Source organism: Alligator mississippiensis, chromosome 4, assembly GCF_030867095.1.
Source record: "Alligator mississippiensis isolate rAllMis1 chromosome 4, rAllMis1, whole genome shotgun sequence".
Classification (NCBI taxonomy): domain Eukaryota; kingdom Metazoa; phylum Chordata; order Crocodylia; family Alligatoridae; genus Alligator; species Alligator mississippiensis.
This window is the reverse complement of record NC_081827.1, coordinates 181514125-181645396: the sequence shown is the minus strand read 5'-3', so window position 1 is coordinate 181645396 and position 131272 is coordinate 181514125. Positions and strand designations below refer to the sequence as shown.

At 45.4% G+C, this 131272-nt stretch overlaps 1 protein-coding gene across 1 annotated transcript; it reads left to right on the top strand.

The window, feature by feature from the left end:
- Nucleotides 1–9903: 9903 nt before the first annotated feature.
- On the top strand, nucleotides 9904–104231 carry LOC102568094 (aryl hydrocarbon receptor). Its single transcript, XM_006261671.4, has 11 exons — nucleotides 9904–10060; nucleotides 12044–12231; nucleotides 54484–54599; nucleotides 78114–78203; nucleotides 84754–84877; nucleotides 85808–85938; nucleotides 88602–88804; nucleotides 89806–89915; nucleotides 91622–91763; nucleotides 93602–95360; nucleotides 102274–104231. The coding sequence occupies exons 1-11, from the start codon at nucleotides 10020–10022 to the stop codon at nucleotides 102427–102429; spliced, it is 3060 nt and encodes a 1019-aa protein (XP_006261733.4). The 5' UTR covers nucleotides 9904–10019; the 3' UTR covers nucleotides 102430–104231.
- The last annotated feature ends 27041 nt before the right edge of the window (nucleotides 104232–131272 follow it).

The following is a 131272-nucleotide window of genomic DNA, read 5'->3' as shown; positions in this document are numbered from 1 at the left end:
CGGACCCAGCTGGAGGGCAGACGAGGCGACTAACCTCTTGACCACTTGGGGCCAAGAAGACATGTTTTGACAGTTCAAAGGGAGCCACCACAAGGAGCACATCTGGGCAATAGCTTCCCAGATGGCAAAGAGAGGGCACCTCATCCGAATCTGGCAGAGGCGCAGCCTTGGGGCTGCAGGTCCAAAGGGCAGATTCTGTTGCAGGTGGCAGCAGGTCACAGCCAAGCAATAGGCTGCACTGCCAGACTGCTGCAGTGGGTAGAGGGTGCAGGGCCCACTCCAGGTTAGGGCTGCTTCAGCAGTCCAGCTAGCACAAGGGGGAGTGTCCCCAGACACCAGTTGGCCAGGCCCCAGAAGCTCTTGTCTATTTGTGTCATCCCATTATCATGGTCCCCAAGGCCCACCTGGCTAACTAATAGCCCCTATGGTATGGGGGCTAATGCGTGAATGAAGCAACAAAATTCTTGGGACAACAGAGGCAAAAAACAGGATGGGAGTGTCATGTGGGCCAACCAGTCAAAACATGAAAATGAGTGCTCCTGAGGGGGACACCGAGCAGAGCTCCCCTGGTCCATGCCCACTGGTCCTCAAAAGCACAGGTGCTGGCCCCGGGCTTTAGCTCCCCCTGCCTGCATGTCTGGGAGGAGGTGGGCAGGGTTATTTTGCCCCAAATGGCACAACTTGTCCCACACCAAAGTGCATGTCTGGGCATTTGTGCTGAGGCAAAAATCCCTGGCTCAAATTTGTGCCGCTCCTATTTGAGCTGCTGCAAGCACATGTGCCTGCAAGTGTGGACACATCCTTAGGGTATACTCTGGTCATGTTTTCAAGCTTTTCTCCACAACCATGGGGAAGAGACCCTGCCCTTTTTTTTCTGAAAGGAAAGGCTACGAGTGCTATGCGTTCACATGACTCCAGAAGCTGGGGCTTTAAGAAACTTACCAAATCCCTGAAGTCAGACAAAAAGCAGGGTAGAGATGCACCTTCTAGACTAACTAAATCAGATGCATCACCTTTCTGATGTATAAGCATCTAACGAAGTGAGTTCTTGCTCATGAAAGCTGATGCATCTCTGATTCAGTTAGTCCATAAAGCGCATCTCTCCCTAACTTATACCAAATCCTATGGCACTCATGATGAATATTATGAGAGTTGTCAATTCTAGGGCTTAAATTTAAATGAAAGCAAAATCCTGTCCTCATGTGATCTTGATCGTGTCAAGTGCTGCCATTGAACTAAGTGGGAACTAAGTGGTAAAACTCCCCTGACATCAGTAGAACCATAGTGGCCTACTCAGTCTCCCCACCCCCCCTCCCCCTTTCCTCATTTATAAAATGGGACCATACATACACTGCAGGACTGTTATAAAGTGGGATTAATTAGTCCTTGTAAAGGCATTTGTTTCATATGGAAAATCCTATAGATATTCAAAGCCTCTTTCAGCAGCAGGGACTTAGAGCAGCACACTGTTGCAGCAAGCATTTGAGATGGGATGCTGGTGACATGCTGTGGTGACTCATGCAGTGGCTGTGTGAGTAGCCCAAATGAAACTAAAATAGTCCTTGAAATGGAAGGTTCAAACCACAGGCATTTTCTCTTTTGCCTACTGTTATCAAGCTCTGCTCTTTACGATGCAGCACTCAGTGCCCTGTGGTCACTCAGTTGCTCCTATGGACAACATACTTTATGCAACACAGAGCAGTTTGTTCCGTAACGTGGGATTAGATTTGTTTACCCAGCGTGTTGGGTTTTCTTAGCTTCCTTTTTGTTTTTAACATTCCAGGTCAAAAAGAAGCATGTGCCTCAGACTGTGCACTCGTGCTGCCAATGAATATATACACAAGCTACCTCCAGAGAATATTATTCAGATTACAGAATCCAGTCCTTTAAATTCCAGAAATGCCACTTACAGTTGTCCTCACAACCTTAATTTAGGCCCTTGGGCATCCAACCTGAATGAGGTAGGGAGTTCTTGGGAAAAAAATAGTATGCTATCTTGTAATTATAAACAGCCTTAATGCACACACACAGGGGTTTGCATGGGCTTCAGAAGTTCCAGAAACTATGAAGTATTCCAGAGCTTTTTTTTCCTTTTGCCATCTTGTAGCTTCTCTGATGTTGGACAAGTCTTGAAAAGTTAGAGCATTGAAAAAGACTTGGGGGGGGGGGGGGGGGAAATCACCACATTCGTATTGTTACATTCAGTGGGATAACAGAAAAAGAAAAGGAGAATGGGTGAAAATAAAATTGTAATTTTCCCCCCAAAATAATATATTAAAAAAATCTGGAACAATGAATGATGCTAGTGACTCTAGCTCATTGGTTCTCAATTTGGGTATTGCAATACCCATCTGAGAGATGCCCTGACACAGGTGCTACTGCTGCCATGGCAAAAGCCAGGTAAAACTGCCTTGCATGCTCTTCCTGCATTAGGGCTCTGATTTAAAGCAGGCAGGAGCTAGTTGACACTGTAGCCCTTCCCAATCAGACTCCCCAGCCTTAGGCCCTAATTATTGTATTCTGGGACTAGATGAATAATAGTTTCCTATTCGCTTCATCCACACGATTTTTAGAGATCTCTATCATAGGCTTTCTTGGCCTTCTTCTTCCCAGACTAAAGTCCTAGCCTTTTCAATGTCTCTTGGTTACAACAGCTGCTCTATACCTCTGATTATTTCTGCTACCCTTCTCGGCACCTTTTCTAATTCTACTTCACCTTTTTTAAGATGTGGAGATCAGAACAGCAGTTAGTAGTCAAGGTATGCGTGCACCATGCATTTATACAGTAGCATAATGCTGTTTGCCATTTCATGCCCTTCCTGGGCTGCCTGTGTAGCAGCCACAGGGGGAACTTCTACCTGGAGGCAGCAAAACCCAGATGAGAACCATTGAGATAATTTGAGTCAGCAGCAACCTTGTTTCTCAACTGGGGATGCCACCAGATTTAAAAGAGTGTGGGGGAGGGTACCTGGACCCTGATAAGGATGAGAACCACTGCTTTAGCTGATGGACTCAGCTCCATTAGCACACACTTTATAATTGAGTGGTGCTCATTCCCCAATCCATGTTCCCAGCAGATCTGTCACTGCATTTTACTTTCCATTTCTCATCTCCCCATGCAATACAATATTGTAAAATGGTTCTTAGTCCTAAAAGGACCCAATCCTACTATCCCCTTGCATTCAAAGCTCCCTTTTCCTTTAAGAGGCAATCAAAATACACATGGAGAACATGGTCAGGACCTCCGTATTCTTCATAGTCATTCATGCCCCACATACAGTGTTTGTAGGATAAAAAAAAGCCTAAAATATCCCTTTAAGAAAACCTTGCTGCCTATGAAGGCTGTGGCTAGATCCCTCCTGGATTTCAGTCTCTTCCCGTGCTTTGCTCCTCTTGTCCATCCCTGCCTTCTCCCTCAGTATCTCTCATGTTACTTTCACAATCTCTTTGCTCTCTTACCTCTTTATTCCCTGTGCTGTATCCATTATCTTTCCCAGTGGGTTTGATAGGAGCTAGTGGTGCCAATGCAAGAGATGGAGAACAGGTCCCATATTCTCTTGCCTCCAGGGTGTCACTCATTGGGTGTAGCTACCTGGTTCTTCACTAACCTGCTCCACCTGGTGGCCAAAAGCTAAATTTTCATTTTAGATCAAGTTACACCTTACAGTTAGACAGTACTAAAGGCACTTAAACTGTGAGCATCTGCATGTAAAAGCTTGTTCACACATGCTATGTGCCCTCTGAGCCTCTCCAAGTTATGGCACTTAAGGCAAGGGTTAACTCTGGGCTGTGTTACCTAGCATATGTTTGGGTTAACTTGTCTTCTCTATAGAGATAGAAAAGAAAGAGCAATTTTCACTTCTCGAGGCTGCACCATTCCCAGCTCCCTCCCCATTCAGAGCAGCGTGAGAGAGAGAGAACCCAGGTATCCTGGCTCCTAGTCACACCCTGCTTGCCTAGGAGCAAGTCAGAGCTGTGCAGGCAAAAAATGTATTAACCCTTAATATGCAACTACACACAGCATGTTCACAGATCTAGTATGATCTAAATGTAATGTGTATCGTGTTACTTCTTCCTTTGTGGAGCCAACCTCAGGACAGCTTACCCAGAGCTGGTGCAGCTGACTAAAAACAACCCCCCAGTATCAAATTATCCTTAAAGGTGTTGTCTGCACCCATGGCCTGAATCTCCACAGCCCCAAGTCTCAGCTGTAGAAAGCTATGGTGGGAGCATGAATCATTCATGATAAAGGAAGAATCACTTTGTGGGATGTTTGCCCCAGAGACCATCTTTTGGGGCCTGCTCCTCAAAGCAAAAAGTAACAGTGCTTTGGTTCTACATGAAACCTCAGATGCAGGGGAAGGACAGGGTTACTCCCCTACCTCCCATTGCTTGCTGTCAGGGGAAACTTGTTTCCCATTCCAGAGCTTTGGGACTGGATCTCCCTGTGTTGGTTTCACCAGTTCCTTTGTGATTGCCCGGGAGAGAGTGTCAGATGCATCCTGCTTAGCTCTGGATTGCTACAGTGCTGGCTGGTTGCTGGTTTGGAGCTGCCTGACCCCATCTGCAGCCTGTCCCACTCTGCTGATACTTTGCCTCCCTCTTTCACTATATCTGTATACTTTTCCTTCATTGCCTCTTCCCTCCATCTCCATCCTCTGCCTGGCAGAGCCACAGTGACTCCCACTCATCCTGTGCACAGCTGACATGGCAACAACATGTAAAGATTTCTGTCCCATTCCCTCAATGAAAACAAACTTCTGCTCACAGCTAGGGGGGCCAGCTTTACAAAGGCAAGGTCCCCACTGGTTTTTGTAGTGCTGGCACTAGCTGTGCCTGTCACTCAGGACAGGAAGTACAGTCTAGATTAGGAAGGAGTGCAGCATCTGGTGCTGACAGCAGCACCCACATCTCAGGCAGCATGCCTGGCAGCCACTAAGGCATAGATCAGAGCATCGGCACAGGGTTCTAGTGGGAGGGGAAGAAACTAGTTATAGTCCCTTATAAGCATCCTATGTGCTTCTGCAATAAGATGGAGCATGGAGGAACGATGGCCTGATGGATGAGATTCTATCCCTGGCCTTAGGACAGCTGTGCTCTGCCACAGGTTCCTTGTGTGACCTTGGCTACACCCACCTCACAAGAAAGGAGCCCCCACATAGCATGAGATCAACAGACAATCTGTTCTCCATCTCTAGCAGCAGCAAAGCCTTGGCATGCAATTGTATGAAAACTTCAGTTCTGCTGGACTTTGCTCGCCACTGTTAGCAGAAATGGCTATGCCACTTCATACTCATCCCCTTCTGCAGGCCCTGGAGTCAAACAAACTAGTTAGAAACCAGCTTAACCAGCCTATAACAAAAAGGTCTCATTTCCTAAGCATGCTCCTGCTCAGACAATCTGCCTGCCTTGCCTCAATTTCAGAAGACCAGCCCAACAACCCTAGAGCATTATGATACCTTCAGAGGGGAAAAAAAATACATCAATCACCCACTGTTGTACTAGAGGGTATTTTTCTTCTGAAGTGAAAGGATACACACCTAACACCAAGTTATGGGGGAGTGTGGCCATGCCAGAAGAAAGGTTGCAGATATAGGCAGACCTGGACAGGCTGGAGAGTTGGGCAGACTGGAGCCAAATGAAGTTCAACACTGTACACTGGATGGAGCACTGTTAGGTGCTCCATCTGGGGGTCTTCATTACATTTGGCAATGATTGGCACCCAGTTGAGGACCTAGTTAATGCACATGTCCACACCAGGGCAGCAGACTCTTCAAACGTTCTACCAAAATAGCAGGGTCTGTCTACCCCAGTAATTCTCAACCAGGGTGCCACGCAATATTAGCATGGCTAGGTATGCAAACACCTACACATGATTCACAACATAAACCCAGAGATTTCACATAGGCATCCATAGTGCAAAAAATGTTCTGATCTGTTGTGGGCTTTCTGGATTCTTTGCAACAGAAGAATTGCTATATTATTTTTCCATCATCAAGAAGTGGATGAAATGTAAGACCTGGCATTTTCCAAGGGGGACCTTGAGTCTGCTGAGGTGTGCCTCAAGTCTAAAAAGCTTAAGAACCACTGATCTGGTTCACTACCCACTCCTGGTCTAAGTCAACTGCAGAAGTGAGGTTGTCAGGATTCTCTGGGACACTCCAAGTGCCACTCCTGAGCTCACTGGAAATGTAGGTGCTGAACAAACTGCTGAGACACCCCTCAGGATATCCTTACCTCTTCTTTTCCAAGGTTGATGAGTGCAGAGCAGAAGTAGGTAGGCAGAGGTTACTTCTTTGGCCTCATGTCTAAATACTCTTGCTGTAGTGTAGATATACTTAAGGTGAAACGTCAGACGTCTCGAGCCCTCATTCTGTGGAGGAAGCCCTCATGTGTAATGAGGCCACATAAGAGCCCTGGGCCCAGCTGGTCCCAGTTTGAGGATCAAGGGCAATTCATCCCCTGAGGTAGCAGATGAACAGGTACCATGTGTCCCACTTGCCCAGCTGGTCCTAGTGGGGCAATCAGGGTGGCCAGCCCTCTGAGGCCACAGGCAACAGGTCTTATCTGCTTCAGCCTTAAAAGCTAGGCCTACCTCTCAGTATTCTGTCTGGGCAAAGACTTAGGTACTTATTCATGACCTACCTTTTTATTTACTTTATGGATCTCTGGCTCTGATTCTTGTCTCACCCTGACTTTGCTCTGACACTTAATTCTGGTTTGGACTCCAGGGTCACCCTGAACTGACCTTGGAACTGGCTGCTGGTCCCCCCTTACTCTGCCTTTGGATTCCTGGCTCCCTGGGAACCTGTCCCTTGGACTTTACCTGCATATCACGTGATCTTCCCTGATTGCCCATGCCATGATTCTGAACACATAGTAGAAAAAGTACAGACCTAGCTGATATTTATTTTGGTAACGTTTCCGTAGATCACTTCCTAAGGCAATTTCTCCACTCCTTTAGGAGAGGACAGGGGAGATAGGGGTGGATAAGAGGCCCCTTCCAAGATATGATCATCACTGTAATGCAAAGATGACAGGTCAACCCCCTGACCCTACTGACTTGCTTGCAGAGGCATTTATTTACTAAGAGTTGGCATTTTCCAAGGGGTGCCTTGAATCTAACAAGTTTGAGAACCACTGCTTGAGAGTATATGAACAGGGCATGTCTACAGTGATCCATCCTTTGTCATACTTTCCCTGGCATCAACTATCATTGGTATAGGCATGTCAGAGAATACATTTGATAGATCCACTGAGAACTATGAAATATAACAGTCCCTTATAAATTTGTCTAATCCTATTTTGAACCCTGGTAACTTCATTGGCTGTCCTCTAGTTCTTCTGTTGTGGGACTAGATAAATAATGGCTCCCTATTCACTTCACCTACACCTTTAATGAGTTTTAGAGACCTCTGTCATATGTCCTCTTGGCTGCTTTCTTTCCAGACTTAAGTCCTAGTCTTTTCAATGTCTTCTGGTTACAGTAGCTGCTCTGTATACTTTTGATAGATTTTTGCTACCCGTCTCTGTACCTTTTATAATTTTACTACTTTTTTTTTTATGATGTGGAGATCAGAACTTCAGGTAGTAGTGAAAATATGGGCGCACCGTGTGTCCATGCCCCATTCCCTTCTTAACAGGGAAAAATGGGGGGTGGGGAGAAGATTGAGATGGTGCTGCTACAAAGGGAGAAGTGACAAGGCTTCAGGACACCCAGTAGGGAATTTGCTCTTTTAATGGATTGTATGTAGAAAGCATTGAAACACTATAGTGATGTGCAGCAGAATACATAAGAAAACAGCTAGCAGCCTAGACACCTGGAAACAGCCTCAAAGCTTTCATCTCTCCCAGTGCACACACATTTTAAAATGAAAACGCATGCAATGTTACAGCTGAGAAGAGTAAATGTTTGTGTGCGGGTGGATCATGAAATAAGCCCAGATGTGAGAAAGCTAGTGCTGTCTGAAGGGGTTTAGCCAGCAAGCATATTGGGTCCAGATCCTTGGCTGATGTAAGGGACTGTTGTGCTTTTGAAGCAGTGCCCTGACCACACTGATTCACAACACCTGAAAGGGAAGCTCCCTTCAATGCCAGATTTCCAATGCCAGGGAGAGGGATCTCCCTGGTCTTCATTGCTTTCTTTCATAGTCCTGGCCAACTTCTGGCCTTAAAGCCTGTTTATATCAGCTTTATGGAACTGTTCTGCCTTGGTTGTCATCACCTTTCCACCCTTGGTTTAAAACTAACAAAAGAAAGTTCTTTTCACACAGCGTGTCATTCAAGTATGGCACTCATTGCTACTAGATAAGCTGAAAGTTTAGCCAGATTCAAGAAGGGATCAGACCAATCTTTGGAGGAAAGGAGCATGGGAGTTAGGGATGCAGCCTCTGAATGAGAACTTCCTGGATCTTAAGTGCTGGAGGCTGCAAGTGAGAGGGGAACAGTGGAAAAAGCCCTGGTCATACACACTTCACTCTCCTTGTCAACATCAACTCTCTGCCACTGTGCAACACAGGCCTGTTTGGTACGCAGAAGAGACGTGGGTAGGTGCCCATACAGGAACACTTCTGTTTGTAGAGGGGGACTATCAGGTGGGCACCAACAAACTCCTTGGGACAATTTAAAACAAGAACAGGGATGGGTATGAGAGTCGGAGGTAGATAATGAGTGCTTTGATGGGTATGCCAAGCAAAGCACACTGGCCAGTGCCTGCTGGACCGCCAACAAGTCCAAGGAGCTAGTGAATGGACCCTGTCTGGTCAAACACTGCACAGAAACGTGACTGGAAGATGGCCCCACAGTCACTGAGGGCTTCTGGGCCGGAGCCTCCTTCCTGGTCAGACAGATGGCAAGCTTGGCCAGGGCCAGGAGAAGGCTGACCAGTAGGTCCTGAGATGTGATGTAGGCCTTTTGATGTGCCAATCTGGAATGTGTGCCAATGCCTACTAAGTAGAGTTAAAAGATGCTCTTGATAAAGGTGGAGGAATTAAGGGCATGTCAGTAGTTACTTGGGCCAAATGAAAGGTAGAACCTGGATGGCAGCAAGGGGCAGAAGTGGACAAGGAGTGCTCCCAGCAGGGGCACCAGCCTGCTCATGAATAACTTGTGTCCCCAGAGCCTGATGTGTCCCCAGAGCTTGCAGGCAGTGGCGGTGGGGGCATAGTGGTGGCGGCGAGCGGGGAGATCCTGCAGGCGGCCGTGGCGGTGTCAAAAGTGGGGAGGTGGGAGGTGAGTGGCAACCGGCAGTCGGCAACTATCTGCAGACTCTGCCGGCAATGTTGGTGGTGGCCAGTGGCAATTGGTAAGTGCCCACAGATGTCACTGGCAGTGTCAGCAGCAAGGGGGTGGTGGCGAGTGGTGACTGCCCGCAAGCACCGCTGCCAGTGCTTCTTTCAGGGGGTGCACCGCCAATCTCCGGGGGTGCAGGTGCACCTGCGTGCACCCCCTACGTGTCACCAATGGGCCCGCCAACAAGTCCAAGGAGCCAGTGGATGGACTCTGCCCAGGGACATGCCAGGGTCCGCCCTGGGCACACCCTAGGGCCAGCAGGAGGCTGACCAGGAGGTCCCAGGTTGCAGCCTGAGGCTGAAGCGGGTTCCTTACTCCCGGTTCCTTTCCCAAAGTCAACTTTTACCCAGCTCAAGGTCCTGAAAGGGCCTGGCCCCGCCAGCTGACCTGCCCTTGCTGCAGGATGCTGTTTCCCCCTTGTTTTGTTTCAGTTTATGGGCAAGCACACAGCCAGCGCTGCCAGTCCGTCGTGCCCAGCCCGACTGGGGCGAGGGGCAGGGGGAGCAGGCGCCCCAGGCCGCGGGGCGGGGCGGGGCGGGCGGAGGCGGTGCCGGCAGGGTGTGCGGCCCCGCCGAGTGCCGGCCAGGCGGAGCCCGAGCGCCCCGGCGCTGCCTGCCTGCCTGCGACCCGCCGCCGCCGCCGCTGCACGGGGCGAGGATGCGGGCCCGCGGCGGCCCGCGCGGGGCCCGCTGAGCACCGCCCCCCCGGGTGCCCATGAGCCGGGGAAGATGTACGCGGGGAGGAAGCGGAGGAAGCCGGTGCAGAGGACGTGAGTGCGGGACCTCGGCAGCTCCCGGCCTGGGTCTGCCGCTGGGGGGAAAGTTTTTCAGAGCCACTCCATCTCAGGGGAAACTCCTCCGCCTGCTCTCGCCTGCCCTAGTTTGAGCTGCTGGCCGGCACCGATTCGCTGTGCCCGGGGCAGTGATGCAGCCCGGCAAGCGCCCTGCAAGGGCTCCTCGGAAAGCGCTGCCGAGTCGTGCAGGCTCGGGGGAGCGGGCTCCTGCTCTTCAGGAGCGCCGGAGGTTTCCATGTGGGTTTCAGGCTCCCAAACCTGGGGCCTGCCAGTGTCAGGAGGTTGGGAGAGAACTGATATCGGCACCGATAGATTTAGGGCAGGACGGGGAGTTTCTGTGGCTCCCCTGCTTTACCTGTGGCAGGTTCGGGCGCTAGGTCTGTGGTTGACTACAGACTTACCTAGGCTTTGAATCAGCGGTTCCCAATGCGGTGCCCATGGGCGCCATGCCCCCCGCCCAAGGTTTATTCAGGTGGGATTGATCTAAATACTTTAATATTTGTTGATCTAAATACTTTAATATTCATATTGGTGCCTGCTGTTTTATCTTTTAAATTTGAATGTGCCCTTGGGCACACCAGTGTTGGGAACCCCTGGCTGAGATTGTATGGGCTGGTTTGCATGGGGGTGATCCTGCCTCCAGAGGGGGTTGGACTAGATCAGTGGTTCTCAACCTTTTTTGTATCAGGATCCATCAGCGGCCAGTCCTGACCCAGTGCCCCTCACTCCCAACCTGCTGTCCCCAGCCCCAAGCCCAGTGTGTGGGCAAGGGCTGGGTGTGTGTGTGTGGGGGGGGGGGCTTAGGCAGCCCCTTGCAGGGCTGGAAGTCTGCCAGCCGGCCAAGGAAAAGCCACAATTCCCCATGTTTTTCTCCTTTAAATGAGGATCCATTTTTAAAGTTTGTTCATGACCTTTTCATATATTCTTGCAACCCACTTTTGGGTCATGACCCACGGGTTGAGAAACACTGGACTAGATGACCTCGCACAGTCCCTTCCAGTCTGACTTTTCTGCAATTCTATGATTCAGGTTTTGTACTTTCTGCTCTTTTAAAAAGTATGTGCAGAATGAAAAAAAAAAAAATATATATATTTGTGGCCTTTTCGTGTTCAGTAAATTGTTCCTCTTTTTTCTTCTTGCACCTGGTTACTAAAACAGTAGGTGAACTTAAAGGATGCGTTATTATGTAACATCACCTAATTCATTCAATCAAACACATTTTATCTAAATTGTTACCTCAGTCATGTCCATTCTTGATGGTTGTGATGTGTAGTGAACTTCCCCGTTAAACTGTGGTCTAAAACTATTTAAGTGACATAAAGTTTGATATCTTCTACGGAAACTGTTAATAGTCATGGTGGTGATGGAGGAACTTCCATAACTAAGTTATTGAGACTACTACTGTCATGTTCCCATCCTTTATTCTTTGCAGTCACAGTGATAGGCTAAAATGGATGGGATGAGATTCAAAATAAAAAGAATTTCTCAAGTATGTTTAATAGGGCAAGAAGAAAGGCACTCTAGCTAAGTGAATTAATATGTTTCCTTCCAAAAGTTGTTTCTGATTTCAGGAGTGAATGAAAGGCTGAAAGTGTAAGCTGGGAGGGCTGGAAAATCTTGGTGCAGTAAGTCAGTGACAGTTGATTCTGAAGAGAAGTTGCACTTTGTTCTTATTCTGGAGAGATGGGGATAATTGTAAGTACTTTTGGGTAGGACTTCTCTCAGTGTGGATTTGCATTTACAGTCCAACACTGATTAATTCGTACAACTGAATATGAGGCTGAATGAATAGATTCATACTATGATAAGAATTGAGGACTGGAGGATTCCTGTTGGGACATAAGATGTACCTTATTTTTGTTCTGTGTAGGAAATCACCATGCGCTCTTTAGAGGGTCAGTTTTCCCCTGGGCATAGATATGTGCAAGGTGCATCAGTTTTTGTTCCTCCTGCCTACAGGGTGAAGCCGCCGCCTCTGGAAGGTGTGAAGTCAAACCCTTCCAAGCGTCACAGGGACAGGCTGAACTCAGAGCTGGAGCGGCTGGCCAGCTTGTTGCCTTTCCCTGATGAAGTCATCTCAAGCCTGGATAAACTGTCCATCCTGCGCCTCAGTGTCAGCTACCTCAGGACCAAGAACTTCTTCAATAGTAAGAGAGAGCTATGGGGGAGAACAGGATGGTTCTCTTCAATTAAATATACACCATATTCCCTGCCACACTGTGTCAAACAAGAGCTTCCTATATGGAAATCCCACCTCCCATATTGACTAGTGGGCAATATTGTTGCTTAAGGAATGGCCACTGTTGCTAAAGTGTTTTGCTTGCTTCCCATGTGCAGACTTTAAAGTGGATTTAACAATGGGTGTAGTGTAACATTTTGCCAGGACGTGGAGCTTCCATTTCATGATTGTGTTAAAAGAATCCATTGAAATAAGAATGTGTGGGAACTAAAAAGACAAGAAGCGTGATTTCCTAAACCACTTGAAATAGAAGCACTGTTTCATGTTTATCTACTGGCACTTTTTCTGAATTGACAGAGAACCTAGAATAGGATTTGGTAGCTGCCCACAGGTATATAATGGGTGTGCATCAGGAGCTAGGAGAACATCTGTCCACCAGGGCCCCCCAAGGGAAGACAAGGTCTAATGGTCACAAACTCCAGAAAGACCGTTTTAGACTGGACATAAGAAAAAACTTCTTTACTGTCTGTGTCTCCAGACCCTGGAATAGATGCCCCCCAGAAGTAGTGCAAAACACCTACTCTGGATGCTTTCAAGAAACACTTGGATGCTTATCTTGCTGGGATCCTTTGACCCCAGCCATAGGCAGAGGGAGAACATTTTTTTTGGGGGGGGGGGGGGGGCTGAGTGCATGCACGCGCATTTGCACACGTCCCTCCCCCCACCCCCGTGGGAAAGTCTGCAGGAGAAGGGGCAGGGAGGAGGGGGAAGGACTGTGGGAGGGGGGAAGGGAATAGGGCTGGGGTTGGGCCAGGGTTCGGAGCCGGGCCAGGGTTCGGATCCAAACCAGGCCCAGGACTGGGATTGGGGCTGGGGCTGGGGCCCGTTGTACCTGTCCCTTTCCCCATGCCCGGGGTCATTGTCCAGCTCTGGCACTCCCTGTGCCAATGAATTCGCCACCCCCCAGCCCCGACATGGCCGTGGGTACCTCTCTGCACTGGCCCTGGCCCCACACCACCCTGCCCCACACTGGGGGTGGGGGGAGAGGGGCAGAGCTGGGGGCCAGAGCAGAGTGAGCCTCTGCTGCACTGCCAGGCCGAAGGGGATGGAGCCCCCAGGACGCCAGCATTCACCTTGCCTCAAGTTGGAAGAGTCTGGGGCAGCCCTGGCCCCAGCCCGCAATGACAGCTTGCCCTGCCCCATGCAGATCTAGGGGCACACGCCCCCCCCATGCTTCCTGGGGTGCGCATAGCAGCAGGAGCCGCACCCTCCCAGACTAGCTGGGGGCAGGGGGCTAGACCCGATGATCTTGTGAGGTCCCTTTCAACCCTATTGTCTATGAAATCTATGAAACCTTATAGGACCAGAAAGCCTAATAGGTCTTTTTCATCTCTGTGTTCTGTTTTGTATTCTGCCTTTTATTTCAAACTTGACTTGGAATATTTAAATAGCAAATCCATTAGGTCCAGTAGCAGATGATGCTTAGTCTTGCTTGATTTAGTCTAGGTTAACATTTCTGGTTTCTAAGGATGGTGCTAATTCCCTTGGTGTACAGTGACATCCACTTGCCATTTGTTTGTACATCAAAGTCCAAACAAATGGCAAACAAGCCTGCCACAGAAGTCGGCAGACTGGGTTTTTTCCTCTTCCTCTCACTTTTCTGTACTGATTTTAGCTTGTTGAGCAGGAGAGCTCTCGGGAATAGACTAGGTTTCTATTTAGAATATTTGCACTACAGCTTGAGTAGTGAGAGCTGTTTTGAAGCTTTACTAACAGGATAATTCATTCTGAGCAATGGTACTGAATATTGCATCTGCTTTGATAGTCTGCTCATTGTCAGTCAGTCTTACCTGAGCTCTTGATCAAAAGGTGTTTTGCTATTGATATGACTTGAATAAAAAAAATTAGATTTGAGGTTTCATTTGATTCCCCCCCGCCCCCCACCCCCCCCCAAATTTTATTCTTTCACTGACCAACTTTATTTTGGAGACTGCACATAATTTAGCTTTCTGTGTGAATTGTTTTAAATTAACACGGGATACTCTTTTAGCTTTTAGATATTAAGTTCAAGATACGTTACATGATTGCACCAAAAGCATAGCCTCGTTCTCTTTTGTTTTAACAATACCCCAGTTTCCTTCATGTTAGTTGGCAAAAATTGTTCAGGTAGATTAAATATGCTACACAATAACTGGCTCTTCCATTAGTAAAACAACTAATAGTTATGTTAAAGCAAAAACGAGGAAAAGTATATATCATATATGTTTTTCCCTACAGCAGATTTTTAAGGTTCTTTTTTTATCCCCCAACTCTTGTCATTCTGGTGTTCCAAGCTGAAAATAAAGTTCCAGTGTTTTTGCGATGTGATCTATTCATTTGTCATGTTTCCACAAAGGGAAGATGCATGATTGTTTGGAGTTAGGGGGCTCTTTAAAGATAAAGTTGATTTTGTTTGTGGGTTCCAATGAACTAGAAAATTGAAGTTTGGGCTGAGCCTTTGGCAGTTAGATTTGTGTACCTAGTAATACATCATCTAGCATAGTTTTGGTTTGATGGTTTCAGAATGAAACCAACTTCTGTTTTTCTTTATCATTTAAATAAAGAAGTGTTTTTATTTGTTCAGCTTTAAAATAAATACTAAATATTTGACAGTTAAAATAAGCAGCTGATAGTTATTATGCATTTCAGGACCTTTACAATATACTAAAGAATTATTCTCCTGTGCTTTTGTGATCATAATAGATGATAATGCAGGATTGGATTTATATTTAGATAGCCTTTTGCTAGACTTTTCTGTTTCAAACATTATCCGATTGGAAACTATACATTTGACTTCAGCACAGAATCATTTGAAAGACATTTTATTTTGCTTCTATATTGGTTATTTGTTTAATGTTTTATTTTTAAATTCCTCTTGAATGTGATCTAGAGCTAGTAAGAATAGTAAAAAAGGAAGAAAAGTTAAGGTTATTGGAAAACAAGTTATTTTACTTGGTAATCTCAAATCAATTTACATCCAGTTACTATTTCTTATTTTACTTCATATTCAGTTTTCACTGTTAAGTAAGTGCCATAGGCGTGCCTTCATTGTATCAAACCTGCCAAATGTAACGTTTCTAACAGCAGCACTATAGAAGACATTCAGGTCCTTAAGTGTTTTTCCACCTCTTAAGAATCTTCTGATTCATTAAGATAATGGCAATAGGTGAAGGGAAATGAGAGTTGGTTTGGTTATGTTTTTCAAAGGGTTTCAGATTGCAAAAAAATGTTTGTTTTGACAGTGAGTTGATGTTGTCGTCTGTTGAAACTCAGTGGTGCAATGCGGGCATTGGGTTCTCCTGAAGCATTAATAATTTAAAAATCACAGCTTAAAGAATTTATAAAATGGAGGAATGGAAACGATTCCTTAAAACTGAAGCTTTAAAATGGCTGGTCTTGTCACAAAGAATCAAAACGGAAATTAAGACACATAGACACTCATTGTTGTTTTCTAAGGAAATTCTGCCAAGATGCTGGATAAACCAAATTTGGAAAAAGAAAACGATGATGCCCCACATAAGGGGGACAGTGTGCCTTCTGAACAGGTGTTATAGGCAACTGGAAACATACCATAACTCTCTCTTAAATATAATGGAATATAAAAATTACATGACTCCTAGTTATAGGTACATTGGCCCCTTCACAAATAAAGAAACCTTAAAATACCTTGGTTAGGACAGCTTGCTAGATTTTGTATGTGTGTTCACATACTAGAGTTTGACTTGTTTTTAGATTGCCAACTTTCTTAACTTAGGCTTAAAATAATGTGCTATTTTGGAAAAAATGTTGGGTTTGTTGGAGCACACCTCAGTCCAGTAAGGACAGCTGCTTAGCTGTTAGAAGCATCTTTGTTTAAACGAATGGCTCTGATTTATTTCCAAGCAAAAAGGCCCCATTCTTTCTGATAAAAATGATACCACAAATTGAGATATGTTTCTTAGCTGGTAAAATAGGTTGTATTAAAGAATTTATCTTTAAAGTGATATTTATCTTTGGGCAATGCTGCACCCAGTGACTTTTAAGCAACCTGAAGTATCCACATTTAAAGGGAGTTTTTCAGTGTTTATTTCATTATACCTAATAAGATTTATCCTAACTCTTGCATTGCTTATTTATGAAGACTCCTCTAGATTGCCCTATTTTTGTGCCCTTTGTGAAAGATGTATTGAGGATATCTCGTTCAGTGAAACCTTTTCTAGAGCCTCTCTTTCACTATCACAGATGCTCTCTTGGCCTTCTGCTAACTGTAAAAATCCAACAGTATTACTTCACTTTTATTAGGCTAGATCATTGGTTTTGGCAACCTCTTAAGGCTCTGGGCTGGACTGACCCAGGTTGGGTCACAGGTAGGTGAGGGGCAGGTGCTAGGACCCAGTTGCCGCTGCTACTTTTCTCCATGGTAGCATGGGAAAGTGACTGTTGCTGCAGCCCCATGTCTGTGAGCTGGATCAAATGGCTCTCTGAGCTGGATTCAACCTGCAGGCCATAGGCTGCTGATTCCTAGGCTAGATTGTGTATGCCAGAAATGCTAAATCATGTAAGCAATAAGATTTCTGTTGAAGACTATGTCATCAGTTTAATCTCTCTATAACTCTTTTCCTTGAGATCTAGTTTTCAACTTTGGATTCACTCCTTGCCTACTGAAAACAACAGTTTTTATGCAGATACATTTTGTAGATTTAGAGGGGGATGGAGACAGCAGAAAAAATGCTGTCTGGTTGGAAAGAGAATTGTGTTTTAAAAGAACTTTCATTCTGTTTATAATGAGGAACCTGCCTTGGCTTTCCTCTTTCAGTAATTTTCAAGGCTTCTATAAGGCCAAGCTTGCCTGGCTGGATACCATGTGATCTCTGATCCAGTCCAGGGAAGGCAATGGAAGGACTGTCAGCAGGATCTAGTTTAGGGTGGGGCAGGCAAAATATGGCCTGGGGGCTGCATCTGGCCCACCAGGCAATTCCATTTGGCCTGCAGGGCCCTTCTGTAAACCCCCTGGAAGGAGATGGGGTGGGGGCGGGCAGTTGCAACCAGAGGCACGTCTTCTGCAGGGATGTGCTGGCTTGCAAAGGGGCAGCCCAGGGCCAGGATTTGCAGGGGGCTTATGGTGGGACCCCATGGGCTAGATGGAAGTGCCTGGTGGGCTAGAAAAGCCTGGCCTGACGCACCCCCAAACCTGAGCCAGGAGGTGCTGAAGATGAGAAGCCTCTGCCTGGTAGAGGCTTTTGCTGGTGACCCTGTAGCTGTTTCCAGCTTCCCTGCCTGTGAGAGTGAGAATCCAGGTGAGGGCTCCACTGGGCCAGGGTCAGGGTCTCCTGCTGGGGCGCAGGGAGCCATGTATTATTGGCCTGGGCAGGGCTGGCCCCGCACGATGCTACCATTTAGCAGCAGAAGTCAAATCTTTTTAAGTCCTTAGTCCAATTGAAGTTTAACTTGAAGATCTTGTGAAATGGCCCTGTATTTTTTGTGTTGGAAATAGTTTTGCTTTTCTCAGTAATGCTCTGTTAAGTGCTCTGTTTCCTTTTGTAGTGCTCTGTTAAGCTTCAGAATCCACACCAGGGATAGGGGTTAACAGAGGTGAAATGATATTTCTGGAGTAACCAATATTTTGTTTGGTAGGCTGCCCTTGACTGAAACAAGTTAATTTCATCCAATTTTTTAAAATGCATCTTGGAATTAATTTTCTTTGAAATTCTATATGAGATTTAAAGTATGATTTTAGCTATTGGGCTGTTGCAAGTGTAGTAAGAAATCATATCAGGAAAATGTAAGTGATTTTTTTTTTTCCCCCCCATGAGACCTAACCAGTCCATGATAAAACTGCTGCAAGTTGGATAACATTCTGTAGAATTAGAAAAGGGCTGTGTAAATTGCTATCTTTACTGGAGAAGAATAAGAAATGTGGCAGTCCCTTGGCTGACAATGCTCATTTGTTAGTTGGAATAAGTTTCCCTTCATCAGCTATTGGGAGAGTAAAGAAGGGGATGTGTTGGAATAAATTAGGATGCCACTTGAAGGAAAAACAATTCTGTAGGAGGTAAATTGGTATTGGTCAATTCAAGTCATTTTAATTGTTGTGATTTACAGTAGGTCAGGCTGTTCCCCAAGGTCTTAAATGATTGTATGTCAGGTGACGCTTCCTATATTTGGTATTTCTTCTGACTCTATTGAAAATTGATTTTTCTTTTTGTTTTGTTTTAAAATACCATAGTTTACGACTTCCTAGGTAAATAGCACTTAGGGATAAGGTGGGTGGGTGGGTTTGGGTCACTCTGGAATTTGGGTTCTGTAATATACGGTTTTTTTTGTTTGTTTTTTCAAAATGTATCACCACTGCTTATAGCTGCTGATATGCAGTGTTTAGTATGACTTGATTAAGTTTTGTCACTAACAGTTTCAAGTAGTGATGGTTTTCAAGTGTTTCTGAATATCATACAAATATGTCAATATATAGTCATCTGGAAATGTCTGTAAACATTTAGTTTCAATTTATATTTGCTGCTAAATTCTATCATGATGTCAGTGAAAGGTGACTTAGCTAAGAATTTATTTATGAGTTGTTATAACTTTCTTCAGGGAGTCTTTCTAGCCTTCTAAACATGCTTAATCACACGGTTGTGTGTCTACCTTGCTTTTAATAGTGGAGTTGAAAAAGTGGGGGGTTCTAGTATGGGAGCCAGAAAGGAAATTACAACCTGACACTCCTTGTATTCAGTTGTGAAAATTGCTATGTGAAACTTGTTGGGAGTGTAACTAATTTCAGATCATTGATGGAATTACTCGCACTCCACAGAACAGATTTGGGTGAGGAATTGATCAAACCTGGAGTCTTATGTTGTCCTCAATGGGAATGTTGTTACTGACTCCAGTATGGAACAAGTTAGTACCATAGCTGATGATGTATTTTTTTACATGCACATTTATTGCTGTAAAGGATTTTCCATAAGCCTTAATACTTGGACTTTATATTGATTCAGGGCAAAATCTTCAGGATTGATTTTTAAATAAATGTTGTCCATTCTTATGCAGCTCCCTTCTATTCCATGTTTTTAAAGTTCTCTCTCTTGGAGAAGAACATTGAGCGACCTTTCACCCTGAACAAGTATTAATTTGGCATCAAACTTTGGAAACTTATTCTTCTATGATCAATGCAGTGGGCACAGGTTTTTGTTGTTTTCCAACATCTTGTGCGTGTCTACATGTGTATTTACGCTGGCTTAAATTTACTGCACAGTAAGTAACATGCACTAAGCGGGAATAGGTCAGCATCTACATGTGCAGGCATTAAAGCACATTAATGCTGTGTGTGGACTGACTTGGGACTAAAGTTAGTCCCAAATCAATTCACAGACACACTGTTACTGTGCAGTAACTAAACAGGCTTAAATCAAATTATGCCCAAGTAAGCGTAAGTCACCATACTTACTGTGCAGTACGGGCATGCACGTATAGATGTATGCCTGTACCAAGCAGTAATTTTGGTTACTGTGCAGTAAATGCACTCATGTAGATACACCCCCTGTGTAACTACAGTTATATTATAGTTATGGGAAGTAAATTCTAAATGCTGCCTGTGGGTACTATGGTGATATAAATAATAATTATTAATACGTTGTACCAGGCTACTTTTTGATGTGGTTGTTCTTATGCCTTCTTCAAAACAGTACACCTGACTTGATAGTGGATCTAGTTTAGCTCAGGGATTGAATGACAAGCCAGATTTGTGGTATATTTTCCCAGCTATTACCTGAAATGTAGGTACTTTCCTGCTGATTGCCAGTGTTTTGACAGATTGTCAAAGAGTATTTTCCTGAGGGAAATCTATAGAGGAATAATCTGGAGAATCAGGGTTTGGTAAATTAAACCTGATGGAGAGCCCAGTTTTGTACTGGGACAGCAGGGAGGTCTTAGTGTGGTGGGCATCTGAGGTGCCAGGCAGTCTGTGCAATAATTGGCAAACTCAGGCCAGAGCTTTTTCAGAGCTGTTGGACAAGCTTTTGGCCCTCAAGTACCCTTTAAACCTAAGAAAGAGGATGATCTGGGACAAGACTCCATATAAATGCAGGCTTCAGCCCATCTTTACCATAGTTATCTGTTTGTATGTTTCTCAGATTTTTATCCTTGAGTTGTTTTTTATGCTTTTATAGACCATATTTCTTCAGGGGCATTCTGCCCAGAATGATGGGACACTGCTCCCAGGTGGGGCCTTTAGGCACCATCACCCTCTATATTATTAGCTGTGAGCATTTCCCTCCAAGTCAGAACTCCAATATGAAACTATCCTCAAAGCCATCCAAGAGGTGCCTCTGGCATCTTTGTCCCTAGGCTTTCCCAAGTCACTCAAGAGATGGGAGCTGTAACTCCTCTGGTGAACCTTTGTTCTCACTTATTTTTAAATACCCTCCTTAAAGCCAGTGGGATATAGGTAAGTGATATTTGGCACGGTGGCCTCCAGTTGAGGGGTAGGAAGTGGTGCTGTCGGCACCAGAATACCTCTGTATTTGGGGGTAGGGAACTGATTCCTTAGAAATGGAGGGCAGTAAGTAGGGAGGCATGGGCTTAGTGGGGCTGTTTATGCTTGCTAATCTTTTTATTTGAGATAAAATAGGGCTTAGTTTTTTTAGTGAAAGGATTGGCTAATGGTTCAAGTTTTTAAAACTGGGTTAAAATGTGAATCTTATTCCGTATTAGTGCTCACCTCCAGACTGGAATTCAGATATAAAGGCTGAGAGCTTTTAAGCTGAATCAAAATGAAAGAGAAATTCTACATCAGTAGCAGAATATATTTATTTTGCTGCTCTGTTGTTGCAGGGGTCCTGCAGACTGTGTACTAAATTAAAGCTGAATAACACCATCATCCCAGGAAAGCCTCACATCATAGAGATCCATAGAGATTTCAGACCAGAAAGTGAAAGATGGCACAAAGAGCCTTGTGGTAGCCCCCTGTCAGCTCCTTGTGGACAGAGTAATTGCCTGCTTTTGGGCAAAGGCAAAAATAGGATGGGAAAAATTAAATTCCTTGGAAGCACATGGAAATTCAGGGTAGGTGTCATCAGGAGAGAAGGTACGAATGGTACAGTGCAGTGGAACAGAACTGACTAGTAAAAGTTAGTGCAAAGCTATCTCAATAGAACTGATACAGAAAACAAAATGACTCTGGATGTGGGACTAAATATGTAAACCTCTCAGTAGAGCAAGCAACAGCTTTCAAAACAAAAGCTTTTGTTTATCTGTCCAATGTAGCATAAAACAAATACCAAAGTTGAAGATATAACTCCATCTCCACTTATCAGTATAGGAACATATGCAGCAACTAGCAAGCGTTAGTAAGTAGGCAGATGCCACCAAAATGCTGAATTTGCAGCACCAGCCAATTTAATGGATCCTGCTAACTACTTTCAAAGAGGGCTGGAAGATTTTATCAGTCACTTATAAATTGGAGGGAAAAAGGAATTGACTCTCTCCTCTCATCTATTCTATATCTATAGCAACACCTTGATGAGACCTATGCTGACCAACACCCAGACCTCAAAGAGGATAAGACCTGATCTAGTCTGAGGGCATGAAAACAGTTTTGCTGACTTTTGTGTCATATCTACTTGCTGCTCTTAGAGTAGCCTGGAAGGAAGGAGCAGGATGATGTGGGGGTATGGTGTTTCTTGGCTAATCAAAATCCTGGTTATGGATGGAATTTGATTGTTGCAGTCTTTTTACAGGTAAAGTCCCACTGTTTTGTCACTGATGTTTATTTTGTGGTGGCTCTCGAACTTTTTAGACTCATAGATTTCATAGATGTTAGGGCTGGAAGGGACCTCAAAGATCATCAAGTCCAGCTCTCTGCCCCAGGAGCAGGAAGTCAGCTAGGGTCAAAGGATCCCGGCAAGATAAGCATCCAAGCGTTTCTTAAATGAGTCCAGAGTAGGTGCCTGCACCACTTCTGGAGAGAGTCTATTCCAGGTCTTGGGGGCTCGGACAGTAACTTTTTTTTTTTATGTCCAGCCTAAAACAGTTTTGGAGGAGTTTATGCCTGTTGGTCCTTGTTTTTCCTTGGGGTGCTCTGGTGAACAGACATTCTCCCAGATCGTGATGCACACCCCTAATGTTCTTATAAGCAGCTACCAGGTTCCCCCTCAGCCTGTGCTTTTCCAGACTGAGTCATCCCATGGCTCTCAGCCTCTCTTCCTAAGGCCTATTCTCTTGTCCTCTGATCATATGCATGGCTCTCCTCTGGACTCTCTCAAGCTTCTTGACATCCTTCTTGAATTGTGGAGCCCAGAATTAAATGCAGTACTCCAGCTGTGGCCTCACCGAAGCCGAGTACAGCAGGAGGATGACATCCTGAGATTTACTTGAGAAGCATCTATGGATGCAAGCCAGAGTTTTGTTTGCTTTACCAGCTGTGACATCGTTTCGGTGGCTTATGTTCATCCTGTGGTCAATCATGACCCCCAAGTCTCTTTCAGCAGTGTTGCTAGCAAGCGTAGCATTGCTGAGCATATAAGTATGCCACAGGTTTTTTTTCCCCCGCGGTGGAGTACCTTACATTTATTAGTATTGAAAGTCATCAGATTTGTATCCACCTACTTACTAAGTTCATCCAAGTCAGCCTGGATCAGTAGCCTGTCCTCAGGTGTGGATGCTGCGCCCCAAAGTTTAGTGTCATCGGTGAACTTGGCCAGTGTGCTTCTGACACCAGTGTCCACATTGTTGATAAAGCTGTTAAAGAGAACCGGTCCAAGGGCAGGGCCTTGGGGGATACCACTGGTCACAGAACGCCATAATGATTTGCTGCCATCGACCACTACTCTCCGAGTCTGACCTCGGAGCCAATTCCCCAGCCATCAGACTGTGGTGAAGCAGAGGCCACAGTTGGCCAATTTTTCCATGAGGAGGTCATGGGACACTAGATCAAAGGCTTTTTTTAAAGTCCAGATATATGATGTCAATCTCTTCTCCCTTGTCCAGGTGATATGTCACCTGGTCATAGAAGAAGATGAGATTGGTCAGGCAAGACCTACCCGCAACAAACCCATGCTGGCTGTCCCTCAGGATGTTGCCCTCAGCCAGCTTACCCAGAAGGGTTTCCTTGATAATTTTCTCCAGAATCTTACCGGGGATTGAGGTCAAGCTGATTGGCCTGTAATTCCCTGGATTTACTTTCCACTCTTTCTTGAAGATGGGTACCACATTGGCCTTCTTCCAGTCTTCAGGTATTTCACCTGAGTGCCTTGAGTTTTCAAATATTTTTGCCAATGGTAGGGCTATGACACCTGCCAATTCCTTGAGTACTCTAGGGTGTAATCTGTCAGGACCAGCTGACTTGAAGGTGTCCAGCCTCTCAAGGTGATCCTTTACTAGATCAGCACTGATTCTGGGTATAAATACGCCCTCACCATGGCCATCTCACGTCTTGCTAGGCAGGGCAGTCCCATTGGACTGATGAATGACTGACGCAACGTACCTGTTAAGCAGATTGGCCTTTTCCTGGGTGTTGGTTATTGGCTGTTCCATTTGGTTCAGCAGGGGTCCAATGGGACCAGGTTATGAAATGCCTGGACACAGGGGGAGGGGTGGATGTTGTATACTTAGACTTCAGGAAGGCCTTCGATACGGTATCCCACCCCATACTGGTGAACAAGTTAAGAGGCTGTGACTTGGATAACTACACAGTCCGGTGGGTGGCGAATTGGCTGGAGGGTCGCACCCAGAGAGTCGTGGTGGATGGGTTGGTTTCAACCTGGCAGGGTGTGGGCAGTGGGGTCCTGCAGGGCTTGGTCCTTGGACCGATACTCTTTAATGTCTTCATCAGTGACTTGGATGAGGGAGTGAAATGTACTCTGTCCAAGTTTGCAGATGACACAAAGCTATGGGGAGAAGTGGACACGCTGGAGGGCAGGGAACAGCTGCAAGCAGACCTGGACAGGTTAGACAAGTGGGCAGAAAACAACAGAATGCAGTTCAACAAGGAGAAATGCAAAGTGCTGCACCTAGGGAGGAAAAATGTCCAGCACACCTACAGCCTAGGGAATGACCTGCTGGGTGGCACGGAAGTGGAAAGGGATCTTGGAGTCCTAGTGGACTCCAAGATGAACATGAGTCGGCAGTGTGAGGAAGCCATCAGAAAAGCCAATGGCACTTTATCGTGCGTCAGCAGATGCATGACGAATAGGTCCAAGGAGGTGATACTTCCCCTCTATCGGGCGCTGGTCAGACCGCGGTTGGAGTACTGCGTGCAATTCTGGGCGCCGCACTTCAAGAGGGATGCGGATAACCTGGAGAGGGTCCAGAGAAGGGCCACTCGTATGGTTAAGGGCCTGCAGACCAAGCCCTACGAGGAGAGACTAGAGAACCTGGACCTTTTCAGCCTCCGCAAGAGAAGGTTGAGAGGCGACCTTGTGGCTGCCTATAAGTTCATCACGGGGGCACAGAAGGGAATTGGTGAGTATTTATTCACCAAGGCGCCCCCGGGGGTTACAAGAAATAATGGCCACAAGCTAGCAGAGAGCAGATTTAGACTGGACATTAGGAAGAACTTCTTCACAGTTCGAGTGGCCAAGGTCTGGAACGGGCTCCCAAGGGAGGTGGTGCTCTCCCCTACCCTGGGGGTCTTCAAGAGGAGGTTAGATAACCATCTAGCTGGGGTCATCTAGACCCAGCGCTCTTTCCTGCCTATGCAGGGGGTCGGACTCGATGATCTATTGAGGTCCCTTCCGGCCCTAACATCTATGAATCTATGAATGTTACCCTTGCTTTTCTTCTGACTCCTGACATATCTGAAAAAGGACTTTTTGTTATCCTTGATATGTAAAACCAGATGGAGCTCAGTTGCAGCCTTGGTTTTCCTGATCTGGACCAGTGCTGAGTAATCCTCCTTAGTGGTAATTCCAGCCTTCCATCCTTTATAAGTCTCTCTTGAGGTGTAGGAGATCCTCAAGTTCCCTGCTGAGCCAAGGGGATTGCTGTGCCCTTTTGCTACCCTCCCTCCGAGATGTGATGTCCATCCCTGGTGCTGTCAGGATCGCTCCCTTGAGGAGCAACCACTCCTCTTGGACTGCTCTTCCTGTCGAGTTGTGGTCCAAAATCAGTTCGATCTATTTCTTTGGGTTTCGCACAGCAGAGTGCAAAGTGAAGCTTGTCTTAAATCTATCACAAATGTCGCTTTCCAACTTGCTTGGAGTAGATATCAGAATAGATGCTACAGTGGTGTGTGCTGTGGCCTGCAAGCTCTTGCACTTTGCAGTTTGGGGTGATGAAACCATGGTTTGGCATAGTCAAAGGGGAGGAAGGGAGAGAGGAAGGGGGAAAAGGACCATCACCTTAAGAAAGGGTGTAATGAATCAGAAACAGACAGAACCAACATCTAACACAGTTGCTAGCTGGTTTTTTTATCATAGTCATGGATTTTAGAAATGATCCGTGGAGCTTCACTTTTGGTCATTATGCAAGGCTGTAGGACAAATCTGTTTTTTTTGGGTTATTTTTTTTTATTACAGATCTGGCTTTGTTAGGTGGCCAGGTGGCAGACCTTTGGCTTACAAGTGATGGGTAGGCAAATGCTGCTTCATGCTTCTTGCTGAAATGTTGTCCTTGGCCAGCATACTCATTTTTCCTAAGGCAGCACTGTGTGTGAGGTGCGACAGAAGCACATTGTTCCACCTGAGATTCTTCCTATCCCACAAAGGAAATCGGAAAGGAAAGAGGTTTCTAGTAGTATTATCTTTGCTCTATTTTTTCCATCATCAGTTGCACCCTAGCTTATCTGGTTCATATCCTGGACCTGGGCCCCCAATTTAACACTATGCTAGATCCAGGAGATCAAGAGCAGGTGGATATTGTCCACCCATGAAACTGTCAGTTGTTGATTGAAGCAGTAGGTGACTCATTTAGTTGTCATTCCACTCTCCACCTATGATTCCTCAGCTAGATAGTCTTTTTTCACGCTCCCTTCACCCAGCTTCTCCTTCTCTAACCTTATTGTCCGAATCCAAAAGGCTTGCAGACCAGGCCAACTCTCAAGCAGCTACTCCTGGAGATAATGTAACTGCTGTCCCATTTGCTTTTCAATCCCCCAGCTAGAGGAGACAGAGAGGAGCCAACTGTGGCCACCTGGAAGATGACTGTCCCAGAAAGGGGCATTGGGGCAACCCAAGCACGTGCACACAGCTTTTGTTTTAGATTGTGACATCTGCCTGTCCTAAGCCTTAGACATGCACGAGACCATTCATTTCCTCTTGCAATAAAGAAACTTTGAAATTTCCACAACGTTCAGTATAAGGCTCTTCGCAGCCAAAGATTCTATAGGAAAGAAGGTGGAAGTGATGTTCAAGAGTGAATTCCCTGAATGGCAGCTCTTTTTCAGATGCATCTCTCAGTGGGTGCCTACTTGGGAACATTCAGGCCAAGTCCAAAGGAAACAAGCCCTTGGTTTGGCAGAATTCAAAAACACCAGCATGCTGCATGGAGCTGGTAGCATAATACCTCTCTCTGTACCTGCCCCAGGAGGTAAATACCTGTGGCTTGCCTGTAAAAACACATTTTTAAGTAGCTGCTACTGAGAGGCTGGCTGGATTCCAAAGTCCTGCTGGTTTGCAACATCATTGCATCAACTGAGCCCCCGCCCGCCCTCCCCTTTCTCTGAGTTTTCACAACAATAAACTCGTTTATTTTGGCTGGATGTTGGCTCTCCTCTCCCACCCTATCCCCCACTTTCTCTCTGTGTGTGGAAAATTAGCTGAAGCATTAGAGGGAGACTGAACAAGTAGTGGGCCCGTTGTGTGAGTAGAATGGAGAGAGGGAACCGCTGCGCCAAGTAAGTTTATAAGACGTAATTGGCTTGCCCATTTCTCTTAAATAAACTTTAGATACAGCTGCTGAGTGAGCTGGTGAAAAGGGCTCAGGGAGTCCAAGTTGGTTCTTTTGCCTGTTTCGCTTTTCTAGCAGTGAAGGGTCATGCACTGTCCTGTTCGCCTTCCAGCAGGAAGAACACATAATGGAGCAATGTGTAAAATCTATAAAACTGTTTAAATAAGGCTTCCCATTTGACAAACATGCTAATTTTCAAAAGGGTTCTTTGTGTAGAGTCCTCCTGAATTTCAGATTTGCTTGCATCAGGTTCAGTAGATGCTGAATGCCCTGGACATGAAATAATTTGAGATTAAAGCAATTTAAAACAAAAGTTGAGCCCTGGTGCTGCTCTTCTTGAAGTTCCTGTACTTCTAGTTCCTCCAGTCCCATGAACTCAGAGTGGTGCTGATATAAAGATTTTTTGGTCTGTCCCCGAACTTGACAGGTCATCAATCAGCTGACACTGTAATTGGACCAGGCAGCTTGGGAACTGGTATCTGATTAGCAGAGAGCGCAGAACAGGCACTCTTGAAAAGGGATGTTGCTATCTTTCTCAGCAAAATAGTCTCACACCTTGCTGTCTCTTTCTCTCTTTAGACAGGTGCAGCCTGGTTTGCAACAAGGTGAGGGAAAACTTTTAAATAAAGCAAAATCCTTTCTGCTTGCTGGAAAAGCTGCTAACCCCTGAAATGGTTTCAGCAATAAACCTCAGTGGGGAAGCAGAAATACAAGTAGGCTTGAAAGGCTGCCAAGGTAACTTCTTAGCAGGAATGAGATGGGGCGGGAGATTCTTTAGGGTCAACTTTTCATCCCCAGCCCCATCACAAGGTTTCTCAGTTGATCTGCTTGAGAACCCTGTATTGACCTAGATCCCAGCATCACCACCTTGATGTGGAATCCAGGATAGCAAATGGAAGGGCTGCTAAAGGCTGTTTTTACTTAAGGATTGTAGCTGAATTGCAGTCTCCCACCACCAAATATTTGCATATTTGAAGTATCAAAGTAAAAGACAAGCAAGTTCCTGATTCTCTCCCCTTTTAACCTAAGGGAAAAGCATAAAAATGGATATGTGTGTGTGTTAAGGCCTGATCTAGTTTCCAATGAAATGGCACAGGATTAGACCCTGTATAATTTTAACCTACATCCCTCTCTATCCAGCCTTGCTTTTCAAAAGAAGAACCCCAAGAAGTCCAAGTCTCTGGAAAATCTCTCTCTCTTCAAATAACCATTTGCTACTTTAACACTTCTCCAGCTCTGCTCCATGTTCCTTCCAGTGCCCAGGGATCCAACTTAGCTTTCTGCATTTCCACCATCTCCCACCTGTGACCTTTGCATCTTTGTCCCTTGGTGACACCTGTACAATTTCATGGTTTTCACTGGGGCTGTGTGCATGCAGGCTTGGGTAGAATTTGGTCCCATTGACTTGAATATGTGTTGTCCTTTTAAAGAGTGTGGAGTTCAGTATTAAACCATCATTGCATAACTTGAGGAACAGCTTATAAGAAGAGACAGGCATTTGACAACAAAAGGGAGTTGAATCCCATTGGTCTGTTATGGTGTCATGATGCACATGGCCTATGGAAGGTGACTGGGGAGGAAGTTTCTTTGGGTTTTTTCCAAGAGTTGTTCCCTATGTTGGTTCAATGGAGGAGATGTAGATTTCCCACCTTGACTAAGCTAGGGTGTCTGGTTGGTAGGCTCAGAACTTGGGATAAAGAGCCAACCTCTAGCTAAAAGTCAGTGCAAGGATGTAAATGAGACCAGTGTCAGGCATAACCCCTTGGAGCAAGCTGCTGCTAATCAGAGGAAATGGCTCCTCAAGCTTTGTTGTGGGCTACCGTAGCTATAGCAGGGCAGGTAATGCAGGTGGCACAGCATTCCAGATGAATGCATATCTGCCCTGCAAGCTACTGCGCATCTGTGTGACTTCTCTGGCGTTCTGGAGGACCTTGACGTTGATGGCCAGCAAGGCTGTCGCTCCTTACTTTCCACAATGGGGAAAGTCGTATCTCTCATTCAGTACCATGACTTCAGTCTCATTGCATTTCCAGGGTATTTTTTCTCTCCTTGCTGCTCTCCTGTGGGAGGCATGTTGATCTCATCCACAACCTTCTCTTTGTGGTAAAGAATTTGACCTCAAAGACTGACGTTCCTCTTTTTCCTCCCCTTCCTACATGCAAGTCATGCTCAGCTAGAACGCTCTGACTAACCTTTGTTACCGTTGGTCATTGCCTGCACTGGTCACACTGTCCGTGACCTGACCGACAGAGCAGTTCTCTGGTGCTTCAGAGTTACCTAGCCACTAGCCTTCTTTGCCTACCAGCAAATGAAAAGCTAAATGTTTATCTGTGTTTTGCCAGCTTAGATCCTCCTTTTAATAATGTCAGTCCTGTTTTCAAGCTGCCTAGTGCTGAAGTGTTGAGTTCTGTACAGTTATAAGTCCAAATGAGTGCTGACAGATTAGTCTTACTGTGCATGGCATACAGTTCACCATGTAATCCTTTCCCATTCTTTCACTTGACACCACACGCCCTCTGCACAGCAGGCTCAGTAAACTTTGCTTGTTTATGGCAGGACTGCAGTCTCTTCTGCCTCTTCCCCCTTCCCCCCCAGCCAAGTATTTCGTCTTCTAAGATTCATTTGTGGGAGCCTCTAAGCCTGTTGTATTTATTTGTTTTTAAGTAGTAAGTTTGCTTTTTTTCACCCATATAGTTTGATAAACTACATGTATATTCTACGACCCATATTGCAGTCAAATAAATTACTTGTGGATGTCCTTTGATTGTGAAGCATGTATGTTACTTGGCACCCTTCAATCACTAATTGGGCAAATTAATTGATGGGCCTTGTCTTCAGTATTGTTCAGGTTTCAGTGAAATACCTTATGAAATTCACTCATATGAATATGCTTTCAGAGCACTTTGGAAGAGTTGTCTGTAACTTGTACCAGTTATTTGCAATATAGTCATTTAATGATAAATCCTGTTATTCTGATGGTGGGTGGAATAGACTTTTATTATGCCCACTGCCAATTAGACTATGCAGAAAGGAGACTGGGATAGATGATCACATCTTAAAACACTTGCGCTGTATCCTGTTCCAGGTTAGTAAAGCACTTACACATATGCTTAATACTCATTGAAAGTTAAATCAGGGTCTTGACTCTTATTCAAGCAATCTTACATCAAAATCTATAGGAGTAGCCTGGAGAGAGGTCAGATTGGTCCCTCCTGCAGTAACACCTCCAGCCAGGGATCATGAGGAAGTAAAATCTACCTGTTTTTTCTTGTCGTATTTCCCTTTATTGCTCTGTTGTCAAGTATTTGCCTTTCATAGGGTCTCTTTCTAGAGTAGGTTTGTACACCACTGACTTTGCTTCCATTGACTGGCCTACTTCCTTTGGATCTAGCTTCCTGTAAGACATTATCCCTTAATGGCAAAATTACCAAGTAAGGAAGCTAGGTTGAAATTAAACCAGTTGCCTACAGGAACAGAAAGGGATGCCTTCCAGTCATTGTTGCCACCTGTTGCTCAATAGTCAGAGTGGGTTTTTTTTAAAGTAGATGTGTTTAGAAAGTGGGAATCCTGCAAATAATTATTTAAAGCATAATGAATTCATCCTTTTCATAAGACATGTCAAAGCTCTAAATTTACAGTAGGTAGGAGTTTATTTATTTTTTCATATGGGTGCAGTTCTTCATATAACCAGAAAACTTCCCAGATACATCTGACTGATGTATTAGTTCCCATTACTTCTGTTGTTCCCAAACTGAATATTTAAGAGTAAATTAAGTGGTATACACAATTTTTCAAACTAACCAGGCAGCATTTCATTATTACTGTAGCTGCTATAGAAGAGCAACAAGAAAGATTTAACTTTGTTGGACAATAAACACAATTCAGTTTAAATGCAAACATCTAACAACAAGACTTTAAAAAATGCCCAGCCTCCACTTACGTACCAAATTAGTGACTGGACCCCCTCACTTCACTCCCATCCCCCCAAACTGAAAAAGAGCTAAGTAAATTTGGTGATGTTCTTCTGGAAATTTGGCTGTGGGAATTTCAAGGGGAGCTGCTGGAAACTCAGAAGTACAAATGAATCCTTTGAGCACTTCTATTGAATAACTTGGTGTTTGGAAAAGACATTCTGCTATGAGTTTGACTTCATAAACATCTGTGTCTCTAAATAAGTCTTGTTCGGTCTGTCCTCATATAGCAACAAGATCGTGTTCAATTTATACTGCATATTGTTTTGAATGATATGGAGTATATTACAATATGCAAAGTTTGATGCCTATTTCTGGGCAGGATAGTCCCATGAAAATAACTTACTTCCTAGGAAGCAAAACTATTAGTGTTTCACACATTTTAAAAATAAATATCACAAGGGTTTTATTCTCCTTAAATGTACTTATAATCTCTCACATGGGATCTCTGGGATTATTTTTCACCATGTAGCCCAATTACTATGTTTAATTTCTTAAAACTTGGGTAAAAATATGAGCAGTCATCAATGAGATGGGAAGGACATTTTTTTTTTTTCTCCTTTCCTAATTTAAAAAAAAAAAAAAATCACACTTCTGGAAAAGAAAGTTAAGGATTCCCAGCATATAGCATTAAAATGAAGCAAGCAAGGAATGATTTTTTTTTTTTTTTAAAGTGCTCCTTTGGCGCTGTCACTGCCTGTGCGGGAGGGCATGGGAACAGACATGTGCCCCCGGATCTGTGTAGGGAGGGCTGGCCTGGGAGGCTAGCCCCAGCTGCTCGTGTCTGGGCTGTGCTTCACGGGGCAGGTGGAGCCAGGGCTGCGCTCCGGGCAGCTAGCCCCAGCCACAGCCCATAGTGCAGCCCTGGCTCTGCCCGCCCTGTGGAGTGCAGTGGAGCAGGGGTTATGGGGAGGCTGCAGCCACCCTAAAATTCCCCATAACCCCTGCCACTGGCCCCGCCCTGATCCAGGTGCACGCATCCTCCTGCTGCTGCTCACCCAGCTGAGACGCAGTGGGGTGAAGCCACGGCTTGTTCAGGAGGCATGGGGTGGCTGGTGCAGCTTTTGCCACTGCACACTGCTTGTCCAAGGCAGCGCAGCGGCACCATCATGCGCCTCCCCACCCCGGCTGGGTGAGCAGTGGGAGGGCATAGCCCCGCTCCCAGTGCCTTCTGCCACCTGTCTGGAGTGCAGCCCACCCCATGCAGATCTGGGGGCACACGCCCACTCCCATGCTCTCCCGGACCAGCAGCAAGAGCCGCCACAGGAGCCACTGGAAGAGCAGCTCCCAGACCAGTGGTGCACAGCAGTGCGCAGTGGCAGGAGCCCCCCTCCCCGACTCCCACACCTCCCCACCCTGGCTGGGTAGCTTGTCCCAGCCCCAATCCCTCCCTTACTGTGGAGGCCTTGATCTGTCCCCCCCCTCTCCTCTCCCCCCCACGCCCCTTCCCTCCCACCTCTGTCCACCACAACAGACTTACCAGCTGGAGGAAGCTGTGTCTAGCATGGTCAAGGGCTGCTGCCTGATTAGTCTATGGTTGAATCTCTGAACTGGATCTGAAGCAAACACTTGCTGCTTTGCACAGGCCTACCAAATAGTATTTTCAGGCAGTAATTTTATTGCCTGGTATTTAAAGTGCCTTGAATATACTGGGTTGTGCTCCATTTAGTCTATGCAGAGAGACTTGCTAAAATTATGCTGCCTCTATTCTTTTATTGTTATTATGTTACATATAACTACATTTTCAAATTTTGAAACATGACATATGGGAACACTGGTATCAGCTGAGTGTGTATTTTTCTGCTGAAGCATCCCTTGATTCTCAGAGGCTGTCCATATCCTATAATAGAGAAAATACTTCACTTTACTACATACTTGAAAACGGGGATGACTACCAATTTTGGAACTCCAAAGCTTGAAAGTTTTTAAGATTACAGAGCACCCCTGCAGTCTCTGATCAGGCATATGTGAGGTTCATCTCATGTCACTTATATAATGTAAAACCAGTCCTGTAATTGGATGTTTATGTGGACAGTGCATGGGAATCAAAAGGAATTCTGGCCCAATGCCTTCCTATTTTGAATGCTAATAAGTTTTTCAGTAACAATCTATTAGGAAAATAGATAAAAATTGGAGAGGATTTTTTTTTTAATTATTACAAAGAATTCTCTTTTGCTTGACTGTTATTAACATTAGAAAGTATTTATTAATTGATGGCTGGAATCTGTAACATTACTGTGGATCTTTAGATCATAGAAATTAGAAATTAAGGGTTGGAAGGGACCTTGAAAGTTCATTGAGTCCAACCTCCCTGCTTTGGGTAGGAATACTGCTGAAATCAAATTATCCTAGCAAGGTCTGTCCAGTCTCCTCTTGAAGACCTCCAAGGTTGGGGATTGTACCACCTCCTTGGGAAGTCTGTTTCAGATTCTGGTCACCCTTACCATAAAGAAGTTCTTCCTTACATCCAACCTGAAGCCATCCTCTAATAATTTATAGCTATTGCTCCTTGTCTTCCCCTGAGGCACCCTAGTGAACAGTTTTTCTCCCAGCTCCTGATATTCACCCCTTACATACTTATAGACGGCTACCAAGTCCCTCCCCTTAGTCTTCTTTTCCCCAGGCTGAACAGTCCCAGGTCCATTAGTCTTTCCTCATAAAGATTGTCCTCCAGGCCCTTAATGATTTTTGTGGCCTTTCTCTCGACCCTTTCAAGATTCTCTGTCTTTTTTGAAGTGCGGTGCCCAGAACTGGACACAGTACTCCAGCTGGGGTCTCACCAGTGCCAAGTAGAGAGGAAGTATCACTTCCTTAGTCCTGCTCACAACACATTGGCTAATGCATCCCAGCACGCTATTAGTTCTGACTACGGAATTGCACTGGCAGCTTGTGTTCATCCTGTGATCAGCCATAACCCTGAAGTCCCTTTCAGCCCTCTTGCTGGCCAGGACATCTCCTCCTAACCTATATTCATGTCACTGGTTACTTCTCCGCAGCTGAAGCACTCTGCATTTATCCTTATTGAACTGCATCCGATTCCAGTCTGCCCACCTTTCCAGCTTGTCTGGGTCTGCTTGGATCCACATCCTTATTCCCTAGTGTGACTGGTTTTCCCCATAACTTAGTATCATATGCAAACTTGGCCAGTGTGCTTTTCACATCCTCATCTAAATAATTGATAAAGATGTTGAACAACATGGGGCCAGGAACCAAACCCTGCAGGACACCACTGGCCACCAACCTCCAAGACAATACAGACCCATCCACTAACACTCTTTGGGTTCAACCCCTTAGCCAGTTCCCAAACCACCTGACTGTGGACTCTGGCAGCCCACAATCTCCTAGTTTTTTTTTTATAAGAGCATCATGGGAGACCATATTGAAGGCTTTTTTGAAATCCAAGTATATGACATCAGCTGCATCTCCCACATTTAAGCAGTCCATTATTTGATCATAGAAAGAGACGAGGTCAGTCAGGCATGACTTGCCTCTGCTAGTCTCTCACAAATGGACTTCTTGATATTTTTTTCCAAAACTTTACCTGGTATCAAGGTCAAACTATTCCCTGGATATTCCTTCCTCCCCTTCTTAAAGATTGGCACCATGTTGGCCTTTCCCAGTCTTCCAGGAACCGTCCCAAGCACGATGAGTCTTCAAATACCTTCTCCAGTGGTTCTGCAATGACTCCAGCCAATTCCCTCGGCACTCTTGGGTGTAGTCCATCCGGTCCTGCTGACTTGAAGACGTTCAGCTGCTTTAAGTGCTTCCTTACTAGTTTGACACTGACCATTGTTTGGCAATGTCCCTCCCCCCAATCCATCCAGTATCCAACCAGGTGGGCAACCACCATTTGCATGCAGGAACACTGATGCAAAGTATTCATTAAAGAGTTCAGCTTTCTCCTGACTCTTATCAGCTGTCCCATCCCATTCTTCAAGGGCCCCCATGTTTTCCTTGATCTTCCTCCTGCTCCCTATATACCTAAAGAAGGACTTCTTATTGTTCTTGATTTTGGTTGCCAACCTGATCTTGGTTGCTGCTCTTGCCTTCCTTATCCTTTCCCTACAAATACGAGCTATATTTGTGTATTCCTCCTTGGTGACTACCCCTTGTTTCCACTGTCTGGAAACCTCCTTTTTCTTTTTTAAGCATTCCTTGACTCCTCTGGTAAACTAAGAGGGCTTCCCAGCCCTTTTACCAACTTTTCTGCATACAGGAATGACCTTTTGTGTGCTTTGAGGGTTGCCCCTTTAAGGAATGAACTCCCTTCCCCTCCAGTTCCTCTTCCCATAGGGTCTCTCCCACTGTTTTCCTAAGCTCATTGAAGTCAGCCTTCCTGAAGTCAAGCACCTCTGCCCTGCTGGGTGATTTTCTGTCCCAGTGACAGATAGTGATTTCTGTTATCACATGATCACTATCTCCCAGATTACCTGCAAACCTCTGATGTCCTACCACGTTGTCCACTTTGGGTAGAACCAAATCCAACAAAGCCTTCCCCCGGTCAGTCTGTTCACCTCCTATACTAAATAACGTTCCTCCACACAGGTCAAAAACCTACGTGACCAGTCAGATCTGGCCGAGTGCTCCTCTCAGTACATGTTAGGGTGATTGAGGCTACCCATGACAACCGACACCATTGAATGTTCATTCTCCATCAGTTCTCTGGAAAATTTCAGATCCAGCTCCTCCTGGTATGGCAGCCTGTAATAGGTGCCTACCGTTAAGTCCCCTTTTCTTCGTCCCACCTGTATCTTCACCCACAGGATGTTGAGTTGACCTCTCAAACCAGTTTGGGGCTTCCAGAAGTCATACTACCCCTTTATGGAGATGGCTAGAGTGAAGAGTAATACTTCAAACTCCTAGTGGTCTACTGAGGGAGTATTGTTTTGGCTAGCCATACATTCATATACTTCAACTGAATTCAACATTTAATTTTAATTCACTGCTGTAACGGCAAAACAGTAGTGTTGTCAGTTTGGTTCTGCGTTGGCTTCAATGGACATACTCATGCTTCAGGTCAGAAATGTACTTAAGGCTGTAAAGGAAATAAGGCAGAAGGCAAAGGGTTTGTCATTTTGAGGTAACTTATACTACTGTGGTTACACCAGTACAACTCCCTGTGTAAAGAATCATAAATGGTATAGTGTCTACACGGAAAAACTTAATTGGCAGAGTTATATCAGTATATTTCACATGTAGCAAAATGTTTGGTTTTGCAAAATCTAAAACCAATTAGCCACCTTTGAAGTTTTGAGGGGTCAGGTACATCAGAGTTGCAGTTAATTTTTAACAACTTGCAACTTTTTATTTTTAAACTTAATGAGCTTTTTGAACAGAGTCCGGGAGATGGAGAACTCATTTCTTGGTATGTTAAAACTCGAAGCTATGAAAAGCTGGGAGCTCAAAGTAATTTAGGAGCCTGACCTCCTTGTATTTCATATGAAATTTTGGTTTCTAGGGATCAAACTTGAAAAAGTATTTACACACCTAAAAAGTATTTAGATGTTGTCTATGGTATTTTTAGAAGTGACCAGTAATCAGTATTGTCATTAGGGTTATGTATATAACTCGCTGCTTGGCTTCCCAGCCAAACTAAAAGTGCTTAAAGAAATATTGTTTCAGAATGACCCCGAAAGAGTTTCAGTTTTCTCATTTGAAACAAAAAAAGAACAAATTTATTGTGGAGGAACCCAGACATTGTATTTGAACCAAAACAAAATAGCTAGAATTCTTGAATCCTGGAATCCCTGGCTTGGAGCAATCAGTCTGCCAGGTGGGGCTGTCCCAAAGAGGCTGACCTTGGAAACCTTCCAGGCAGACTGCCCCACATCTGGGAAACTAAACTGAACATCCCTGACCTGATCTAGCGATTGTGCATCAGAAGGAGCATTTTTATCTGCACATAAATTGTGTGCAACTGCAAGATATGGGAGCCCTTTCTCTGTCTCCTTTATAACTATACATCCCTGTTTCCCCTTTCACGCTAAGGGGATTTACCTTTGGTGCTCCAGTGTAGTGTTGTCAAACGCAATGAAATGGTTCTTTTAACTATATATAAGCCATTTACCTATAAGGAGGCACCATAGACTGCAAAAGGATTGTGGGGGTAGGGAAATGTGAAAATGCATGGATAAGGATCTGAAATCTGGGTGGCTTTCCCACCTTGGACCTTTTGATCCATTCTGATTGCTTGGATGTTTTCACAGAAGTATCATCAGGTGGAAGTTTTGATTAAACATAGTATTTTGAATTAACAAATAATTTTGTATTTATGTTCATCCCCATGTCCTCCCTATTATTTAATATGTATTTGTATAGTTCCAGGCTACCAGTGATTGAACCCCTGGGAGATTTTCACTGTTATTGAGTGTGGACACAAAGCAGTTTTACCCTAGGGTAATTTACTGTATATTTTACTCCAGAGTGAAGTTATATCGGCATCCTAAATAAATGATGAACATTTTTCGAGAGGCTGCTCCCTGCAGTAGGTCCTGTTATAGTGCCCCTTTGCACTATTATAGTACCACTAGGTGGCAGGGGAGCCAGTCATAGCCTGTTTGCATTGGCAAATAGTTATCTGTTGATTAGAACTGTAGATACACAAATGGTTCCATGGTGTAACTTATACTGGTGCATAGTTAATTCTTGCTTTCTGAGAAGTAAATTTAACTCAGGGTAGAGTGATTTACAGTGTAACTGTATGCCATGTGCTTGCTACCCTTAACCCATGAAAAGTCAAATTACCTGAGGTAAAGGTATCATATGTCTTTACTCACAGTCTTCAGGAATAATTGCATAAATAGCAGGTAGCATCAACAGGTAGTTTCTGATATCAGGATTAATACACATCCGACTCTGAGGTAGTTGTTTGGGATACCAACTGTCATCCATCCTCTCACTGGAGTGAAAAGTCTCCACCTTGGACCATGAACATGCCCTGAGTTTTATATGGTGCATTTATATATGAGCTTTAATTAGCTCAGGGGTGCTAGTTGTAGCTGTGTTGGTCTAAGGGCATAGGCAGACAAGGTTCTTTGGGTGAATCTGATATCTTTTATTAGACCAACTACAATAGTTGGAAAAAATCTTCTTTGCAAGCTTTGTACAAACACCCTTCTTCAAGGAGAGGGATTACCCGAAAGCTTGCAAAGAAGAATTTTTCCAACTATTATAGTTGGTCTAATAAAAAATATCAGCTTTACCTAAAGAACCTTGTCCATCTCTTTAATTAGCTCTGCAGTAAAGCATTACCATCTACACGTATGCTGGCATTAGGGCTCAGTAAACTAACTCTGCTGTAAGATAGTACTGTTGGGGACAGTACTATCTTTCATAGCTTCATAGTAGCTAGGGTCAGCATAGGCCTGAACAGATTATCTAGCCTGACCCCCTGCCACAGGCAGGAATGAATGCTGGGTTCACAAGACCCCAGACAGGTGATCGATCGTCCAACCTCCTCTTGAATTTGCCCAAGGTAGATGCGAGGACCACTTCCCTGGGAAGTTGATTCTAGATTTTGGCCACCCTAACTGTAAAATATTGCCTTCTGATCTCTAACCTAAACCTATTCTCCATCAGCTTATGACCATTGTTCCTCGTCACCCCAGGTGGTGCTGCGGAGAAAAGGGCTCTGCCTATTTGCTGTTGATCTCCCCTGATGAGTTTGTAGGCAGCCACCAGGTCCCCCCTCAGCCTCCTCTTGCTGAGGCTGAACAGGTTCAGGTCCCTCAGTCACTCCTCGTAGGGCCTGTCCTGTTGCCCTCTCACCAAGCAGGTGGCCCTCCTCTGAACCCTCTCCAGGCTGGCCACATCCCTTTTGAAGTGCAGCACCCAGAACTGGACACAGTACTCCAACTGCGGCCTGTCCAAAGTCGCACAGAGGGGGAGTATCACCTCTCTGGACCAGCTTGAGATGCACCTTTGGATGCATAACAAGGTATGGCTGGCCTTGCTGGCTGTGGTCTGGCATTGGCGGCTCATGTTCATCTTGGAGTCAATAACGACTCCAAGATCCCTTTCCGCCTCTGTGCTTTCAAGAAGGGAACTCCCCAGCCTGCATGTATGCTGTGGATTCCTTCTCCCAAGGTGCAGCACCCTGCATTTGTCTACGTTGAACCCCATCCTATCTCATCTGTGCCCACTTTTGTAGTCTGTCTAAATCTAGTTGCAGCCTCTCTTTCCCTTCAAGTGTGTCCACCTCGTCCCACATCTTAGTGTCATCAGCAAACTTGGACAGCGTGCTTTCCACCCCCTCGTCCAAGTCGTTGATGAAGATGTTAAACAGTGCAGGCCCGAGGACTGAGCCATGGGGTACCCCACTGCTCCCATCTCACCAGGTTGAGTACAACCCATCCACCACTACTCTCTGGGTGCGCCCCATCAGCCAATTTTTTACCCTTTATCTTGAAGTGGACTAATTACATGTGATCAAATGCACGTGTCGATGGTAACCACAAGTGTAAATACTGCCAGGTCAGCCCAGCCAGCTGGGGGCCAGACTCCTGCTTGACCCTCATGTCCCAACCAGCCCCTCCCCCACCGCCCAGGGCTGACACCCCATAACCCCTGCCAGCTTGAGGCTGCCTCACTCCAGCGCAAATTGCTGCTGTCCCGAGTGCACATGTAGATGCTGTATGTGGGAGCAGTTCACTCTGGCTCAAAGAGCTCCAGAGTTTAGTGTGTCACTCAATTGCACATACAGATGCACCCACTGTGCTGTTCTTCAGTTGTAGAAACTAAAATCAGTGCACTCTTTTCTGTGTACCCAAGCCTTGGATTTTCAAAAGCATGAAAATAAGGAATGTATATCTACTTTGGTTAGTCTATAAAGTGCAAATCTACCCTGCCATCTGCTTTTAAATCCTGGCCAAAATGTCAGATCTGATCCTACTGTTTATGTGGAGTCTAGCATCACAGTGTCTCGGTCTGTGATTGGGACTCTTAGGTACTACCAGGATAAATAGAATAATCATACTAATTCATACTTTTAATACTGTACTTTTAAAGAACAGATAGAAAGCCTGATTATATGTTTACTTATGTTTATGATATTTACTCCTTCTGCTTTACATTGGTTTCATTCATGATCTGTACTTTATGACACTCAACTTGTAAATACCCCAATTTAAAATGCATGTTTCCTAAATGACATCATAGAGTAACATGTGGCCTAAACATTGTTACATTAATAAATGCAGTTAATTATAAATTTAAATATGCTGATTAATTATTCACAAAATACACATTAAAAGAACCTGGTTATGTACACAGACACCATTCAGGCAAGGGATTAATAATTCATGTGTTTAATTAAATTCATGTCACTAGAGAGCTTCATTCTAACCCATTGAAAGATGCAGAGGCTATTTGAAAACAATGGGTAAAAAAAAATCTGTTAATTATGAATGAGCAAGGAGAACGTAATTTATATTTCTTTGAGGAAATAATTATAGGGTGCTAGGTAATGGAGGCTGTGGGGTACAGCAGTGCAAAAGGAAACTGATTTAGAAAGCCAGATAGGAGTTAACTTTACTGATTGGCATAATACAATAAAACTCATTTCCCTCTCATTTTGTGGTTTTTCATATGTATGGATTAATAATTCACATACACTTCGAGTGTTCCATTATTGGGAATGTCAGGTCTTGCATCTTTATTTACACATAAAAATAATAATGATTTTAAGAGCCTGGCAGATTAGTTTTCTGGGGAATTAGAATAATTTTGAATCATCAGTGACTAGTTCAGTATGCAATCATATGTAAATACTATGGTATGTGCTTGAGAATAAACAAATATTAAAATAGAATGTGCTTATTACCTATACATTCTTATTCAGTACCTTTCAAAATAGCATTATAACTTTTCTTCCTACCTGAACTGTGTAGATAGGAATTGGATAGCCTTCTTGGTTAGAAATTAGGGCCAGAATGCTAAACTCAGTTGGGCTTCACCAGGTGATGCCCAGAAAATCTGGTAACTGCTTTAAATTCTTCAGCATAATGGTAGTGATTTTGCTTTTTATTGGAGTTAACACATCAATCAGCTAGAAGTTTAGCAGTTGGCCAATGCAAAGTTCTGTTTCTCATAGTAAGTTTTGTTTTGGCCACCTTTAGAAACCCATGGGTTTACCTAGTTTAGTCTATTTGGGCTGGGACTAGTGAGGGTGGGAGGGTGGAGAGGAAGCCCAAGATGTTTGTGCTGAGCTAAAGATCCTTCCATTTCAAAATCACTCATTTGAAACCGACCCACCCCAGCAGAGCCCAAATGTCACGAAGAGTCATCTCCTGGTATGTGCCTAAGCTCAGTTTCAGTTGGAGCTTGTAAGCGCTAACGAAATGTAAATGGTGGTATTAGTAGACACCGGTTACCTTCCCATTCTCACTGCCCCACTCATCAGTTCTGTATTCTTCTTAGGTGTTGGGGTGGTAGGGGAATTTTCTTTGTGCAAAGCAGCTGGTTTCTGATGTGATAGTGCTTTGAAATAAATACTTTGAAAACTTTTCAATAACAAGTTAAAGTTTTGACTTTCTGTGCTCATTTCTGGCTTCAGGCAAGAGGCTGATTCACTGCCATTGTTAGCACTGCAGCAGAGCTGTTGATGATTTTGAAGCAAGAGGCACCATTGACAAAGATCCTCATGAACTGCCACTGTAGGACTGGCTCAGGCAGGTAATCTGGAGTACCAAAGTCCTTGCCAGTAGTTTATGTTCAGAATACGTTATCCTTTCCCCCTGTGCATACCCCCTCTGGATGGGAATGATTCATGTCTAATCTTGACAAAAATATAAAGACACCAGGCCCACACTGTTTATTTCTCAGGTTGGTGTATATCTAGAGGCATGGAGATGCACAAATGCAAAGTGTGCATCAGAATCCAGTCCTTTTGCTTTTTGTTTTTGTCATTTTAAAACAATGGCTAAATCGTATGCCTGCTAGAACACATGGAGGTTTGTTGGAGGTGGGGGAGGAGCTGCAGGAGTGTTGGGTAAGCGAGGGGGCTGCAAGATATCCTCTCAAAAATGTTAATACCAGATTTTTGGTACAGAGAATTCTCAGGTCTTTAAAGCCCTGTAGGTTCAGGAGTTCAGCAGCAAATATGATAGCCAGTGAAGTATCAGTTTGCTGTCACGTGAAATAGCTTTTCAAGCTTGGAGTCTGTGTAGCACAGTTCTGGAACTAAAAATGTGAGAGCTAAAACCCCACCGTATACCCATTCACACTCAAGTTAAACTGAGCTTCCTTTATCAAAACCGGAGAGTAGAGCCTTTTTTAAACTGGGTCTTAATAGCACATCCTGGGTTTTTGCTTTATGAATTTGAGTCACACAGCAGTTTCCTGATAGTTGGGAGTAAAAGTTAATAGAATTGGTTTTCCAAAAAACCGGAAAACTGATGTCAGGGATGTAAATCTGGTCAGGATCATTAAGAAATGAACTTTATGCAGATGTAAGAGCAGCTCTCTGTAGATGGCAAGAACTGCACCCTGATACAAACCCATGATCCTCCTTTGCGGTTCCTTCTGTTGGAATTAGTGCAAGACTTGCTAGTCATCTGAACAGCGAACTTCAGCTGAGGCACTCTAGTTCATACATAGGCTTCCATGGGATGAGTGAATTTCCTTCATAAAGGGGAAATAATTCTTAAAATGTCAGTTGTAGACTATTCAGAGGAGGCCCCTGGGTTCCACCTTGGGTTCAGGCATATCCCTTCTCTCTTAGATGTCATGTTCATTGAGATGAGGAAGCACAGAAAGGGGTCTTTGAGGTTAAGGCTGCATTTCACCATTATTCTACCCTCCATTCAATGTTTGGAGAGTACTTCCCTTATGTCATGTGGGCCTTCACCATCTCTGTCAACTGGAAATTATATCCTGTCCCCTACCTCACGCTAGCTCTATTCAAACAGAGCTGCAAACTGCTGTATGTTTGAAGTGACTCCTTGGTGACTTGGCTTTGGGGAGCTCTCTGCTAGTTCCTCAGTGTTGCTCACAAGAGCAAATTCCACAGGCTGAGTAGGGATGAGGGGCTTTTTCTTGCTACCTGAGTCTTTTTCTAGTTACTTGATCAACCTGGCCACTTCCTGCTACAAAACGTACAAGCATGAGAACTGCTAGAAGATCAAAGGTCCACAGAATCCTGTGTCATGTTTTTGAGCGTGGTTGGCAGTAGATGTGTCAGAGAAGGTTTTAAGAACTTCATCGTAGGCAGAAGAGGGATAATCCACCCTTTGCATTAGGTTGCATCCTACTCCATAATCATCAGAGACAGGAAAAAATACCTGCTGTACTTTGCACTAGAGGTGAGTGGCTAAACTGGGAAGAGAGCCCTAGTTTCTTTGGTCTCTGGATGATCCCTCCCATCCACCGAAGCAGATTTGGTCACTACAGCTTCCTTCCTTTTCTCTGCTGTTGAGAGAGAAATTCCCCTTTTTTCATTGTCAATAGAGTTTTTTATGTGGAGGAAATGCTGGGGGGGAGAGGGGGGTTGTGGGGTTTTTTTTTCCAACAAAAGACTTTTTTGTAGTAAGGTGGCAGTTAGTTACCTACAAAAGCTTTCTTTTCATCTGAAATGGTTGACGGTGAATTTGCAAAATGTTTTGCATTTCCAGGATGATCTCTACGCTCTGCTTTGTGGGTTGAAAATATCAGTGGGTGTGTCTACATGAGACACTGCATTGCTATAGCAATGAGCTATCGTGATGTAGTTCATCACTACGGTGACATAGCTTCGGTGGCCACAAACCGTGACACCAGTTCTATGTTGCTATAGAGACAAGCTACGTTGTCATAGCTTGTTGCTACAGCAACAAAGCATCTAAAAATAACTGTGCATAACCAGGACTGCGCAGTACTGGCAGGTACTGCGCAGTCCTTTAGTACTTGTTAAAGCAAGTACTAAATGACTGCGCCGTACCAAATGCACAGTCAAGGGCATGTGTAGATGTGCCCAGTTAGTCCACAATGTAGAGAATTACAAGGTTTCTTGTTCAAGTGCACGCTGCTCCCTTCCCACAAAGAAAATAAATCTCCCGCTGCTAGCAGCAGGTCAATAGTCCTGTATCGCTGAGTTGAGTTGGAGCGTATGTAGTCCAGTGGCTTCTTTGAAAGGTCACTGTACTTCAAGTAATAAACTTTCTTTGTTTCCCTTCTTACTTCTAACAGTAACAGGAGATGGTACTTAGGATAGGCTAAAGGAAGGCTGCAATGTGGAGAATGCCATTATCAGTTCTCCAGTTTATCTTCACTCAGTTGGCTTGATCTGGTGTGACAGTTCTGCTGATTTAGGGACCCAAGGAATTGCAAAAGCCTATTTATAGAGGGAGACTAAGACAGAGCAAAACAGACAGGAGGTCTGGTCTAAGACCTCTGTAGTGAAGAGCAGGATGTCTTTAGGTTTGTTTGGGGTTCTTTAAAGTTTTATTGGAAGCATATTGTTTGTTCAAGGTCAGAGACATGCTGTTCAGGATAATGATGTGAAACATATTTGTAGCAAACAGCCTCTTCCACTCTTTTTTTTTTAGCTGATAACTTGCTTAAGTGTAGTACCTGAAGTGGGTACCTGAAGTTAAGCTCATAAATCCTGAATCACTGTCCTGAGTTTCAAAAATTCTGAGTGCTTGCTGCTTCTGTTGGAGTCTGTTATTGAAGTGCAGCTTTTTAACAGGGAAGGTGATTAACTATTGGAATAGCTTTTCAAGGGGGGAGGTGTATCCTCCATCATTAGAAATTTTGAAATCAAAGTTGGATGTCATTTAAGAAGACATGTTCTAGTCCTGCACTGATGGATTAACTTGATGCAGGAATGAAGTGGCACCATTTTCTGACCTGTGTTGTGCAGAAGGCCAGTGTATGATCAATAATCCCTGCTGGTCTTAGAGTCTGTGACATTCTGGGTGCTTAGTGTCTCTGGTTTTGGGGGGGTAGAGTTCAAAGCATGAATTGACTGAAGTTCATTATTTACAGGTCATGCCTCCACTGTATATATGTGCTTTAAATTTCTGCAGCAGAATATTGGCTGGGGAAATTAAAACTGTTAGTGCTAGACCTTCCATATATGTGAACCTTTCAGCTTTTGCTCTGTCATTCTTGTCTATTTTTATCCTACACCTTTTGCATTGCAGTTTGGAAGGACTCAAGAAGAATGGAATAAAGAAGTTTAATTATTCATATTTCGTACATTTACTCAGAATGCTCACAGAAGGGAGGCAGTCTGTGAGTTGAGATAGCTGCAAAGCAGATGAGGTGTACCTGACTTACCAGTGTATTGCAAAAGTTTATGTGGATTGGACACGAGTGCTGCTGACATGTTGAACTGCCTGATATTTCTGCAACAATTAGGGGTTTTTTATGAACTCCATGGGCCATGTATTTCATCAGAACTCATTTTTTTGCCTCCCCCACCACTTAATCATTAAAAATTAATGGCACAATTTGATCTTGTGATTTTTAGTAGTTTTAAAGCTGTGTTGGCCAGATGTTGACAAGTTAGTACTCTTTTAACAAATAAATAGAATCTTTTAACAAATAAATTGCCATTTATATTTGTAGTCTCAACTATGGATTATTTTTCACTAGATCTTACATGATGGCTACTTATTTCATATTATACATAATATATTTTACTTAATATATAAAAATTAGGGCTGTCAGTTAATCACAGTTAATGCGTTAATTGTTGTTTGTGTTAATTTTTTATATTTATAGCTCATCTAGGGGTGCTGAGGGGCTCCCACCACTGCATGCACCCTGGGGGAGGTATGGGGAGGGCATGTGTCACCCAGACTTATGCGCAGGGTGAAGGCAGGCTGCTGCTGCGGGTTGGAGCTCTGAGTCCTACTGCCTTTGCCTTGTGAGTTGTGCGCTAGCTGTGCCATGTCCCCTGCCTGCCTGGCAGTGGGAGGCACGTGACATCACATGTAGGGGTGCACCAGTAGAGACTTTTGGGGCTGATATCCAATAGCCAATTTTTAAGGAAACATATCGGCTGATACTGATCCGATTTCTGATACGTAGCCTGGCAGCTTGAAGAACAGTGTCTGGCTGGTAAATCTGTTGTAGTGGAAGGGGAGGGTGAAGGGAAGAGGCATGGGGGTGCAGATCGAGGCCCCTGCAGTGAGGGAGGGAGTGGGACTGGGGCAGGCACTGCCCAGCGAGAGCAGGGCAGGGTGTGGGATGGAGCCGTGGCTCATCCGGGGGGTACAAGGAGGTGGGGGGCAGCTCCTTCCATTGCACGCACCCCGCTGCCACCCCCTCAGCATAGTCTGACCCAGCCCCCCCCATCTGGGAAGAGCCAAGTGCTGCTCCAGCCCATTGCAGCAGCCCCCTCTGCCCTGTGTAGATCTGGGGGGCACATGCCCCCTATGCCCTCCTGGGGTGTGAGCAGCAGTGGGAGCTAACCCCCACCCCCCCAGGACTCCCCAGATGAGCCATGGCTCTGCTCTGTGCTCCGCCGTGCTCTGGCTGGGCAGCGCCTGCCCCAGCCTTACTCCCTCCCTCACCGTGGGGAACCTTGATCTGCCCCTCCCATGCCCATTTCCTTTCCCCTCCCCTTCCACCACAACAGACTTACCAGCTGGACGCGGCTCTCCACACTGCCAGGCTGTGCTCCTTGCCACCTATGTGCTGCACCATGGCTGCGCGCATGCACAGGGTATTTTATTGGACATTTTATCAGCTACATCAGGAAAAAAAAGCTGATTTCTGATAGTTAATTTCTTTATATTGGTGCTGATCCGATATCGGACTGATGTATCAACATACCTCTAGTCACGTGGCTCCTGGAGCAACGGCTTTGGGGCACAGAGCCCAGCTTGCAGCGGCAGCCTGCCTCCGCCCCACATATAGATCTTTGGGGCCCCCCATGCCTCCCCTAGGGATGTGCACAGCAGGGGGAGCCTCCCCCCCCCCCATACCCCAGGCCAAACTGCCTGCAACTCTGAGCACCTCATGACCTGCTCCAGGGTCCTGTTTACTCCAGCCCCTGCCTCTGCTCCATTCCCTCCCTCACCATGGGACAGACACACAGACACGCACAAAGACACAGACACTACCCAGCAGGTAAGTGTGTAGGGGGGAAGGGCCATGGGGGAAAGAAGGGGCAGGAGAGGGCAGATTGAGGTTACCAAGAGTTGGTGGTGAGGGGGACTGTGCTTAACAGGTCTCCTTCAGATAGGCTGTACTAACTTGTTCTTGTGGTAGGTTCATGTTTTCCAATGCTGGCCATGTGTTTTGTAGTCATGCTCAGTGTTGGCTGTATTTAATCAACTTCATAGTCTCTTTCCATTGCTGAGCAAATGCTGCTTTTGGCAGCAGTTTAATGGTAAACAATGTGCTTAGTAAGGTTTCTTTATGTAATTATAAGACAAACTTCTTTTTCCCCTTGCCAATTGGGAGGAGAAAACCCCCCCATCTTGTTTTCAAGTAAATATGGTATATAAATAGGGGACATCTAGAGCAATCCATTCTTTACTACAATGTCCTTCTCATCAGCCCTAATTTCTATAGGGATTTCAGTAGATTTTTCTATTTAATAGCTATTAATGGATCTGTCCTCCATGTCCTTCTTGAACTTGGGTATACTATCTGCTAGAGCTGTGCGAAACCGCAACATTTCATTTATACTTCCATTTTGACGTTTTGACAGGACAGTAATTCGTTTCGAGTTTTGTTTAGTTTCAAAACCACTGTTTCGTTTCGTTTTGTGAAAGCTGTTTTGACACTGTTTCAACATTTTGCCCACAGGCTATAATGGGGAATCACAAAACTGCCTGTGACTTCGTCATTCCTTGCCTGATTCAAATGAAAACAGCAGGGAGGATAGCCCCTGACAAGTCCACGAAGCTTGTCGAGTTTTGAGGAGATGGGTACAAGGGTTTCTGGGAAACTGCATCTCAAGCTGCGGACAAGCAAAACTTGTGTCATGTGTGTATGTTAAGGCACAGCAGGGTGAAAACTGCAGGCATGGTAGTCCCTGCTGGGGCCATGAAGCCTGCCAGCTTTCAAGGAGATAGGTGCAGGGGTTTCTGGGAAACCGCACCACAGGCTGCTGAGGAGCAAAACTCATGACACGTGAGTGTGCGTGCGTGCGTGCGTGTGTGTGTGTGTGTTAAGATGCAGCTGTTTTTCCATCCCTCCCCCAGAGTACTGGGATTGGATGGGACCTCAGGGAAGGATCACAGTCACTGGCCAGCTACACAGTTAATAACAGAGCAGTCTTTCCCACTACCCCTTCCCCCTCCCTTTCCTTACTTTATGTTTCCCTGCAAGCAAGCCCAGCTTTGAAATCTGAAATGTTTCAAAACTTTTGAAACATTTCAAATGCCCTCATTTAGTTTTGAGGCTGTTTTGAAGCCTTTCATTTTGTTTCAATTTTGCTGTTTTGAGCTCAAAACAACGTCAAAACGAAACACTCGGCGAAATTTTGCATAGCCCTGCTATCTGCCTCTATAACCTCCAGTGGTCGTAGTAATTTCCATAAGTTAATTATGCTTTCTTTCCACTATTCCAGATTCTAATTCCAGCTTTGCTTATGATTATTGCTATTATGATAGGACCAAGAGTCTCCAGTGGAGATTTAGATTGTACTGCACCAGACACCTTATGCAGCCCTATGAAACAAAGCAGTTACTCCAGTGAGCTAATAAGCTAGCTGGAAAAAATGGACAAAGGGAAAGAGAAAATAACTATCCCCATTTTACAGATGGGGAAACTAAGATGCAGAGGAATTAAGGGGTATGCCTTAGCAGCAAGTAAAGGTATGGAGGGCTGGTTAATGAGTTTTGGTGACCTGTCAAAGGCTGCAACAGTAGCCCCACCCCTTGACAGGTGCCCCACCCCCTGATTGCCATCTTTGGGCCAAAAGTCCCGCCCCCTAACCCCTGACCTTTGTCACTGGAAGTCTCTCCCCTTGCCCCCAGAAGCACTCTTTTTGGGAGGGGGTTGCCATCTCGGAACTGGAAAAAACCCAAATCATATACTAAAAGTCAGAAATCTACTATAAAATATTTTAATTTTATTTCAAAAAATATTTTTGTCCTGATTTATGTGTGTTTGCATAGTGTATATAGAGGTGATTGCATAATAGTTCAGAAATGAAGTCTTACTCTTGTATGTTGTGAGTGTGGTGGGGTTGTGAGGAGGTGTGGCTGTGTATGTGGGGGGATGTAGGGTATGTTGGGGGGTGTATATATGTGAGAGGGTGTGGGGTGGGCAGGATGTGGGTGGGGTTTGTGGGGTGTAGGGGGAGGGGGCGGGTGTGAAGAGTTCCAGCAAGGTCCTGGGATCTGCACGTGGTGGCAGGGAGCAGGGAATGCAGCCGGCCCCATCGCGTGGGGCTTCCCCCCTGTGGTGCGCAAGTCCTGGGAGCTGCATGTGAGCCCCATGCAGTTAAGACCGGCCTGCCTGCCTCCACCCCTTGCCACCACGTGGAGCTCCCTGACTGGAGCCACATGCTGCCCAGTGGCTGTGCCTGCATGGGCCTTGAGCACACCAAGGGCCTGCCACCTGCTGCTGCTGGTGACAGGGACTGTGCACTATGGGGGGTGGAGAGGGAAATGTAGGGGGGTCTCCACACCTGTCCACCTTCCCTCACACCCCACAAATCCCACCGACACCCAGCCTACCTGAACTCTGCACTCCTGCCACTCCACTGGGTGTGGACCCTGGGCTTCTTGTTCCCACCAACACCCATCCTCCCCACTCCTGCCCAGCTGCAGCTTTTCTACATGCTGCCTGGTGTGAGCACTGCAGCAGGAACATGAGGAGGAGCTGCTGGAGTCCGGGGAAGCTGAGCAGGTTCCCTGGCAGCTGCAACAGTGGCAGCAGCAGCAGTCCTGCCCAGAAACTGCACTGGCCAAGGGTGGGAGTGAAGCATGCTAGCTGGGTGGGGTACAGTTAATTGGTGGGTGCCCATGAGCCAGATGAAATTGCCTGGAGGTCTGGATCTGGGCCACGGGCTGTATTTTGCTCACCCCTGATCTAGAACGTGCCAGCAGATCCATTCTATCTTGTTGTAGCTAACATGGGTGTCAGTGGCAGTGAGGAAGTGATATTGCAGGCTTTATATAAGCCCACAACCAGACTACCAGCTCCCTAAAAAGCTTGTACTCTGGTTGCTAACTCATGCTGAAACCCATGTTGCCAGGTCTTTATGACTATTTTTATTTGTGCTAGCTATAGCAAGCGAATACAGGCACACTGTTGTCATAGGTAAGCAACTTGCCCAAAGTCTTGGATCTACCCAAAGAACTCAGCAGTATCAATGTCTGTATGCAGTGCCATCCCCACAAGGTACAATGGCACATGTCATTAGTATCTCTGTGATACAGCAGTGCTTTCAACCAGTGGTTTATGACCTCCAGAGGGTAGGACAAAGGGAAAGCCACTTATTGGACCAGTTGTATAGTTGGGGAAGATGTTAGGCACAGAATACTCTTCCCCAGGTCTGGGAAAGAAGCAGCCTAAGCTAAATATCTTCATGATTTTTTACAGGAATTGCTTCTATTTTCCTAGAGATTGGGGGGGGCGGGGGGAGGGGGAGGGCTGTTAATGTTTGTATATGGCTTTTTTGTCTTGATTTTTTTTTTTTTTTTTTTTTTTTTAATCCTCTGGCTGTGAGTAATATCGTAGAAAACAATTGGGCCACATTACAGAGCAAATATAGCAAAGGAAGAAAGTATTAGATTTTTTTTTTTCAACATAGATAGTACCCTTCAAAATTAAATTTTTAATAAGAAAAATAGACTGCATCTGAGGGCACACAGCATGATTACTATGGAGTTACTTGCCCCAAATTTTACTCCATAGTAAATTTACTTTGTGGTGAGAAGCAAATGTGAACAGTTCTTCCCGAGCTGGCTGTCTGCAGTAGTGAGGTTGTTCAGGCTGAGCAGACAGATACCTCGGGGTGAAACTAAGTAAGTGCACACACCCGCACCACCACATACATTTGGGCCCCCCACTACAGATGGGATGTGGACAAGTTGGAGAGAGTCTAGCAGAGGGCAACAGAAAATGGTTAGGGGGTTGGGGCACGTGACTTCTGAGGAGATGCTAAGGGAACTGAAGGGTGGTTCCACAGAGGATGGAGCTAGACTGTTCTCAGTGGTGGCAGATGACAGAACAAGGAGCAATGGTCTCAAGTTGCATCAAGGGAGGTTTAGGTTGGATATTAGGAAAAACTCTCTCACTAGAAACGTGGTGAAGCACTAGAACGGGTTACCCAGAGGGGTGGTGGAATCTCTATCCTTGGAGGTTTTTACAGCCTGGCTTGACAAAGCCCTGGCTAGAATGATCTAGTTAGACATGGTCCTGCTTTGAGCAGCGGATTGGACTAGATCAGCATTTCTCAACCTGTGGGTCATGACCCAAAAGTGGATCACAAGAATATATGAAAGGGTCACAAACAAACTTAAAAAATGGATTCCCCTTTAAAGGAAAAAAATATGGAAACCGTGGGTCTTCCCTTGCAGGCTGGCAGAGTTCCAGTCTGCGAGGGGCTGCTTGGGACACCCCCTGCCCCATACCTGCCCCCCACCCATCCACCCCCTACCCCACACTGGGAGGCCGGGGCATTGGGGCAGGGGGCAGCAGGTCTGGAGTGAGGGGCACTGGGCCGGGACTGGCCGTTGATGTTTACAAATGGGTCCTGGTACAACAAAAGGTTGAGAAGCACTGGACTAGATGACCTCCTGAAGTCCCTTCTAACCCTCATTTTCTGTGATTCTATGACATCCTTCCTACTAACTTCTAGGGGTGCACCAATAGAGAATTTTTTGGCTGATACTGATGGCTGATTTTTAATGAACCATATCAGCTGATACGAATCCAATTCTGATATGCAGCCCCTCAGTGTGGAGAGTGGTGTCTGGCTAGTAAATCTGTTGTGGGGGAAGAGAAGGGGCAAGGGGGAGCAGATCAAGGTCCCTGTGGTGAGGGAGGGAGCGGGGCTGGTGCTGGGGTTGGGGCGGGGGCAGGGGCAGGTGCTGCCCAGCTGTGGTGGGGCCGGGCACTGGACGGAGCTGTGGCTTGTTCAGGGCTTGCAGGGCAGGGGGAGGCTCACACCGCTGCGTGTATGCTGGGAGGGCATGGGGGCGTGTGCCCCCAGATCTGCGTGCAGGGCTGGGTGGGCTGCAGCTGCAGGCTGGGGCCGGGACTGTGCTGGGCTTTTCCTGGCAGGGGTTGGGGTGGGCTGTGCTTGGGGTGGGTGGTGACACTGGGAGTGGGACTATGGCGAATTTTGGAGTGGCTGCAGGCTGCCCAACTCCCCCCTCCCAACATTGCCGCTGCCACCTGCCTTGAGTGCAGCCTGGCCCAGGTCCCCGCCAGGAAGAGTCTGGTGCAGCCCAGCCCGCAGCCATAGCCCACCCTACCCTGTGCACTGATCCAGGGGCACACACCCTCCCTGCGCCCTCCCAGGATGCATGTAGCGGTGGGAGCTGCCCCTCCCTCCCCTGCACCCGTCAGACAAGCTGTGGCTCTGTCCCGCATCCTGCCCCAACTGCAGCACCTGCATCTGCCCCAGCCCCACTCCCATTCTCTTCCTCACCGCGGGGACCTCAGTCTGCACTCCCTCTCCTCTTGCCCATTCCCTCACAAAAGACTTTTAGCTGGACCTCCACACTGCTGGGCTGTGTTCCTGGGTGCGTGCATGCTACAGCTGCATGCATGCATGCAGCATTTATCAGCCATATTATCAGCCACATCAAAAAAAAAAAAAAAAGCCAATTGCTGATACTCTCAATATTCTTCATGTCAGTGCCGATCCAATATAGGACCGATGTATCGGTGTACCTCTAACTTTCTCAAATAGTAAAAGTGCTGCGTGTTGTATCTTTGGATTTGAGCGAGTTAGTTCATAGTGCATCATGTATCCACACCACTTTTCTTAATTAGTAAAATCTCTGTACTGTGAATTAAATCTATTGTGTTTCTGTATTCTGAAACAGGAAGCATAGTTTTATATGACATCTTTCATGCTCAAGAGGTCACATTTCTACATGTTGTAATTTGGCCTAGTTCTGTTGATCTCAGTGGAGTTGCACCAATTTATATCTCTTGAGGGGATTTCCTTTTCAGGTATTGCAGTATACAAAAATTTAAAAAAAAAGGATCTTCACTGCTAAGGAGTGAGTTAGTATATGGACCACAGAAGCAATTTTGCATTCAGAAAGAGTTCACATACAGCTTTGTACATGGGAGCCTGTTTTATAGTGATGAATTGCTGCCTTGGCTTTCGGCTCATCCTCTAATCGTTTCAAGGGTCCTGTGCATCATGTACACAAACTAGCACCAGAGCTGGGCAGGGAGCCTCAATTAAGCACTTCAGCCAGAGGAGAAATGTTTCTAAATTTATAAACTCACTGAAAATCAAAAGTAAACTTTACAAGGATTGACTCTAAGGTTAACTGTTAGATGGGCTATGCAGTAATTACTGCTTTGACATTTATCTTTAGTAACAGTCTGTGGTTCTCACCACCGTTTGCTTGTGGCTTTGTTAGAAAATTCTTGGGGCCTTGTCAGTTGTTACACCTCGGGCATGTTAGCTGGCCTTAAAATGCTATCGTGCAAGGCTTTGGGCAGTAAAATGCATGCAGAGTGCCATTATAGTGTAGCAGTTAGGACTTTTTCCAGTGGGGAGCATCTCCAGTGCATACTACCTATCACATATAAAGCTAGTGTCCAACTGCTCCACAAGGGTAATAACTTTGGTGTGTTGTGAAGGGCTAGGACTAACAGCTTTTAGTCAGTCTCAGCCCCTGCAGCACACCTGAATCTTCAACAGCTCTGGCACTTACAAAGTCTTTTTAGGTCATAGTAAGCATTACTGTGAGACTGCTCAAAAATGTCTACCTCCTAGTAATGCAAACTGTGATCTACATCAGGGGTAGGAGACCCCCAGCATAGGTGCCAGAGCATGGCATGCATAGGCATTTTGCTTGGCATTCACGCCTTGGGGTGGATGGTGGGCCATGGCTGCACTGCCACAACAAGGATCAGGCCCCTTGCGGCTCCCCTGCCATCTGCCCCGGCACACCAACATCTTACAAGTCGAGGTTGCAGGGGTTTTTGGCACTATGCCCAAAAATGTTCCTGGCCTCTGATCTATATGAAACACATCCTAAGCGTGACATGTTACAAGGCCCACACTTAGAAAAAAGGAGCAGGTTGGGGAAATACATGCTTTTAACATTAATAGTCCAGGAAGCAGCTGGCAAGCCACGCGGGCATCTTTGATGGAGCAGAGTCTCAGCAAAGTTCTGAATGAATTCTTCTCGGTAAAAGAATTTGACATTCACAGCAGTGATTCTGTAAACATTATTTCAGCACTAAAGTCCCTTTACTTTGCTTCATTGCAGTTGCCCTGAAGAATCACAGCTCCAAAGGGGAAACTGAAAGGAATGGAGGCCACGACAACGGGCGGACTCTGGGACTGGCTGACGGAATCGTGCCAGAGGGTGAACTTCTATTACAGGTTAATGCTTCAGGCATCCTCTCTCTCTCTTGTCAAGTCTGTCTGCAGGGCTTTTTAAAGAGCCTTTCTCCTCCTCTCCTTTTTTGACTCCTGTGGGTGCAGTCCACCAGTAGGCCTCTCCATTGTCAATTGAAGAGCAGTTGGTTAAATGTATGACTGCTGGAAGAAAGGACCATCAGTAAGCTCTTATTTAATGTTTCATGTTTTAATGTAGTAAACAGATGGGACTTGATTTATTTTTTTCACTGCCTTATACCCTCTTTGAATCCTTACAGTGAGCCTCTGCTGCCTTGCTCCTTGCATAACTGGCCTTTTGTTGACCATTCAGGATCCAGTTCTCCTAGGTTTTGAGATCGGTATAAAAATGCTGTTGATTGCGGTAGAAATCGAACTGGAACTTTGCAAGCTAGCTGATATATATACGTACACGTTTGGGATTAGGGAGGAATTATTCTGTCAGGTCAGACTGTGGGGCTTTGCTGTCATCTTCTTAGGATCATCAGAGCTATTAGCCGAATAAATTGTCAGTCAATTCAGTGGCAGGATGGTGGTGATGCCCTTGTCTTCTCTGTTTCCTACCTATGTAGGATGTTTTTAGTTTTGTTTAACTCCTTGTGGAAACAGATGTAAATGAGTGGCGTGTTCAGACCCATAGAGATGCTACCTTGATGCAAATAATAATAGGAAGAAGAAATCTCGTCTCACTTTAGTACAGACACCTTGAACTAATATAACAAATATTAATTGGTTTATATAATAAATAATATTAATATTAGCTCTACATATATAAAGTACTGGCCAAAGTTTTTTCTGTTCCAATTCCGACAAAATTCACTCCTGATTCTTTTTTAAATACATATCATAATTTCTCCTTTAACATATTGGTAATAACTCCCTGCCTGAGTGCAGGGGGGCTGGACCCAATGACCTGTAAGGTCCCTTCCAGCCCCTAACAACTATGAAATTCTATGCTGAAGAAAGCTAAAAAAAAAAAAATGTGCAAGCAAAATCACTCTCTGTCTCTCTCTATGGAAGGTGAGGGAATTCTGTTTGCTGTTCATTACTGCAGGCATTTATGCTAGTTCCTATATCTCTGACAAAAATTTAAATAGAAAATTTAAAAATTCTGTGTTTTTAAACACCATTCACTTTGGAGAAGTATCAGAAGGAAACATGACTGAGACTGCTGGCCTATTAAGTTGTTAGAATAAAACTTACTTTTCTGGTGTGATCAAATGTACTGAATTCAGAATTCTCCTTGGATGTCTCTGAGCCATGCCTTCCATGCTCTGGTTAATAGAAAAATCTCACTTCTGTTGTGAGGTGTTCCTGTTGCAGTGAGATCACGTGAAGTGAAAAGAGCCTTTTTCCCTACCTCGAATGGTATCTCTCTTTGGTACTGAGACACATGTCAAAAATAAACTTAACTGTATCATCTAGATCACTAGATGAGAGGGGCTTGTATCTGAGATCACATAGACATTTTTTTGATAATATGCCCTTTGATGTACATGATAGTTTATTGTAGAAAGCTGCTGCTTTAGTTTTTGTCCTTATTCAGTTATTGGTACGTGTAGGTATTATTCTGGTTCAAGAGCTAAGGAGATGGATACTAGACATCTTTGAATAAGTTAGTCAGCCAAAACCAAAATTTAGGATGCTTTTTCTTTTTTTTTTTTCTTTTTAAGCACATAGTGATAGACTTGTAGCTTTTGGTTCTTTTATTAAATGTTTACCTGCGCCTTTGCCCACAAGCTTAATAGCAGAAATGCTCTCAGGAAATTGATTTTTCTCATTAATTGCACTTACTCTACACAGTGAAAGGACACTTGCTTAATTAAGGTATCAGCCTGGCAATTGGGAGGTCGGGGTTCAATTTCTGACTCTCTTCATAATGGATACAGATAGTGCATCCAGACCACCTTAACTCTGCCCTACAGTGATCCCAGGAGTCAATCCACAAAAAGGGAAAGTCTTTAGAAAGCAAACTCACCTAATTTGTGGTAATAAGAAGTAAAAAGCCTTCATCATATAGTTAATGGGTGGTATCACCAAGGTAAAGAAAAAAGTTTTAGGTCATCTACTTGTACAGTTTTACACAATGCGTTTGAATGATTTTTTGACTAACTTCTAATTTTCCTAATGCATCCACAGTAAATTAGCATCTCAGTATCTTTGAAATAAAAACACTTTATTTTTAAGCTTTATTTTAAATGATTATGCAACATATCATAGGTTTAAAAATTCAAACACCCCTTTTTTGAAAGGGTTAAAAGGTTCAAGTTTGTTTAAGAACTTAGGGCATCTATACATGCGTTCCAAGGTGGACTCTAATTAAAGCACCTGCAGTATCATGTGTATTCAGCATCCCATGCTTCAAAATGGCAGTGGGAGTGATTTTAACTAAAGATCATTCGATGAGCTTTAGTAAAGTGCCCCCACCGCTGATTACACATGATGTGGAGGCTGCTGGAGCATGCTAATTAGCACACTCCAGCAGACTTGATTAATCGAATCTGCTCTAACACATGCTAATTAGCATGCATTGGAGCAGAGGTCCGTCACATATATAGGTGCTCATAGGCATTGGCTTCCTACTGAAGTGAAAGGAACTTGGACACCAGAGCCACCTAAGTGCTTTTGAGAATACAATCAACTCCTGTATGCATGTTGGATAAGAACATTATTTGCTTAAGTGCCAATGTTTTCCTTTTGCTTACAGTGTAAAAAAACACTGGTTAAGAGCATAACTTACTTAATTTCAGAGCATCTTTTGGCCCTATTGCCAGCTTTACAATTTGATTGTATTTCAGTTAACTGCATAATAATTAGCATGAGAAATGATGGATTGGGAGCAGCTGTCAAATGGATTTTGTAGAAGCCTTGAAATGGGCCTATTTAAGGGCTGCCATTAGAAGCCTTAAAAATGGTGAGAAGTAATCTGTTCCAAGACTGCTAATACCATGTCAGTGAAAATTGTTGAGTTGGATTATTCTATATTTAATGACCATTTCAAGTGCATATCACTTTTTTCAATCCCAAGTACACTATCTCTTAATGGCCAGATTTTTACACATATTTAGGAACCTGAAGATAGACATTTAATGGAATTTGCAAAAGAGCATGAGGACCAGATTTTTAGGGGTCTTCAGATGTCTAATTTGTATTGTTTTTAGTAGGTTTTAGGATTTGGAAAAGTGGGACTGGAAGCAATCTCATGAGTATATCTAGTCCAGCTCTGTGGTGAAGGCAATATTATCCCTGACTAAACTAACCCAGCCAGGTGTGTAACTTGTTTTTGAAAATTTCCAGTGATAGATTCCACAACTTATTTAGGTAGCCTATTCCAGTACTTGATCATGCTCAGAAACAGGAGTTTAATTAGCTTTTAAAACATAGCTTCATGTCTCATGTATATCATTGTGGACTAGATGTCCTTCTGAGGTCCCTTCCAACCCTAATTTTCTATGATTTTCTCTTATTTTTCCCCACTTACTCCCTGATATCAAAACCTGTAGCCCTTTAAGTATTAGCAAAGTCTAAATATAAACCAGTAGGACTGTGTGAAGCTTTGGTCCCTGATTTGATTCAGTGGAGATTCGGCCCGATTCGGTGGCCGAATCTCCAAATCTGAATCGAATCAGAGAACTCTTTAATTTCACTGAGTCAAATCGCAACCCTCTGAATCAATTCAGAGAAATTTGTGGATTTGGACATAGACACAGCTTTAAATGTTTTTTCTACATACCTCTAGGTAGCAGGTGGGTCATGAATCCTATGATGGTGGGGTGCATGGGGGGCTCCCAATGTGCTTGGCAGCAGACCCGTAAGTGGACTAAAAGCATGTCCGGTCCACTTTCTAGAACGCTGGGGAGTGTGCTGTTCCTCCCACACCCCTGGCTCGCTGACTGGTGCCTCCTGGGTCTGGGGGGAGGGCACCTGGGGTCCCCCCGCGGCTGATCACCAAGCTAGGGATGTACTTCTGGTCCACTTCCAGGTTTGCCACTGAGCACGTGGAAGGCCCCCCTGCACTCCTGTGGGATGCTTCATGTGCCCCAGCATTGCAGTGATCACAAGCCATGCCTGCTACCTCAAGTTATGTAGAAAAAACTTTTCAAGCTGTGTCTATGTCCGAATGTCTGATTCACCGAATCAGCATTGAATCTTCAGATTTTGATTTGGCTGAATCAAATCAGGGAAGGTGATCTGCATCAATGAATTGAATCACTGTCCCTGATTTGGGCTGAATCTGAATCAAATAGGGCCCCCTTCGCAAACCCCTACAAACCAGGCTCCATTCCCATTTTCATCAAAGCCACATTAAACACTATTCTGATAATATAAAAGAAACATGAAGTTGGGGTAAATGAAGTGGGCTATAAAGCCATTTTTACATTGCCAGAGTAATGCAAAGAGCCTTTTTTATACGTGAGAATCAGGCTCATGCTGTCTGTAAAGTCAAACAGTATGAGCCAGATTGTCATTTATGGTAAATCCTTTTTTCAGTAGAGTCAGAGTGTTACTGTGCTTATTTGTTAAAATTCACAAATGATATCTTGCTGTGTAGTACAGAACATGTTTGGGTACTATCTTGTTTAGTAAAAAAAATAAAGATAAAATTTACTGCTTATTCAGTGTAGTTAAGAAAAGACAAACGAAACAATGAAAAATGTGCTCATTGTTATCATGGTATAGAAACGCTTCCACCAGTAAGCTGCTCTAAGGGTTAAAGGTAGCGCATTCAGTGGCACTAATTAACCTCTGCAGTAGATTCCCACACACTGAGATCTGCTCAGTAAATAGAGAGACCATTTGTGTGTGAAATAGAAGGAAGAGAGAAAAAAAAATACAGACCTGGACAATGGAAGGAGAATTGGCAGCAACAATAGCTAAACTTGGCTACGAATGCACAGCAGACTCTAATTACTTCAGACATTGCTTTCCCCAGTTCACTAATGTATAGACATTCTAGGGCTGGACATCCAGGTTCTGAATCGCTGTCAGTGGCTAAAGTTACAGAACTGATTTTATACAGCTAAAGCAGCAGACAGCAACATTTCTGAGCCATGTACAGAAGGAGTAGTCTTGGTTTTAAAAGATTTCTGCTTTAAGTACAGGGCTGAATCAGATTTGGTGTAACGATAGCTAGACATCTATTGCTACTGTATAGATTTGCTGATTCCTGTGCAGCATCCAGATACTGAGCACATAGCATCTGGCGTGCAAGACAGAATAATTGACTCTGGCTCTCTCTGTCTCCTGCCCATGGGTAGGGTGTTTGTTTGTTCACCAGTTTATAGCATTGATGCGAGTTGGATCATCCAGGACAAGGAAGGAGGAGCTTTATACTTAGTCCAGCCACAGTTTTCATCTCCAGTTGCAGATTGTTAAGCTGAACACGCTGGCATCATAATGAAGGAAGCACTGGGGAACTGCTGGCTGCTCCACTGCTTTCTGACCAAGATTTTTTTTCCCCCCCTGTGCCATCCCTCCCTACCAACATTTTTGAACTAGTGTGCCATTGTAGCCCAAAAGACATGAATTGGGAGGCAAGTGGATTTGCCTGAGCATGCCTCAGCAGGACCATGGACCTCCTGCAAGGAAAAATGGGGGCCTGCCAGGGCAGACTGGCAGGCAGGGCTTGAAGCCATTAAAGCCACTGCCACTTCTATAAAGTAAAACTTAAAAAATAAAGGAGAGAGAGAACAGATGAGAGAGCCAGAAGGAACAGAGCTTCAATGAAACCAGGCAGAGTTTCGGAACAGATGCATTTCCAGGTTGGAGCCCTGAAGACTACAGCATGGGGAAGGCTATTCTCCAGCACTGCAACTCCTTTTTCCTGCAGGTCCCCAAAAAACAGTTAGTGTTGGCCAAGAAGCTTTCCAGAACCCTGATCAGTAGATGAGGTCATTGTAATGACACAGAAGCTGGCAGAGAGATTCAGATCATGATTTAGACAATTCATAGAGGATATAGGTTGACTGCTGTCTGTTGAAGTACACCGAGAGGACCAGTAAAATCCTAAGGGTTAGGATGTTGTAGCTGCCTTGGTACCATGCATCTTTTGCCATTCTTCTATTTCACCTCCTGGAATCAAGGAACTGTTAAACCAGACCTGGCAACTCTTGATCTGTCATCCAATGGCTGTTGTTAATGCCTACTAATATATACTGAGTTTGCAGCAGAGAAATAGTATGCAGAAGGTCTTGTGCCTGGGGAAGCAATTCTTCTACCAACAGATACTCATTAGAAACATCACCTCCTTTCTGAACTGCACGCTTTTATTTAACACCAGGCTGTGCCACCCTGAAGGGAGAGGCAGCAAATGGATATCCTTAAAATAGAAAAAGGCCAAAATGGTGTATTGAGTAGATTTGAAATTAACTAACCATGAAGGAAAGGGGGATATAGCTATAAATATACAGCCCAGTCCAGGTACTGCTTGTGAATTCAGACATTTCCTTTTGTATTGATTTTGCTGTCTCTGAATTCTAGAAGAGGAAGAAAATCCTTTGAACCAGAAAGTCCATAAATTGTATAACATTAAAAATGCATCCAAAACTTTACATTGTGGGCTACATTAGCTAGTCTCTGCTGGGAGATTTTAGGGCTCTATATTCTGCACTGGTGAAGGATCTTAAGTGTTTATTTTATGAAAACAGAACATAGAGTTCATCATCCAGAGGGGTTCACTGTGTTTGGGTGGGGAATGTGCATGGATGAACACACATATGATACTACATGGTATTTATATTGTCTGGAGCTACATACTTAAAAGAGAAACTTATTCAGTGGAACATACTACAAGTGTGTGTGTGTGTGTGTGTGTGTGTGTGTGTGTGTGAGAGAGAGAGAGAGAAGCAATCAGGGATGAGTCGCAAAATAATGAAAATAATAGGAATGGTGATTTTTGTACTTCTGATTGTTCTTAGATTGAAGAGCAAAATTAAGGTATAGGTTCTTTCAGTGATATTTAAAAAATAATGTTTTCAACAGATAAGAAAATAGATCATGATAGTCAGAGTGGGATTAGGGCCTTATGAACATTCAAAAAAATGGAATGGAGCCCTGGGCTGCTCCACCAGCCTGAGTGCTATGGAGGGGCTGGCTGGGGCACTAGTGCTTTAGCTTGGAGCTAGCTGGCAGGCAGCCCCTGCACTGAAGCACCCTTATGCCCCAGCCAGCTTGGTCAGTGTCTACACGTGCGCTGCTATGCATGAAAAAACTCTGTAGCAGGATAGTATTTGTATTTACAAGTACTGACCTGCTGCAGAGTTTACTAGTTTTGTGCACCCTAATAGGGGTTCATGTGTAGACACCTGAGACGTTTACTGCTTAGTTAATTGGTCAACTGCACAGTAAATGTCTTGTGTAGATGCACCCACCAAGCTTTTCTAAGTTGGTTCTGTTTATAACCTTTTGGAGAAAACAGTAAAACAGCAACTGAGCATTTCCAAAACTCAGAGTAAAAAAGCTGACCCTCAGGAAATATTACATGGAGGAGATGCTTTCTGGCAGAGAATAACATTTTGGGAAATTGGCAAATGCTATGACTTCTCCTTCAGCTGAGATATAACTACTCCTGTTGTTAGAATGACATACCCCTCAGGTTCTGCTTGAGGGAATTTGGGGGAGATTTTCCTAAGGCACATGAGACTTACACTTCTAAATCCCTTAGATGCCTTGGAAAATATGATGCTTATATAGAAGCCTATCTCCATTTTCAGTGGGAGGAGCACTCTGCCAAATCTGATCGTGTAGGTTTCTCACTTGCAGTGATGAACTCTACTTGTCTCAAGAAGTCTATTGGTCAACAAGTTATGTTATGTTAAGGAAAGCTACGCGTCCCTGCAAGCCGATATTGGCGACCAGGGTGGACGGCTGGAGACCCTCTGGGTTAAAATCCGTGGGGAACACGGCACAGGGGACACAATGGTGGGAGTCTATTACAGACCTCCCACCCAAAGTCCTGAGCTAGACCAGGAGTTTGCCCAGGAACTGGCTGAGGCAGCTTGCTCCAGGACCATGGTTGTCATGGGTGACTTCAATTACCCGGACATCTCGTGGGAGGATCGCTCAGCAAAATCTGAGCGGTCGCAGAGCTTCCTCTCGTGCATGGATGACCTCTACCTGACTCAAGAAGTCTATGGGCCAACGAGAGGCAAAGCGCTGCTCGACCTGGTGCTGGCTACTGGGGAGGACCTAGTCGGCGACCTAGTGATCGATGGGAAGCTGGGTGACAGCGACCACGAGCTGATCACCTTCACCATCCGCCGAAAAGCTGGCAAGTCGGTCAGCAACGCGCAAGTCCTTGACTTCAGGAAAGCCGACTTTGACAAGCTCAGGAGGCTTGTCAGTGAGGCCCTAAGGGACTGTGACCGTAGGGAGAGGGGAGTTCAAGAAGAGTGGTTGCTCCTCAAGGGAGCGATCCTCAATGCACAAACTAAGTCTATTCCATCTCGGAGGAAAGGCAGCAAGAGGGCACAGCAGCCCCCCTGGCTCTCCAGGGACCTAGCAGACCTCCTGAGGCTAAAAAGAAAGGCCTACAAAGGATGGAGGATGGGAGTCACCTCTAAGGAGGATTATTCTGCACTGGTCCGGTCCTGTAGGGAGCAGACCAGGAAAGCCAAGGCTGCAACTGAACTCCAGCTAGCTTTGAGCATCAAGGACAATAAAAAGTCCTTTTTCAGATATGTGGGGAGCCGGAGGAAAAGCAGGGGCAACGTTGGACCCCTGCTGAACCAGATGGGGCAACTGACAACTGAAGCCCAGGAAAAAGCCAACCTATTAAATAGGTACTTTGCGTCGGTCTTTCATCAGCCCCATGGGACGCCTGTGCCTGCTACAGGGCCGGGAAGTCCGGGTGAGGGTGATCCCCTGCCCTCCATTAACGCTGACTTTGTGAAGGAACATCTTGAGAAGCTGGATACCTTCAAGTCAGCCAGCCCTGACAATCTTCACCCCAGGGTACTCAAGGAGCTGGCGAGCATCATAGCCCAGCCTCTAGCGCGGATCTTTGAAAGCTCTTGGCGCTCTGGTGTAGTGCCCAAAGACTGGAAGAAGGCCAACGTGGTGCCTATCTTCAAGAAAGGGAGGAAAGTGGATCCGGCTAACTATAGGCCCATCAGCCTGACTTCTATCCCGGGGAAGATCTTAGAAAAGTTTATTAAGGAGGCCATCCTTAATGGACTGGCCGACGCCAACATCTTAAGGGATAGCCAGCACGGGTTTGTTGCGGGTAGGTCTTGCTTGACCAATCTCATTTCCTTCTACGACCAGGTGACCTATCACCTGGACAAGGGAGATGAGATTGATGTCATATATCTTGACTTCAAAAAAGCCTTCGATCTGGTGTCCCATGATCGCCTCTTGATGAAACTGGCCAATTGTCGCCTTGGGTCCCCCACGATCCACTGGCTGGAAAATTGGCTCCGGGGTCGGACCCAGAGGGTAGTAATTGATGGAAGTCACTCATCATGGTGTCCTGTGACCAGTGGGGTCCCCCAGGGCTCTGTCCTTGGACCCATACTGTTCAACATCTTCATTAATGATGTGGACACTGGAGTCCAAAGCAGACTGGCCAAGTTCGCCGATGACACCAACCTTTGGGGCAAAGCATCCACACCAGAAGACAGGCGGATGATCCAGGCTGACCTGGACAGGCTCAGCAAGTGGGCGGATGAGAATCTGATGGTGTTCAACGCCAATAAATGCAAGGTTCTCCACCTTGGGGAAAAAAAACCCGCAGCATCCTTATCGGCTCGGCAGTGCTATGTTGGTTAGCACTATGGAAGAAAGAGACTTGGGGGTCATCATTGACCACAAGATGAACATGAGCCTGCAATGCGATGCTGCGGCTAGTAAAGCGACCAAAACGCTGGCTTGCATCCATAGATGCTTCTCAAGCAAATCCCGGGACGTCATTCTCCCCCTGTACTCGGCCTTAGTGAGGCCGCAGCTGGAGTACTGCGTCCAGTTTTGGGCTCCACAATTCAAAAAGGATGTGGAGAAGCTTGAGAGAGTCCAGAGAAGAGGCACGCGCATGATCAGAGGTCAGGGAAGCAGACCCTACGATGACAGGCTGAGAGCCCTGGGGCTCTTTAGCCTGGAAAAGCGCAGGCTCAGGGGTGATCTGATGGCCACCTACAAGTTTATCAGGGGTGACCACCAGTATCTAGGGGAACGTTTGTTCACCAGAGCGCCCCAAGGGATGACGAGGACGAATGGTCACAAACTACTACAAGATCGTTTCAGGCTGGACATAAGGAAGAATTTCTTTACTGTCCGAGCCCCCAAGGTCTGGAACAGCCTGCCACTGGAGGTTGTTCAAGCGCCTTCATTGAACACCTTCAAGATAAAACTGGATGCTTATCTTGCTGGGATCCTATGACCCCAGCTGACGTCCTGCCCTTTGGGCGGGGGGCTGGACTCGATGATCTTCCGAGGTCCCTTCCAGCCCTAATGTCTATGAAATCTATGAAGTGGTAAGGCACTCCTGGATCTGGTATGGGCCAAAGGGGATGATCTGATGAGTGACCTGAGAATCAAAGGGAAGCTGGGAGAGTGATCACAAGTTGATCACTTCCTCTATCCATCGCAAATCTAGCAAATCATTCGGCACTGCAGAAATCCTTGATTTTAGGAAAGCTGATTTCCATAAGCTCAGGAAGCTGGTTGCTGAGGCCCCGAGAAACTAGGATCTAACAGTGAGGGGAGTCCATGATGAGTGATTACTCCTTAAGGATGCAATCCTTGAAGCACAAGGGAAGTCTATCCAGCCCCTGAGAAAGGTAGCAAAAGGGCTGGGGGACCCCTGTGGCTAAATAGAGGACTTTTGGACCTCTTGTATCTGAAAAGAGAAGCCTACAAGGGTTGGAAGTCGGGTAACATCATCAAGGGGGATTATTCAGCACTGGCCCGCACCTGCAGGGAGCAAATTAGGAAAGCCAAGGCTGAAACTGAACTCAAATTGGCTACGGAAATGAAGGACAGCAAAAAGTCCTTCTTCAGATATGTGGGTAGTCAGAAGAAAAACAAGGGCAAGATTGGACCCTTGATAAACTAAGTGAGGCAGCTGACAACCGAAATTCAGGAAAAAGCTAATCTTCTTAATGATTACTTTGCGTCGGTCTTCCACCAGCCCAGGGCCTGCCTAACAAGATGCGCAATTGCCAGGGCATGGGCAAATGCACATCCATCATTGGTGAAGATCTCGTGAGGGGACACCCACAAATCAGGTGGCCTGGATAGAATGCATCCAAGAGTGCTAAGAGAACTGGCAGACATCATAGCACAGCCATTGGCAAAGATATTTGAGAACTCATGGTGCTTGGGTGAGGTTCCTGAGGATTGGAAGAGGGCTAATGTGGTGCTCGTCTTCAAGAAAGGGACTAAGGAAGATCCAGGGGACAGCAGGGCAATCAGTTTGACCTCAATCCCTGGAAATCTATTGGAAAAAAATCATCAAAGAAACCATTATCAACAGGCTGATGGAATGCAACATCCTAAAGGATAGCCAACACTGCTTTGTTGCGGGTAGGTCTTGCCTGACCAACCTAATTTCCTTCTATGACTAGGTGATGCATCACCTAGACAGAGGAGAAGAGGTTGGCATCATCTCCTTGGACTTCAAAACAGCCTTTGACTTGGTCTCCCATTAAGTCCTCATGATTAAACTGGGGAACTGCGGCCTTGACATCCTCACTGTCTGATGGCTTGGGAACTGGCTCTGTGGTTAGATCCAGAGAGTGATAGTTGATAGAACCATAGCTACCAGTAGCCCCCCACACTGAAGCAATCTCATGCCCCAGCCTTGTGGGTCAGCATCTGCATGTGTAATGCTGTGAACAAAAAAACTCTACAGCAGGGTAGTACTTGTATTTGCAGTTTATTAGTTTACTGTGACCTAGTAGGACTGCACATGTAGATGCTGAGACATTTACTGCAGAGCTACCTAGTCAGCTCTTCAGCAAACGTCTCGTAGCCCAGGTTCTGTGTATGCTACTTTTCGTCTTGGTGGAGACCAGTGAAAACACCCCTTACCCCCAATGTCCTTCGTATGGGCAGCTCTGACCGTCTCTCCCACCATAGCCTAGGGGGCATTCTTGGGGCAAGGTAAGAGCATTCACCATACTGTGGGCTCTCAGCTGTGGAGCTTGCTGCTAATTGAAATGTTGGAGGCAGACTTTCACCATTATTCTTATTCAGCTTTTTCCCTGCGTGTGGATGTCGTGAGTTTTATCTGAGGGCTACTGTCCTGGCTGCCTACTCCTCTGGATGTGATCTTTACAAAAGTGGAAAGGAGGCTAAATGGTAGATAGGTGATATAGTTATGAGCATGGTTAAAGCAAACTCTCCACTGCTAAAAAGACATCAAATGGGACATAGCCTTGCTTTAACACTAGATATTTAACCTGTCAACACTGCTACTACAATCAACACCCCCCCCACAATGAACACATCAGAATACATGGATCTTACACATGCCTTTCCTAAAACATGATACACCTGACCTAATGCACCGAATGCCCTCATGGCACCTTCATGCATGGGTGAAATTGAACAGCAACTACACATCAGAAAGAATTCTGATGCAAAAAAAATACAAAGGACAGAGACTCGCATGCATCAGTAGGAGCACATTTTTTCACAGAACAACCGTTTTCTTTCTGACTTTTTTATGAACAAATTGGAGAAATGTAGGCTAGACAAAATTGCTGTAAGGTAGACAGCTGGCTTAATAGCTGCAAGCAAAGGTTAATTATAGATGGATCTACATCAGAATAGCAGGAGGTTTAGGGTGTAGTCCCACAGGGGTCCATCCTGGGCCCAGTGCTGTTCAACACGTTTATTAAACAATTTGGATGATGGCATAGAAAGCTTCTTGAGCAAAGTTGCAGATGACATGAAACTGGGAAGATTTGCAAACATATTGGAGAACAGGAACACAATTCAGAGGGATCTCAACAGATTCCAAAGCTGGGCTAGAGCTAACCAAATGAAGTGCAGTGCTTACAAATGCAAGGTGCTGCACCCCCAGAGGAATAATTTAAACTACTAATACAAAATGTGTGACACCTGGCTGGATGGCAGCCCTATGGAAAAGGACTTGGGAGTCTTGGTAGGTCACAGGCTCAATATAAGTCTGCAGCATGATGCAGCTGCATAAAAGGCAAATGCGGGTTTGGGATGCATCAAAGGAAGCATCAGGTACAAGACACAGGAGGTGATAGTGCCTCTACTTGGCACTGATTAGGCCACATCTACAGTATTATGTGCAGTTTTGGGCTTCACATTTTAAAAAGGACATGGAAAAATTGGAGAGGATCCAGAGGTAGGTGACAAAAATGATAAAGGGCTTGGAAAGCAAGTCATATGAGGAAAGGTTGACAAAAATAGACATGTACAGCTTGCAGAAAAAGTGCTTAAGAAGGGACATGCTAGCAGCCCTCAAATACTTGAAGCGCTGCTATAAACAAGGGAAAACACCCTTTCTCTCTTGTTGCAGAGAGTAGGACATGGATCAGTGGCCTGAAGTGGCAGCAAAGTAAGTTTAGATTGGATTTCTGGAAAAACTTCTTCACTGTTAAGAGCAATGAGGTAATGGAATAGACTGTCTAAGGAAGTTGTGGGCTCTCTGTTACTGGTGATGTTCAAGAAAAGGTTGAACAACCACCGGTCCGGGATGATCTAGGCGTAGCTATGTCACTGTTCTGCTATGGGTATTTTCCATGCTTATGGGCTTTGCTGGTTGTTGCATGGATGAGACCAGGAGGGAATTCCCCACCTCCTCCACCTCTTCCCCTTGCTGCTACAATTGTCAGGATTTTTTTTTTAAAGCTTTCATAGATTCATAGATGTTAGGGTTGGAAGGGACCTCAATAGATCATCGAGTCCAACCCCCTGCACAAGCAGGAAAGAGTGCTGGGTCTAGATGACCCCAGCTAGATACTCATCTAACCTCCTCTTGAAGACCCCCAGGGTAGGGGAGAGCACCACCTCCCTTGGGAGCCTGTTCCAGACCTTGGCCACTCGAACTGTGAAGTAGTTCTTCCTAATGTCCAATCTAAATCTGCTCTCTGCTAGCTTGTGGCCATTGTTTCTTGTAACCCCCGGGGGCACCTTGGTGAATAAATACTCACCAATTCCCTTCTGTGCCCCCATGATGAACTTATAGGTAGCCACAAGGTTGCCTCTCAACCTTCTCTTGCAGAGGCTGAAAAGGTCCAGTTTCTCTAGTCTCTCCTCATAGGGCTTGGTCTGCAGGCCCTTGACCATACGAGTGGCCCTTCTCTGGACCCTTTCCAGGTTATCCGCATCCTTCTTGAAGTGTGGCGCCCAGAATTGCACGCAGTACTCCAACTGCGGTCTGACCAGTGCCCAATAGAGGGGAAGTATCACCTCCTTGGACCTATTCATCATGCATCTGCTCGTGCACGATAAAGTGCCATTGGCTTTTTTGATGGTGTGGAGCCTGCGCCTCGCTCCGCCTGGCCTATCGGGGTGTTGCCCCTCCCCTCAACTCGCCTGCCACGACTTGGATGTACTCAATTACCTTCAGAGGGGTCTACAGTGGAGATCTTTATCCTGGGTGGGGCCTCCCGATAGACGGTGTTACTCACGGTTATCGGACGCAGTGATCCACGGGGCTCCGCCTCCCCTACACCCCGTCCATACGCCAACCGCTGGGCGATGCGTTCCAGATGTTGCCAGGCCCAGTATGATGGCCTCTGACCGGTTCCCCGGTTCCCGGTCGCCCTCCCTTCTGCTGGGAGGGGTTCCTCCTTTCTCCTCTCTTACAGATAATACTCCTTCGAATCAGGGGGAGCTGGTGGGTGCTCCCCCTGGTTCCAGCCCCCTCCTGGGGCCTCCGCTGTCTCCCCTTTCCTCCCGTCCTCAGAGCGTTCCCCTGCCTCCTGGGCGTCTGCCGCTTCAGGATGCAGAGAGAGTGCCTCGGCGTGCACTCTCTGACTGCCTTTCGCTTTGCTGTTTGCGAAAGGCTTCCAGCTCTTGCCTAAGCTGCCTGCTTGAGACCCGCAGGCGGGGTCCTCTCCGCTCCGTGCGAGAGCCTGTAGCACGGGCAGCACACCCGTACTCTCTCTCCCTGGCTCTCCTCCCCTCCCTGTCCTGCCGGCGTTTTTAAACCTTCCCGCAGCGGCTGCTCCGGCCGCTGGGATTGGCTCAGCTGTTCGCCGCACGGGGAACAGCTGTTGCCAGAGCCGGCATAATGGCGGCTCGCACGGCTGTAGCTGCGGATGCGGCTCTTCCTCCCGCTGCTCCTCAGCCGGTACGTATGCCCTTCTGGGGGCTTGCTCTCGGGATCTGGGGTCTGTGGGTCCCCTCTTCTCTCCCTCACTAGCCTGTGGGGGCACTTCGCTGCCACAGATGGCTTCGTCACACTGCCGACTCATGTTCATCTTGGAGTCCGCTAGGACTCCAAGATCCCTTTCCACCTCTGTGCCACCCAGCAGGTCATTCCCTAGGCTGTAGGTGTGCTGGACATTTTTCCTCCCTAGGTGCAGCACTTTGCATTTCTCCTTGTTGAACTGCATTCTGTTGTTTTCTGCCCACTTGTCCAACTTATCCAGGTCTGCCTGCAGCTGTTCCCTGCCCTCCGGCATGTCCACATCTCCCCATAGCTTTGTGTCATCTGCAAACTTGGACAGAGTATGTTTCACTCCCTCGTCCAAGTCACTGATGAAGACATTAAAGAGTATTGGTCCAAGGACCGAGCCCTGCAGGACCCCACTGCCCACACCCTTCCAGGTCAAGACCGACCCATCCACCACGACTCTCTGGGTGCGACCCTTTATCCAATTCGCCACCCACAGGACTGTGTAGTCATCCACGTCACAGCCTCTTAACTTGTTCACCAGTATGGGGTGGGATACCGTATCGAAGGCCTTCCTGAAGTCTAAGTATACGACATCCACCCCTCCTCCTGTGTCCAGGCATTTCGTAACCTGGTCATAGAAAGAGACTAGATTGGTCAGGCACGATCTGCCCGCCACAAACCCGTGCTGGTTTCCCCTCAGCATAATTTGCCCTGCTGGGCTCTCACAAATGTGAGCCTTGATAATTTTTTCAAAGACTTTACCAAGGATGGAGGTGAGACTGACTGGCCTATAGTTGCCTGGGTCCTCCTTCCTCCCCTTTTTGAAAATGGGGACCACGTTAGCCCTTTTCCAGTCCTCCGGGACTTGGCCCGTGCGCCACGAGCATTCGAATATTCCCGCCAGTGGCTCTGCAACGATGTCGGCCAGTGCCTTCAGCACCCTCAGATGGAGCTCATCCGGGCCTGCCGACTTAAAGGCATCCAGTTCTTCCAAGTGACTCTGCACCATCTCAGGATCTACGCATGGAAGTCTGGCGCCTTGCTGCTGCCTCTCTACAACCCCAGTGAGAGACTTGTCATGTCCCTCGCTTAGGAACACTGAGGCAAAGAACTCGTTGAGGAGTTCAGCCTTGTCCCCCCTGTCTGTCACCAATTGTTTCTGCCCATTTAGCAGGGGTCCTATTCCTCCCTGGGGCTTCCTTTTACTCCCTATATATCTAAAAAACAATTTCTTGTTGTCCTTTACTTGGGTTGCCATCCTCAGCTCCATGGTAGCTTTGGCCCACCTAACTGCCTCCCTACAAGCACGAGCAGAAGAGGTATATTCGTCTTTAGTGATCTCACCTTGTTTCCACTTTTTATGTGCTCCCCTTTTGGCCCTTAGGCTGCCCTGGATTTCTCTGGTCAGCCATGGAAGCCTCCTGGCCCCTTTCCGTCTTTTGCCTCGCTTGGGGATTGTCTTGCTTTTCTTCAAAGGCATTTGGTTTTTGGCTGAAGGGCCTTGCATCTCTGCTCAGGGTGAGGCTGCTCACCATGTTTCGAGTTGGGAAGGAATTTTATTCCGTTGTCAAATTGGTGTGGATTATTGGGGTTTTTTCATTCATCTGTAGCAAGGGGCACAGCCCTCTTTCTGGGAATCTCTTGAACATATTTTAACAACCCTTGCAACAGCAAGATCTGGCTGCTGTGGTCCCTTTGTTTTACATGTCGCAGATTAGGGTGTTGCGTCTTGTGTTGTCAGAGTTAGCTATGTAATTTTGCTAAGAGGTTAGACAGCGGATTTGTATAGGATAGTTTGGATAGAGATAATCCTGCCTTGGTCATGAGGTTGGACTAGATGACCTCTTGAGGTCCCTTCCAGTTCTACGTCTCTATGATTCTATGACCTCACTAACCTTGTGCCCAAGAGAAATCTATCCGACACCTTTGAAAGGCAAGATGGCTGGACACTAGGAGCCAAGGACTGAACACCAATATTAATTTTAGGACATATTTTAATCTACCTGATTCCTGAAATTCTTCCAACATGCTGTAAGTGATAATGACCCTTCTCCCTCAAGACAGATATTGATTTCCCAGTAATCAAGCTTCTTTTCTTCTGCTAAATGTTTGTATGCTACACCTAGGAATTTCTGCCCTCTCCAATTTCATAGCTTTACCCATTATTCTTTGCAATTGCTGTGCTTCTGTTCTTCTTTGGAACTAATGAAGAATGTTTTGCATTCAAAAGCTTATCTAACATTATCCTCACCATGGTCCAGTAAAAGACATCACCTAAAAAAAAAACCTCCTTGACTCTTGTAAAACATATACAACATTAACAAATGTGAAACAGCCATCTGTCAGACTACACTTACCTTTTCTTCAGTCCTTTCTCGGACTTTGGTCAATAATGATTTGCTTAAGTAAAGAAAATGGATACAATCTAAAAAGGATTACAACCCTTAGGACTTAACAGCTCATTTTATTTGCCATGGGTTAAGGTTTAGAGCTTGTTAAAATGCATCACACCTGGCAAACTATAGAATAAGCAGACCAAGAAGTTCAAAAAGTGACAGAAAACTAAAATCTCCTAATTCCATGCTGTTCAGACAAAACAGGTCTACATTTAGAAGCATATATAGTAGAAACAATTATATCCTTTTTGGGTCAAGTTCCAGTCAACTGTTTATAGTTTGTAAGGGGGAAAGTAGATGGAATTGACTGGTTAGCCTGGGTTCTGTGTTATTCCCGGTCCTCATCTTTTAGCTTCTATAATGAATTTGATTATTTAAAGATATGTTCCTTGGTTAAATTTCCATCCCAAATTGTAGTTATGCATTGCCATTATTCATTCTCAGCTGTTACTCATTGCTGTCCTTACTGCTGGTAAGTCCATTAATGCACTGGTTTTGCATAGTCATTTGCTTAAGTCACCCAAGTCTTTGGGTACCATGATGGATTAGAAAATTTCTTAAGGAGAGTAATCATGAAAAAAGTTACCCAATCTATTGTCTTCACCGGAGGCAAGATCAATTGTACCTAAAATAACTATATCTACTATATGTACTAATAGATTTCATAGACATTAGGGCTGGAAGGGACCTCGGAAGATCATCGAGTCCAGCCCCCTGCCCAAAGGGCAGAAAGTCAGCTGGGGTCATAGGATCCCAGCAAGATAAGCATCCAGTTTCATCTTGAAGGTGTTCAATGTAGGCGCTTGAGCCACCTCCGGTGGCAGGCTGTTCCAGACCTTGGGGGCTCGGACAGTAAAGAAATTCTTCCTTATGTCCAGCCTAAAACGATCTTGAAGTAGTTTGTGACCATTTGACCTCGTCATCCCTTGGAGCGCTCTGGTGAACAAACGTTCCCCCAGATACTGGTGGTCACCGCTGATAAACTTGTAGATGGCCATCAGATCACCCCTGAGCCTGCGCTTTTCCAGGCTAAAGAGCCCCAGGGCTCTCAGCCTGTCATCGTAGGGTGTGCTTCCCTGACCCCTGATCATGCGCGTGGCTCTTCTCTGGACTCTCTCAAGCTTCTCCACATCCTTTTTGAATTGTGGAGCCCAAAACTGGACGCAGTACTCCAGCTGCGGCCTCACTAAGGCCGAGTACAGGGGGAGAATGACGTCCCGGGATTTGCTTGAGAAGCATCTATGGATGCAAGCCAGCGTTTTGGTCGCTTTACTAGCCGCAGCATCGCATTGCAGGCTCATGTTCATCTTGTGGTCAATGATGACCCCCAAGTCTCTTTCTTCCATAGTGCTAACCAACATAGCACTGCCGAGCCTATAAGGATGCTTCGGGTTTTTTTTCCCAAGGTGGAGAACCTTGCATTTATCAGCGTTGAACACCATCAGATTCTCATCCGCCCACTTGCTGAGCCTGTCCAGGTGAGCCTGGATCACCCGCCTGTCTTCTGGTGTGGAAGCTTTGCCCCAAAGGTTGGTGTCATCGGCGAACTTGGCCAGTCTGCTTTGGACTCCAGTGTCCACATCATTAATGAAGATGTTGAACAGTATGGGTCCAAGGACAGAACCTTGATCATGCTTTCTCAGTCTTTGCTTTACAGAACAAGCACAGCCAAATTGAAACTTAATGAGACCTTCTGTCCTGTAGGTACTTACAGAATGATATCCTGGAGCAGGGCTGTCCCACTTCGGTATGGCCAGGGTCACCACTGTGCAGGCCTCACAGGCAGTGCTCAGACCCCCACCGCCTGCAGCACAAGCTGAACATGAGCTTCCAGTTGGATGACCCCATCATGGAATAGAGCATAAGGGCTTAGTCCTTCGCTCCTTGTTTGGGTCAAACTCTGACTTCCTGAAAATTTTCTCAGTAATGGAATATAGGATCATAGCCCAAAGTTCACCACATATTTCACTGGGTGGTTTGAGTGACAGTGTTGAGAATACTGTCTTCTGAGAAGTAGGTATATAGGAGATCCAGAGACCCACCGAAGCCTCTTTACAAACCTCTCAGGAATGCAGCAGGTGGTGTGTGTACTGTAAAGTGAGAATACATTGAAACAGGCTTGTACACCAGAAAACAGAACAGCCTGAATCAGCCTGACAGTCACCAAAAACGTGCACGTAACTGACCCAAATTGTTAGTTGTAACGTAGACAGAAATGCGGAGAATGAGAAGCATTCTGTAGATTAACTCTTATCTCTGCTTGTAGCTGACCTCAATTATTTGGTAGGTCCTTTAGCACATCTGAACTCCACAGCTTGTCTTTTTATGAGAAATCCACCCATTCATGCAAGACAGCCAAAAAGCTGCTTTAAATTATATCAACAGTAATGTTCCCCTCCAGAACTGCTGTGTTGGTCCTGGATCTCACAACACTCCAACCAGGCTCTGGATGCTGGGAAGTTGAGTAGGTGTGCTTTAGAGCCAGCTATGCCAGTTTAACACCACTCTGGCATTTCCCTATGATTGATGCAGGAGAACCCCAGCTGCCCCTTTTAGAGTATTACAAAGCAGCTAAGTGGAGAGCTTCTAAAGATCTGGTTCACGGGATGCACTTTCAAGCCTGATTTACAGTTTCTACTGGTTAAGAACCAACTTCAGTATTCTGCACTGAACAAATTACACTCTTCTGCTGCTACTTATGGACTCTCATGTTGGAGAGCATTAGTTCCAGGTAACTGTAGGGAAGAGGAATTGAGAGAGAGCTCAGCTTTTCTTGCTGTCCCACCTTGACTTGGTTCTATCTGTACAGTAGGAGGAAATGGCAGTGCCTAGGAAGCTGTTTGGGGGAGCTATTTGGAGGGGGAGATAAAGTTACTGGGATATCCAGCAGGTTTCTGTTCATCTCTCTGCCCCTAATAGTTTTCTACAGTACAGGTAAAAGTAAGTTTCAGTTCATTGCTGTTCCAGCAACTTATTTTTGCAGTTGGGTATGTCTGTCTCATCTAGGCATGTGAATCAAAGTAACATCAAATGGAATAACAGGTACTTTGGATGGAAGTCCTTTGTGGCTCTTTGTCTAGCCCTTTGCTGTTTTCTCTGCGTGCCATATTTGTAGGTCACCTCACCTGCTTACATGGTTATAACTACCAACTTTATGGTGGTGACTCCTCAAGCCCTGACACTTCTCCCTTTGCCCATGCTCATATCTCAGCTTGTTACTCTGATACCTGCTCCTGCATTTCCTGCTGTGGTAACTAATATGAAAATGTCCTAAAGAGATGTCTTTTTTTACTATCCCAAACTGCCTTCTCTCCTTCAGCCACCTTTCTCTAGTTTACTATAATATTTCCAATAGTTTGCCTTTTTTCCCTGTCTTGGTTGACTGGCCCTCCTTAGCACTCTGAGTACTGTGATTACCTCTTCTGTAGCCTCCCTGACTATCCCTCACGACTTTGTCCCTGCCTGTTTATCCACACCCGTCTCTTATGTCATGAACATTTAAAGAGCTGAAGCTCCTGACTCTGCCTGTGATATCTACTTTTCTTGCTGTCCTCTGCCGCATACACCTTCCCACTATCTGCTGTACCACCATGTGTGCCTGTGTGACCACCTTCCCCAAATTGATAAAGCCAGCATCCTGCAAATCCCACCTTGGATCCATTCTGACTGCTGTACCCTCAGCAATTGCTGCATCTGGCAGGGGCCCAGTGGAAATAGTTTATGTCATTAATTTCTAGTTTACTTAAATTGCTAAAAATTGATCAAAGTCTGCATATTGTGGCATGTAGCTGATCTCCATAACCTCATGTCCTTGCCACCATTGTTTTTGGTCCACTTGCCTTCTGGGATTTTCAGAAATGCTTCTTTCTTTTCAGGTGTCCAGATTGTAACTGTATTGGTCTAGAGGAAAAGGCAATCAGGACTTGTAGTAGAGATGATATCTTTTATTAAACCAACAAGATTTTTGCAAAAAGAATTCTTTAATTGCAAACTTTCGGATGCAAACACCCTTCATTAGACATTGGAGAAAAGATTGTAAAAGTTCTCCTGGGTAGAAATGAAAGTTTATAGATTCATAGACATTAGGGCTGGAAGGGACCTCGGAAGATCATCGAGTCCAGCCCCCTGCCCAAGGGGCAGGAAGTCAGCTGCGGTCATAGGATCCCAGCAAGATAAGCATCCAAATTTCTCTTGAAGGCGTTCAATGTGGATGCTTGAACCACCTCTGGCAGGCTATTCCAGACTTTGGGGGCTCGGACAGTAAAGAAATTCTTCTTTAAGTCCAGCCTGAAACGGTCTTGCTGGAGTTTATAACCGTTCAACTTTGTCATCCCTTGGGGTGCTCTGGTGAACAATTGTTCCCCTAGATCCTGATGAGCACCCCTGATAAACTTATAGGTGACCACCAGATTGCCCCTAGCCTGTGCTTTTCCAGGCTAAAGAGCCCCATAGCTCTCAGCCTGTTGTCATAAGGTCTGTTTTCCTGACCTCTGATCATGCGTGTGGCTCTTCTCTGGACTCTCTCAAGCTTCTCCACATCCTTTTTGAATTGTGGAGCCCAAAATTGGATGCAGTACTCCAGCTGCAGCCTCACCAAGGCCAAGTACAAGGGGAGAATGACGTCCCAGGATTTGCTTGAGAAGCATCTATGGATGTAAGCCAGCGATTTGCTCACTTTACTAGCCACAGCATCACATTGAAGTCTCATGTTCATCTTGTGGTCAGTCATGACCCCCAAGTCCTTTTCATCTGTAGTGCTAGCTGGTGTAGCACTGCTGAGCTTATAAGGATGCTGCAGGTTTTTCCTCCCAAGGTGGAGAACCTTGCATTTTTCAATGTTAAACACCATCAGGTTCTCATCCGCCCATTTCCTGAGCCTGTCAAGGTCAGCCTGGATTGCCCTCCTGTCCTCGGGCGTGGATGCTTTACCCCAGACTTTGATATCGTCAGCGAACTTGGCCAGTCCTCTTCTGACTCCAATGTCCACATCATTAATGAAGATGTTGAACAATACAGGTCCAAGAACAGAGCCTTGGGGGACCACAGTGATTGACTTCTGTTAACCACCACCTTCTGGGTCTGACCACGGACCCAATTCCCCAGCCAGTGGATCATGGTGGCCCCTTGGCCGCAGTTGGCCAGTTTTGCCAAGAGGTGATAATGGGATACCAGATCGAAGGCTTTTTTGAAGTCAAGATATATGACATCAGTCTCCTCTCCCTTGTCCAGGTGATGGGTCACCTGGTCGAAGAAGGAAATGCGATTGGTCAAACAAGACCTACCCGCAACAAACCCATGCTGGGTATCCCTCAGGATATTGCCGTCAGCTAGTCTGTTAAGGATGGCCTCTTGGATAATCTTTTCCAAGACCTTGCCCAGGACAGAGGTCATATTTCATAGGATTTCACAGAGGAGTCAATAGATGGAAAACTCCTCTGGGCAGTCAGTTCATAGCCCTTTCTCTTTCTCTTCGGGCTGTTTGGCCTTGATTCCAAATTCTAATTCCTTTCATCACCAACAGTATATTTTCTGATCATGCCTTCTTCAACTCTAAGTACTGAGGTTTCCCATCCTTGCCTTGCCACCCTATTGTATTGAATATAGCAGTGACAGGGCTTTACATGGTAGCTGATGAACCATTAGCTGACTAGCAGATGTCTTTGGGTGGTCTGATATCAAAATGGAATTACATCTATAGTCTTCCGTTGATTTTATCAAATGGAAATGGGTTTTTTGGTTGAGATTTGAAGTCTGGTTCTCATGCTGTCTCTTTCTGTTTTATAGGCTCTGAATGGTTTTGTGCTGGTGGTGACATCAGAAGGACTGATATTTTATTCCTCACAGACAATTCAAGACTATCTTGGATTCCATCAGGTTAGTGCCATGTTCTCTGCATTTTTAGCTTGGTATTTGTTTGGCCTGTGGCTTTTTCTTCATTTTTGCTGATTAAAAGTACCATATGACTTGGGAAAGAGCAGACATTTATTTGTGTTCTTTGAGGAGTTCAAAGCTAATGGATTGGAGAATCCTTTCAAAACAGAACCTGACACAGCTTGATCAGATGTTTGTTTCACAGATATATGTATGGCTTCTCTGATCTGAGGACAGAGGAAGGAGAAGATTGCCATTGACTCTAGAAATGATGAGCAAAGCCAAGAGGCAGATTTGAGTTCCTATCCACAGTGAATGGGACAAAATATGTTCTCTTGCAGCCATATCGAACTCTGCTGAAGTCAGTGGCATTGCAGTGGATTTACGCTGGTGCCCAAAGCAGAGATTTACGTTGGAGGGTTAGTTGGTTATGCCTCTGCTATGCTGACACAAAAATAACACTACCTCATTGAGATTTGTTACTGTTAGGAACTACAGTATTAAAAATAACAGGGATTGGGACCATAATGCATGAAGCCCACTTCCCTCTCAGAATATATTTGTTTGTTAATTCCAGGCATGAGATGACATTAATGCACTGAGCAGAGAAAAGGAAAACTATGTTACAATTAGAAAGGATTCTGACATGGCCCTTTGCCCCAGCCTCATTAGGGACCGTGCAACAGAGCTGGTCCAAAAGAAGTGGTCAAAAATATCTTTGGATGCAATGGGACACTGAAAAAGCTAAAACATGTTTAGTTTTCCACAACTGAAATACAAAATATCCTTGCTAGCAATTGAAAACAATAACAAAAAGAGTAAGTTTTTTGTTACCAAAACAAAAAACATCCTGTTAGTTGTTGGATTTCAGATTTATAATGAAAAATTTAGCAAAAACAGTTAATATTTTTGTGGCAAATAAATTGCATTTCCTTATACATGCTGCACCACCTGGAAGACACCTTGACTGGTACCATGTCTAAGATGGAACTATTATACTTGACATAACATTTTAATAGCCCAGTACCATTCTCACAGTGTTACTTGCTCTCAAGCAGTCAATCTCTTATCACCTGATATTCCTCATACATGCAAGTAATCTGGTCATGTATCAGGGATAGTAATATTTTGAAGTCACTCAGAGATGGTCTTTAGTTAATTGTAACTTAAATGTATTTCCACAAAGAATATTGATTTCATTGTTGATTCCATTGGTAGGAGAGAGGATTAATCTTAATCGCAAGTAAATAATTCCTTTGTGCCAGAACATATCTGGGCACATTTTAGAGTGGTTTCTCTTTCACTTCATGTCACATTATCTGAGTGTCGGCATACATCAATTGATTTAGGCTTACAATATCCTTGGGAAGGAGATGAATGCTATTATCTCCATTTCCCAGGACAGAAACTGAGGCAGAGAAGCAATTTATTTAATTGAGAATTGGACACCTAAATAACTGAGGATTTCATCCCTGAAGTAACTTGTACAGGGTCACATAGGAAGTCTATACCAGAGCCAGCAATTGAGCCTTGATCTTGAGTCCTTTTTGCCCACTCCAAAGTTTTTACCCTAAAACCATCCATTCATCCATCCTTTGCAATACTAATAGGCTGCAGTAAGCAGAAAACGTGTACAAGATGTTGCTGTTCTACAAATTCACAATCATTTATGCCACATGGGCGATGAAACTGAGTTTTTATAAAAGTTTGGAAACATTAATGACTGTGGAGAGCTAAATTTTTTTCAAATTTGGTCACTGTATTTTGCATTTTCCTGGGGTTTGAGCTTCAAAAGAGGTGTGAGGAGTCATACAGCTACAATGGCATGGAAGCTGTGCACACATGCTACCTTGCTCCATCTTTTTTTTTTTTAACCAGAGCTTGAAGCCCTGTTAATTAAAAGCTGTGCAGATGCACAGCTAGAGTTGGGAAGTCTAGTGTCTGGAGTTTTTACAGGCCTTGGGTGTCTCAAGGAACTCATGTTGCTCAAATGCTAGTTTTTATAAAAATTGTATTGTGCAGCATTTTGGGTCAAAATACCACTACCAGTCACTTTTTAGGCTTTTGATACCTCAGACCTTCTCTGGATGACGTGATGTGAAACTTCGTGTCTGAAATGGAATAATTCACCTTTTTAGCTATCATTCTAGCTGTGGGAGGGGGAATGAGAAGCGAAGATCCATTGGAAAGGATACTGAGAAAATACTTCTGCCTGCACCTTACATTTAAAAACACAGGGGGGATGAGTCTTCCTTGAACTGCTGCATTTAAAGGGATGAGAGCTCATTTCCTTTTGAGAACCCACTGATCTTGTGCATAAAGCCAGAAAGAATGGATGACCTTTGAAGGCATTGAACTGAAGGAAAGAGATAGACATGCCGTTTTCCTCTCTGCCACAAATATGGACAAGTCACTTAGATGTCTAATTGCTTTAAGAGCTTGGTTCTATTCCCACTTATCAATTATGCATGCAAATACCTTTAAAATCTGGTTCTGTATCGCTTGATGCCTTGTTTCCACTGTAATATATTTTGGGGAAGGGGCTTTCTCTTACTATGTACCTATGCATCACCTAGCATAATGGGGCCCTGATCTCCAGGTAAAGTTACACTTTACACTGGGTGCATCTACACATGCATTAATGTGCTTTTGCTACTGTGCATTAAGTTTAGTATCCCCACTATGAGGTACTACATAAATGCATATTAGGCGGGCCTAATGCGCAGTAGCAATAGTGCATGCATTTTAGTGATGTTTAGTGTGTTGTAGCCTATGCCTACTGCACATTAGCACTGTTTTTGATGTGATGCTTTAATGTGCAGTAGAATAGGCTACTGCATATTAAAGCGCATGTGTAGATGTGCCCACTGAGTCCATACTAAGGACTCAGTGTAAAGTCTCTGAGCGTCTAAAATGCGGGCGTCCACACATTAAACCTTGTTGACTCTTGCTAAGTGCTCTTGGAGCATCTTAAAGTTAAGGTTAAGTAAAGGTTAACTCTGGGCTATGCTCTGCAGTCTGCTCCACAAAGATAAAATTGAGCAATTTGCAATCCTCCAGCACCCCAAGCCTTGGGCATTCTTGCCCATATCCAGAGCAGGGATAGAGCCCAGGTGTCCTGGCTCTTAGCACCCCTGCGCCGCCCCCCCGTGCCTTTCCTTCAGTGCTCTTTAGCCCTCTAGTGGCAAGTGAGAGTTGTGCGGGCAAGACACTTCAGGTCCGACAACACACAGCAGATTCTAACTTTAACACTGCTTAAAAGTGTATAGATTTAGTATGGTCCAAGTATAACATGTAACATCACCCTCAGTCTGTGCCTTTAGGTGTTATCAGAATGTTAATAATAAGTGTGAGCTGAATAAAGTTGTTCTCCTTTCTCCAGTGCAAAGTGACTATTGAAATTGCATAGCACATTGCTTTAAACTTTTTGGTTTTTAGCACAAAGGATTTGCTTTCATAAAATAAACTAAAGTAAGAAGATCAAAGCTCCTATAGTGGGGACTAAGCTAAGAGACTCTGGTATGTTGAATTAGTGCTCAAATCATTATTGCCATTTCATAATTCACATAATCAAATATGAAAGTCATCATTATGAACCAAGCTGGAAAGTTGCAATAAATGTTTGCATAGAACACTTTATGGTGTTCCATGCATGAAAAGTTATCGTGCATACACATGGTGATCTCACAGCAGGAAGTGGGAGAGATGTGTAATAAATGTTGACAGGTGGCTCAAAAAGTTGGATTATAATAAGGGTGGACTCTATGGGCATGTCCAGATGATTGCGCATGTGTGGTATGTGGTGCCACAGACCCATCTGTGGCGCTGCACACCACAAGCACTGCACATGCAGATTTTCTCCTTGCTGCTAATTTGAAGGGAGTGGGAGGGATTTGGCACTGGGATCTCCTGATGTAAAAAAAAAAACCCTGCCTAAAAAAAGGCAGAGCAGCGCACATGGTGGCAGCATGTGCTGCTTGAAACCGGAGCCTGGCTGGCCAGAGCCATGCTTTGACTGCCAGCCAGGCTCCCTGCTGCTAGATTGCCACAGCTGCAGCCTCCAGAGGCACCCAGGACTCCAGGTAAGGCTGCTGGGGCCAGCCCTACCCCACCCAGGGTAATGTGCAGTGCACCAGAGCACACATGTATGGGTGCCCCAGGGACAAGTAACAGTGGCACATATTATGCAGCTGCTGTTTTGTCCCCAGGGAAGCACACATTCCCGCTGATGGGGATGCACCCTGTATGTCTTTTATCATTAAAAAAAAGATGATTTCAAGTAAAGTTGTTACTGTAATTTCATAAGGCTGTATCTTTTACATGGTATGGCAGTGCATATAGCACATTTTGAGACAAGTGGAAAGGATAAAAAAACACATGGACAAATTTGTTCATAATGTGAACTACACTCTGGGCATATCTACACATGCTGTTACTGTGCATGAGTAAACTGTGGAGCTTATTGCTCCTAGGCACGCTGTTTGAACATGTGCCTGGGAGCAATTAACTCTGGAGCATTAAGCTTCATGGTTTATTCATTCACAGTACGTGGAGCTGGGTCAGAGAGCAGCCTTGGCTGGCAGGGGGCTCTGGTGGTCAGCCTGTCAGCCTGAGGCTGCTCCCCCTGGCTGAAGATGAGGTGGAGGGGCTGGCTGGGGCATTAGGGAGCTTCAGTGCAGGACAAGCAGGCAGATGGCTCCACACTGGAGCACCCTTGTGTCCCAGCCAGCCCCTTCAGCATCTACACATATGCTGCTGTGGAGTTTTTTACTCCGCAGCAGGATAGTGGTTTTATTTACAAGTATTATCCTCCTGCAGAGTAAATTGGTTTACTCCAGCCTAATAGAGGTGCACACTCAAAACCTCCAATCTGTCACATCTTGTGAGAAGACAACAAAGATCAATATCATTTGTTCCCTAGAACCTAGTTTAGATGCATTTTTGAAAATGTAGGGGATTCAGTTTGTATAGGAGATGATGAGGAAGATCAAAATTATTGGACCTCCTCCATGATTCCAGGAGACATTGTGCGTATGATTGTTTCATCAAAATGATTTGATTCTCCTCTTCATAAATTATGTTTGAAATAATGTTTCACAGATGTAGATTCAGATGAACTAAGTGTCTGTATCAAGAGATGCCCTCTTCCCATGATTTATAGCAATACTCCTAGACAAAATTAACTTCTTGGCTTATGGAAGAAATCTAGGTCAGATCATCCCTATGCAGTGTGATTTTTTTATTATAGCTTTTCTTTGCCTTGTTGTTTATGTGAGATACTGTGTCAGATTGACATGGCTTTGTTTTTCTTCTTAAGCCTATTCCATGTTATCAGCAAACTCTTAGCTTGTTTTTGCTATCTTAGGGCAGATTTTGAGTGTGCATTTGTGCAGAGAAATAATAGGGGAATGAAAACGTATCTTAGGGGCTATCCTGATGCTAGATCCAGGTGTATGAGTAAGTATGTTCATATTTTTTTCTGAGGGCATGTCAGCTGGGAGGGCAGGGATTAGGCTTCATCGTCAACATGTATCCATTCTGTATGTCCGAAGTGGATTAACCAGACTAGGGTAAAGGTGTGGCAATTTACTGCTGGTTTAGGACAATTTTCACTTATGACTCCCTAGGCAGGAGACACCTTGAGCCTCAGACAGGTGTCTGAGTCAGCATCTTCAGGGGGGTTTTAGGGTTGGGCCACTTGCATTTGGTTTAGGATAGAATCTAAAGCCTGAGTTTTGTCTTGGCTTTTTGGAAATGTTTACACTGAAATCAGGAGCTGTGCATCAGGGATAGATGTGCCCAAGTTAGACTAGTTAGACTGGGTACCAGTAACAGTGAAGATACAGTGGCCCAGATTTCAGTGTGGATTGTACAAGTTTGCTGGCTTCACTGGCATTCTTATATATGCTAGGTACATTAAAGTGAGGGTGGGGATATATGCCTGGCTGCAGTCACACCTCTGATTGCAGTGAGGGCATACCTTTAATTTATGAACATGTAAAGGCAGAATTACTTTGGTCTGGTAAATAGCTATCTTGATTCTACAATATGAGGAACTGATTTCCACCACATTACCTAGCACCTGAAGCCTCCAGTGTTGCTACAAAAAGTATTAGGATAACCTGCAGACTTAAATATCACTCAGGGTGACTAAAGCTGGAAGGACTGGGTTTGTGGAGGAGTGTTTGCTTTCACAGATAACTTGTTTGCCTTCCCTGTGGTTGCCAGCCTCACTGGGCTAGAATTTAGCCCAATGTCTTCAGCAAGTCCGTAGAACAGAGATTAGAAATTGACTGTGTACTGAGTGCAGCTCCCACTGATGTCACTGGGAGTCTTTCCACTAGCTGCAATGGGAGGACAAAGAACCTGACTTCTTGCAGAGCCCGCTTTGAGCCTGCCGGGGAGATTTTTCTGCTGGTCAAGAGGCGAGTGGTGAAATCTGGCCCATTGTGTCCTCCTCATCTATAATGAAGATGAGACGGACTGTCCCAAGCTACAATGAAATAACAGACACATGCAGGAGGACTTACCTGTCACTTCTGTTTCCTTCTAGACAGATGTCATGCACCAGAGTGTGTTTGAGCTAATTCACACTGAGGATCAGCAGGAGTTCAGGCGCAACCTTCACTGGGCCCTTAATCCTCCTCATGTACCTGAGGATGAATCATCTCTTGATGGTAGGTGAAGACTGTCTCAGGGACCCAGGAAACACAAGGTTCTCCTTTTGAGGTAGCTGTCTGGCCATCTGGTCCAGTTCTGTTACTGCCCCCCAGAACAGAGGGAATGCCCTCTCGTTTTTCACTGCATCCCATAAATGATGGAACTGCAGAATCCTGTCATACACTTGTTAACCCAGCTCCATTGTAATCAGGAAAAGATTTTCCATTGACCTCAGGGATAGCAGGCCTGGGTCTCCTGCCTGATACAGTGCCACCAGAGATGGGAGGATGTATCTGTGTCTTCTGCAGTCTCTCTTGACCCCAGGGGAGCACAACTGTGCCTCAGCTGCTCAGTGGAGAGTTCCACAGGGGTAGCTGACTGTACATCTTGAAGAAGTTCATGTGTTGCTGCCTATCTAAAATGAAGGAGTGGCTCCCAACTGAGACCAACCTAAAATAACTCTGTCTGGCCCAGGTAAAGAGATATTTCAGTCAGCTCATTTAATATAGCTGCTGCTTACAAACTGTGTTTGATTCAACCCTTAGTTGCAGCCAAGGCTGCAAATCTTTAGTCCCTACCTGCCTTTTTGAATGTGCATGCTCCAGCATATGCTCTGCATAAGGCTGGGGGAATGTGCATTAAAAAGAACAAGATGTCAGATTTAAGGACTGTAGATGGGGCAGAGTTGAGGTTGTCTGGCTAATCTTAACTTGGAAACCTTCCTGTTTTTCACATACATTCAACTGGGAGAGGAACAGGACTGCCAAATAGGTTTAGAGGAACCAAGTCTCTGCATTAAGAAGAGGGGTTTTTCCTGGTTTTATAACAATACTTTTAGATACAGCTTCCACAGACTAGCTGTATCAGTGCTGTCAGGAACCTCCATGCTTTGGTGGTTACTTAAGTGCTGCTAATTTAGGTGCTTTTTAAAATCTTTCATTTTTTAGGTGAGAAGAACGTGAACAACTCTGTTACTACCTACAAGCCTGACCAACTGCCTCCTGAGAACTCCTCTTTCCTAGAAAGGAGCTTTGTTTGCCGGTTTCGTTGCCTCCTGGATAATTCATCTGGGTTCTTGGTGAGTCAGAACCTATGTTGTTTTCTCATTAGTGTGATAGTCCTGGGCAACTTCACCCACTATCGGTGGCAGATGGGGTTCCACAAAGACCCTTGACCCTACAAAAATAAGGTGGTTATTCTCATCCCTGGATTTTCTTTCTTTGGAACTTTTATTCAGTCCTGGATCGCCTAGAGCTGAGGCCTTCTCTACACTAGCTTGATTCTCTATTTTTTCCTTCATTGTACTATGCAGCAAATCTTCAAGGAGTTTTCTCTGTCCCCAGTGTTAACACACCTGAAATACAGCGCATATTGGGGCTTCTTGTTTCAAGGCAGTAGGACTCTTAAATTAGAAACAGTCTCATGCATTGTACATTGCAAATAATCAGAGTGACTGCAGTAACTAATCTTCACCTATTGGTCATTATTGCTGTGACCAGTCTGTACTCACCTTCTTACTGAGTGCTTAATGGCATAGTAACAAGAGCCTGATGTGGATAGATATTGCTGGGCTTTGCAGGTCTGATCACTTCCAGCTCCCACTGACTCATCTTTCTGAGATTTGGCATGACTCAAGATCAGGTATAGGTCCTAGATGATGCAGCCTTTGTATGAAGGTTGATGAATTTATCATGCTAAATGCTAAGAGCACTGGATAGCTCAGGGGACTGGTAATGGGCTGTGAAGATTTTCACTTCTAGGTCATCAGTTCAAAGGCAGCTGCTGTGGGCGGTGACAAAAAGCCATTCTTGCCTTCTGGCTGTAGGATGGCCAAAATGTGTTTCGCACTGTGGGTTCTGCCTATACCCCAGTGAGCAGTTGTCAGAAATCACAATCTCTGATTGCAGCTGAAGCAGAAACCAAGGACTAAAAGGAGGTGGTAACTCACTCCTTTCTTGTGCCCAAGAGCATTAGAGGCAAGGGATACATTAGCTGAAGCAGATAAATAGTTAAACTTTCAACATAAAGTAACACACTACATGAGTGTGTCAGGGGCAGCAGCCAAGCAGGTGATCAGCAGGAACAACGCTACTATAGGAGCACGTTGCATAAGTCGATTCATTGTAGGAGCCTGTCAGAGTCCAGGAGGGGTGAACTAGTTTTGCTCAGTCAAATCATAGCCAGTCTGATGCAAGGCATGTTAGTTATGGGTGGAGGGTCACTCAACCTTACTGTTGGCTTCCTACTAACAGTGAGGAGCAAGAGCAATAGGCAGGTGTAATGGCAGGCACGCATGCCCTGTTGCTCCTGAATGTCTCTAGGAGCCCAGGACAGGTTCTGGAAAGGTTTCAAAAGTAAGGGATGATGCAGAAACTTCCAGGACAGTTCCCTCAATCTGACAGTTGATGGTATCAGTGTTAAACAAGGAGGGTTGGCCTTTTTATCATTTTGAAGGGAGATACAATTTTATAGATGGAAGTATTTTCTGAAGTCCATAACAGCCTCTTGAAGGATGTGAATAAGCACATCAGCTGCACCATTTCTCTCTTTTTTTGCTTTTTGCATCTGTGGGAGATGAAAACATGAGCTGTGTGGAGCATTGGGATGTGTTATGAGCAGTGCAATTGGCAGTGCCAAAATGGAAAGTAGACACAAATCTTTCCTCTTCTATTTTTCTGCTTTTCAGGTGTATGGTAGATGAGGCATGTCCTGCCACAGCCTTTAGGACAGGGGTAGGAAATTATTTTGGCTGGAGAGCTACTTAATGAGTTTTGGGGACCTGTCAAGGGCCACATCCATCTCTGTCTCTCCTCTTGTCCCGTCCCATCCCTTCTCTTTCGTTCTGCCTCTCTCTCTCTCTCTCTCTCTCTGTTGCTCTGCCTGCCTCTCTCTCTCTCTGTCTGTCTCTCTCCCCCTCCCACCCTGTCCAAACCCAGCTGAAACTGTAGTTTGCCAGGAACCACGACACTCAGCTCTGGATCTGAGCCCAGGCGGGTGGCAGCATCAGCTTCAGCCGGGTTATGAAGAGAAGTGGGGAGAGAGACAGAAAGAGATGATGCTACCCACCTGGCGTGGCAGCAGCTCCTGCCTGGGTCCATGGCAGACGCTGCTGGCAGGTTCCAGATCAGGACTCTGCGTGGGAGCTTCCACCATGCTGGGAGGGTGGGGGGTCAGCTGTGGATGCAGCCAGCAGGTTCTGTGTCCAGGCTCCTGAGCCTGTCTGCGGCATCCACAGCTGATGCTGCCACCTGCCCGCTGAGAGGGAAGCCCTGCCTGGGTCCACAGCTGATGCCTGGTGCTGCTGGGCCAAAGCAGTCCCCCCTGCCTGCCTGGCACCACATGGCCACCAGAGTCACTGTCCCCTGTGGGACAGTGAGTTGGTGGCTGTCCACTCATGGGCCAGATTGAATTGGTTGGTGGGCCATATTTTGCCCACCCCTCTTTAGGGTCACTAATCATAGTTCCTTTGCCTAATTTAAGCAAGCCCAAATTACAGGAGCAGGTCCTACATTCCAAGTTTTCAGACTCATTTATGCCGTTGTTACTATAGTGCTCCAGCACATCTGAAATCTATTTACCAGACGGCCACGATAAACTGATTCTCTGTGGCTTCTGTGTCCTTCCTGTAGGCCTTGCTTGTTTCTTTACACAGGGCTTTCAATGCTAGATTTCCTTCCCAAAGCACTACTTTTACAATCTCATTCTGGTTCTCAAAATGAGTCCTAACTTTTTCTTTTACAGGCTTTAAACCTCCAAGGACGGTTGAAGTTTCTTCATGGACAAAATAAAAGGTCTGAAGATGGGTCTCTGCTACCACCACAGCTGGCTCTCTTTGCCATCTCTACTCCTTTGCAGCCCCCATCCATCCTGGAGATTAGAACCAAAAACATGATCTTCAGAACAAAGCACAAGCTGGACTTCACACCCATGGCATGTGATGCCAAGTGAGTACTGAAGCTGAGTGTATATGATTAAATAGGATTTTTCTAAAATACACCCATGGGTGAGACTCGCATTATAGATGAAGGTTCACATTCATTGTTTAATGACTGTTCAGCTGGGAGGGTCTTCAGAGGTTTTTAGGTTTTGATTCTTGACAGTGAGTGCTGTTCTTTTTGGTAATGGAGTTTAATTATTTTGGGTGGGTTCCAATGATCAAATTGCTTAGTCACTGTTTTCCTCTTTAGATCCGCGAAAACATGGAATCTGGCCTTGCAAGCCCGTCTTCAGTGTGGACAAGCTGAAAATTTCTGTTGTTTGAGTTACCCATTTATAGCAACAACGTGCAGTTCCTATCTTTATATAATGGAGGGTGTATACAAGCTAAAGGCACTCATGCCAAGGCCTCTAATGTGTTCCTTACTGTGACCTTTTTAATACCCTAGAAGTAGGGGTGTGTGTAACTTACACCAGCCCAGAGGTATATAGCTTTGAGAGGTGTGGTTAGTTAGGCAAACTGGCAAGTCACGGCTCTCCCCTTGCTCCTAGGCTGATGGGCAGTGGTATGGATCTCAGACTGGCAAAGCATTCCTGTTCAGTTCAGCACTGAAGCAGCTGATAAGCCCCATAGGAATCAATGGGATTTAGGCGGGCACTGAAGTGTTCTGCAGAATGGGGGGTTTACTGTTCCATGAGGCCAGCTATACATTAATAACCCCCACTGCTCTCACTGGCCACTCCAGTCATCAAGAACCAAACTTCAACATATTCTTTACCCATGTGTTCTGGGGATAGAGTAGGTGGATGAACAATGCTACTTTCTTTTACGTGGCCAGACTTAGGCACTGGGCAACCCAGGAGGGGTTCTTACTCATAGCCTGAGCCACAGGCTGCCCTTATTATTTAGGGGCAATGTTGCCATTTCAGGACTGTAAATATTACTGGAAGACATAGAGTAGTTGATTTTTTGCAAGCCCATTAATCTGTTTGTCTGTCTGTCCTGCAGAGGGAAGATAGTTCTGGGCTACACAGAAGTGGAGCTGCGGATGCGTGGTACAGGGTACCAGTTTATCCATGCTGCTGATATGCTGCACTGTGCTGAAAATCATGTCAGAAGTAAGGCTTAAAAAAACCCCTTTTCCTCCTAGCTTTCTTGGTGCACTGTAGCCTGACTTTCAGATTAATTAGGATTTTGGCAGGGGCCACTAGAGTCAAATTGTGATGGGTGCATGAGTCTGTAGTCCAAGCCCTTGAACAGTTTGCTCACTCAAGCCAGAGGGACTTTTTCCCAATGTGATCTGCCTTTCTATACTAAGCACTTCACTGAGGACTTGAGGGGATGCCTCTTTGTATTACTAAGGGCCTCAGAAGGAGTTTTGGTTCAACCTGTGGGCCAGGATAGTGAAATTACCCTCACTGCAATATGGATATAGTACCTGATGAAGTAGGTGGTTTCATATGAAAGCTCATACCTCTGAGTTAGTCTTTAAGGTATCATCCTGCCCTACCTACTGCCTGACTTTAGGCTGAGAGAGCTAACCACTTATGTTCTGCTTGGTACAAAATGTAAAGCTTGCTGAACAACACTGATTCGGATGGACCTGACCGAATACAGTTTGCATGTAAAAGCAAGGCCATCTAACAATCTCTCTGACACAGCTCAGCCACAGGAGGATATGCTGCTCTGCAAAAGCAGCCAGATAGGAAGAAATCCTTGTTTAAATGGCCCTTTCTTTATCCATCCTCTCCATGTCCTAACCTGAGGATTTCTTTTTTTCAAATGGGGAACTAACTAACTCAGGCCTTATTGACACTTACTTGGGTCTTCCAACAGATGGGCAGATAGCAGGCAGCAAACCTTGTTGTCATCCAGTGGCCAGAATGTGTGCATATCCATGTGCTTGTGGAGGCTCTAAGTAGCTCCATTGCAACAGCTGTGCTGACCACGTGTGTAGTGCTGAAAAACCTGTCTAAGCTGGCAGTAGGCACTGGAGAAACTACATGCACTTTCTGCCAGCTCCCAGACACAAGCAGAAGTCTTTTTTCACTTGAGAGGAAAGGTGTACCTCTGCTAGCAGAAAGGAGGGTACCTCTGCCATCACAGTGGAGCGCTGTTGTGTAGACTAGGCCTCTGTCTTATGTCTGACCTACCTTCTTAAACAGCTAATATGTTTCTAAGGAAGCTGTTTGTAAATAGTAACACTGTTGATTTCAATGCCAGTTTACACCAAGTGAGGTTCCAGCTTTATGTCCTTGTACTGCTGCCTGTCCCACTGCTGCAGGGAGTTTTACTTCACAGTTTCATCAAAGAAATTACCAAGAAGTTATATAAAAAGTATTTCACGTTACAATATTGTTGTGGACTTCTTTAAAAGAACATATTCTCCTCTCAAAATGTTGCTGTGATGGCCAGGATCAGCTAGCGTAGATGAGTGCTCTTTGGACAAATTATGTTTTGTAGGGTTGCAACTTTCTAACAGTAAATTAGGTTGTTTGTCTTACTGACCTGTGCAAGGGCTTTGGAAGGGAAAAGTGTCGCCTTCCTCCCACAGCCTAGCTCAGGGTACAAGAAGGAGCTGTTTCTGCAGCACTGATGGTTAACCTACAGCCTGGATGGAGAAAAATGATTTTCTGTGAGTGGCTTTTGGTCAGCTGCACATTGCTTGGGCAGCCTGTAATGAAGGGTGCCCTGGGGTCCACAAGATGGTGCTGGAAGATCCCACAGCAATGTCAGTATCACTCAGACCCACAAATTGCTCAGCACTGCCTGTGTCTCTGCAAGTCTAGCTTTGCTCATCACCTTCATTTGACATCTTTTCCAGTGATGAAAACTGGAGAGAGTGGCCTGACTGTTTTCCGTCTCCTGACAAAAGAAAATCGTTGGAAGTGGGTCCAGGCCAATGCCAGACTCGTCTACAAGAACGGCAAACCTGACTACATCATTGCCACACAACGGCCACTTGTGTAAGTGTGGGGCTGCAGACCTGCAGGGCTTCTAAACTCTCCTGAGTTGTCAGAAGCTTCATAAGTGTTGGCACTGGATTTATGATCCAGATACCTTATTCTGGGTGGACCCAAACCCTCAAACTGACCATGACCTCTCCATTTGATAATAGCCAAATAATATTGATACACAGTAATAGCAGATAAGAATAATGCAAATAATTCTATATCTACCAGTCCCAGGGTTCACAGAGTCAAGGTACATCTGGCCAGTAGTGGGCTTCACTCTGTTCTCTTTTGAATGTCAGATGTCAGCAGCCTGGAGGTCAGAGGCCAAGGTCCCCCCCCCCCCCTTAGCCCCCCCAGTGGGGCGGGTGAATTGGACTGGTGGTATGCCCTCTGTCTACAGTGACCTTGGGATCCCTTCTCAGGGACCCTTTTCTTCCCTTGATTTCTTTGAAATTCTTTCTTTTGTATCCTTTCCTCCTTTGATGACTCTTCATCTTTGGGCAGTGTTGATTGGTCTCTCTGTGGTCGTCAGGACTTTCCACGTCCTGTCCTGTCAGTATATTCCTTTATTTCACAAACCCATCACATGCACACATCCTCATTCGGTTCTTGCCAGTGTCCTCCTAATTTGGTCTGTTTACCAAAACTGGAAATCCCAAGGGCTCTGTAGCAGAGAACTGTGAGCTGGTCAATGTGGCAGAGTCCCTTATCTCATATCATGGAACACTGTGGTACATGCCTTCAATTTCACAGCCTGTGTGTCTGCTTGCTGTTTGCCTCTGTCATACAGTGGGCCTTGAGGAAACTTTGTCACAAACAGGATTTTAGAAATCAGTTAACCTTTGCCGTTGCCCTGGACCACTGTTCTAATATATATATCTATTTTACCTACAAGCCAGTTCCCAAAAGCAAACCTCTGAATACCATTTTCTAGCAATCAGTAAGGAGGACCTGATGTTAACGGTAGGAAAGGACACTTGCTTCATCCTCATAGCTCACTATCTTGCTTATTACTTTCCTCAAAGGACCAGGATGGACACAAACTAGGCAGTGATTGCAATGGAAAGAACTTCAGTGCTCACTCATTGCTGGTGGCAGGAGCCATGGAGAACATTGAAATATTTTTAAAGCACAGAAAGAAATATTTCAGGCCTGTTCCTGATCTCACAGCAGCTTCACATTAATGTAATGGCTGTATGGGCTCACTCCTGGTTTACTGTAGTGTAAGGTCAGAATTGGGCCTTTCTGAAATGTCACTTATGACCTCACATATGTCCTGTAGATTCTGTCTGAAGGGTGGACATTACAAGGCTGTGCTACAGTAAGAGCAGGACTTAGGGCACCCATACATGAGCATCAAGGCTGCTCCAGCACCCTGTAATTGCAGTATATTGGAGCAGACTCAATCGATGACACCTTACTAAGTGCATTTCCCTATGGGGTACCACTCCCTGATGAAGCTAAGCTCCCTTTCTTTTCTGTAGGCCAGCATCTCTGGCTGAGCTACAGCACCCACAATCCAGGGTATTCTCCCCTCTGATTAATTGAAGGGGTACATTGTTGGAGCCACAGAGTTCCTTCATATTTGATTTCTGTGGCTTCTGGGTTTGAAGTGATAGTGTCATAGCCTTAATGAGAGTCATCCAGTATCTTCTCACAGTGCCTCCCAAAGGACATAGAAGGTCTGCAGAATTCAATTTGTAAAGATTCCTCAGCACAAAGAACCATGTGTTCTAAGAATAGTGATCTTCACTTCTGTGATGAAGAATTATTGGTTTCATTGTTCATGTCTCTGTCAAGCTGACTCTTTGGGTGCATGTCATCACAAAACTTTTTTTCATTCTTTGCAGAGATGAAGAAGGAGGGGAGCATCTAAGGAAACGATCTATGCATCTACCTTTTACCTTTGCTACGGGGGAGGCACTGCTGTACCAAACAACTTACCCAATTCCCAGCTTTCTTGAACCTTTCCAAAGCAAAGGTAAAAATAGCAAATCCAAGAAGAATTCTCAGAGTAAAGGAGGGAGGTCCCAGAAGGACAATGTGGACCCAAACTCCCTCCTTGGTGCCATGATGAGACAAGATGAGTCAGTGTATGTCTCCCAACCAGCTACAACCCCCAAGCATTCCTTCAGCAGGAATTTTTTTAACCACTCAGGTGAATCTTACTTATTTGGTACAGGAGGAGATTCCTGGAATGCAGTTGCTAATCCAGCTTCTTCTGGAGAAAATGGTCTCAAGCAGGAGCTAGTCAACTTGAGGCAAGGGGACCCGCTGTTATCTACCCTAGACTCTCTCTCTATTAGCAGTGATGAAAACTGTTCAAATAACGAGCTGTTCAATGCCCTGGAGAGTCTAGGATTGAATGCCGAAGACCTGGAGCTCCTGTTATTAGATGAGAGGATGGTGAAGGTGGAAATGGACCCAGATTATATTCCATCCCTTAATGATCTGTTAACAAACAATGAAATCCTGTCTTATATTCATGGTTCTCTTGTAAACAAATATGAGGGTGAGCCTACAGGGGTGCAACAGGGCTTCCTCTTGCCAGACTCAGCCCAGAATCCAAGCAAACACCCAGCAATGTATCCATCCCACATGCAAGACAAAGGCTCCCAGTACCTCCCTCAGCACTTGCAGCAGAACCAGCAGCCACTGATCTTGCAGCTTTCGCAGCAAATGCAGCAGCACGTCATAACACAGAACCAGCAAACTGGCCAGCCGTGGGAGCAGCTGTCACACTCAGCACTTAGTCAGCTGGCACCCCTGCTGATGAAGCAAACTGATGAGGATAAGCCGCAGCATAATGGTCTGCAGTGGAGGTCACCAAGGGGACCAGCTGTGGAAGGTCTGTCTCAGTTCATAGAGTCCGCCCTTAGCAATCAGCAGCAGAATACCCAGTGGGTCAGGCCTCATGGATCAAGCCTGCAAACCTCAACCCATCACCATCAACCCATGGAAATCCCTTATCAATGCAAGCAAAACGGGAGGCAGTTGGAAGTTGGCTTTCAAGCCACACATGAAGTACATCAACCATTCCTACCACAGGAACAGCCCCCACCCGTGCAAACCCAGCACTGCTTCCAGCAAAAACAGGCTGAGATACAAATAGAGCTGCAAGGTCAGCTGAAACAAAAAACTAGTCAGCAGTCACTAAGAAATGGTCTGTGTAACCATGACTCACCCAATCAGCACATCTTGGGGACTAGCACTTGGCAGGACTACAGCTCCCAGCTAATAGGGCTTCCAGCACAGGCAGAGACCTATAGCGTCCAGCAAGAACTGAACTCCCAGCCCCAGGTCTGTTCTGAATCAGTGCCAAACACAGGAGTGTCTACAATTCATTTCTACTTGAATGGGTTGGCAGATATGGAGACAGTGAATAGTGGAGGGTCCCAAGAGGATATCTCTCCATATTCAGGATTTTTACCCCCATCCTCCTATCAGATTCTTTCTCAAAAGCAGCCAAGCCCAGTTCCTTCAGAGTCCCAATATCCTTTTCCGAATTCAGCTGTGGATCACTTTGTGAACATTGGTGGCCAACAGGAGGACTCTGTGAACTCTTACGGCATATATACATCATTATTAAACAGGGAGAATAGTCCTAAGGTAAGGGCCTCTTTTGCGTTTGAGCTAAAGATTTCCAGAGTGCGTGTCACATATGTTGGCTCCTAATCAAGCCACATGTACACAGTTATTTTACTCATTCAGCAGCTGTGCCCACGGGCATGTTGTGTTCCTCTGAACTGGCTACCTCAGAAACTGGCATTAATACAGCCGTGTCTCTCTGGTGCCATGGGTCTATTACCTCTGTCACTCAGTGATGCTAATTAGCCTGCCCAAAGTACTGTGTGGGCATGGCTACGTGGGCTTTCATTGTAGGAGGCAGCCCACCTGGACTAATGCACCATGCTTGAGATCACTGCTGCCAGGTGCTGTAACTTACCATGTAGATGTGGGTTATGTGACTTGCTTACATGGAGCAGAGTGGACTGTGGTCTCAAACAAGTACTCTGAGCACTGGATTCTCTTTACTTTTGTGTGATCTGCCTACAGTGCAGATCCTTGGACAGTACCAAGTGGTGCACAGGGCAGCTTGGGGAAGAACACTGTGCAAAGCTAGTCTTAGTACATTTCCCATCCTAGTCTGGATGCATGAACACCTGGAGTCTGCTCTTGAAGGGCTGAGGCCCTGTGCAAAAAAACGCTTGCCATATGGTGGTAGCATGAAGGGGCATGGCATGGAGCCAATATGGCTCTGGAATACTGGAACAGTCTCTGGTGCTAGAGCACAATTCCCTTGAATGGCTACCCTGTAGTGTGAAAGGGTTTGAAGATCTTGTTTTACTCATTTATGCCTCCTGCCTATGTTCTTGGTTCATTGACCATGAGTAACCATCCCAGGAGACTACTATTGCTTGTAGTCTGACTGGGATTTCATTAGCTGAGAGTTTGGACTGGATCTACTGGGCCGGCTGGCACCTAACAATGATGGTGTGAGCATAGATAATGTTGTACAACAAGCTTTTCCACATTAATTTCCCTGAGAGTTCTGCTCGTGCCCTCGTAGCACATTTTGGCCCAAATCTGTGTTTACCCAGATGGATCCCAGCAAGGGCCTTGACCGAACACCGATTGAAATCATAAAAGTATAGAACTGGAAGTGACCCCAAGACATCACCTAGTCCAGCCCCCTGAACTAAGATAGGTACACCTTGACCAGCAGGAGTCAATGTTTTTCATGGATGTGCAACAAGTTGAGTCCTGCCCCTTTCCAAGTGCCATGCTAGTCCTCTTTCCCTGCCCAGTCTGCTGCTCTTCATTCTGCTCCCTGGTCCCTCCCCAGTCTACCACATGCCATGTCCAGAAGCTGCCCATGGCATTTGTGGCACACTTGCTGCAAGTTGGCCACCCCTGATACCGGACATCCCAAAGGCACATTTGTCTAAGACAGCGCTGTCCAACTGATGACCCACAGGCTAATCGCAGCCCATGAGCAGTTAACGGGTCATCCACAGGCCCTGCTGGCTGCCTCTCCTGCTTCCATGTGGCAGAGCATGGCATAGGGGTCAATGCGCCACCTGTGCAGCCCACATAGAGAGCAGGGGGTTTGTCCAGCAGGCGAGAGACAAGTGCTGCCACAGCAGCATGGAAAGCAGAAGAGACCATGTGCCACTTCTGCAGTCCATGTGGCAGGGCCCAGGGAATCTGCATACCACAAGTGGGGGCTACATGCAGCTGGCCCAGGGGCACCAAAGTTGAACAGGCTCATTTTAAGCCAAGGCTGGCAATCTATGGCTAATGGTTCTCCGGGCCAGATCTAGCCCACTGAGAGGTCCAACTTGCCCTGGGGAGGTTCAGTTTGGCTTGGGGAATCAGTCTTGGGGAACTGCTCTGCACCACTCCCCTTTGCTGCAGAATTTGCTGCTCCTCAGTGTCTGAGCTTACCCTTGCCACAGGCGGCTGGGAATCTGGCAGCCAGTCACTTGGAGGGGGGGCTTCCAGCCCACAGTGAAAGCCCAGTTGTAACCTCCAGTTCATGCTGTCAGAAGGCTGCTGATCCCTGCTCTAAGTTGTTCCAAGAAAATTAACAGATTCCCTTTTAAGTTCAGTGCACTTTAGATGAGATCTATAGCTTACAGATTTTACTAACCAAGTATACATAGTACCCACACAGGGCTAGAACTAGGTTTAGGCACAACCCAGGGGATGCAGAGCCCCCTGCCCATCCAGGAAGGATCTACCCTTTCACCTTGAAAGGAAAGGGCTGTGTACAGGTACAGGTACACAGCCCTAGGAAAGGAAAGGCTGCAAGCCTACTGTTGCACACATGAGGTGGTCGACAGTGCCAGCTCCTCCCTTACCCCAGATCATTAAGTGGAGGAAATAGGCCCTGCACTCCCCTGAGCACAGAGGCTGCAATCTTATCCAGCTCTTACCCATGTTGTTCAATTATACAATGGATACCCTTTGAACCCCACTCCCCATCCTACTGCACACCCTTATTTGACTGATAAGGATAATTTCAGAGCCCACTGCAGCGTGTCTGCAATAGGCAGGAACACTATTAACAGTTGTGTTGAGTTGGGAGTGAAGTATGCTAAATGCCCAGGGTGTAGAGCACTGAAAAGAGTTATAAGCCTGATGCCCTAAAGAGTTTCACTGAGAGCTGGGCCCCTGTATACTTGGAGCATCCCAGCTGAAATCACCAGAGTACAAGGACTGGCACAGCCACCCCACATGGCATAGGTTCTTTGTGCCTTCAGGAAAATTCAGTGTGTCCCTTCAAAGGCTAGACACATCTTACCAGAGGTCTGCCTGTGTTCAGAGGTGGAGGTGGGGATCCCTGGGTGAGGATTTCTAGCCTGTGCAGGAGGGTAGATGAGATGAAGCAGAATGGTCTGTCATGGCTGTAACCCAAAAGAATCTGTGAGAAGCAAGCACTTAAATAAGTGCCTCTCAAAGCTGAGGGAACCTGAGCCATAGCCCTTGAACTGCAGCTCTCTCCATTTTTCATTTTTCATTAATGTCTAAACATTATGGATCCCACTGGAAGACTTTGTGGGACTTCTTTTATACACTTTTCCTTTGATGCACTTTATGCATCAACAGTTGTACATTGGTGCTCTATAGGATTTGTTTTGATGAAATTTGAGTTGGTATCCCAGACTAAGAAGTGTGCATCACACAGGTGAGCAGCTGCACATGATAATAGCTGTTAGTACAGGCTAGGGACCCCCAGTTTCCACTGCTGTTATAAAAAATGGTGAGTGCCCAGCTCTCTGGAAACCAGGCTGAAAGCAACTGGTTGCCCATTTTATTTTTTCTGTTGCTTCCGAAAAAGACTGTACAGCGTCACAGTTTCCTGCAGGACCAGTTGGTGTGACTGCAGTTACACTGGGTGGTGTTTCAGGTATACAGCCATTTGTTCATCAGGGGACAGCATCAAGTAAAGGATAAGTCCCAGGGAAGAGTGCAGGACAGGCAGCCCAAGGGAGGTGGTGCAGTGGGAGGACCCCCCCCCTCTTCCTCTTTTAGGGCCATGGAAGCAGGGGCAGGGTAGGAATCTCTTACCTCCCTACTAAGGCTTGAAAATGTTCAGTAGGAGCATCTTGCACCAGCACCCATGCACACTATGAGTGCTGAGTACACATACCACTGTTCCCTCAGAGGGAGACCCAGTCTCAGTATCAGTTCTTGGGAGTCAAGGGCCCGAACTATCCAGATCGGTTGGGTCAGTACACCCTGTGGTCACGCATGCTGGCCTGGTGTAGACATGCTGGTTGAGGGAGACACCAGCTCAGAGCCCTTCTGTTGCATAGTTTCCTGGTGCTAAACTAGATGAAGTCATGGGAGGGGGTCTGTTGTAGTATACAAGCATCCATGCTTTGCTACATGGAAAGAGAGGGATGCAGTGGAACTGGCCATTAGTGCCACAAGTGGTAGTTGTTCTTAACACTTACCTGTATGAAACATCCTTAAGGAACCATGATGCCTTAGAGGTCAGAGACAGAACCTTGCTCCTCTAGACTTGCATTTACTGCTCGCCATCAGTCACAACAGTAGGGCATAAAGTGGCCTCAGACACCTAGTGCTCATCATTTGGGCCTCATGGACAAAATGAGTGGCATAGAGCCAGTCTGCAGGCTGGATCGGACCTTATACCCCAGGATCAGGCCTGTATGGCCAGACCTGGATTGCACCATCCCTACTTGGCTGCACATGCTGGAATTGGAGCCCTGGGACTCCACATGGCTCCCGTCCAGTCTTGCTTGCTGGGATCATGGCCCCAGGACCCTGAACCACCCCTATCCTACGTGCTAGGATGCTTGGGGCCGTGGACTCAGCACCATCTCTTCTGGGCTCTGTGCGCCAGGGTTGGGACCCATGCTGCCTCAGCCCAATCCTGCATGTGGGGATTACTGTCTGGGGTCTGAGCAGCCTCCGCTTGGCTCCATGCACCTCTGGCCCCCCATGCACCCCTAGGGTCCCATGCCACCTCTGCTCAGTCCCACATATGGAGATTGAGCTCCAAAGCCCTATGCTGCCTCTGTCTGCCGTGTGTGCCAGGACTGGGTCTCACACTGCTTGGCATACACAGCCACAGTCCACAGGGTTCCCCAACAGGCCAAATGATGAGGATCTGATCCATGGGCCAGGGGTTCCGCACCTCTGCTCTAGAGTATTACATCCCTGTCTTCCTGTTTACCTGGCATCCTTTATCACTGAATGGCACCTCAACTCCTCCAAGACATGGGTGACTGGTGCCACCTTAGTCAAGTGGGGGAACGTGCCCCCCCCCCCCAGCAGTCATCCATGTCTTGGGCTACAGGTATGGTTGCTCTCATTAGAAATCCATTATACCATAACTGGATTTTTGTCTTGTTTTGTGTTAATGGGAAATTGCACAATGGAGCTTCCAGAACAAGAAGTACAACATAAGGCTTCAATGGAGGCAACTAATGACCTGCAGATGGAGTGCTGTGCTGGCATGGTGGCGCTCTGAATCTGATGAGGCTGTACATGCTGTGGCATTCCATGCAGATGTTACTATATTCTGGATGGGGGAATAGTTGTGCAATTTTCTGTCCAGAGGCACTGAAACAGTGTCTGCTACCGAGTTTTACCTCAGCAAAACTCACTGGCGGGGAGGCAGCCGCAGTGCTCCCACTCCCCAACCAGTGCTCACGGGGGGGTGGGGGGGGCACCAGTGTTTTCCGCACAGGGCGTACAATGTGAATTAAGAACAAGCAGGGATCTTATCAGGGGATAAGGCACAACGCCACATTTATTGGAACCTAAAACATGGAACATGAAAAGAAAAAGAACAGTAAGGCTATCTGCTTCACTCATTCCCATACATACCCATTAATACATTCATACAAAAGAAACGTGCACACACACAGATAGTTAGACAGTCCTGCAAAGGTTAAAGCATTACCAAGTTCTAAAGTTGTTTGGGTCACTCTGGTGGCCAGCCAGACCGACCACGAAGAATGGAGTCAGGTGTTGCTGGATGCACCCAAAACTCCTTCTTGCAGGTGAACAGACCCAAAGCCTTTTCTTTGTATTCATTCTTTATAGTGATAGCTATCCATACAAGCCTATGGATTCTGCTGAGTCGGACACGAAGGTCATCCTCCTTGTCCTGTTGGCAGGCTGGGATTGGTAGGACATGATCTTCTGGCTTTGCAGTCTGCAATCTTCAGGGGGGTCATTGTTTGTAGTCTTCAGCCATCAGGGTGAAGGCATGATTTAGTATTTGGCAGTCCTTAACTGCTGAATCTGTCGCTGCAACCTTTAACTGTTAAACCACAGAAGGCTATTTTCACCTGCTGCAAGAGGGCTGTCTTCCTTCACATTGTCACATACATACATAATTCATTCTTTCCTTACTTCTTTTCAAACATGCCAGACATACCACACACCTTACATAAGCATTTTTCTTATACCAAATTTAAGTAGGTCAAATATATATATATATATGCTAAGCAATAGGAAATTTAAAATAGATGGTTAATTCCAGAACAACAACGACTGATTAAAATAGTATGAAAAGTGAATCATAACAAGATTAACTTTATCTTAATGGCTAAATAATTCATGATTAAAATAGCAATATAAGCAATTAAAACAATTATAGGTACTGTAATGCAACACTAGCACTCCCGCCTGCCCTCCCTGCTCATCGCCTAAGCAGGGAGCACGATTGGTCAGGGGGTGCACCCCCGTATATCCTCTATGTGTCGCCACTGGTCCAAGATGTTTCAAAAGGGACCCATTGGGGAGGACCTCAGGGGTCCTTTAGTCCAATGTCCTGTACAAATATAGGATTCATATTCCTTAAACTTTTTCAGTCTCTTGGAAACCTCCAGTGAAGGAAGTTCCACAACTTCTCTGGGGAATGGGTTGGGTTATCTTCGTGTTTGGATGTCCATATTGAGACCCCTTTGAAAAGGCTGGATGCTCAGAAAATGTTGAGCACCTGCCCTCTGAAAATCCAGTCCCTTTCAGGAGTCTGTCATTGGCACCCCGAATCACGAATCATTTGCAAAACCATTGGTGTTCAAAACTAGCTTCTGTTTTAAGCTTCTGCCCATCCCACAGTGAAGTCAATGGGAATCTTTCATTGGCTTCAACAGGAATTGGATCAGGCCCATAGTGAATATTGTTCTAGAGAGTATTTCTTGCCATGCACAGCAGATTCTACAGCATGATATGCCCCTTTCCACAGAATTGAGCCCTAGGTGAGGTGGCTGAGCTCCAGGACTGCCTACGGTACCTATCTGACCCTATTACTGGCAGGCACTTCACAGTTGTTAGTGCAGGTACCTTCCTGTGCAGCAGGGGAATACTGTTTCTGACAGATGGAAAACTGGGGTGAGTTTCCCTAAATCACACAGTAAGTCTGGTGGAGTGTGGAATTGATATAGGGTCTCCCATGCTAACACCTTACATTTTTGCCTACCGTGTTTAATGTTCCGATGTATCTTAAATATTCTCTCTCTCTCTCTTCTTTTAGCCTGAAAATGATTGTGTTTTAAGCAATGCTAATGTGGGATACTCTGGAGACGGCCTCCTGCCCAATGGAAACCCTGATTTCTCCAACAAGCTGCATTCCTGCACAGAAGTGCTTCCAAATCATTCTAATCCCTCCAGCAGTGGCTTTTATCTTTGAATAGAAGATTAGATTGGACAAAACAGAATTATCCACAGACCAGATGGAGAAAAAGCTGTGTTGAAGTTACAGAATAGAACCATTTCTCCCAGTTATTTTTGTTTCTTCTGTATTTTTTTTTGTGTTTTTTTTTCTTTTGTTCTGTTTTTAATTGACATCGTATCACATTGATTGTGATGTGCAGGGGTGAGCAGAAAGGAGGAAGACATTTTATCTTGTGATGGAGTTTAGTTTTTACAAAGATATTACTGACCTGAGAATTAATGTTGCATCTACAACAGCTTGGGGGTGGAGGGCAACTTTTAATTCTTCACATGCAAACTGGGACAGTGAATCTGTCTGTTATGCACTTGTAAAAACAGCTGGCATTCATAACATCTTATTTATATGCTTATCTCAGACTGTCTGAGAGTTTTGTCTTCTCTGCTTCATCAGCTTGAGGATTCCAAACTTGAGAGCCTCTTTCTTGTTCTTTCTAAGTTTCTCTGGCAGGATTATCATGCACAGAAAGGCTGACACATCTGACTACAAAGGAGAATCAGCTTTGAAATGTTTTGACCCAGTTTATGTCTCTTTCTGTTGTCTTTTAAACTGAATACATAGACTGATTGCTCTAAAAATTTCGTCCCAATATCAACAAGGATTGCTCTGTTGCAGATGTGACATTAACATAACAAAGCTTGCACTTTGATGAAAAGAGTTCTCTATTGCACTAAACTGATCTGTAGTTCTATTGGTATGCAAGGTTGTTTGCTTTCACCACATTTTGCCAGTCTTGAAAATTTAGGCCATTTTTGTTGCCATTGTTCAGTTCAGAGATTCAACAGCGAGGCTATTGTTCTGGCAAAGTTGCACTATTGTATAAAAGGCAAGGTGTGGAATTCCACAAGCTGCAAACAGATTGGAAAGAGTAGTTTCCCTCTGGGCTCCCAGATGCTTTTTAATTGATAGAAGTTTGCAACTGTAGTTGGAGGAGACTTTAGAACTGTGCATAGAAAAGAGACTGTTAGGGTCATTGCTTATAGAGTTAACTCGCTGACAAATGTGTTTCGTCTTATTGTCAGCCATGTCATATGGAAACGTTTAAAAAAAGAAAAAATGACCTATTTTTTTCCTATTATATGGGTCATTTCACAGCTGGACTTCAAAATTTGTAAGAGATGTTATTGTTAATTGATGCCATAGATTAGATGTGCTGTAGTAAATGTCACTGATTGTGGTTTTGCTGTATTCTTTGTGATATGCCCAGATTGGTTGGTTTTGGTTGTCAAAGTACCTAGCATTTGTTCTGGCAGTAAGTGGAACTAAACCACTAAGCCTATTTCAGGTTACAGGAGCTCTGTGTAGGTACTTCATTATTGGACATTAGGAGCAGACTGGCATATAAGCCATATGTTACATCTGTGCCTAAAAAGATTGCAGAGCAGTAGTGGACTTAACTAGTTCAGAGGAAGATTCAGATTTCTGTACAGAAAAGTTTGCAATATGATAAAGAAAAGTATAATGCTAATTTTAAATACTGACATAGTGATATTTTCCCACAAAAGAAATACAATCCATACATATGTATATAATAACTGACAGATATATTTTTATGCCACTCCAGCAGAGAAAATAATATCTTCCCAAAGCACTCAAGGAGCATCCTTTGGAATGAAAAAATAGACTATTCAAAGGATCAGAAATTATGGCCACTCTTTATTAAGAAACCTGACATAAAAGAACATTCTTTCTATGTCTTCAGCCTTGGTTTTGCAGTAACTTCCCATCCTTTTCATTTCAATAAATGGTTTTGGATCTCAGTGTTTCTGTGATTCCCTTCTTAGGTGTTTGCCTCTTGATTTATTTTTAAACAACTTTGAAACCTGAGCTTCACATTTTTGTCCCAATACAACTCCAGGGTCTGTTAGGAGTGGACACCTGAATCTTATCATTGAGAACCCCACTGCTTGGTTATTTTTCTCTTCTTTAAGGAGCACTCATTGGGTGCATCTACACATTAATGAGCCTTTGCTACTGTGCATTAAGTTTAGTACCTCTAATATGAGGTACTAGATAAAGGCACAGTAGCTGCGCTAAAGCAAGGGCAAACTTTTTTTGTGATGCTTAATATGCAGTAGACTCATTCTACTGTGCATTAGCGCATTAAAACGTTTTTGCCATGACACGCTAATGCTCAGTAGAACAGTCCACAGCACATTAAGGTGTCCCATGTAGACGTGCCCATTTGAATTTCACCATCGGGTTCAGAGGGAGCAGACTTAACTTTGAAACATAAGCTTTGCCATTTGTCCGGAGCCTAGCTCCTTTCAGTTAGCTTCATTTAAAAATGCAGAAATTAAAACTTCTAATTAAAGAATTAGAACTAAGAATATCTAAAGAGGATCCTTTTCAAGAGAGGAGGACAAGCAGAGCAGAGGGACTGTCACACCATACCTGCATGGTCAGTCTGTTTTTCCACTTCCTCCTGGCCCATAAGAGAATTATGTCATTTGCGTTAATAGAAATAAAGTCTGAAGTAATTACTAGTCCCATACTGTAAGGTCCTGGTATGAGGCCTTAGGCCTGCTTTAGACCTTAACTTGAGTGAATGTATCCTTTGTAACTAAAACCATTTCTATTTAGAGCTATAAAAACTGCATGCATTATTAGAGAAATTTCTTTCAGATTCAGTTTCCCAAACCCGTGACTCCTGAGGTTTGCTTCTGTTCTAAGTAATTGGAAATTAATTATGGTGCTGTGGATACAGAGTAGTGCAGAGACACTAAATCTGCTGGCAGAGGTCAATGATATATTCAAGGATGCCCTTAGTTACTCCTCATTGTCTCAAATGAAACTGAGCATAGGCCTATGTAGGAGGTCAGAGGTGATAACTGTTTTTGCTGGGCTTTCATTAACAAAGGGGAGATGAAGAATTTCAAATGCCTCCACAAGAGAATAGTTTTCCTCATTCATATGAACCAAAAGTGGAGCTGGGAGTGCAGATCCCACGTGCAACTTTGAAAACCTTTCCAAAGCTATTTGGAAAAAGGAAGGTTGAGAAATAGAAACACTTATGACATCTGTAGTAGAAAGGGCCTCTGACTGACTGACCAGCTGGCAAAGGACAGCAGGGGGCTTAAATTCTGTGCTTACTATGTAGTGCAACATTAGGTGGGACTGATTATTTTAAATGTAAAGAGCTAAAACTGCAAAAAAGTATGATGTTTGCTTACAACCATACTTGAATTTGCATCACCCAGATACTCTCAGAACCAGCAGTAGGTTCTGCTCCTTGTACCAGAAACATGCCCTTTCCTTTGTGCTACAGATTCACAGCAGAGCCAGCATGAGCACTTATGCAATCTTAGAGTTGAGATTATCCCCAGAGTTCCTGTGCCCCTGCCTCTTCTGGCCAGGGTATGGCTCTAGGTGGTTGCAGGTAATTTGGCTAGATGCCTATTCTGCCCACCAGAAGTCCCAGATGCTGGGAGATATGAGCACCCATAGAATGCAGCACTGGTTCTGCTGCCCATCAGATAAGATGTGCATTGGTGGAGAAAAGATTTTCCCTATGTATGATTACTTTTAGTTCTTAATATTCAACAGCACTAGAACATCAGATGTCCTCTGCCTCATTGTTTATAGCTTGTAAACCAGAATGAGCTGTGGCTCAGGACCTTGCCCCACTTTCTTCAGGGGAAAGGAAGTGCCTCACCTGAGGGCTGCCAGGAGTACAACACTTGAAACCTCCAAGGGTGAGCTCCCTGCAGACCAGCTGGCACTATTTTCCAGACAATGCACATGCTATCCCTCCCTTTTTTGAACCGGGGTTTCAACCACTTTAGCAAAGAACAAGAGACTTTCCTTACAGCCACCACTGAGCACTGAAGCATGCTTTCCTGAGAACATGGGAGGATTACAGATTGCAGTACACTATACAGCTGCATATGCCCTGCTCGTGTACACGGTGGGGATTATATCAATCACTAATTTTTTTGGTGTCACTCCTTTATCACATCTACACCCTCTGCTGGTGTGAAAAGGCGATGCTAGCGGGATATTAGTGGAACTCTCCAGGTGTGCACAACCTAATGATCTGGTCTAGCAAAGGGCTTACAGCAAAATGAATCCTGCAACAGAATGAAGATTTTCTTTTTTTAAACCTTACAAAGATACTTAATAATTTGGAGGATTTGAACCAAATGTCAGTGGGCTCATCTACACAAGACATTTACTGCGCAGTTGAATAATTAACTGTGCAGTATGTCTCAGCATCTAAACGTGCACCCCTATTAGGCTGGAGTAAATTAATTTAGTCCACAGGACTATAGTACTTGTAGACACTGGAGGAGCTGGCTAGGGCAAGAGGATGTGTCATTTCAGTGGCTGCCCTGTGCTGAAGCTCCCTTGTGCTCCAGCTAGCTCCTCCGCAGCACATTGAGCTGTGGGGGGCAGCCCTGGGATCCCCTGCCAGGCATGATAGCTGAAGAAATAGATTTCAGCGCTCTAATCATGGAATGTTGAGATTGATTTTTAAAAGATCAATCCCCTGCCACCCCCCCCCCCTTCCAAAAAATACAGCCTACGAATGAGACTGTGGCAAGTGACTGCTGGGGAAAATGAAAGTTTGTAGACATCTGCTTGCTCAATTTCAGATGAAAGCAGTTACCTGGACAACTCTCTGCCAACAACATGGAAACTGTGGAAGAAAAGCCTGTTTTAAAAATAATGCTTTAAAGTGGAGCAAAGATCCAGATTCAAGCCTAGAGCTGAGTGCAGAAATTTTCTGGCCTTTGTTTTCCTTACATTATTATCACTTTAGAAATAGTAAGCACTGCAGGAATCGGCTCCTACTCTGATCACCTGAGTACCATCAGCTGGGAAGAACATGATCAGGGAGCCCAGGATCAAAGGGGAATAAGAGGATTTTTGTGCTCCATTTTCCTAAACTGCTATAACTATGACACACCCTGTAAGGGAGCAAACACCTCAGGCAGCAACCTGTCTAACCCTAGAAAAATGCTTCCAAATAGGACATGCAGGTGAATTGTTTGGGGGGGGATTCAAACAATGCTAAATAAGCTGTACACAAGCTCCAGCTGTTCTACTTTGCATGGACTAATTTCAGTTACTGGGTCAGAGATAATTACTCCACAGTAATTAGGTTACACTCCTGGAGGAGGGAAGACTTTGTTCCACTGACTACTTCCAAGTCTGAAGTTTTTACTCTGTTCAGTAATAAACATCAGGTCTAATAGGAGGTGTAGTTCCCTTGCCCATCATGTGGTGAATGAAACATCATATCATCATAGGACATTGTGGTTTGAGAAGAGATATGCTGGAGGTGCTGTACTGTTAAAGGTAAGGCATCCTTGGGGGTTTTGGAAATTTAAACAATTTTCTAACAAGAAGGATTGCTGCTGACAAAAGTCATCCTATATCAGGCTTCAGTCTGAGGGAGAAAAAATATGTTGCTCTCTAACCAAAATACTGATGGTTAGTCCAGTGCAAATGATCAAGTCTTGTAAGCCGAATATGGGCTTGACTGGTAACGTATACTACATGTTTTAAAAGGCTTGATTGTTTTGTGTTTCAGAAAGATTGTGAGTAAAGCTAAAGCTGGAGAATTTTTAAGCATAAAAAGTGAATGATGATTAAGAGAGAGTCGAGAAATGTATTAGTAGATGTCCTTTCCCCCTACCCCTGCCACAGGTGTGCTAATCTCTACAAAAACAAAGGACTTTGTTTAGAAGTACAAGTAGCACTTAAAAGTAGTAAGCAACAAATAACAATTGGGTGATAAGGGAAATTGATAGTATTCATATTTCCCAATTCCAATTTGTATAAATTATTAAAAAAGCAAAAGCTGTTAAAAAAGTCTGTAGTCAGTGGATCAAGAATGATTTATAAATCAGTGTTCCTCAACTTTTTTAGACTAAAGGCGCAGCTAGAATATGTCAGCTCTTCTTAGATTTCATTTGCGTTTTTGACTATGGAAAAATAACAGCACAATTCTTTTGCTGCAAAGAACTTAGAAAGACCACAGCATGTTACAATGTTTTTGACACTCTGGTTTCCTATTTGAAATCTGTGGGTTTATCTTGTAAATCATGTGTACATGTTCGCACACTTAACAGTGTTGGTATTGTGCAGCACCCTTAAAAGGATCTTGTGGCACCCCAGGGCACCATGGTACCCTGCTTGAGAATCATTGCTCTAAATATACTGGGGACAAATGAAATCCTAACAACTGATGTTTGATACTATACAAGAAAGATAAACCTATCAATTAAGATAGAGAAAAGGCAAAGTATTAAATGTATTTCTGGATTTAGCAAGAAACAAGATGATCTATCCATATATTACAGTGAAATGGCAACATTTTCTATTCTAACTTTAACTAGGGAGGATACAGAATAGCAGCTATTGATTAAATGAACTTTTAAAATCCAAAATAATTACAATTCTGGGACCTAAGCATATTGTAGGAATTGAACTAGGAACTTTCTGAAGTTGACTTTTATCTCTTTCAAACTTGGAGAACAGAGCAATTCAGAGACTGGAAAAAATATTCATGGTTCTGTTGACACTTTTTAAATAGTCATACATCTTCTTCCCTCACTTTTCCCATCTAAATGGGATTGCTGTTCCGGATCCTGCCTCTCCACTGGCTTCAGTCATATGTATCTTCTTCTTCCAACTCCTTCTCTCTCATCTTTCTCTCTGCTATATCTCCCCATCCCATCTTCCTATTCCCTGTCTCCCTTGTAATGCCATTCTGGCAACTTCTTTTCCCACATGTTCTTCTGGACTCCTTTGAACATGCCTATACCATGCCAGTTTTTTCTCTTGTACTTTCCTAGATGCCTCCACTACCTTCACCAGTCCTCTTTACCCATCTTTGTCATGCCACACATCAATCAGAGCATTGTCATCTCTGTCATGTTCAGTATCCTTTCTTGAGTTTTCTTTAGGGGCCATGTCTCCGGTCCATAAAATAGCGCTGGATGCACACGTGTCTTTAAATAGTCATACGTACGCCATCAAATTATAAACTAGTGAGCTTGATATTGGCCCTGGAAAAAAATGTAAAGGCTGGTAGGGGATCCATTCATAAAAGGATGATAGTATAAAGTTGATCAAAACGGTTTTTTTAAAGCATGCGCATGTGTGCACGCGTATGTATGTGTGCATGTGCGTTCATATGGGTGCGCACAGTTCTACAAAGACACTCAAGATATTTTTTTTTTTGTATTGCAGGTTTGGTTGGAGATTTCTGTGACAAAATATAGTTAGACTTCCATAAGGTTTTTACTTAGTTCAACATGACAATGTTGTAAAAAAGGAGATGCTATGTAAAATCAACACAGTTAGCTATTTTTTTAATCCATTTACCATAGGCTGATCTCAACAAGTAACTTAAAATGAAAGACTGTCATCTACTGGGGATGTTTTGAAAAGCTTTCCATGGGGATCGCTTCTTGATCTAGTATTGTTCAACATCTTTATCAGTGATCTGGAAGAAAACCTTGGGTAAAACTTAGTGGTAAATGATAATGGAGACAGGTCATTTATACAGATTGATCCAGAGCACTTGTAAAGTAGGATCATTTGAACAATCATGTTTTAAGTGGATCAGATGTATAGGCGGAAAACAATAGTTCCCCCTTCCACTATATCCTGGATTGCAGTTACTGAAAAAAGATTTGTGGGGGATGAAGTTTCATAGTTGGTAGGGTCGGAAGGGATCTGAGCAGATTATCAAGTCCAACCCCCTGTCATGCTGGGGTCAAACAACCCTAGCAAGGTGATTATCTAGCCTCCTTCTGAAGACCCCCAGGGTAGGAGCGAGCACCACTTTCCTTGGAAGTTGGTTCCAGATCCTAGCTGCCCTGACTGTGAAGTAGCGCCTCTTGATATCTAGCCTGAATCTACTCTCTGTCAGCTTGTGGCCATTATTCCTTGTTACTCCTAGTAGTGCTCGGGGGAACAGGGACTCTCTCATTGCCTGTTGGTCTCCCTTGGCCAGTTTTTTGATGGCCACCAGATCCCCTCTCAGCCTTCTCTTGTGGAGGCTGAACAGGTTCAAGTCTCGTAGCCTGTCCTCGTAGGGCCTGCCCTGCTGCCTCCTGACCATGGGAGTGGCCCTTCTCTGGACCCTCTCAATGTTGTCCACATTGCTCCTGAAGTGCAGCGCCCAGAACTGGACACGGTACTCCAACAGCAGCCTGACCAATGTCATATAGTGTGGATCATGGACACCTATTGTGCTCCTGTATAAAATGTGAAATCATAGAAAATTAGGGTTGGAAGGGACCTCAAGAAGTCATCTAGCCCAACCCCCTGCCCAAAGCAGGAGCATCTACAGCTAGATCATTGCAGCCAGGGCTTTGTTGAGCTGGGCCTTATCCTCCAAGGATGGAGATTCCACCAACTCTCTAGGTAACCCATTCCCACGCTTTACCACCCTCCTAGTGAGAAACTTTTTCCTAATATCCAACTTAAACTTCCCTTGCTGCAACTTGAGACCATTGCTCCTTGTTCTGCCATCTGCCACCACTGAAACCAGTCTAGCTTCAGGTAGTTAAAGGCTGCTATCAAATCCCCCTCAGTCTTCTCTTCTGCAAACTAAATAAACCCAGTTCCCTCAGCCTCTCCTCATCAGTCATGTGCCTCAGCCCTCTTGCCATATTTGTTATCCTCTGCTGGACTCTCCAGCTTGTTCATATCCTGCTTGTGGTGAGGGGTCCCAAACTGAACACAGTACTCCAGATATGGCCTCACCAGTGCACAATAGAGGAAAATAATTACTTCCCTCCACCTGCTGGCAATGCTTCTACCAATGCAGTCCAGTATGCTGCTAGCCTTCTTGGCAACATGGGCACGCTGCTGACTCTCATCCAGCTTATTGTCCACTCTAACCCCCAGCACCTTTTTTACAGAGCTGCTGCTTAGCCAGTTGGTCCCAAGCCTGTAGCAGCGCATGGCGTTCTTCGGTCCTAAGTGCAGGACTTTGTACTTGTCCTTATTGAACCCCATGAGATTTTTGGCCTTTGGCCATAAATCAATCCTTTGATGTATAAGAAGGACTACCAAGAAGTGTGTGGGTTTGTTCTGGAGCCATGGAACGTGAAGACCTTGGGTTGCCAACTCCACAGCATTTCACAAGCAAGCAATAGAGGTATGAAGTTTCTCAAATCAAAAGTAACAAAAACTGAATGAAGTATTGGGCACCATAAATAGGAGGTGTCACTACAGTTACCCCTATAAGATAGCCTGACATCCTGAAGCTGATGTTATATGGGGGATAAGACTACCAGTGTGCCTGTACAAAACTGAGTGACTGACTCTCTTCATATCTATTTGCTTCCTTTCCCTTTTAACACCATAAGCTCTCTTCAGCCATACTAATGCAAAGAAAACATTACACGGTGCTTTTCAGAGTGTGAAATCCCTTTGTACCTTAAACAGGGAGGTGTCAAAGCTTTTATCATCTTTCAACACAACTGGCAGAAAGACCCTGTATCTCAGGTGAAATGTTATTGCAAACAAGTAGTAACACTAATGCTTTCTTCCCAAAGTCAGCTTGAGACTGCTGTAAAAAGGGCTTTTCTGGCATATAAGGGCTATGCCATAAGTAACATGCTAAGACTGTGTACAGTACAACCCCAATTAGCCAGATGTCATGGGGACACTGAATAAGACTGGGTAATCAAGGTCCAAGATGACTATAGTGTTTGCCAATTAAATGAAGAATTTCCAGTGGGAGATGCCACCTTATTTTGTGGAAAAGAAATTCTGACTAATCAAGATGGTATGGAGCTATTGGTGGCATGAAAGGCACTCTTTCCCAGCATCCTGTCCCCTTTAGAGACCCACATGCATGCACCTTTAAAAGGAACCTTATATACACACTTTGTCTTTGCTCGAGAGAATGAGGGGAAAAGCCTTTTGCAAGGGATTGGAGTGATACTAAAGCAAGTGCGCAGCATTTAGCCAGGGTCCTGAGCTGGTGGAAATCGGTAGACTTCTGTGAACTACAGTTGAGCTCTGTCACTGTGTTGCAGCTGCAAATCCAGTGTCTAGTGTCTGGGTCACGTATGGCAGCAACAGTATAATAAGGGGTATATGTTTGTTTTGAGTATCTATGTTCTCTAGGAAGATCATGAAGATCATAGAAGAACTGGGCATGCAAATGTCTTCCCTGCTTACACGGAAGCTTCAATATTGAGGCAGAAGTGAGTGGTGACTCAGAAGCTGATCAGGTTCTTGCGCCTCCCGAAAAGTTGTAATGCTTGCTTTAGTATCACTCCATTCCCCCTCATGCTCTTCAGTAAAGAGAAAGTGTGTACAGTTTAATAAAGATCCTTTTATAGGTGTGTGTGTATGTGTTTTCAAGGGGGATAGGGTGCTGGGAAAAATACGCCACTAGTGACTCCACCACCATCCTGATTATCTACAACTTCTTTTCAGCAAGATTGGGAGACAACTCTATCTCACTGGTTTATGCAGCACTGCGGCATGAAGTTTCCCTGAATAAATAAAGGCCCTAAACTGACACGGTCAGCTGACCTTAACACACCATAAATGCAACCTGCTTGTGCACTGTGCTTAAGCATACAGAAAGCAGCATTTCTTTAAACAAAATTGTTCCAGCAAACCTGCATTTTCAGTACATGCTAATTTCAGTCCTTTGCAGTCAGGGGGCTGGATTATATAATGGGCTCAAGGCCAGGTTACCACTGGTCAAAATTTACAACTGAAGCCAGATTTGTCAAATCCTTAGTCCCCAAAATGCCAGTTCTGAAAAGTAATCCTGAGTTCCCTTTCTTTTGTACTTTTAATAGCCAGAGGCTGATGGAGGTTATCTACTATGAATTTCCTTTATGTAACTCTAGAGTGCTTCACCCAGTCAGTATGAAGCCCAGCCACTTGTGACTATGGATGCCATAAAGGCACTGTCTTGATTTGAAGTCATTAGCAAATGGAGAATATGTTATTATTGTCAGTATTTATACTGGAGATATTTTTCAAAGTGCATTTCCTATGGCTTTCTTTCTGAGACCCTTGTTCAGAATAGTTCCATTGCACAGCTTGTATCATTAGGACCTTTTAGGACAGGGGTGAGCAAAACATGGCCCACGGGCTGAATCTGGCCCACCAGACCCTTCTATCTGGCCTGTGGAGCCCCTCTAAAATTGAAAAAATTATTATCTGCTGGTGGCTGCCTGTCTAAAAACTGATGAGGCTCCAGTGGCAGGAGGAGACAGCATCAGCTGCAAGGACTGCCCAGCCCCTTCCCACCCCCAGCTCCCAAGTGGAAGCTTCTGCCTAGCAGAGGCTTCTGGCCTGGGACATTGTGGCTGTTCTGCCATGTGGAGGCATGGAGCTAGCCCAGCCTGATGGTGTGGGACTTCCCATTGCTCCTGGCACTCTAATGTGCCACCAGTCTGGGCTGGGTCTGTGCCATGCCTCATGGGTCCCAGCCATGCAGCCAGAAACCACGTGCTGTCGGAGCCAGCCTGACCCATCCTGGCAGCATGCGGTTCCTGGCTTCATGGCTGGGACTGCAGGATGCAGCAGGAGCCAGCTGGGAACTGTGGGGGCCGAGCTGGCTCCTGCTGCATTCTGCGGTCCCAGCCATGGAGCTGGGAACTGCGGGCGCCAGGCTGGGCCAGGCTGGCACCAGCAGTACACGGTTCCCAGTTGCATGCCCAGACTGTAGGAGCCAGCCCAGCCCACCCTGCTTGGTTCCTGGCTGGCTCCTGCTGAGTCCCGCAGTCCTGGCCATGCAGCTGGGAACCTCACGTCACAGCTGGGACAAGCTGAGCCAGGCTGGCTTCATGCTGTGCTGTGCAGGTCCCAGCCTTGCAGCTCGGATCTACATGGCACAGCATGGAGCTAGCCCGACGTGGCCCATCCCCTCCTGGCAGCACATGGTTCAGGCTGCAAGGCTGGGACCCACACAACACAGCATGGACCCAGCCCAGTCTGCTTGTCCCAACTGTAGTGTGCAGTTCCTGGCTGCAAGGCTGGAACCCACATGGCACATCACAGAGGGACTGGGCCAGGCCAGGCTGGCTCTGTGCTGCACTGTCTAGCTCCCAGCCTCGTTGAGCCAGGCCAGGTCAGCTGGCCCCATGTTGTGCCCTATGGGTCCCAGCCTTGCAGCCAGGACAGGATGGGTGGGGCTGGCTCTCCACCTCCCACCATACCCCCAACAGACACCCACACACTTCCACCCACCATCCCTACCATACTCACACCCACATCCTCCCATACCCACACCCCTCCACACCCACTCTCCCCCCCCACCCCACTCCCCATACCCATATCGTAAATACACACCCTAACACCCAATCCGCAATCACACAGCCACCACATACTATGCAAGCATACATAAATCAGGACAAAAATATTTTTAAAATTAAAATCAGTTATAGTAGATGTTTGATTTTATTAGTATATATTTTTATTTCTAGTTTCAAGATGGCAAACCTGCCCCCCTTCCCAAAAGGAGTACTTCTAGGGCAAGAGGAGGGACTTCTGGTGGCAAAGGTCAGGGATTAGGGGCAGGACTTCTAGTCCCAAGATGGTGACCAAGGAGCAGGGCAGCTGTCAGGGGGCAGCGCTACCTATGCAACCCTCAATGACTTACCAAAGCTCATTAAGCTGAACTAATTGCCTACCCCTGTTTTAGGATCCATTTTGCATGATTGTGACTTCTCTGGAAAGTTTGGCATTGAGTTCAGTGGGGCTAGATTGTAAACTAAACTCAATATGTTAATGCACATTTTCTCCAGCCTGTCTTACTGTGCACAGACAACCTTAATAATACTTTGATCAAGAATGAGAATGAAAATGCATGTGTGTCTGCACAGAATGCAAAATCTATTGTTTATTTGTTGGCAAGTGCACTAAAATTTCCTTGGCTTTTTTAAACTTAAAACTGGTTTGCTTCCAAGAAATAGAAGCATTTTGCATGAAGCCACAGAATATCAACCCTTTATTTCAATCTGCAAGTTTATTAGTCTAAAACTTATAATAAAATATTCATATTAAGAGACAGCTGGAAATCCTATGTTTGCTCTGTGGCCTAGGCAGCCACACTGAAGCATTTCTTTCTGTTGGCTTTGCTTTTCATTCTTGCTGTGGTTCAAGATCTTTCCTAAAATCCAGCTCATTTAAAGCTTGCCTGCCTCTGGGTTAGTCGCAGAAAGGAATGGTAATGTTGCCTTTGCTCCATGAAATACTAGAATAATGAGCGGTGCCGGGTTCTAGCAGGCTGTTGCTCAGGCTGGTCTCTGGTTTGGGTTTGTTGTGATCTTTATTGTAAGTAGTCAAACAGTGAACTTGTGGGCATGCTTCTGCTCTGCGGTGCTGTAATGGCAGTATAACTCCACTGAATCTAGTGCTAGACTGGAGAAAGGCATGGAGGAGCAGGCCCAGTCCTATGATTTTGTGCTTGGAATGACAAGAACCATGAAAATGACCCTAGCATGCTTTTGTTTTACTGGAGTTTAGAACAGTGAAATTTTATCGCTGCTTGTACGTGAAGTTTATAAAACCAGTTCGGGAATTTGTAAGGAAATAAGGGAGCCATCATGGAAGTGCTGCTGGTTTCAATTAGGCTTTGCAGAAGAGAAAAACAATAAGCTAAGCACCAAGTGCTCTTCAATAATGCTAGGGTTAAGATGACGCTGGTGTAGCCAGAGTTCCTTCTAGGGCACGGAGCAAATTGCAGTAAGAAAAGCAACATGCCAAAATCCCCATTACTATAAGTGATTCCACATAACACCAATCTCCTGACAGCAGAGAGTCAGAGTGCCAGATCCTCAACTGATGTTAGCCTGTTTTAGCACCATGGAAATCAATTGAGTTGCTCTGCTCTGGGCAATGTTAACTGTTAGTCACTGCCCATAGCATGTATACCAGACTGGCTTCAGTTTGCCATTCACCATCTCCCACCCTGATGTCATGATTAGGGAGTGCTCACTTTTCCCAAATGAGTGCCAAATGTATGAGAGCTATGCTGAACGTGCATAAGAGAAAGTAGATTTCAGCCGTCTTAAACAGCACATGGAGGAGTAGTCAGAGGGGCTAAAGCTTCCTGCTTGCAATGTCCCAGCTTGATTTGCACACCCTCAAGACTGGGACACGCATGCTGGATTATAAAGTCTCTACCTACTTCTAAAGTCAGAATTAGAGTGACTGTGAGCTTTAGCGAGGAACTCCACAGGCTGCGTTGACCACGGGCTGCAGACTAGCCACCTGCTTTGTACTATTCTTAACACTCCAGTGTTTCATTTAGTGCCATTCAGAAAAGCAATAGGGTCCAATTTCTCTGCTTCTGAAACGTGGGTGGCTGATTCTTTTTCATTTCAGTGACCCCAGCTGGGCCCACTACATCTAACAGCAGTGTCTGGCCTACTAACTGAGAGTGGAGACAAACCAGAGCCGTGGGGCAACAATCCATGTCCTGTAGTCTTTTTGATTTACTTGCACTGTTAGGGTTGCTCCTAGGCTTGCCCTCCAGTCCTGCCAGTTATCCATATGATACATCTTAGTTTATCCCCTGGCAACAGTTCAGCCCTCTTACAGCAAGCCTCCTGGGCATCAGGAGATTGAATTTTGCCCCCTACTGCCCCTGCCCCCCCAGAGTGTGTTCAGTGATCACAAAAGTGCTGAAGGTTGTTAACACCAGAAGTCAGCCATGGGCAGGGGCAGATCCAGGGGGGAAGGCGGGGGAAGCAGTGGCATGGATTTACCCCCTTCCAGTCAACCACATTGTGGAAGCATCAGCCAGGGACTTTTAAATTCTCAAAGCAATTAAGAATCCCCTTCTCCTCCATGCTTAGCTGTACAGCCCCTCTCCTGTCGCCTCACATTCCTTCCCCCACCTCATCACAGGACTTGCCTCCAGCTGCCAGAAGGGAAGGGGTGAGTGAGTGGGAACATGAGGGACCTGCCTGCTGCTGCTGTCCCTGAATGATAGCAGAGAGGGGGAGGGTAGCAGAGGGGATGTGCCTCTGAGTACAGAAGGGAAGGGAGGGAGGAGGAAAGATTCTTACCTGCTTGAGGGACTTTTTAAAACTCCCCTACTACTACTATTTACCCACCCTGGTGTTGGGATGGGTGGGGGGGAGCAGGGAGCCAGGGTGCAGCAAAGGTCACTGCTCCCACATGCCCCTTTCCAAAATCCAGAATCCGCCCATGGTCACAGGCTCTTCTGCACCCTACTTCCTGTCTCTGCCCATAATTACAACCAAGCACCAATGGAGAGAAAAATACACATGCGATTCCTAGAGGCTTCCACTGAGTTCCCAGTTCCTGTCCTAGGAATCAGTTTGCCCCCTATTTATGTCTCCTGTGTTTCCCATGTTTAATGACATCTAAAGGCCTTCCTCACTGCTTAAGCTGACAGAAGAATTGAGATATTTTGTTGTTTTAATTGCAGTTGCATCAAACACTGCTGGAAAGCACCATCTTGCCTCCTATTTTCCTATTTACTGTTGTAATTTTGGAGATGTTTGCTGTCCATAGAAATGTCTAATCGTTTCTGGAATCCTGCTAAGCACTTGGCATCAATGATCCCTTAGGGAAGTGAATTGTATGGTCTGTGCTGTTTGCAACAGTATCTCCTTTGATCATTAACAAATATGCCTCGCTCCAGTTTCACTAAACGTTCTTTTATATGATGGGGCAGACTGAAGTTCATGATCTATCTTCTCTTGACTATCGGCTGTTTTGTAGTTTTGTACAGTTGAATCATGTCTTCTGTTTTTCCCCCCTCTCTTCCCAGGTGAGCAATTTCATCATTCCAATGTCTCTTCTCATTGGAGACAAGAATGATTTCATAGATTTCATAGATTTCATAGACATTAGGGCTGGAAGGGACCTCGGAAGATCATCGAGTCCAGCCCCCTGCCCAAAGGGCAGGAAGTCAGCTGGGGTCATAGGATCCCAGCAAGATAAGCATCCAGTTTGCTCTTGAAGGTGTTCAATGTAGGTGCTTGAACCACCTCCGGTGGCAGGCTGTTCCAGACCTTGGGGGCTCGGACAGTAAAGAAATTCTTCCTTATGTCCAGCCTGAAACGGTCTTGTAGTAGTTTATGACCGTTTGACCTAGTTGTCATCCCCTGGGGCGCTCTGGTGAACAAACGTTCCCCCAGATACTGGTGATCACCCCTGATAAACTTGTAGGTGGCCACCAGATCACCCCTGAGCCTGCGCTTTTCCAGGCTAAAGAGCCCTAGGGCTCTCCGCCTGTCATTGTAGGGTCTGCTTCCCTGACCTCTGATCATGCGCGTGGCTCTTCTCTGGACTCTCTCAAGCTTCTCCACATCCTTTTTGAATTGTGGAGCCCAAAACTGGACGCAGTACTCCAGCTGCGGCTTCACCAAGGCCGAGTACAGGGGGAGAATGACATCCCGGGATTTGCTTGAGAAGCATCTATGGATGCAAGCCAGCGTTTTGGTCGCTTTACTAGCCGCAGCATTGCATTGCAGGCTCATGTTCATCTTGTGGTCAATGATGACCCCCAAGTCTCTTTCTTTCATAGTGCTAGCCAACATAGCACTGCCGAGCCTATAAGGATGCTGCGGGTTTTTCTTCCCAAGGTGGAGAACCTTGCATTTATCGGCGTTGAACACCATCAGATTCTTGTCCACCCATTTGTTGAGCCTGTCCAGGTGAGCCTGGATCACCTGCCTGTCTTCTGGTGTGGATGCTTTGCCCCAAAGTTTGGTGTCGTCGGCGAACTTGGCCAGTCCGCTTCTGACTCCAGTGCCCACATCATTAATGAAGATGTTGAACAATATGGGGCCAAGGACAGAGCCTTGGGGGACCCCACTGGTCACAGGACACCATGATGAGTGACTTCCATCAATTACTACCCTCTGGGTCCGGCCACGTAGCCAATTTTCCAGCCAGTGGATCGTGGTGGACCCAAGGCAACAATTGGCCAGTTTCATCAAGAGGCGATCATGGGATACCAGATCGAAGGCTTTTTTGAAGTCAAGATATATGACATCAATCTCTTCTCCCTTGTCCAGGTGATAGGTCACCTGGTCGTAGAAGGAAATGAGATTGGTCAAGCAAGACCTACCCGCAACAAATCCGTGCCGGCTATCCCTTAAGATGTTGGCGTCAGCCAGTCCATTAAGGATGGCCTCCTTAATAAACTTTTCTAAGATCTTCCCCGGGATAGAAGTCAGGCTGATGGGCCTATAGTTAGCTGGATCCACTTTCCTCCCTTTCTTGAAGATAGGCACCACATTGGCCTTCTTCCAGTCTTTGGGCACTACATCAGAGTTTTCAAAGATCCACGCTAGAGGCTGGGCTATGATGCTCACCAGCTCCTTGAGTACCCTGGGGTGAAGATTGTCAGGGCCAGCTGACTTGAAGGTATCCAGCTTCTCAAGATGTTCCTTCACGAAGTCAGCATTAATGGAGGGCAGGGGATCACCCTCACCCGGACTTCCCTGTCCCGTAGCGGGCATGAGCGTCCCATGGGACTGATGAAAGACCGACGCAAAGTACCTATTTAATAGGTTGGCTTTTGATATGATTAGTGCCTTGGAAAAATCTCCAGTCTATATGGTCCCTCCAATTCTGCTAACCCAAATGGAATGGAATATTCCACCCAGATGAGGGTGTATCATTGCTTTTTTTATACATTAGTATACTTGTTCCATAAACCATATCCAGTCATACTTCTGTAGTCCTGGTCCCTGTAACTTAGCCTTTAAAACGATCCGTCATGGCATCAAATTGTCCAGCACTGCTGTGAACAAAAGCTGCTTTCTCCCTTTTCTTTTTGAGGTCTCTTGAACAACAGCTGTCATCTTAACAGGTCAGCTTGATGCAAGCTTCTGTATTTTCTCCCTACCCCCATGTTTCTTCCATTTCAATGAATCTCCAAGGAGTCTGGATCTTACATAATTCATTCTCTAGCCTTGTGCCAGATGCCAGCTTGATGCTGCTCTTCTTTCCAACAGCCTTATGGTAACTGGTGAAGAGGCATTAGGCTACCCTACGATTTGGTAAAACTGTGATTAAAAACAAATTGCCATTTAGACCCTGGATTAATCACAGCTTTCATGAAGTACAGCCTGAAAGAGGGACATGCCCTCAACTGGTGTAAATTTGCCTAGGTTTGACTTGAGTGAAGCTGTTCAAACATATAATAGCTGAATTAATATTGCTGTTGGAAAAGCAGCATTGTCACTGATGTCTTTCTGTCTGTATTCTTGAGGGAAGACATTAATCAGAACCTTTAATAAAGAAGTATCTTTTATTTTACACTGGTAAAAATAATGTTGCTTGTAGGCAAAAATGGTTCATCATAATTCTGTGTTCAGAATCAAAGAGAAGCCTTTTGGGACACTTAACTCTTAGGGGACCATAATTCACCCTTCCTGTCTTTGTTGAAGTAGGAGATGAGATCACAAGAAGACTGCTTCTTCCTCAGAGGTCCTGCACAGGGACAGTTAGGGCTGCCCGAGAGCCTCTGGCTGGTGCTGCTTGGGTAGTGTCCTATTTTACCCAAATTTATCATACTGCTCTTGCATGCAGTTTTGAAAATGGGGTGTATTATCTCTAGACAGGTGGTGCTCAGGGAAAGCTGTAGGGATAGGGGTGAGGCTGGAGGGAAGTGCAGTTGGATGTGAGGGTGGGCCTGATACTGAATGAAGATCAACCATGGTGGAGGCATCCTAGCTTGCTAGTGCCACTACAGAGTCTTCTTGCAGAAGCAGCACTGTCTTGCTTCCTGGCCTAGTTCAGTTTCAGCCGCAGTAGAATTGCAGCTGCTACTCAGATGACCCTAATATCACAAGTTATAATGTCATAAATTCATAGATTCAAGGGTCGGAAGGGACCTCAGTGGGCCATCTAGTCTGACCCCTTGCCCCTGGTAGGCAAGAAAAGGGTCACCAAACCTGGGATCATGTGATCCCAGCCAGGTGCTTGTCCAGTCTCCTCTTGAAGACCCCCGAGGATGGGGCGAGCACCACTCTTCAATAGCTTATGGCTGTTGTTCCTTGTTATTCCAGGGGGTGCCCTGGTAAGTGGATCATTGCCTACTTTGTGTTGCTCACTCCTTATGAATTTGTATGCCGCCACAAGGTCCCCTCTCAACTTTCTCTTGGAGAGGCTGAAAAGGTTAAGGTCCCTTAGCCTCTCCTCATAAGGCCTTCCCTGCAGGCCTCCAATCAGGCACGTGACTCTTCTTTGGACCCTCTTCACATTGACGACTCATGTTCATCCTGGAGCCAACAGTGACTCCAAGATCTTTTTCTGCCTCAGTGGAGCTGAGAAGGTCACCCCCCAGCCTGTAGGTATGATGGCAGTTTTTCCTCACTAGGTGCAGCACCTTGCACTTGTCCTTATTGAATTGCATCCTGTTGTTCTCTGTCCACTTCCCCAACCTGTCGAGGTCAGCCTGGATCTGGTTCCTCCTCTCCAGGGTGTTAGCTTCATCTCATATTTTAGTGTCATCCATGAATTTGGACAGGGTGCTTTCCACCCCCTTGTCCAGATCAGGTGTTGAACAGCACTGGCCCCAGAACTGAGCCCTGAGGGACTCCACTGCCCACATTTTTCCAGGCTGACACCGACCCATCCACCACCACCCTCTGAGTGTGACCCCTGAGCCAGTTTGCTACCTAGTCTACCATATAATCATCCATGGCAAATCTCCTCAGTTTATTAATAAGGATGCTACGGGATACCGTGTCAAAGGCCTTTTTGAAGTCCAGATAGATAACATCCACCTCAACTCCTGCATCTAAACATTTGGTGGCCTTGTTGCAAAAAGAAAGTAGGTTAGTCAGGCAGGACCTGCCCGCTATAAACCCATGTTGGTTGCCCCTCCTCATCACATTAGCCAGCAGGCTCCCACAGATGTGTTCCTTGATAATTTTTTCTAGGATTTTCCCTGAGATAGAGGTAAGGTTGACTGGCCTATAGTTCCCCGGATCCTCCTTCCTCCTCTTCTTAAATATTGGGATGACATTGGCCCTCTTCCAATCCTCTGGGATCTGACCCAAGCACCATGAGTGCTCATATATCCTTGCTAGTGGTTCAGCTATGACACTCGCTGATTCCTTCATTAGCCATGGGTGAAGTCATCCCCTGTGGCCAACACCAAGTTGTTACCCCTGGTGGGACTCCTTACCTCCTGTGTTAGGTGGAGGTCCTGAATGCAAGTTAACCTGCATGAGCGGTTAGATCTAGATGACTGTTCCTCCCAGCATGTCTGGGTAGTTAAGGTCCTGCATGACTACCATGTCTCTAGACTAAACAGCCTCTGAGAGCTGCCTGGAAAATTCCCCATCTAGCTTGTCCTCCTGGTGTGGAGGCCTGTAGTGGACCTCTGCCACCAGGTCCCTTTCCCCCTGACCCCCTTGGATGCTAACCCACAGAGTCTCTGTTTGTCCATCCTCTGATCCCAGTTTGATTAGGGAAGATGTGTACTGTTCTTTGTCATAGAGAGCAACACCCCCTCCTTTTTTCCCTTCTTTCTTTCTCCTATACAACCTATAGCCCTCTATTCCTACCACCCAGTCATGAGTAGAGTCCCACCAGGTTTCCGTTAGACCCACTAGGTCAAAGTTATTGCTCACAAGCAAGAGTTTTAGATCCTCTTGCTTGCATTTGTATCTATACATTTAATTTCCCTGGTGGCTACCCCTAGATCTCCCCTATACTCCTGTCTAATAGGTTTTTTGATACTTACCTGGGCTGATCTTGTGGTATCTCATGGCTTAGTGTTCCGTGGATCCATCTGTCCTTGTCCTCCTCTTCCCCCGATGAAACCTAGTTTAAAGCCCCCTGGAGGAGATCAGCCAATCTGAAAGAATACACACTTATCTTTGGGGGAGAGATGTAGCCCATCCCACCTGAGCATGTCTCTTGTTCGGAAGTATGGGCCGTGGTCCAAAAAGCTGAAGCCCAGTAAATGTCTATTTACAGCTCTTTGCTTTGCTTCCTTATTTCAGAGGTGCTTATAGGCAATCGTAGGGGGGATCTGTTTTTTTTTTCTCTCTCCTACTGTTAACAGCTGACATAACACCAAACACCCCAGTGAAGATGAAGGTGGGGGGAGAGAGAGGGCAGAAATCAGCGTCATTGTGCAGATTAGCTGAAGCTGTCAATATCCATTATGACTGAGGAATGGGATGATCTTTGTAACAGCTGAATTGTTTCGATGTTATGGAGGCATTCATTCAAGAAAGCCTTTGAAACAACCATAAGCAAAGGGAGATGAGGCAAAACACCAGAAAAACGCTGCTGATGATTTATTTCTCTAAGAGAATCCAGAGCCTGCAGTCAGAAGCCAAGCTTGAAAAGCATTCAGGTCCGGAGGTCTGAATGCATATGCTGGGTAAAAACAGCACCCAAGGGTTTTGTTGGGAGATGTACCTGTTTACCCCTGTACCGTACTCAGGGGATTGGGTCTGTCTGTCTTTCCATAGTATACAGGCACTTCATATTATGGGGTTTATAACTACAGAATAAATGTTACTATGTACCTCTGGGCTTCTTCCAGATACCTTCTAAAAAGACAGTTGAGGCCAGACCCCACAATGAAGTCCTTGGTGCCCCAAGAGCTGATTCACATTCAGTCCCCATTGCTCAGTCCCTATAATGTCTCTGCATACCTGTGGTCAGAAGCTCATAGACTGAGCCAGATAAAATCTTCCCCTATTAATGTGAGCAAGCCTAACCAGCATGGCTCAACACACCCTATGACTGTATTTTGGCTGATAGGGTAATCAAAAGTTACCCTTCCTGTATGATTAGTGGGTAACACTGGGCAATGGACTTCCAACACATGGAAAACACAATGAAAGAGAGTTTGTACTTTCAAAGAAAGAAGTTAGCTGCTGGTTGCATGAGTTCTGCATGGGTCTCTGCACAATGCCAGCTAAGACTACTGTGGTTGGATTGCTGAATTTGGGTTTGAGATCCAACGAGACATGGGACAGTGCAAGCAAAATGAGATTTTGTCATTCTGTCTTAAAAACCCAACCCTGACAGAGAGATAGGCGATGCCATAGGGCTAACGTTGGCAGTGCATGAGCACGACCTTCTTGCTAGAGGCTTTGGCAAAGTAAAAGACAATGCAGATTGGTATTGGTCAGGGCAAAGTGTCTTTTCATAGAAGCCAGGTAGTGCTTTCTTTTGCAGATGGAAATAGTCCTGCTTGAGCACAATTACCAGACACTGGTAATTCATCACAAACTGATGACAAACTGAGCATGGAGCACTGGAGCTGGGATGTGGTGGGAGGGAGAGGAGAACATTTCCCGGTTGGTAGGTGGAGATGCTGAGGCCAAAGACTACTATCCAAGGTACTACAGGGGTGGGCATTTTACTTTCTCTCCCTTTAAAGGTATGGCCAATTCAGTGTTGCTGTGTTTTCTCAGGTTAATGCTGTGTTTCCAGCCCCCTTTCCACCAGTACAGTTTTTCTCTCTTTCATATAGAAACTTGCTGTATGTAACCATTAAGGCAACACTCCAGGAGGGTGGCTAATATTTTCAAAAAATTCCAGGAACCTTGTGGTGGCGCTGTTTAATTCTCAGATGAACACCTCGCTCTCTGAACCTGGCTTTTTTGCTGCCAGTAATACTTGGCAGAAAGGTTGCAACTCTACACCACCCTACTTCATCATGTATTTTACTTGTTATGCACATTAAGATACTGTCTATAATTACACAGTCCCATAGCACTTCTTCCACATGACCCCTGCTGCAAATGGGTGGTTCTAATGTAATAAGTAGCTACTTGTTTCAGATCAAAGGGTGATTTGGCCAAAAGATGCTAAGCATTCAAAGAAATGGCCTTAAAGTAACAGATATTTACCATACCTGGGTATTGTCTTACCTGCTCCTAATATTTCCCCTCAAGCTTCCTTCCTGTAGACCCCTGCCTGTGTCAGTCTGTCAGCCTGAAACAGCTGACAACCTTTTCTCAAGCTTCCTTTCTGGTATGTAGATCTTGTAGCAGATTGGTATCTTTTGATTTCCAGATTCTCTGCTTTGGCAAACTAGCTGTCACCAACACTGTCTGAGGAATTGCCTCTTCATAGCTTTAAACTTGGTTGTTGTGCTTGTTTGCTGGAATCCTTCTTTATCTAGGTCATTGTTCAATTGTTTCTTGCTTGCTTAGCAGCCTTGCTTAGCTTGCTTAGGCAATCTCCCATCACACACACACACACACACACACACACACACACACACACACACACACACACACACACACACACACACTTCATATAAAATGATATAGATATTACTAATTCCCAACATTCATGAACAGTTTTTTTCAATTCATACAAAGCCTCTTGTTCATCACGAGGTTAGATCCAAATAAAGAATTCTGTATTTACAGATACTTTCATTTTATGAGAACTCATGCTGCCAGCTCATAATGCATCTCTCTGTCCTGCCATGCTAATGGCCATAGCTTTGTGCTATGCAAGTGACCCTGGTGAGGTGCACAGACAAGGGTAAGGGGTGCAAGTATGAACCTATTGCAGAACAGGCTAGAATTTACCTGGTGTATGTGGTTTTTCTCACCAGCCTAGCAGCATATATTAAAAGTGAAAGGGAGTGCTTTGGGCTGCTCAACAGTGACCCCTCTGACAGTGGAGCAGCCTTGCTGGCAGACTACAAAGGATTACAATTCTTATGTTTGATATAGAGGCTTGTGGGTGCAGCGAGGGACTTAAAAAGGAAGGGTGGGTGCAGGTTTGGCATGGATGTAGAAGGCTGTTCCTCCTCCTCTCCCATCTACATTTAATAGAGAGAGAGAAAAGCACATTTCACATGGAGAGTCACAAAGAGCACCAGTATCCTAAGCAGGCTTTTTTTAGCTGTTGAAGTCAGCTAGTGTCTGCAGGCCAATGGCAGTGATCTGGAACTGAGGACATGTCCTTAAGTCACCCCGCTGTGCTTGCAGTATTGCAGCACAGAGGAGCGCTCTGTGGGAGACCCTTCAGACAATGGGTGATCACACAGCCTGCCATGCACACGTCACAGCGAGCACAACTGATGCCAATGAGCGTTGTCAGCAGACTTCTTCCCCATGTTGTTAGCCATGGATTGATTTTAACAGCTATTATAACTCCACGACCAGTAACCTCAACTCTCAATTCCTGCATTTTGAGTTAATTAATGGATTTAGCACACATCTCCTTTCTACATAGCTTTAGTTTGGTGCATCTGTGGACTTTTTCTGGTGGCGATGAGGGGGATGACATGATTGTCTCTGCTCAATTCTCCCCATTTAGACCATCCTCCCCAGTCCTGGACAGAAGCAGGCAGAAAGGAAAGGGAAATGCTGATCACAATCTACTCTGCCTGTAGTGAGGAGAAGCCTCTCGCCTCCACTAGAAGTGATAAAACCCGTTGTAAGCTGAGGCTAGCGCTTCAGTGTGCAGTGAAGTGGCAGAGAACACCAGTCCCCAGATAGCAGCTGCGGAGACAGAAAGCAGATGTCTCTGATGGCACTAAGCTAAGTGGTAAAGGTCAGGGTAAATATTTTTGTAAAAACTCAGCCTGATGTTTGCCTACAACATTGAAGCGACTCATCCATTATACATAGAGTTTTTGAATCCCAGGCAATAGAGCAGAACAGATCTTTATTGTTCATACATTAAATAGAAATGAACAAAGGGCTAGAAATGTGGCACTCATTCACTAGCCTTCTTCACTTGTGATTCCACACCCAGTCATTTTTGAGTACAGTTGGAGTCCACTTGTGTACCCCAGAAGCTCCCCATGATGGGCAGGAGGAGTTGCAGATTAACACTTCTCTTCATTTTGTGGCATAAAAAACTGGCTGTTTTTATTTTGTGCCATGCCTTAGGAGCAGCAGCTGAAATCATGGGCAACAGAAAGTTATTGGTCTGCACCAGGACTTGGAAACATTTCAGAGTCAGAAACAAAGCAGTGCAATCCCTGTTTTTCGAAACATGGCATGTCAGTTTAGTAGTCATAGGTTTTATGGAGTCCATCAGAGCAGATCCAGGGAGGTGCAGTGGCATAGCTGCACCCCCTTTCCACAGTGTAGCTCACTGGCTGGTGGCTTCAAGTTCCTACAGATGCAGATGTCTGGGTCCAACACAGAGTCGGAGGTGCAGCTGGAGTCCAAGGCTGGCAGATGACACCTGGGGGAACCAAGCAGGGAGCAGATGAGGAAGGTGGGGGGCGACTTGCCTACTGCTGCTGCTGCCCCCAGCTGACTGGGGCAGGGGAAGCCCCAGGGCCACTCCTGCCGTGCTCCATCGGGGGGCTGCCAGGAGTGGCTGCACAAGGTGCTGGGCTCCGTGGCAGCAGGTGGGTCCCTGCTCCCTAGCTCTCCTCCCCTGGGTTTTCTCCACTGCCCCATGTACACCAGCTGTGGTGAGCAGCTACACAGGGTGCTGGGCTTATCTGGGGTTGCTGATAGCAGTAATCAGCCCCCCTTCCAGCTGGGGGCACTTGGGGGGAGCGGGCAGGGTGAAAATGGTGTAAGTAGGGACCCACCTACTGTTATCACTATCCCCAACCAAGCTCAGCTCCCTGTGCAGCCACTCAGTGAAGCCCCTGGCTGAAGCAGAGCAGGAGTGACCTTTGGGTTTTCCCCTGACCTCAGGGGACAGCAGTGGTGGTGGTGGTGGATGGGTCCCCCATCCTGTGTCCAGAGGCAAAATCTACTGGAGAGGGAGAGGGTAAGTAAGGGAATGCCCAGAAGGGTGGAGGGGAAAATCTTACCTCCTTCAAGCACTCAAAGCATGGGCAGCTGCAACCATGGTGCAGTCTGCCAGAGGTGGAGGAGGGGTGGGAGGTGGGGGTGCTGTGTTCACTCCTGCTGCGCTGGTCCTATCTCCTGCATCCCGTTCTTTTGAAATCCTAGGTTTGTTCATGCTGTCCATGGATCACCACATGCCATTTGAATTCCCACTCTTCACAAAAAAGATGGGCTTTGCCAGTCCTAATGATACAGGTGCTCACTCAGTGCTAAGGCATTCAAAGTGTTAGCTTTATCTTGGGGCACGTTCAGTAACATGCCACATACCCACATACACATAAATCGCCATAGAAGACATTCAGGTGTCTTTTTTACCGCTGACAATTGGTGTGCTTTAGATTTCTAACATTATTCTGTGAAAAGTTGTGATAATATAGGCCATAGTGACAAAATAGTGACAGCCATTTAAAACTGTGTATAAATATTCCTTATGCCTGGGACTTACACAGCTACTGGGAGCTGGGCACTGGTCCTCCTTTGCAAGCCTCTTTGGGAATACTGCCCTATTTGTCTGACCTCCAAGCAAACTAACAAGTACATCATTTGTGCAGCTTTAAGCAATTGAGGGGCTGTAAGCAGGAATCTGACTGATTAACAGGGTTCCAAGATAGCTGTAACCAAACAAGATGGGGCCTATTAACTGTCCTTGTTCTTCATTAACTGGTCTTGCTCAATACAAATACCTAATATCAGGTGTGTGTGTAGGCAAGACCCGTCACGTGTCTTTGACTCTTTTGAGGCAACAGACTTTCTTGTCTTATAGGTGTGCATGTAGCATATGGATTATGAGGACGTATCAGGTAGGACTTTTGCAGGACCATCCTGTTATGATGGGTCTGAACCTTGTTAAAGTGAAAATAAATTATTGCTAAGTCATGCTATCGTACTGCTTCAAGTTATAGAGTGGTGATTCTCAACCTTAGCAGACTCAAGCCACTGCTTGAAAAATGCCAGCTTTTAGCTTTCCTTCACTTCTTGACTACAGAAATACAGCAGAGCAATTCTTTTGTTGCAAGGAACTTGGAAAGCCCACAACAGGTCACAACGGTTTTTGACACTCTGGATTCCAGTTGTTACTATCACTTTTACCACGTGTCTTTTGCCTAAGCAAAGAAGTCCTCAGAATATGTAAGCTTTCCCCCTAGTCCTAGTTTAAATGATCCTTCACAACCCAATCAATTTTCTAAGTCACTCTAGAACGTGCCAGTGGTTAAACAGTGGAACATCCATACAAAGGTCATAAAAACCATTAAAATACAACTTGCGTATTATTTTTCTGTGGCCATATAAGTGTAGCAAAATCATTGCAACTTTAACTCTGATCATAGACGCACATTATTTTGCTGCCAAAATGTTAGTTAGGCAAAATGCCACATCTACCCAAGAAAGTCCTACATGTACCTCCACTTAAGATGACTGTTTCCAACTCTAATACAACACAGTACACTATCTGCTACAATACAGTTCACCTATTCAAGTAGTTAGTAGCAAGGTTTGAGACCAAAACCTCTGGCTTTAACAGCAGACTGTCCAAGTAAACAGATTTGGTGCAGTTCCAGCTTACCTATGGTTGTGGAAGCTTACTTAAGATTCAGTAACCCATTACATTTCAAATCCCTGTGCTGCCTACCATTTTATAAAAAGCCTCCATCTGCAGAGGTTGACGTCTAAATCTAAATGAATGCCTTCTATTCCTCATTTTAGGATTACAAATCTAAAAACAGGGTTTAAATTGCTATGTGGTCCACCCACAGGAAAGGGACAGAGAGATTCTATTGTAGCATGTGTTATAGTTGTATAACTTGCAGGGGAGCTCTACAGAACTCTGGACCAAGCCTTCAGGATGAGTGGATGAGATGACAACCAAAAGGGAGCTGAAATAATACCTTGAAGATGATCAATATTTCTAGGGCAAGGGAAAAATCTTTGGCTGGTAGACACCTGTGCTATGCCTGTGGGTACCATTTATTCAGCCTTTTAAGAAGCACCATGGGATCTGTGTCACAAGGCATGAACATGCACAAAATGACATGCAGCCACACCATGCTTTTTGCACAATTGATTCTGGCAGCTCCTCACCAAGTGGCCTCTTGCACACACCACATGTGAGTACAATTGGAGTCCAAGCTTGGCAGGAAACTGCAAAAACAGGAATTGGAGCTGGTTCTTGGCTGGAGATTAAAATAACTTTGAGATGGTCAGTGAATTTTGTAACTACCCATTCTTTGTCATCATAGCTGGAATCTCATCTAGCCTCATTTTCTCCTTTACTGTTGACACTTCATTCTGATAACCGCATATTACTAGCAAGGATGGCCTTTTATAAGGATAAATAGATGTAGAGGTTATTCCATTCCAAAAAGGCCAGGCCCACACAGAAGAAGATTGGTTTTGCAGGTTAGCAGCTGGACAGGGATTCATAAGATTTAGTGTCAGTTTCTGGCTATGTATGACCTTGGCTGAGTCATTCCACCCCTCTGACCCATCCACTTCCTGTCAGTGAAGTGACAATATTCTTTTCTGGTATACTGAAAGCTCTTTGGAGAAATGATTTTAATGATCTAAGTGTACAGTGCTTAGCCCAGTAAGACCAGAATCTCAACTGGGAGCTTTAGATTGTTGTAGTCTAAGCTATAATAAAGCCTCTGATTATGGAAGATAATGCATCTGGTGCAGGAAAGGAGGTCACAATTTAACTACTGAAAGGGTGTGTCTACACATTCATTAATGCGCCATAGTTATGGTACATTAAGTTTAGTACTTGGTTATCCAAGTACTAAATCAGTGCGCAGTAACTAGCATTACTGCACAGTAGTGCCAGTGCATGGGTTTTTGCAGACGCTAACTGTGCAGTAAAATATTATCACGGGTTTTGCCCAGCATGCTACTGTGCAGTGTTGTTAGGCTAGTGTGCAGTTACTGTCTCAAGTAGTTGTACCCAAGAGTACTTGGGAAGCTCATACTTGTGTTGTCTTATTACCTTCTGAGGACTGGAGTAGGCTAGGTTGGATGTATGTTTGTGGTGTTTTGTATTGGTATGGTTCCCCAAGCCCATATTA

Coding starts and splice junctions, on each gene's coding strand:
- LOC102568094 (XM_006261671.4), top strand. CDS start 10,020: ATGTACGCGGGGAGGAAGCGGAGGAAGCCGGTGCAGAGGAC. Junction 85,939..88,601: donor ATAATTCATCTGGGTTCTTG/GTGAGTCAGAAC, acceptor TTTCTTTTACAG/GCTTTAAACCTCCAAGGACG. Junction 91,764..93,601: donor GCCACACAACGGCCACTTGT/GTAAGTGTGGGG, acceptor CATTCTTTGCAG/AGATGAAGAAGGAGGGGAGC.